At 40.7% G+C, this 106,695-nt stretch overlaps 5 protein-coding genes across 8 annotated transcripts; 1 reads left to right on the forward strand and 4 right to left on the reverse strand.

Moving 5' to 3' along the window:
- The first annotated feature begins 3,108 nt into the window (after positions 1 to 3,108).
- On the forward strand, positions 3,109 to 16,160 carry LOC124148467. Its single transcript, XM_046519564.2, has 4 exons — positions 3,109 to 3,507; positions 10,257 to 10,472; positions 11,383 to 11,589; positions 13,444 to 16,160. Exons 1-4 carry the CDS (start codon positions 3,232 to 3,234, stop codon positions 13,627 to 13,629), a joined length of 885 nt encoding a protein of 294 aa, XP_046375520.1. The 5' UTR covers positions 3,109 to 3,231; the 3' UTR covers positions 13,630 to 16,160.
- Positions 16,161 to 18,716: 2,556 nt separating this feature from the next.
- On the reverse strand, positions 18,717 to 35,589 carry LOC124148449 (leucine-rich repeat-containing protein 74B-like). The gene is made up of 11 exons (XM_048403749.1): positions 35,113 to 35,589; positions 33,369 to 33,516; positions 31,612 to 31,793; positions 31,329 to 31,436; positions 30,068 to 30,161; positions 28,156 to 28,205; positions 27,950 to 28,031; positions 24,335 to 24,420; positions 22,081 to 22,272; positions 21,574 to 21,669; positions 18,717 to 19,189 (listed from the first exon to the last, which is right to left on the reverse strand). The coding sequence occupies exons 1-11, from the start codon at positions 35,134 to 35,136 to the stop codon at positions 18,944 to 18,946; spliced, it is 1,308 nt and encodes a 435-aa protein (XP_048259706.1). The 5' UTR covers positions 35,137 to 35,589; the 3' UTR covers positions 18,717 to 18,943.
- Positions 35,590 to 35,923: 334 nt separating this feature from the next.
- LOC124148450 lies at positions 35,924 to 36,727 on the reverse strand. Its single transcript, XM_046519546.2, has one exon. The coding sequence runs from the start codon at positions 36,725 to 36,727 to the stop codon at positions 35,924 to 35,926; it is 804 nt and encodes a 267-aa protein (XP_046375502.2).
- A 12,141-nt stretch (positions 36,728 to 48,868) lies between these two features.
- LOC124148468 (tryptophan 2,3-dioxygenase-like) lies at positions 48,869 to 84,136 on the reverse strand. 4 transcript variants are annotated; one of them, XM_048403536.1, is made up of 14 exons: positions 84,037 to 84,136; positions 54,697 to 54,756; positions 54,148 to 54,223; positions 53,867 to 53,934; positions 53,588 to 53,653; positions 53,403 to 53,464; positions 52,112 to 52,187; positions 51,781 to 51,900; positions 51,422 to 51,487; positions 51,226 to 51,268; positions 50,803 to 50,940; positions 50,302 to 50,401; positions 49,730 to 49,848; positions 48,869 to 49,647 (listed from the first exon to the last, which is right to left on the reverse strand). In XM_048403536.1, exons 2-13 carry the CDS (start codon positions 54,736 to 54,738, stop codon positions 49,752 to 49,754), a joined length of 954 nt encoding a protein of 317 aa, XP_048259493.1. In that variant the 5' UTR covers positions 54,739 to 54,756; positions 84,037 to 84,136; the 3' UTR covers positions 48,869 to 49,647; positions 49,730 to 49,751. The 4 variants fall into 4 exon arrangements, with proteins under 4 accessions (XP_048259493.1, XP_046375522.2, XP_048259495.1 ...); XM_046519566.2 differs by lacking the exon at positions 84,037 to 84,136 and adding an exon at positions 74,749 to 74,852 and having other exon boundaries at positions 48,869 to 49,848; XM_048403538.1 differs by lacking the exon at positions 84,037 to 84,136 and adding an exon at positions 60,388 to 60,408 and having other exon boundaries at positions 48,869 to 49,848.
- A 10,989-nt stretch (positions 84,137 to 95,125) lies between these two features.
- LOC124148469 (tryptophan--tRNA ligase, cytoplasmic-like) lies at positions 95,126 to 103,211 on the reverse strand. The gene is made up of 8 exons (XM_046519567.2): positions 102,996 to 103,211; positions 99,870 to 99,978; positions 99,162 to 99,281; positions 98,482 to 98,664; positions 98,005 to 98,218; positions 97,690 to 97,863; positions 97,408 to 97,548; positions 95,126 to 96,060 (listed from the first exon to the last, which is right to left on the reverse strand). The coding sequence occupies exons 1-8, from the start codon at positions 103,096 to 103,098 to the stop codon at positions 95,872 to 95,874; spliced, it is 1,233 nt and encodes a 410-aa protein (XP_046375523.1). The 5' UTR covers positions 103,099 to 103,211; the 3' UTR covers positions 95,126 to 95,871.
- Positions 103,212 to 106,695: the final 3,484 nt, after the last annotated feature.

Consider the following 106,695-nt stretch of genomic DNA (forward strand, 5'->3'; position numbering starts at 1 on the left):
AATGACTTTGGCATGATGTCCCTCTAATGTCTGCTCCATGAGAACTGGTTCCTTGACAGATGGTTGAGAGTCACCTCTTTGTAAGGGAGCGATGGGGTGGCCGAGTGGTTACATCGTTCGCTGGTCACGTTTCCCCATATGCTAGATAAACAACGTGTGAAGTTCAATGCCGCTGTCCCAAGTAGTGATACGGCTACAGTATTGTTAAACTCGGCGTAAAACCATACCATGTGTGCCTTGTGTCGGGTGTATAAGACCTGTATATCCCTGGCCAAGGGGAGCATCAAATAAAACGAAGATAGATCGAAGGAAGATATAGGCATTTTCCAATACACAGTTTTTCTGACCTGACACTGAGGATTTGTGCTTGTCTCAAATAAGGGTCCGCGGTTTGTCTTGATTGTCCGACGCTAATAAATAGAGGATATTTCATGTGTCGAGTGAAATATCATGTTTCTCTCATCGTGTTTGCCACGAGTGAAAATATCTCCTCTCTCCGTCACGAGATGTTAGAAACATGCTATTTCACAAGACACATGGAACATCCTATTTATTATATACTTTTTATGTAGTTGTCTACCGGAGATTTTATTTTTATCATTACAAATGTAAAACCTTAAAACGTAAATTCTCATTAGGTTCAGGGAATCTCTCATCACACTGGGACTTCATTTCATTTTAAATGGAGATATTTGTTTCTATCGAAATTATATACGAGGGGTGTTCATTAAAGATTTCCCCTGACCCACTTCCGATGGACCTAGTGGAATGAAACTTGGCATAGGTATTAGTCTTTCTCCACATAGGAACCACCAAGAGTTACACACTTCTCCCATCGTTTTATGCGACTATGGAGACCTCGCTTGTAAAAGCCCTCATTTTGCGTCTCAAACCAGGACTTGACTTCAGAAATCAGTTTCATCATCTGTGAAACGTTTTCCCTTCAAAAATGACTTCATGGTTGGAAAGAGGTGGAAGTCAGATGGTGCAAGGTCAGGAGAGTAAGGAGGATGTGGAAGGAGAGGACCGCGCTTCTGTCTTGGCAACATGAGACTTGTGTACTGGAGCATTGTCTTGCAGGAGATGGACACCCTTGGTCAGCATGCCACGCCTCTTAAGCTTGATAACGTCCCGCAATTTCCGCAGCAGTGAAGCATAATAAGCTCCTGTAATTGTGGTACCCTTTGCCAAGAAATCCATCAACACTACTCCGTGCTGGTCCCAAAACATCGTGAGCATAACCTTGCCTGCAGAGGGTTGGACACGTGCCTTCTTTGGGGGTGGTGACTCCACATGCTTCCATTGCATCGACTGAACTTTAGTCTCAGGATCATAGTCATGGACCCATGTTTCATCCTGTGTGATAAGTCTGTCAAAAAGGTTTGCCTGTTTTTTTTGGCACAAAGATCCCCTGAGCAATTGACTCGTTCCATCTTTTGGAAAGGCTTGAGCAAACTGGGAATCCATCGTGCAGACACCTTATGCATGTTCAAATTGTCATGGATGATTTTTTCCACAGACCCTACACTGATCTTGACATCTTGTGCTAACTGGCGAACAGTTATACGTCGGTCTGCCAAAATGGCGGTCTCCACTTGATGGATAGTGTCCTCATCAATGGCTGAATGGGGGCGACCTGGAATGGCAGCTGTTTCCACAGATGTCCGACCACACTTAACAACGTCATATGATGGGTCATCTTCTCCCTAAGTTGCTTTCATTTCATCGAAAGTTTCTTTTGGTGTGCGACCTTTCAAATATATAAACCTAATCACTGCTCGGTATTCTACTGGCTCCATTGTCACACCCTACTCGATCATAACACCTGTAAAAGTGGTAAGATTAATAGTTCGGTGCTGCCAATTCAGACATAACCCCTAGATACATGTATCATTACACATGTGAAATTTCAACCAAATATGATAACCCTAAGTGGTTTAGGGGAAATCTTTAATGAACACCCCTCGTATTTTCAGAGACTAAGTCTACAAATGAGATGTAATTTGTGTTTGTTAAAGAGGCTCGTCTCGGTCAAATTAGCAGGCCTAGAAAATGTGAGTCAGTTCGCCACTACATCTGCAGCTGCTGACTCTGATATTTTGTATATCAGTCTACCAGTCACCGGTACTTGAACGTTAATTCCACATACAATTTCTGTTTCACACAGGCACAAATAACATCTAGACAAGACTACGAATGGGCTGAAGACCCTCTTTAAATACATACATGCCATACTGCATATTTTTTCATCACAGTGTGTTTGACTGACGTTCAGAATTTGTAGAACACGAAGATGCGGACCTTTTTTTTTATGGATAACAACTTTTTTACTCTTTGTTGTCTGAATTTCCAACCACACTTGGGCTACTTTTCAATTTAAATGATGCTATTTGTTCTATAGAAAATATATATTTTCAGGGACTAAGCGTTAGTCTAAAAATGAGATGTAATTTGTGTTTGTTAAAGGGGCTCGTCTCGGTCAAATTAGCAGGCATAGAAAATGTGACTCAATTCGCCACTACATCTGCTGCTGACTCAAGCGAGCTGTATTTTGTATATCAGTCTACCAGTCAATGGTAAACGTTAATTCCACATACAATTTCTGTTTCACACAGGCACAAATAACATCTAGACAGGACTACGAATGGGCTGAAGTCTCTCTTTAACATGCCACGCTATATTTTTTCATCACACGGAGATGTGAACCTTTTTTTTAATGGATAACATTTTTTTACTTTTTGTTATCTGATAGTTAGGGTAATTAGAAGTAGCACTGAAACTTGCAGTAAATAAGTTGTAAGGTATAAAAGGTTTTACGCCTTCATGCAGATTGTTTGACATGACGACATTTATGTATACACACAAGCCATTATTGAATCGTTTTTGTGTGTGAATCCCCTCAGTGGACCATTCTTATACAACATATGTATAGAAAGCGGTTACATCTCTGAGGTGATCCTATGATTTATTGCATATGATATTGTTAATGATATTTTAAATACACCGATTAATTCTTATCTACCTGTATCTACTGATAGGTACGTTATCTATATTTCTATTGATAAACACTTCAGAACCCTAGCGTGATCGACAGCCGCGCATGCGTATTGTCACACATACAACTTCCTCTCTCTCCAGCGTGTTGACCAGCGTGTTTAGCTGATTGTAGAACGTGCCGTTTTTCTGTTTCGAAGTTAAACCAATTTAGGATCACACATCAAGGGATTAGAAATGGCGACTGTGCTTGGAATAGACCACAAGACTCTTGCCATGTCCACTGTGGCGTTGTCAGTGGGCGTGGCCGCCTACAGCACGTATCGACTGTATGCTGAGCGGAGAGGCAAAGAGAGCGACAATGTTTATGAATCGCGGAAACTGTTGAATGAGTATTTGGTGTTCCACTTTGGGACGCCGCAAGAAGTACTCAAGTACGACTTTGGTCCCAAGGACTCGCTAGATTTTCCAAGACGATGTGCAGAGTTGTGTTTGAAACATTATAGAGACAATGTAAGGATCAACTCCTGACAGGTTTTTGTGTAAGAGATAATTGAACATTGTATTGTAAGGTGGCCCATTGAGGCCACGACATTTTGTTTTCAAGAAGTAGAACATTCAATTTGCTATCCTGTTGGGGCTGTTGGTGTCACTGTACCCACCTGCAGGGGTTGGGTCTGTTGGTGTCACTGTACCCACCTGCAGGGGTTGGGGCTGTTGGTGTCACTATACCCACCTGCAGGGGTTGGGGGTGTCGGTGTCACTGTACCCACCTGCAGGGGTTGGGGCTGTTGGTGTCACTGTACCCACCTGCAGGGGTTGGGGGTGTCGGTGTCACTGTACCCACCTGCAGGGGTTGGGGCTGTTGGTGTCACTGTACCCACCTGCAGGGGTTGGGTCTGTTGGTGTCACTGTACCCACCAGCAGGGGTTGGGGCTGTTGGTGTCACTGTACCCACCTGCAGGGGTTGGGGCTGTTGGTGTCACTGTACCCACCTGCAGGGGTTGGGGGTGTCGGTGTCACTGTACCCACCAGCAGGGGTTGGGGCTGTTGGTGTCACTGTACCCACCTGCAGAGGTTGGGGCTGTTGGTGTCACTGTACCCACCAGCAGGGGTTGGGGCTGTTGGTGTCACTGTACCCACCAGCAGGGGTTGGGGCTGTTGGTGTCACTGTACCCACCTGCAGGGGTTGGGGCTGTTGGTGTCACTGTACACACCTGCAGGGGTTGGGGCTGTTGGTGTCACTGTACCCACCTGCAGGGGTTGGGGGTGTCGGTGTCACTGTACCCACCAGCAGGGGTTGGGGCTGTTGGTGTCACTGTACCCACCAGCAGGGGTTGGGGGTGTCGGTGTCACTGTACCCACCAGCAGGAGTTGGTGCTGTTGGTGTCACTGTACCCACCTGCAGGGGTTGGGGCTGTTGGTGTCACTGTACCCACCTGCAGGGGTTTGGGCTGTTGGTGTCACTGTACCCACCTGCAGGGGTTTGGGCTGTTGGTGTCACTGTACCCACCTGCAGGGGTTGGGGGTGTCGGTGTCACTGTACCCACCTGCAGGGGTTGGGGGTGTCGGTGTCACTGTTCCCCACCAGCAGGAGTTGGGCCTGTTGGTGTCACTGTACCCACCTGCAGGGGTTGGGGCTTTTGGTGTCACTGTACCCACCTGCAGGGGTTGGGGCTGTTGGTGTCACTACCCCACCAGCAGGGGTTGTTGGTGTCACTGTACCCACCTGCAGGGGTTGGGGCTGTTTGTGTCACTGTACCAACCAGCAGAGGTTGGGGCTGTTGGTGTCACTATACCCACCAGCAGGGGTTGGGGCTGTTGGTGTCACTGTACCCACCTGCAGGGGTTGGGGCTGTTGGTGTCACTGTACCCACCAGCAGAGGTTGGGGCTGTTGGTGTCACTATACCCACCTGCAAGGGTTGGGACTGTTGGTGTCACTATACCCACCAGCAGGGTTTGGGGCTGTTGGTGTCACTGTACCCACCTGCAGAGGTTGGGGCTGTTGGTGTCACTGTACCCACCTGCAGGGGTTGGGGCTGTTGGTGTCACTGTACCCACCTGCAGGGGTTTGGGCTGTTGGTGTCACTGTACCCACCTGCAGGGGTTGGGGCTGTTGGTGTCACTGTACCCACCTGCAGGGGTTGGGGCTGTTGGTGTCACTGTACCCACCTGCAGGGGTTGGGGCTGTTGGTGTCACTACCCCACCAGCAGGGGTTGTTGGTGTCACTGTACCCACCTGCAGGGGTTGGGGCTGTTTGTGTCACTGTACCAACCAGCAGAGGTTGGGGCTGTTGGTGTCACTATACCCACCAGCAGGGGTTGGGGCTGTTGGTGTCACTGTACCCACCTGCAGGGGTTGGGGCTGTTGGTGTCACTGTTCCCACCAGCAGAGGTTGGGGCTGTTGGTGTCACTATACCCACCTGCAAGGGTTGGGACTGTTGGTGTCACTATACCCACCAGCAGGGTTTGGGGCTGTTGGTGTCACTGTACCCACCTGCAGAGGTTGGGGCTGTTGGTGTCACTGTACCCACCTGCAGGGGTTGGGGCTGTTGGTGTCACTGTACCCACCTGCAGGGGTTGGGGCTGTTGGTGTCACTGTACCCACCTGCAGGGGTTGGGGCTGTTGGTGTCACTGTACCCACCTGCAGGGGTTGGGGCTGTTGGTGTCACTGTACCCACCAGCAGAGGTTGGGGCTGTTGGTGTCACTGTACCCACCTGCAGGGGTTGGGGCTGTTGGTGTCACTGTACCCACCTGCAGAGGTTGGGGCTGTTGGTGTCACTGTACCCACTAGCAGGGGTTGGGTTGTTGGTGTCACTGTACCCACCTGCAGGGGTTTGGGCTGTTGGTGTCACTGTACCCACCTGCAGGGGTTTGGGCTGTTGGTGTCACTGTACCCACCTGCAGAGGTTGGGGCTGTTGGTGTCACTGTACCCACCAGCAGGGGTTGGGTTGTTGGTGTCACTGTACCCACCTGCAGGGGTTTGGGCTGTTGGTGTCACTGTACCCACCTGCAGGGGTTTGGGCTGTTGGTGTCACTGTACCCACCTGCAGGGGTTGGGGCTGTTGGTGTCACTATACCCACCAGCAGGGGTTGGGGCTGTTGGTGTCACTGTACCCACCTGCAGGGGTTGGGGCTGTTGGTGTCACTGTACCCACCTGCAGAGGTTGGGGCTGTTGGTGTCACTGTACCCACCAGCAGGGGTTGGGCTGTTGGTGTCACTGTACCCACCAGCAGGGGTTGGGGCTGTTGGTGTCACTGTACCCACCTGCAGGGGTTGGGGCTGTTGGTGTCACTGTTCCCACCAGCAGAGGTTGGGGCTGTTGGTGTCACTATACCCACCTGCAAGGGTTGGGACTGTTGGTGTCACTATACCCACCAGCAGGGTTTGGGGCTGTTGGTGTCACTGTACCCACCTGCAGAGGTTGGGGCTGTTGGTGTCACTGTACCCACCTGCAGGGGTTGGGGCTGTTGGTGTCACTGTACCCACCTGCAGGGGTTTGGGCTGTTGGTGTCACTGTACCCACCTGCAGGGGTTGGGGCTGTTGGTGTCACTGTACCCACCTGCAGGGGTTGGGGCTGTTGGTGTCACTGTACCCACCAGCAGAGGTTGGGGCTGTTGGTGTCACTGTACCCACCTGCAGGGGTTGGGGCTGTTGGTGTCACTGTACCCACCTGCAGAGGTTGGGGCTGTTGGTGTCACTGTACCCACTAGCAGGGGTTGGGTTGTTGGTGTCACTGTACCCACCTGCAGGGGTTTGGGCTGTTGGTGTCACTGTACCCACCTGCAGGGGTTTGGGCTGTTGGTGTCACTGTACCCACCTGCAGAGGTTGGGGCTGTTGGTGTCACTGTACCCACCAGCAGGGGTTGGGTTGTTAGTGTCACTGTACCCACCTGCAGGGGTTTGGGCTGTTGGTGTCACTGTACCCACCTGCAGGGGTTTGGGCTGTTGGTGTCACTGTACCCACCTGCAGGGGTTGGGGCTGTTGGTGTCACTATACCCACCAGCAGGGGTTGGGGCTGTTGGTGTCACTGTACCCACCTGCAGGGGTTGGGGCTGTTGGTGTCACTGTACCCACCTGCAGAGGTTGGGGCTGTTGGTGTCACTGTACCCACCAGCAGGGGTTGGGCTGTTGGTGTCACTGTACCCACCTGCAGGGGTTGGGGCTGTTGGTGTCACTGTACCCACCTGCAGGGGTTTGGGCTGTTGGTGTCACTGTACCCACCTGCAGGGGTTGGGGCTGTTGGTGTCACTACCCCACCAGCAGGGGTTGGGGCTGTTGGTGTCACTGTACCGCATCATCAATATTGCAACAAACAAGTTACCAAGAGGTTATCAAGTGCTAAGCCAATCATGCTTGAGATTCATCAAATTTGTAACTGCCAATATAAATTCTAATAAAAAATCCTCTTATTTCAGGGTAATAGCTCTCCAATACATTATTTGTCACATCCTGTCATGTTTTTCAACTAAAAGGGGGTGTATTATTACCATGCATTAACCTTGGTGTCAACGGAGGTGAATGCTCTGTGGACGTTGGTGCCCCATCAGTCATATTGTGTGGCAGCTGGAGTTACCTGAAGTGATAACAGACTGTGGAGTATGGAGTTTTTTCTGTGGGGCGTTCATGCTCCAGTTTTAATGTCATAAAAGATCCTAGTTCTTCATGATGATGTTTGAATGAAGCTAACATGCCCAGGGATTTATACATCTGGGATTCTAATATAAGTGTTCTTGCCAGACAAAATAAAAATAACATTGTTTTCCAAAATTGGAAATTTTTGTACAGATCTTATTTTCCTAAATTCTGATATATTCTTACATTGTATTTTAACAAAGCATTCAAAATGTTCAATGAGATAAGGTAAAATTCAGCATAAAGCCTCTTTAATGGCCAAGTTGTCAGTGAAATATACAAGCCATGAATGGAGAAATGTTCAGTCCCGATTTGGGATTTATTCCTGACATTTGCTTCAGACTAGATAAATACCTATTGCTAGTATGCTACAAGATGTTTGGTTTGGCTCCATGTCACAGCTGCTGTTCAGGGCCATGCACAGTCAGGGAATTGCCGGGCGGTCGGGTAGCCTAGTGGTTAAAGCGTTCGCTCGTCACGCTGAAGACCCGGGTTCGATTCCCGACATGGGTACAATGTGTGAAGCCCATTTCTGGTGTCCCCCGCCGTGATATTGCTGGAATATTGCTAAAAGCGGCGTAAAACCTAACTCACTCACTCACTCACTCAGGGAATTGCCAGTGGAAACTTTTCCCTAAAAGGTCCGGGATTTGTTGTGTGTCATCAATGACAGTGCATGAGCTCCAGCAGTATTTTCTCTGGGGACCCATGAAGATCCAGGGTAGAATAGGTATTCAGCAACCCATGCTTGTCTTCCCGTGAAGATCCGAGGTAGAATAGGTCTTCAGCAACCCATGCTTGTCTCCCCGTGAAGATCCGGGGTAGAATAGGTATTCAGCAACCCATGCTTGCCGTGAAAAAGGTGTATTTGCTTGTCATAAGAGTGGACTAACGGAATTGGGTGGTTAGGCTCGCTGACTTGGTTTGATGCATGTCATCGTATCCCAATTAGGTGAATTGATGATAATATCAATCATTTGATAGCTGGTCCAGATTCGATTATTTACAGACTGCTGACATATAGCTGAAATATTGCTGAATGCAGAATTAAACAACAAACAAACAAACAAACAAACAAACAAACCTTCTCGGGGACTCATCCAGGATTCTAAACTAAGTGCTCCTGGCACACACATTTGGGAATTAAATTTAGAGGTATTTTACCATTGTACTTTGAGAGTGTATTTAATGAAAGAATATATAACTAAAATCTCTTCCTAGTTATTGGTCCTGTTTTCAGTAAAACCATGTGATCCCTACAAAGTCATAACCTGAGTTAACAAGGCTTCATCTTCATATATTAACATCATCTGGGAAATATTTAATTCCAATTTGGGTAATTTTAATGACATTTGCTGCAGACTTGGGGCAGAATATCGGCTTCTGAGCAGGTGGAGATAAATGTCTGTTTCTATAGTTTTATTATAATGGTTGTTATTTCTGAAACTGACATTTATGGGTGTCCGACATATTGACTTTGTGATGTGTTTTTTTATGAAAAATGATGTGTGTTTTTATGTGGTTCATGAAAAAGGAGTGACTGTCATCTCCATTTGGAAAACAATTTTCAGTTACATTTTCACCATTTTATTAAGTCATATCATATTAAACAATTGTTTTCATTGTGTAGTGATTAAATGCTGTTTACGTTGCAGTCGTCATTGTTTAAGCCATAGCACATCCTCAACTATCCTGTAATTATATGTTTGTTCTATTACGATGAATTCTCTAGACCCATTCACCGACACAGCGTTGTTGTGGAAGATGCTAATCATGTCAGTTGGGGCATGGGTGGCCCAGTCGTCTAAGGCGCCGTGATTCGCTGTGCAGAGTTGCGTCCCTTGGGCACGCCAGAAACCTATGATTGCGGGTTCGAATCCCGGTTAGCCCCAATTATGTTTCTAGATTTGTCAGCACCATACCCGTGCTCGTGGGTTTCACCGAAGTGGTAAACGTCTGAGACCTGCATCACTTCGGGCTTTCCTCCCACATTAAGCTGACACGCCGCGATATAACTGGAATACTGTTAAAAGCGGCGTTAAACTCAACTCACTCACTCACTCACTCATCATGTCAGTATGTCTTGTCACTACCGTTTCTCTCACTCAAGCACTTGATATTAACAACCAATTGAAATGACTCTCCTAAACAAGTTCTACATAAGTCAACATTATTGACAGCCTCATACAAGCTCTGGAAAATAGTGTTCAGTTAGATAATTTTCTTATTCACACCAGTCTAATTGTATGTTAATCAGTTTACAACTTTGAAGTCTTGCACTGATAAGCTGCCCCCGTAGAGATTCTGGGTAACAAAAGGTCCCCAGCAGTCAGTGGCGGCCAAATGATTTAGTGGTCAGACTCAGCGAGTTGTTTATTGTGTGTCTTCGTACACCTGTGGCATGTATGGTTGCTCACAATATGAATCACTGGATTGTCTGGTCTCGATTTTTTCCAGGCTGCCATCATACAGCTGGAATATTGCTGAGTGTGGCATTAAACTGCTAACACACATACTTTAGACTAATTTACCTGCAGTGACATAGCTTGAACTTGTTGAATAGTGCTGACTGAGGCATAAAACAATATTCACGGACATGTTGTTTGTTGTTTTCTGCAGTCAGGAATTCCGAACCGAGCTCTGGATATCGGCTGTGCAGTTGGAAGGTCCACGTTCGAACTGTGTCGAGTTGTAGAGCAGGTAGTGGGGATTGACTACAGCCAGTCCTTCGTTGATGCGTGCAATGCACTGAAGACTGATGGGAAGATGGACTATTTTGTTGTTGATGAGGGAGACCTGACCACCGACCTTGTTGCTAGGGTAGCACCCGATATTGTAAGTCAATTCCAGGTTTCAGCAACATGAAATTTAGTATACAGAAATTAGTACAGGACAAGTTGTCTCCCTTGGAAATTTAACCGGTGTGAAGTACTAAGTACCGGTCAGCTGGTTAGTACTGACCCAACAAACTCATGAGTCACATCTAACCTTTGTAGGTAGGTAGGCTACTATAAGGTAGGCAACTCTTACTTCAAGATTTTTATAGATAATTAAAATTGGTTACAAATCTGTCGACTCCTAATAATATAAATGTGGTATAAGAAAAGAAAAGCAGTGGGTTTTTTTCATTCTGCCGACCAGAAGTAAGTAAAATAGGAAAAAACTCAACTCATATAATGTCGCTATCAATATAAATGCATTGTTAACATTTTGAGAAAATTAAAAGCATTTAAAATTGGATTTTGAAAATTTTATTTCATTTTTGGACCTACTGACCTGCATATTTGGTAAAAAGGCCTGTAAACCAAAAATGATTCATTAATAATTCAGAATTGACCACCAATTGTTGGTAAGGAAGTACAACACTCAAACTTTGTCAGTGAACTGATTTAACTGAACAAGTGAACTGATACATTCAATTTACATGACTTCAAAATTGCCATATCACAAAACCCACCCATCCTTTGCTGTACCCATGCTTTGCTTTAGTTTCTTGTGTTGTGTTTATAAGACTGTTTACAGTGTGTACTGGTTTACTGATTGAGTATTTTACAGGCACTTCTTTCACTATTTTACATTGCCTTACCTTGTGGAATGGCAGCTGGTCGTTTTCGCAAAAAATGATCAACATGTGATTGTCATCGTACGTAATGTTTAATTTAGGGCATGAACATTAAAGAAAAGAGGCAAAATTTTATAGAATGAATACCATTGTAGAAAATTATCCACTAATGATTTGTGTCAGGACCGATCTCGAGCGGAGTTCCAGCAGGGCGATGCGTGTGCTTTGCGAAGCGATCTGGGAAAGTTTGGGATTGTTCTGGCTGCCAACCTCATCTGTCGACTCCACCATGCCACTGCCTTCCTTCAGCGCCTCCCTGGACTTGTGGCCTCTGGGGGCGTGGTTGTCATCACCGCGCCGTACACATGGCTCCCAGACTTTACGGACAAGGTATGTATATGGAGGATATCACATGTGTCTTGATGCGGGATAGAGGGTACTGACATGTGGGATAGAGGGTACTGAGGGTACTGACATGTGGGATAGAAGGTACTGAGGGTACTGACATGTGGGATAGAGGGTACTGACATGTGGGGTAGACTGACTGACTGACATGTGGGATAGAGGGTACTGACATGTGGGGTAGAGGGTACTGACATGTGGGATAGAGGGTACTGACATGTGGGATAAAGGGTACTGACATGTGGGATAGAGGGTACTGACATGTGGGATAGAGGGTACTGACATGTGGGATAGAGGGTACTGACATTGGGATAAAGGGTACTGACATGTGGGATAGAGGGTACTGACATGTGGGATAGAGGGTACTGACATGTGGGATAAAGGGTACTGACATGTGGGATAGAGGGTACTGACATGTGGGATAAAGGGTACTGACATGTGGGATAGAGGGTACTGACATGTGGGATAGAGGGTACTGACATGTGGGATAAAGGGTACTGACATGTGGGATAGAGGGCACTGACATGTGGGATTAAGGGTACTGACATGTGTGATAGAGGGTACTGACGTGTGGGATAGAGGGTACTGACATGTTGGATAGAGGGTACTGACATGTGGGATAAAGGGTACTGACATGTGGGATAGAGGGTACTGACATGTGGGATAGAGGGTACTGACGTGTGGGATAGAGGGTAGTGACATGTGGGATAGAGGGTACTGACATGTGGGATAGAGGGTAATGACGTGGGATAGAGGGTACTGACATGTGGGATAGAGGGTACTGACATGTGGGATAGAGGGTACTGACATGTGGGATAAAGGGTACTGACATGTGGGATAGAGGGTACTGACATGTGGGATAGAGGGTACTGACATGTGGGATAAAGGGTACTGACATGTTGGATAGAGGGTAATGACGTGGGATAGAGGGTACTGACATGTGGGATAGAGGGTAATGACGTGGGATAGAGGGTACTGACATGTGGGATAGAGGGTACTGACATGTGGGATAGAGGGTACTGACATGTGGGATAGAGGGTACTGACGTGTGGGATAGAGGGTACTGACATGTGGGATAAAGGGTACTGACATGGCTGACAGGAGAATCCCACTTATCTATGAGGGTGGAGGTCATCATGGCACTGTACACATTGGTCACAGTTCTCTGAAAACTTAAATAGCTTGAGAATCTCGGATGGGACAGTATTAGGTCCTGTGATCAGTACCTTGTTCTCTTGACCCGTGAAGATTCGGGGTAGAATAGGTCTTCAGCAATCCATGCTTGCCGTAAAAGGTGACTCCTTGTGGTAAGAGGCGACTGACTGGATCAGGTGGTCAGGCTTGGGACTTGGTTGATCAACGTATCCCAATTGCATATCCCAATTGCGTGCTCATGATGTCAATCACTGAATTGTCTGGTCCAGACTTGATTATTTACAGACCGCCATCATAGCTGTAATATTGTGGAGTGTGGCGTTAAACAACAAACAAACAAAACCTTGCTCTCATATTTTTGTTAATTAGATTATTTTCAAAGTAATTAGTTGACAAAACATATTTTAAACAATAAAGCCAGATGAAGTAATCACAATAAAATGAGAGAAGCCTGCTACTTATGTTGAGTGCTTCATTCCCTTACCAGGAACTGCTGTTTGTGGTTCTGAATCCAAGACATGTCCAGATTATGATCATTGGTCATCAGCACTGGCACTCCTGGCTTCCACCAATGTGGTGATGGCCCCCAGTCGACCGGCATCCCTTGGGGGTTTGCTTTCAGTTAAAGCTGACACACTGTCATACAGCTTCAAGCAACACACCTGAACTGTGATGTCTGTGTTTCAGGAGAACTGGCTGGGGGGCTACAAGGACGCCAGTGGCAACGCAGTCACGGGCTTCTCCGCCCTCAAGAAGTGGCTCAGCCCAGACTTCGACCTGCTGGAGGAGGTCAACATGCCCTTCTTCATACGGGAGACGGCGCGCAAGAACCAGTGGACAGTCGCCCATGCCACTGTGTGGAGGAGGAAGTAGACTTTCCATGGAGAGGAGTAATCATTATTTAACAAGAACCAGTGGATGATTGCCCGTATCACTGTGTATGGAGATATATTTTACGGAGAGGGATCTTGGTGGGAAGGAGTAATCATTGTTTAACAAGAACCAGTGAATGCTTGCCCAGTTCACTGTGTGGAGATGTATGTAAACCTACTGACTGTCCAGTCAATTTGCCCGGATCCAGCTGTGCTGTTGTGTTTTGTTTCACAGTCTGCAGCTGTCTTCCACAGACTTGTTTTGTTTGTTGTGTTATGCAGTCAGCAATATTCCAGTTATATCAACGCAGCCTGTAAATAATTGAGTCCAGACCATACAGACTAAAGATTGCTATAAGCATGAGTGAGGTAGTTAAAAGTTATGTCACGTTGGCAATAGTTCAGCCATATTGTGACTTGAACAACTTATACAATTACATGATACTGATACAGGCAATGTCCCACACAGTCCGGTCGTGATGACCCGGTCAACTACCTCCCAAAAGCTTGAAGCTCAGCAGTGTTCAGGAGGGTGTATACGTATCTTCATTAACTTTATGTTAATCAAGATGGCACTATATTTTCATTATATTTATTGCAACAATAATTATTTATTCCACCTTTCGGTGTCCTTGTTCCCACTTAACCAGTGCTCATGGCTGGAGACTGATTACAAGGTGAAAGTGTTCATGCTGTGTTCAGTACCGTGTTGTTATGTTGATGCAGATGTTATAAATTATGTTGAATTTTTCATATTTGTTTCACTTCAAATTACTGTGCAAATTCCACCTGTTCATGTGTCCCAGTAATATTTTTATAACTTATTTTGGTGCTGTGTGTCAGGATCTCAAGGCCAAAGCCATGACAAAGTGAACAACACCCATGCCCACCAATAGAAAAAATGTCGGCTTAACAATGTTTTCATATTTTCATTGTCAATTCCATAAGTTTAATAAGTCACTCATATAATGTTTCTTGTATATATTGGATGCACATTGGCAACACAAATTAAGAACCAAAACCTCCCCCAGGCATATCTTATTTTAATTCTCCATCAACTTCACATTATCCCAAATATAACATTTGTTATGTTAAACTTCACATTAAACTAAAATACATCAATTGCCCAATACATGTATTTGTTATCCTATCAACACGTTTTGCAAGGGTATTATAAAGATGGATACTGTCTGTGCTTTGTGCATCTGTACGTGTTAGTTGCCGTTTCTGGAGTAGATCTTGAAAACAAACAATATTTCTTCACCAAACTTAGCACCTAGGTAGGTAGGCAAATGGTGCCTTTTGATAGTTTGGAATTTCGGAAAACTTTATTTTTGAGCCTCCATGTTTTGACTTATTGAAAATGGCAGTAGTGCTCTATTTTCAGAGCACATCTTGAAAATGAGGCTTCACCAAACTTGGCACATTGATAGGTCTAGTGGTGAACTGGCACCTTTTCATGGTTTGGGATTTAATTTTTTTATTTACTTTTTGAAGTTTCTGTTGCAACAACTGTAACTCTAGCGGAAAATGAAGTTGTGATAATTTTAGGAAAAAGATTTGAAAACTGTATAATATTTTTTCACCAAACTTGGTAAGCTGGTGACTTTTGATAGTTGGGGATGTAAAAAATCTTCTTTTTTTTCAAGTTTCTATAGCAACAACTTGTGACTTAGATTGAAAATAGTGGTAGTGTTGTTTCAGGAGCAGATCTTGAAAACCATATAATGTTGCCTTTTGATAGTTTGGGATTTAAAAAAAAAATAATTCAGATTCCATGGCAACAACTTTAAAATTGGGTGTAGTTATGCAATCAGTATAACTAGTTGATGCATTCGCAACAAGTATTTTCTAATGTGGGGGATATCAATGTCTTTGTCCAGTTTTTATTATTTAGAGGATATACTTTTTCAATCTCAAATAATCTTAAATTTGATATTTTAATCAACGAAAACATAATTTGATCACACATGTATCATGTTGTTTTACATTTGATTTACTTGTTATTATATTAGTGAGTAAATGAGTGAATATAGTTTTACACCGCTTAAGCAATATTCCAGAAATATCACAGCAGGGGACACCAGATGGGCTTATCACATTGTACCCATGTGGGGAATTGAACCCGGGCCCTTGGCGAGACGAGCAAATGCTTTAACCACAAGGCTACCCCAACCCCCCTTATTATTGTCAGAAAGATATCTTTTTGTTGGCATAATTAGTTTTTTTAGATGATTTTTGATGTTTTTGCAGATATAGTTGATGTGTTCATGCATGAGTTGTACAGACGTCATCATTTATATCGTAACATGAGTAGCGGATGGTGATAGTATGGTGCTGATTGATCATGTTGGTGAATGTTTTCAAATCTAGTTACTAGGTTAGGATTATAATAATCAGGATTTAAGCATAAAAATTATGTGTTTTCTATTGATTTTTGTTTTATGTTATATATTGTGATCATATGGATGTATGAAATAAAGCATATTTTACATGTTCATGTGAAAACCTAATGAACTGTGGCTACTCCTTTTGGTCAAGATTTATTTCTTCTTTTTTCATCAACTTGGAGCATCTCAGATAAATTAGATTTAATGATGGAAATATTACATTTCTTTCAGGTGACTTGTTCGGCCTGAGACCGAATAATGGGTATCATTATTCAGTCTGCTGATTGATTGTTTAATTGTTTGGTGCACTCAGCAAATTCCAGCAACCCATGCTTGCTACAAGGGTGGACTATGCTTGTCGTAAGAGGCAACCGACAGGTTTGGGAGTCAGGTTCACTGACTTGGTTGATGCATGTCATCGTATCCCAATTGCATAGATCGATGCTCATGATGTCAATCACTGGATTGTCTATCCAGACTCGATTATTTACACACCACCCTCATATAGCTGGAATATTACTGAGTGCGGTGTTAAACAACAAACAAAGATAAATAATCATTTCTGGACCAGACAATCCAGTGATATTAGCTAGGATCCACACGGGTACAAGGGCATCTTCCTGAGGCAAGAGAGTTAACTGACTTTAAAAGTCCAGTTTCCACCCTTGCCGAACTAGGCTGGAATTCCTGGACTCGATCGTAGCGCCAACAGTGGCTATTACGAGTTTTTTCCCATCTATCCCTCTCCTTTGGACCAATCAGATTCCACCTCTCGTATCACTTGCATTTGCTTCAAACAAAACGGTGGCGCCCAGTCAAGACGATCTGATCGATAATCAAGATCTATATTTCGATAAAACGTGTCTTACATCGCGAAGTGCATCAAATCACGTGAGCACCTTGATTAAAAAGATGAAAAGATTTGGAAAATATCTACCGACGACGAGTTTGCGGTGCACATCCTTTGCAAATCTTGCAATCGACCGAAATCTGCATGACACTTTACGAACCGGATTTCGATTTCGGTGCGCGATAGACTCGTTAGTCCAGCCAAAATGTAACTCCATAATACCAGCCTAGTTCGGCAAGGGTGGAAACTGGACTTTTATAGTCAGTTAACTCACTTGCCTCGGGAAGATGGTACAAGGGCAGAACGGCAACCACATTACCAAGCTTGACCACCGGCAAGCAAGCATAGGTTGCAAGCTTTAAGGGATCATTTGTAACCCAGATTCCCGGTGGGATTTATTCAGAATGTATTGAAACGGATGATTGGCTTGTATACTTAATTACATGGGTAGGAGATGCCTGAATATTATTCCTGAAGTGTTTGTTCTGGCCTACCCTTCCAGGGTCACGTCCGACCTTACTTGGTCCCTAGTCAGTTGTACGCCATGTAGCAGCCGTAACAAAACTGGAATTTGCTTTGATTGTAGCCTACGTGCACGTTTTAAATGTGGAAATTTCGACAAGATTTAACATTTTTCATTCATTTGTTAAATTCGAAGGTTTGTTCCTGGACGTTTCAGAATATGAACTGGCATGATCGTCATTATCGTTACTGATTATGTAACACATGTGCCAGCATCAATCGACCAAAATGAGCTGTAGGTGATATATACTAAGGGTATATGAAACAAGTTAATATCGTGATTGATCCGATCATTTGAAGTTATGTGAAATAATGTTGGACTTCGTTAAAATCTGAACTGTTGTAAATGCTAAGGCTCGACAGCGGAATGACGTAGCGGTACGGCTTTGTTTCTTTGGAGATCCCGCTTTGGTTTGTTTAACGATACACTGTACAAAACCGATTCTTGGAGTTTGGACCTACTGCAATACTGCTGCTCACTATTCACTTCCTCGTGAACATATTACGTTGAACTTCATAATGTTTAGGGAGATCCTGACGCGTTACGAGTAAAACTGCATTATCACAAGACCCATTCATTTATTTAGTATGCTCAGTTCTCAATGATAAAAAATAACAGACATGTTTGTTGTGTATTCTGGAAGGGGTAAATAGAATGTTGCAGATATAGTATATAGTCCAGGTCCAGGTCCTAGCTAATCACCACTCCTTGAATTTCATGTATCCAGAGACCGCCTCCGTGGTCTAGTGGTAGAGCGTCCGCCCGGAGAAAGAAATTTAAAAGATGGTACTTGGTGTTACCCTGTCTGGCGCTCGGCATTACGGGGCTAAAACAAGGACTGGTCGGCCTCAGTATACGGTGTCTGAGTTGGGTATTCATGTTAAACTGCGGCATGGTATCTCAGTGAGCTAGCACTATAAATCGGAATCAGTCCGTACTGGTACAAGCAGCCAGACAAACACACACACGTACATGCACGTCGCTATATAAGTGCAATAATCATCGACGCGACGTTAAACCCCATTTCACCTCACCTCATGTATCCAGAACTTCCATTAACTTTGGAAACATTTACAAGTGCCCGTTGTCTCATTTCAATAAATGTCTCAGATACCCGACGAAACCCGTTGATGTAATATTGATAAAGAAACCGTGTATTTTCATCTGAAGGGACGCATGCAGAGGAGGCAATTCGAAGGACAGTCAAATAACTTGCCATGGAACAATCCAAACGTAATAATAGATTTCGTTTTCTGTATTTCATTGTGAGAATGTCACCTGCTGTAGAGAAGCATGTGTGGTATTTTCCTGAAATATATACAGGATACCATTTACATTGTTTTACTTTCATGTGGACATACATAGTGGGTGCTATTTCCCAGGCGTATATAACAGCGTCGTCGCAATCATCCTTCACTTCGTTGTGACAGAAGCTACATACACTCCCTGTGACAGCTAGTGTTGGATATGTATTACTGTGGTTTATTCGTTCATCACTGGTATTTTGGAGGTAAGGCTGGTGTTTCCAGTCTCTACTTTCTCCATTAGACTGCTAGATCACAGACGACACAGATCTTTCAACCGCTTTCTTGTCCTGGACCTCAGTGGGATCTGTAGGTTCCTCGTCATCGACCTCCAGGTCATCCTCATCTGCCCCAGCCTCGTCAGGCCCATCACTATCTTGTGAATACTTCGTTGGGTCTTTGACAACTATAACAGGTCCGTGTGTAACTTTGAATGGTCTGTCATCTTGTATTGTCTTGACAAGGGCAACGAACTCCGGGGTTACGCTTGTCTTCTGAAATGTATGTAAATACAGCTGAACATATTTAAAACTATGCTAAGTCTTTTGATTAATAGTCCTTTATGCCTATAATACAGACTATTTCAGAAGGTAGAATGAGTGTGGCTGTTGGATTGAAACTCGGGGGAAATTGGAATTGGTAAAACATATGGGTGGTATTCGTATGACATCTGGTAACTTCATTTCCTAACAATCTCTGGTTTACCTCGAAGTAAATTAACAATTTCATACCAACCACATCCTTGGGAGGATTGCGGAGAAGAATGAATTCCCAGGTTGTTAAGGGACATGGCTGACTTCGTCTTGTCATGCACAGATGGCGATGATCGTTGCTTGAACTTTATTCTCACCATGAGATTAGGCCATTGGGATGACATGCATTCACCAAATTGGCGGGCCTGACTACCCGATCCTGTATGTTGCCTCTTACGACAAGCATGGGTGGCTGAAGACAAATTCTAACCGAATCTTCACGGAACAACGACCAAATTTGATTGAATGGATATAGCTTGCCAGTCAACCTCCAGGACACAACCCTCACTTACAGCTGACCAACCCCAAGGTCAAGGGCACAACCCTCACCTACAGCTGACCTACCCAAGGTCCAGGGCACAACCCTCACCTACAGCTGACCTACCCAAAGGTCCACCTCCTCCAGGGCACAACCCTCACCTACAGCTGACCTACCCAAGGTCCAGGGCACAACCCTCACCTACAGCTGACCTACCCAAAGGTCCACCTCCTCCAGGGCACAACCCTCACCTACAACTGACCTACCCCAAGGTCCACCTCCTCAAGGGCACAACCCTCACCTACAGCTAATTTACCCCAAGGTCAAGGGCACGACCCTCACCTACAGCTGGCCTACCCAAGGTCCACCTCCTCCAGGGCACAACCCTCACATACAGCTGACCTACCCCAAGGTCCACCTCCAGGGCACAACCCTCACTTACAGCTGACCGACCCCAAGGTCCACCTCCTCCAGGGCACAACCCTCACCTACAGCTGACCTACCCCAAGGTCAAGGGCACAACCCTCACCTACAGCTGACCTACCCAAGGTCCACCTCCTCCAGGGCTCAAACCTCACATACAGCTGACCTACCCAAAGGTCCACCTCCAGGGCACAAACCTCACTTACAGCTGACCTACCCCAAGGTCCATTTCCAGGGCACAACCCTCACATACAGCTGACCTACCCCAAGGTTCACCTCCAGGGCACAACCCTCACATACAGCTGACCTACCCCAAGGTCAAGGGCACAACCCTCACATACAGCTGACCTACCCCAAGGTCCAGGGCACAACCCTCACCAACAGCTGACCTACCCCAAGGTTCACCTCCAGGGCACAACCCTCACCAACAGCTGACCTACCCCAAGGTTCACCTCCAGGCACAACCCTCACATACAGCTGACCTACCCGAAGGTCCAGGGCACAACCCTCACCTACAGCTGACCTACCCCAAGGTTCACCTCCAGGGCACAACCCTCACATACAGCTGACCTACCCCAAGGTTCACCTCCAGGCACAACCCTCACATACAGCTGACCTACCCGAAGGTCCAGGGCACAACCCTCACCTACAGCTGACCTACCCCAAGGTTCACCTCCAGGGCACAACCCTCACATACAGCTGACCTACCCGAAGGTCCAGGGCACAACCCTCACATACAGCTGACCTACCCGAAGGTCCAGGGCACAACCCTCACATACAGCTGATCTACCCCAAGGTCCACCTCCTCCAGGGCACAACCCTCACATACAGCTGACCTACCCCAAGGTCCACCTCCAGGGCACAAACCTCACTTACAGCTGACCTACCCCCAGGTCCACCTCCAGGGCACAAACCTCACATACAGCTGACCTACCCCAAGGTCCAGGGCACAACCCTCACCTACAGCTGACCTACCCCAAGGTCAAGGGCACAACCCTCACCTACAGCTGACCTTCCCCAAGGTTCACCTCCAGGCACAACCCTCACCTACAGCTGACCTACCCCAAGGTCCAGGGCACAACCCTCACCAACAGCTGACCTACCCCAAGGTCCACCTCCTCCAGGGCTCAACCCTCACGCACAGCTGACCTACCCCAATGTCCACCTCCTCCAGGGCACAACCCTCACCTACAGCTGACCTACCCCAATGTCCACCTCCTCCAGGGCACAACCCTCACATACAGCTGACCTACCCCAATGTCCACCTCCTCCAGGGCACAACCCTCACCTACAGCTGACCTACCCCAATGTCCACCTCCTCCAGAGCACAACCCTCACCTACAGCTGACCTACCCCAAGGTCCAGGGCACAACCCTCACGCACAGCTGACCTACCCCAAGGTACACCTCCTCCAGGGCACAACCCTCACCTACAGCTGACCTACCCCAATGTCCACCTCCTCCAGGGCACAACCCTCTGCGCTGTGTATCGCCGTGAGCAATGCCAGGGCGCCGACATCCGTCAAGAGGTTGTCTCGCAACTGTAAACAAAGCATTTCAGTTAAAATGAGATATGGATATGACTCAAAGTGTTCGCTTACAATGGGCACTCATTTGTTGTATTTAGACGAGACTTTATGCTTGTAGTTATGCTAAAGAAATACTCTCCGTACACAAGTCTGTGGTCCAATGCTTATCAATGTGCGAGGAGATCCTCATGTTTTCAGATGGACTACAGTATATTCAGAGCCTCCCTCATGGTATGTTCAGAGTCGCTCATAATTTGTCCAGGAGAGAGCCTCTCTCACAGTATGTTTAGGAAAGCATCCAGTGCAGAGTAAGGTCGGGTAGCCTAGTGGTTATAAATATATTCTACAATTTGCCGTTATCAAAAATAAGGCACCCCTTTTATGCAAATCTCCGTTTGTCTGCAATAATTTTGTTTTTTTTACCCTGAGAATTTGCAGAGAGTCGTTGGTTTTTAGGCTCAAGGCGAACTTGATGTCTCCGTCTGTGAGCCTGTTTCTCGACATGTCGAGTTCCCTCAGGGTGCTGTTGCTGGCCAGAGCTAGCCCCGCTCCTGCCACGCCCTCACGGCCACACCCATTGAAGCTGATGTTCAGACGGCGCAGCCCGACGTTTTCCTGCAAACATCAGCCTCAGTGTGAGCATATGCTGTTTGTTGGTTTGATTAGACTTGGATACTGACCGTGTGCTTTCAGCATAGATGTGAGGTGAGGTGAGTTGAAATGGGGTTTAACGTCGCGTCTCCAAGATTATTGCACTTATATAGCGACGTGCATGCACGTGTGTGTATGTGTGTGGCTGCTTGTATAGTCCGGACTGATGCCGATTTATAGTGGTAGCTCACTGAGGTACCATGCCGCAGATTAACATGAATACCCAACTCAGACACAGTATACTGACTCCGAGCCGACCATCCTTGTTTTAGCCCCATAATGCCGAGCGCCAGACAGGGTAACAACAAATACCATCTTTTAACGTCTTTTGGTATGACGCGGTCGGGGATCGAACCCCGAACCTTCCGCTCTCTGGGCGGACGCTCTACCATTAGACCACGGAGGCGGTTTTAGCAGAGATATCTTACGTTTATGGATCGGGTTCCGACGCTTTTATTATCTTAAATGTTGACCGTTCTGTTTGATAATCATTGTTTTCCCAGATACCACAAGGCCCTCAGCTATCAATGGCACAGCTTTTGGTATATGCGTTATCTTAAAACAAACATCTGACCTCTTTGAAAAACACACCAAAGTTCGTTAAATAAAGGGTAAACTTTAGCCCTATGTACGAACAGTGAGACATCCGTTAGTCTCATTCCGAGGGAACGAATATAGGTCTATTTTCTATAAACTAGAATGTATACTTTAACAATAAAATGCATTGATTTATTCTGATATCAAAATCAATTAAAATTGTATTTCTAAGACTCGTGACTTGCTGTTGGGTATGATCTGAACTTTAAAAAGATGACTATAAGCATGTGTATACCCACACTACAATACACTTAATTTCTGCGAACGCTTCGTAACATAAGGTAGGTCACACACATGCTAGTCATATTTTCACCTGGACAAAACAGTTAAGCTTACTGTATATTTCCAAATAAAATAATCATAAACAACTTCTACTCGTCGTTTATTTATTAAATAAAATAGTCATATGATATATCCTAACCTGTATTAATTTTCTGACCCATTTGTTTTTGTTTAAATATTGAAATACTAAACCGAAATTGTTTATCTGATGACATGTCTTGTACCATTTCCATACCGTATTTTTTTGTCTCTGCTTTCTGCATCATGTGTGTCCCTAACACGTGTCTGAAACCTGTGATGTGGAGATGCTAAAACTTACCACCGTAACCTCTCAATGTGTTGGATAGACTACAGAAAAGCTTATGATTCTGTAACTCACGAATGGATTTTGAAGCTAATGGAATGTATTGACATCCCCGAGTGACTACTTGTTACACTCAAATCTTTTATGATTTGCTGGTCAACTCAACTTGAGATGTATTCGCAGGGGCAGGTATTCGGAACCTCTTTCTATTAGAAGAGGAATATTTCAGGGCGATTCTTTCAGCCCTTTGCTTTTCTGTTTGTCATTAAATCCTTTAAGCTTTTTGCTCAGCAAAGAGGAAGGTTTTCACCCGGGACCTCCTCAGCACAGATCCCCAACACCCCTTACTCACCTCCTTCTTCCTCTGAAATGTGGCAAGGAAGAAGAGGAGAAGAATGTTCATTCCGCCGTCGCATAGTTGGAATATTGCTCAGTGCGGCGTTAAACAACAAACAAACAAATAAGTATTTGTAAGAATATGGAATAATAAGGATTATTATGCCTTTCTTTTTAGTAATAAAAAAACATAAAAATATTCTTAGGTGGTACGTCCCCGAAACAATAGACTTTGTATAATTATATCACTTCACCAGTCAGGTTTATAGGAGATTGCGTTGGTGATTATGATATCCTATCCTTCGAGTTGAGCTGCCATCCGCATTTCGCCTTTCCGTTTTAACGTTAACCGTTTTCAGTATGGTGGTGTGATGCTTGGTGAAGTGATAGAAGCAATAACATGCCCCCCCCCCCCCCCCCCCCCCCCCCCCGGCCCTTCTTGATTGTGAAATTGTTGGCATTGAACACCCGAGTTTTCATCCCTATTTGTTAAATAATCTAGCTCACCTTAACCCCACTGAATAGCCTTGCTGCACTGGCGTTCCTGATGTGGTTCCAGCTGACGTCCAGGTGCTCGAGGGTGTCGTTACTGACTGGAACAAAGAACACACGGCTTCCAAATCGGCAGACTTCAGTGCAGTTCACACCCAGCAACACATGATTGTCGTGGTTCTAAACAAGAATGGTATTCTGTATATGGAGAACACCAGTTTCTGTAATATAGGCTGATCAGAGGGATATCAGGCTCTCTTCCATAATAATGTGGCAAAGGACACGCCAAGCAACAAAATGGTTATTGTCAAACCTATAGTCGCGCCATCCAGATACATTCATGTACCACTAGTTACAAAGGTCATGGTGACACATCTTTATAAGAATGTCAAGTTTACATTCCCCCAGCTTGTTACTGACAATGCTTGTAAGAGGCGACTGACGGGATCGGGTGGTCAGGCTCGTTGACTTGGTTTACGCATTTCATCGTATCCCAATTGCGTGGATCGATGCTCATGATGTCAATCACTGGTTTGTCTTGTCTAGACGCGATTATTTACAGACCGTCGTCATATAGCTGGAATATTGCTCAGCGCAGCGTTAAACAAGAAAAAAACAAAAGCAGAAGGGACTGGAGTATTGACACACCCATCGGTACAGGGACCAGAGTATTGACACACCCATCTGGTACACGGACTGGAGTATTGACACACCCATCTGGTACAGAAAGCGGAGTATTGACACACCCATCGGTACAGGGACCGGAGTATTGACACACCCCTCTGGAACAGGGACTGGAGCATTGACACACCCATCTGGTACAGGGACGGAGTATTGACACACCCATCTGGTACACGGACTGGAGTATTGACACACCCATCTGGTACACGGACTGGAGTATTGACACACCCACCCGGTACAGGGACGGAGTATTGGACACACCCATCTGGTACACGGACTGGAGTATTGACACACCCATCTGGTACAGGGACAAGAGTATTGACACACCCATCTGGTACAGGGACTGGAGTATTGACACGCCCATCTGGTACACAGACTGGAGCATTGACACACCCATCTGGTACAGGGGCTGGAGTATTGACACACCCCTCTGGTACACGGACTAGAGCATTGACACACCCATCTGGTACAGGGACTGGAGAATTGACACACCCATCTGGTACACAGACTGGAGTATTGACACACCCATCTGGTATAGGGACCAGAGTATTGACACACCCATCTGGTACACGGACTGGAGCATTGACACACCCATCTGGTATAGGGACGGAGTATTGACACACCCATCTGGTACACGGACTGGGGTATTGACACACCCATCTGGTACAGGGACGGAGTATTGACACACCCATCTGGTACACGGACTGGAGTATTGACACACCCATCTGGTACACGGACTGGAGCATTGACACACCCATCTGGTACACGGACTGGAGTATTGACACACCTATCTGGTACACGGACTGGAGTATTGACACACCCATCGGTACAGGGACGGAGTATTGACACACCCATCTGGTACAGGGACTGGAGTATTGACACACCCATCTGGTACAGGGACGGAGCATTGACACACCCATCTGGTACAGGGACGGAGTATTGACACACCCATCTGGTACAGGGACGGAGTATTGACACACCCATCTGGTACAGGGACGGAGTATTGACACACCCATCTGGTACAGGGACTGGAGAATTGACACACCCATCTGGTATAGGGACCAGAGTATTGACACACCCATCTGGTCCACGGACTGGAGCATTGACACACCCATCTGGTACAGGGACGGAGTATTGACACACCCATCTGGTACACGGACTGGAGTATTGACACACCCATCTGGCACACGGACTGGAGCATTGACACACCCATCTGGTACACGGACTGGAGTATTGACACACCCACCCGGTACAGGGACGGAGTATTGACACACCCATCTGGTACACGGACTGGAGCATTGACACACCCATCTGGTACACGGACTGGAGTATTGACACACCCATCGGTACAGGGACGGAGTATTGACACACCCTTCACAGACTGGAGCATTGACACACCCATCTGGTACAGGGACGGAGTATTGACACACCCATCTGGTACAGGGACGGAGTATTGACACACCCATCTGGTACACGGACAGGAGTATTGACACACCCATCTGGTACACGGACTGGAGCATTGACACACCCATCTGGTATAGGGACAGAGTATTGACACACCCATCGGTACAGGGACGGAGTATTGACACACCCATCTGGTACAGGGACGGAGTATTGACACACCCTTCTGGTACAGGGACGGAGTTTTGACACACCCATCTGGTACACGGACTGGAGCATTGACACACCCATCTGGTACACGGACTGGAGCATTGACACACCCATCTGGTACACCGACTGGAGTATTGACACACCCACCCGGTACAGGGACGGAGTATTGGACACACCCATCTGGTACACGGACTGGAGTATTGACACACCCACCCGGTACAGGGACGGAGTATTGACACACCCATCTGGTACAGGGACGGAGTATTGACACACCCATCTGGTACAGGGACTGGAGCATTGACACGCCCATCTGGTACAGGGACGGAGTATTGACACACCCATCTGGTACACGGACTGGAGCATTGACACGCAAATCTGGTACAGGGACGGAGTATTGACACACCCATCTGGTACAGGGACGGAGTATTGACACACCCATCTGGTACACGGACTGGAGTATTGACACACCCATCTGGTACACGGACTGGAGTATTGACACACCCACCCGATACAGGGACGGAGTATTGACACACCCATCTGGTACACGGACTGGAGTATTGACACACCCATCTGGTACACGGACTGGAGTATTGACACACCCATCTGGTACACGGACTGGAGTATTGACACACCCACCCGATACAGGGACGGAGTATTGACACACCCATCTGGTACACGGACTGGAGCATTGACACACCCATCTGGTACACGGACTGGAGTATTGACACACCCATCTGGTACAGGGACGGAGTATTGACACACCCATCTGGTACAGGGACGGAGTATTGACACACCCATCTGGTACAGGGACCGGAGTATTGACACACCCCTCTGGTACAGGGACTATAGTATTGACACACCCACCCGGTACAGGAATGTAGTACTGAAACACCCACCCGGTACAGGAATGTAGTATTGACACACCCACCTGGTACATGGCCTGTTGCTGCCTGTAGTATACAGGAGTATGCAGTCAACTGGATGTTGGTGACTGTAGTATTGACACACCCACCCGGTACAGAGCCTGTTGCTGCCTGTAGTATACATGCGTATGCAGTCAACTGGATGTTGATGAATGTAGTATTGACACACCCCTCTGGTACGGGGACTGTTGCTGCCTGTAGTATACAGGAGTATGCAGTCAACTGGATGTTGATGAATGTAGTATTGACGCACCCCTCTGGTACGGGGACTGTTGCTGCCTGTAGTATACAGGAGTATGCAGTCAACTGGATGTTGGTGACTGTAGTACTGACACACCCACCTGATGCAGGAGTATCAGACAACTGGATGTTTTGGCGGCTGGCGCCTGAAGTACTAGTATTAGCTGGAACCTACCGAGAGCGTCTCCAATTTGTCTCCCTGCCATCTCCCCAAGTTCGTTGTTGGACAAAACCAGTTCCTTGATGTGTTTGCTGTCCTGTAAGTACAGACATAATAAGAAGCTATTACCATTTACAGGGGACATTTAGAAATGTTGTTGTCACTGTCGCATTGTCGTTTGTCTAAAGTTTATTTCAAGCTAGAGAATCAGATTAACATACCCGTATGACTAGCCCGAATGCAGGCGCATCGATGTCACGGAAACCGTTTCCTGAAAAATATATCAAATGCAGTTATGGTTACAACAACTGCACCTGGGAAGCTGACACACCTGTACTTGGATAACTGACCGTTATTAAACGAATGCGGCTGTGGGTATGTTTGGTATCATCAATGTTTACATAACAATCCAGATTCGTTTTTAGTATCTATACGCCAAAGACTAAAGATATCTACAAAAATGGTCATCGCATGTATTAATTTCGAAAAAATGCAATCATTTCAAGCGTTTTAAGACAGTATTCCCCAGAACATTATTTGTTTGATATCAGTTATAAAAGACTTAGAATAACTTCAGCACAATTTAGATGCAGCTCTCATATACTTAAGTAGGATCGAAGTAGGCAGACACAGAAACATAGCTAGAGAATTGAGAATATGAGAGCAGTGTGATTTAAATGTGATTGAAGATGAGTTTTCTTTTCTTTTAGTGTGTCAAAAAAAAGACTATCTGAGACGTAAATATATAGAACTGCCTGTTTGTGCAGATCCAACTCATGAAGAATTTATATTGATCATGTCCAAAAATGTTAAAGATACCCATAAAAAAACTATCAATGTTAATGTATCATGCTATGTTAATTAGAATATGACCTGTTAAACATATCTGCAACCACTCCCGAAAACAGAATTGTACTATGGGCCTGTGGAGTTTCAGTATGGATAAAACTTATCCTAACTGACACACCTGTACTAGCTTAACAGACACATCTATACAAATGTAGCTGCCACACTTAAAGGAGAAACAAGGGCATTAAATTTGACGATCGTGTTATGTTTGAACCTGTTTATTTAATGTGACCGAGATACAAGCATACACACGTCCAAGACTTTGACGGTGTGATTGACGTGTTTAATATCCCCGTGTAAGAGAAAAACGATAAATTTGTACACGTTTACACTGTCAACCGAGCCGAAGAAGCGCACGTACTCACCTTACTACTAGTAATATGGGCAGGTATGACTAACTCACCTGAGATATTTATGAGTGATATGTGCATATATTACATGAGAGACTTCAATCAATCAATCTTTATTACAGAAATATTGAAAGGCCACAGGCCTATAGTAAATATTTGTGGATAGTGGGTGGACAAATTGATCTCTACTTGTTTAAGTCACTCATCTTATCATTTCTAAAATTCATTGCATGGAATATATACGCAGTCAAAGGCTTCAGTACATTAATATTCATAGAAGACATTAATTCACTAAACTTAAATATATTTGGAAATTGTTGTATGTATGAAATTCCTAAATTCTGAAGACCGCCTCCGTGGCCTTGTGGTAGAGCGTCCGCCCGAAGAGCGGAAGGTCCGGGGATCGATCCCCGACCGCGTCATACCAAAAGACGTTAAAAGATGGTACTTGTTGTTACCCTGTCTGGCGCTCGGCATTAAGGGGCTAAAACAAGGACTGGTCGGCTCGGAGTCAGTATACTGTGTCTGAGTGGGGTATTCATGTTAAACTGCGGCATGGTATCTCAGTGAGCTAGCACTATAAATCGGCATCAGTCCGGACTGGTACAAGCAGCCACACAAACACATACACGTACATGCGCGTCGCTATATAAGTGCAATAATCTTGGACGCGACGTTAAACCCCATTTCAACTCACCACATGTATCCAGAACATCCATTAACTTTGGAAACATTTACAAGCGCCCGTTGTCTCATTTCAATAAATGTCTAAGATACCCGACGATACCCGTTGATGTAATATTGATAAAGAAATTCTGATAAAATGGACAAATGAGATCAACATGGTACTCATCCTCTATTAGCTGTAAATTACTTCTGACTTTTGAGAGACATGACACATAAGAGATATGTGACTATTATGACACGAACTCACCCGAGAGGTTTACATGTGAGATGTACTGGTTCTTCAGCATGAGGCTAGCAGCGTGTTTAGCCCCAGCACTGCCGAGGTGATTGTTCGCCAAACTCTGGAAGGAAATCAACATTAGCTTCGATATGCAGACTGTACTCAATCTGTGTATATCACTGTCAAAGATCATCATTGCACTCTGCCTATCTACACTATTAGATCATACATTCACTATCTATGTTTCTCGGAGACGGACGCGATGCCTTAAAATGGATCCTGATAATAATATCAGTGAGTGAGTGAGTTGGGTTTAACGCCGCTTTTTTTTACCATTATTCCAGTTATATCACGGCGTGTCAGCTTAATGTGGGAGGAAAGCCCGAAGTGATGAAGGTCTAAGACGTTTACCACTTCGGTGAAAACCACGAGCACGGGTATGGTGCTGACAAACCTAGAAGCATAATTGGGGCGAACCGGGATTCGAACCCACAACCATAGGCTTCTGACTTGCCCAAGGGACGCAACTCTGCACAGCGAATCGCGGCGCCTCAGACGAACGGACGTGATAAAATGGGAAAGAAATAAACAACATAGGATTTCAAAACCGTGGTATTTTCTTTCCTAAATGCGTCTCTTATTACTGTGGTTTTGTTTGTCCATAACCATCCATTCCTTGAAGTGTGTGGGAGATTTTGGTTACGACGCTTTAATGGTATTTCAGTTATGTAACAGCGGGTGAGCTTAATGATAGGTAAGGTGAGGTGAAATGGGGTTTAACGTCGCGTCTCCAAGATTATTGCACTTATATAGCGACGTGCATGCACGTATGCGTGTGTGTGCGTGCGTGCGTGCGTGCGTGCGTGCGTGCGTGCGTGTGGTATGTGTGTGCGTGCGTGCGTGTTGTGTGTGCGTGCGTGCGTGTGGTGTGTGTGTGTGTGTGTGTGTGTGTGTGTGTGTGTGTGTGTGTGTGTGTGTGTGTGTGTGTGTGTGTGTGTGTGTCTGCTTGTACTACTCCGGACTCATGTCGATTTTATAGTGTCAGCCCACTGACATACCATGCCGCAGTTTAACATGAACACCCCACTCAGTCACCGTATACTGACTCCGAGCCGACCAGTCCTTGTTTACCCCTTAATGCTGAGCGCCAGACAGGGTAACAACAAGTACCATATTTTAATGTCTTTTGGTATGGGATTCTGTCAAGGACTAAGGGACGCAACTCTGCTCAGTGAATTCCGGGTTCTCTCCTTTGCCCCATTATTTGAGTAGCATCAATATACCGTACTATTTGTGTGAGACAGCAGTTGTCTGCGAGTGTTTCCACCAGACTGCTGAGCCCGGCCGGTCCGATACAGTTGCCCTCCAGGTCAAGTCGGGTCAAGGATGAATCCAACTGAAGATAAATACATCACAAACTGAATAAAACTCCTTTTCAGATTAACATTTAGATTGACAGATTAATCTTTAGGGCAAATTCATCACCCGTTTTAAAATTGAAAGCTACTTACACTTTAAATACAAAGACAATTTAGTTCAAGTCTGGGAACTGTCCAGGCGATTGCACTCACCATCAGCGGGACAGACAGTGCCTTGGCGCCGTCAGGGCCCATGGAGTAGTATTTGAGGTCCAGCTGAGTTTTGGTGGGGTTGCGGACGAACGCCCCGATAGGCGTCACCTTCAGTCTCCTGCACTCCCTCTGATACAACTCTCGCTTAATCTCGTCGAGGTCCAACTTTTCTCGTCGTATCTCTATATAACATAAGGCATCAATAATCACACAGGTAAACGTGTATTAGTCAACATGATTTCCGTGGTACGGGTCACCTAAGCCGATGCAATTTAAACCTAGAGTTGCGTCCCTTAGGGGTGTCAGGACCAGCTGGTGGGTGTTCGAATATTTTAAGATTTTTATTCCTGATTAAGATTCATGGCTCGCCAGCATCACATCCGTGCTCCGTGGTTTCAGCAAAGGAGCAAAAGTGTACACCGTTGCAAGTTGGTGATATTACTAATCTGATTAAAGTGACAAGCCGTGATATAACTGTTATAACTGATGTCCAAAAAGTAGATTAACCCAATTCATTCATTCACATTCACTTTCGACAGAATTTGGATAGCTTCTGTCTTCGCTGTCTTACTCTCTTGACCATTCATCTTCCCGTCATCGCTTTTTCTCGAAAGCGGTGGGTATTCACGTATTGTCAAAGGGCCGCCTTGCAGGTCAGTCTTCAAAGTACCGTTTCCGTATTTCAAACACCACAGCATGCATACACTGCTTTACACGTGCGCTATGTAGTAAAGTAAGGGACTGAGGTATCATCTGCTCCGTATCGAGTGCACTAATACCAAACAGACGTTTTTCCTTCCATCTGATTTTAACAGTGTCGTCTGCTTCGTATCGAATATAATAATACCCAACTGACGTCTTTCCATCCATCTGATTTAAACAGTGTCGTCTGTTCTGTATAAAGTATACTTATGACAATCCGACGTCTTTCAATCTATCTGGTTGTAACAATGTCGTCTGCTCCTTATCAAATATAAATAATGCCAAACTGACTTCTTTCTTTCTGACTGATTGTAACAGTGTCGTCTGCTCGTGTCGAGTATAAATAATACCAAACTGACGTCTTTTTTTCTGACTGAATGTAACAGTGTCGTCTGCTCGTGTCGAGTATAAATAATACCAAACTGACGTCTTTTTTCTGACTGATTGTAACAGTGTCGTCTGCTCGTGTCGAGTATAAATATTACCAAACTGACGTCTTTTTTCTGACTGATTGTAACAGTGTCGTCTGCTCGCTTCGAGTATAAATAATACCAAACTGACGTCTTTTTTCTGACTGATTGTAACAGTGTCGTCTGGTCCGTATCGAGTATAAATATTACCAAACTGACGTTTTTCAATCTGAATGATTTTAAAAGTGTCGTCTGCTCCTTATCAAGTATGAATAATACAAAACTGACGCCTTTCTGTCTGAATGATTGTAACAGCGTACTGTCAGTGTCTTCCTCTCAGTGTCAGAGACATACTATAACTGACGCCTTTCTGTCTGAATGATTGTAACACTATACTGTCAGTGTCTTCCTCTCAGTGTCAGAGACATACTATAACTGACGTCTTTCCATCTGATTGTAACACTGTACTGTCGGTGTCTTCCTCTCAGTGTCAGAGACATACTATAACTGACGTCTTTCCATCTGATTGTAACACTGTACTGTCAGTGTCATGCTCTCAGTGTCAGAGACATACAATTCTTGGCCCATGGTGATATCCGTGCAACGTAATGTATTACATTCTCACATTGACGTTTTTGTACAAACCTAAATCGTCCTCTTCAAACGGAACTTCTATCTTGTCCTCTGTTCCCTCTCGCCTCGTCCCATCCACCTGTGTGATGAACAGAACCTGCTCCGGGGATTTCACCTTCCGGCTGACCATCTTCTTCTCTCGACTACATGCACGTGGCACCTAGCACGCAATAGATACACTTGAACATACATTGCATGCAAAACCGAGGGCGTAAGACGTAAACCATATGCTACACAGCATTGTAGTTTGGAAGGAACCATCCACATATCATTGCATCCATGAAAGGCCAAATAACAGTGACACAAATACCCTCGTGTCACTGAAATATTCGTGGTATTGTCTAGTGCGTCTCCCTACAAAAAGCGCTCTCTGCAACATAATTCTAGAATCGCATCGTATCAATCGTCCCTGGTCATTCAGATGTTATATTAGCTTGTAGTTACATAATTACGTATTCGTAATGAATATGCGACTTGGTGGTTTTGTGTGTGATGTCTAGTGTTGTCTAGTGCGTCTCCCTACAAAAAAGCGCTCTCTGCAGCATAATTCTAGAATCGCATCGTATCAATCGTCCCTGGTCATTCAGATGTTATATTAGCTTGTAGTTACATAATTACGTATTCGTAATGAATGTGCGACTTGGTGGTTTCGTGTGTGATGGTGCCACCGGAAGGGCAGGGTACGTTCACCCTTTCACGAACACCTGGTATAATCACTATTTGATAGTAATTCATTAACACATGCTCATGATATAGCCGGAATCGTACAATCGACGCTGCTTTAAGCAGAGTTTTCTTTTGGCTGTGGAAAGGGTTTGTCCTTTTATTTAGCTAATCAATCACAAAAGTCTCTGTCTTCTTGTAGATAAAGTTCGTTCGATACAAAGCGTATTTAATCCAACGCCATGTCACAATCTACAGGACACGTTACAATATAAGGACACGTTCATAGGGTGTAAAACCACCAATAACAATGGAAAACAGAAAATAGTAATTATTGATTATGACAACAAAAAGCCTGCTCTGCGCATTTGTATAACCATACCGTTGATAGTAGGTCAATCCCACAAGCGATTATTGTACATTAATGGCCACATTGTTGTCTAAATCCTCCAGGTGAGCTGTCATGTTTGCCAATCCCAGGTCACTCCAGGAGATAATGTCACAAGGGTGTCTCGCGCGATGTATGTGGGGGTATTGGACGAGTACTCACCCCAATGGCGCGATAACAAGATTAGGTAGCTGGGGAAGTGACACATTTATACACTGACTTTAAATCAAAGTATCGACTCACTTGAAATTGATTCTCAAGTTTCTGTTTGAATAAATGAGTGCCTATGAAACGCTGGACCGTGGTTAAACTGAATACTTATGTAAGGCAGCACTGACATAACACTGCGATGTAGGTATGGGCGAAACACATTGGGGTGACATGCTCCAACAAAAAGAGGCGAGAGTTATGTATGGACATATCAAACCACTTTCATTGTCACACGTATCAGTATTCTTTGATATATAAACTGGTGTATATAAAGACATTTTAAACACCTGGAAAAGTAAGCTTAAAACTGAAAATCACTCTTCAAGAAATCGGCATGCTCAGTCTAGTCATCCAAATAAAATGCATTCAATCTGATATCACATTGAACTGATGAAAGATTGGATGAACACACGATCTTGTCCCTGATATGAACACGGTGTGGAACCTGTCAACATCAAGTCTTTCACAATCCTGATCAACCCTCAGAGAGCTTACCTGCACATTCGGCACCGTTTCCATGGTGACTTCGGGTGTCTAGGCTCCCCTTTACCTGTACCTCACCTGCGATGAGTATCCAGATAGACAGGTAAATCCAATCACGTCCCACTAAATCGTTTTTAGAAAGGTGTTTTCTGGTTGTTGGTCAGAAACAATGGACACTGTGCGTCTGTTGCCATAACCCAGTGCACCCCGCTATCTGTATAGGTTTTAAACACAAGAGGGGTGTAGGGTTTACAGATGGAATGTTGGATACTGCCAGGGGCAGGACTCTGTGTGTGAGCAGTGACCCGCGAGTGTCGATGACGTTATCACCCCTGTCATGTCAGCCGCACGTCTTCAACGTTAGATGTGCGGTGATACCAGAACAACGCACAACATGATGACTCGTAGTATATCTCTACCGTATCTCCTCGGTTGAAATGGGACGACGGATGAACGTTGATATCAGGGCAGAACACAACATAGCGGCTCGTGGAATATCTTTACCGTATCTCCCTGGTTTAAATGAGACGACGGGTGAGCGTTGATATCAGAACAAAGCACAACAGCGGCTGGTTGTACGTACGTATCGTAGCTCCATGGTTTAAATGAGACGACGGATGAGCGTTGATACCAGAACAACGCACAACGCTCGTGGTATATCTGCATCCTGTGTCCCTGGTTTAAATGAGACGATAGGGGTTTAAAACAAGTGGTAAACATGTACAACTTGCGTCACGTGTGGCCTTCCTGCTACATAAACCTGGCACCGGGTGACGTGATACAACCTGACAACGTTCAAAGCGGCCTGAATCCCAACTACTATTCATAACACCAGAACATCTTCCGCCACTGCCACTACATCTTCCGCCACTGCCACTACATCTTCCGCCACTGCCACTACATCTTCCGCCACTGCCACTACATCTTCCGCCACTGCCACTACATCTTCCACCACTGCCACTACATCTTCCGCCACTGCCACTGGATCTTCCGCCACTGCCACTACATCTTCCACCACTGCCACTACATCTTCCGCCACTGCCACTACATCTTCCGCCGCTGCCACTGGATCTTCCGCCACTGCCACTACATCTTCCGCCACTGCCACTACATCTTCCGCCACTGCCACTACATCTTCCACCACTGCCACTGGATCTTCCACCACTGCCACTTGATCTTCCACCACTGCCACTTGATCTTCCACTACTGCCACTGGATCTTCCACCACTGCCACTGGATCTTCCGCCACTGCCACTGGATCTTCCACCACTGCCACTGGATCTTCCGCCACTGCCACTGGATCTTCCGCCACTGCCACTACATCTTCCACCACTGCCACTGGATCTTCCGCCACTGCCACTACATCTTCCACCACTGCCACTGGATCTTCCGCCACTGCCAAGGGATCTTCCACCACTGCAACTACATCCTCCACCACTGCCACTACATCTTCCACCACTGCCACTGGATCTTCCGCCACTGCCACTGGATCTTCCACCACTGCCACTACATCTTCCGCCACTGCCACTACATCTTCCACCACTGCCACTGGATCTTCCACCACTGCACTTACAAGCTCTACTACTTCCAATGAATCTTGTAATATTGCTAGAACGGAATCTTGCATAACAGCTGCTATATCTTCTCCCACTATACTTAAACAGATACAATGTGTGAAGCCCATTCTGGTGTTCCCCGCCGTGATGTTTGAATATTGCTACAAGCGGCGTAAAACCACACTCACTCAACTCACTCACAACCTCCATCTTGTACATGTGGTATATGGCCGACATTTATCATCAGGTCCATCAGCAGTGTATAACGTAAATAATGCTAGGTTTGCAGCAAAGTGTATCGATTGAACAAAACAGTTCGAATGTTGCTTCTGTGGTTGTCCCTACACAACGGGGTATACGGTAATGTATAGTCAAGAGGGGTGTGATACGATACACATATACACCTGCTGGTCACTAGCGTTATAATGAGCAGTGTAGGGTGACATGTTCCCGTGGTATCTATCCTCGACTAGCTGCAAGCACTGCCTGTCAACGCTAATGCGAGACGCGAAGGTAAAAAACCACCAAAACATAACTCAAATGCAAACTGGATCAGCTGTGTGAGGCTTTGAACCCAATCAATACACTTGAACCCATATATCTCTTAAATCTAGTATAACCGGTTTGAGTATACATATCAAAGTAGTAGTGTTTTCTTCATGAATACCGATGTCAAGTAATGATAGCGGTACAATCATAAATAAATAATCACGTATACATTTTATGTTCAAGGAATATTAGTATGGGATAACGATCTGTTTTGAACGTAATCGGATATCTCCATTAGCCCAGGCAGTCGTTCCCGGACATGCCTCCTACATACTCGGTGTAGTTTCACACTGGATGTCTCTAACGCTACCGGCTTTAATAAGCTGGGTGTTTGTACGCAAAGACACGTTTTAATGATGTGTGATTGTATATGTATGCTATTTCATGTCAATTTGTCTTTGTAGGAAGGCAGGACCCGGCTTGTAGTACCAAGGCAAGGAGCTATTCGTGGAAGCTAACATACATGCAGTAGATGTACTATATATCCCGGAACACTATCATATATCAAGTAAACCTATGAAATATTAAGGGAAGCTGTCACATATCTCGTGATGCTACCATATATCTCTTATATTGATATATCCAGTGAAGTTATTATATATCCAGTGAAGTTATCATATATCCATTAAAGTTATCACGTATCCAGTAAAACTATCATATTGCCAGCAACAGTATCATATATCCATTAAAGTTATCACGTATCCAGTAAAACTATCATATTGCCAGTAACAGTATCATATATCCAGTAAAGTTATCACGTATCCGGTAAAGATATCGTTTATCCGGCAAAAATTATCATATATCCAGTAAAGTTATCACATATCCAGTAAAGCTATCATATATCTATTAAAGCTATCATATATCCAGTAAGGTTATCACGTATCCAGTAAAGCTATAATATATCCAGTAAAGTCATAACATATCCAGTAAAGCTTTCTCATATCCAGTAAAGCTACCATATACGGAGTAAAGCTACCATATATCCAGTAAAACGGTGAAGCTATCACAGGTTGAGTAAAGCTACTATACATACGAGAAAACTATTTATATCCAGGAAAGCTATTTTTCAAATGATGCTGTCACATATATCCAAGAAACCTATCGCGTCTATTAAAATAGCGATGACAAAGTCAATTTGGGACAAATATGCCGCCTGAGCAAAGTGACATATAGACAAAATACAATCTGGGCATACTGGCATGCTGGCAAGACGTGCTCGACCTAAAACACGTACAAGTTTGCTGGCTGCTTCCTATATAAACGTCGCACCGTGTCATCAGCTTACTGCCGCTTACAACAACGTAATATCAGCTGGTCATGTTAACATCGGCACTAAAATATATGTACTACTCTTCGTAACAATACCCTTTGCCCTCACCCACCCGTAGGCCTACAGTGAACAATTCAATTTACACCCCACCGCTTGGCAGCATGAGGTAACTGGCCAACCGAGGTATTATAATACCTGTAGTCTATATAACCGTCAATACAGTATTGATTTACCCGAATAGCGGCACTCGACACAGGCTAAAGAATCACAGATAATTGTTTGCACAGGTAACACTGAGCGGTGATATGCAGAGCCCCTCTCAGGTGTGTCAGCAAGGGCAAAGCCTGAAGACGTTGGTAGGTAATCTATGTAGGAAGGCATACACTACTGATCACTTTGTAATTGGAGTGTATGCGAGTTGGGTTTAACGCCGATTTGAACATTATTCCAGTTATATCATGCTATGTTCCAGTTATTTCATGTGGGAGGAAAGCCCGAGTATTGGCGAAACCCATGAACATATGTATGGTGCTGACAAACCTGGTAACATAATCGAGTCTCACCGGGATTCGAACCCACAATCATAGGTTTCTGGCGTATCCAAGATACACAACTATGCACAGCGAATCATAGTGGATAGCCTGTGACGACTCGGCAATCCGTGCCTGTAGAATACTGTACAAGACATTCTCGCGATCTCGGCTTTGGAAACGAACTAAATATGCCCCATCTTCCCGAGACAAGGGAGTTCACTGAAAATCCAGTTTCCACCCTTGCCGAACTTGACTGTGGCTTTTACGAGTTATTTCCCTTATAAGTCCCCCCTATCGACCAATCAGATTCCACCTCTCATATCACTTGCATTTTCTTCAAACAAAATGGCGGTGCAACGTGCATCAAATCACGGGTACACCTTCATTAAAAACATGAACAGATTTGGAAAATATCTGTTGACGCCGTGCTTTGCAAATCCTGCAATCGACAGAAATCTGCACGGCAGTTTACGAACCGGATTTCGATTTCGTTTCGCGATTTTTGTTAGACTATGGAGAGACTCGTTAGTCAAGCCAATATATAACTCCATAATTCCAGTCTAGTTCGGCAAGACTTATATACTGGTAGTCAGTTACCTCCCTTGGTTCGGGAAGATGAATGTGCCCAAAGTGCGAGAATTGGAGATCGCGAGAACGCGAGATTTGGCCAAAATCTCGCGTTCTCATGGTCTCGCATTCTCGTGTTTTTGGTGCAAAGCACTTTTTGTCAAAAGTCGACAATACGAGAATGCGACAAAAGGATATGCTGTTAAAGTCTATACTTGTCAAAGGAGAACCTTTAGAATACACTACCACAATTTCTGGCGTAGGTCATGTGTCTCAAAGACAAGCAACCAGTTTTTGTGAGAATCCTTCGGACGCGAAAGCGCGACCTTCGGATTGTTAGCCCGACAGCTCACCGACTGAGTTACGTTCACACTGTAAATCTAGGTGCAATTTTACTTAGTCATGCCTACGCCGTTACGGAACTGAACGAAAAGGGTAGAAAAGGCGACGGATACTTACGAAGTTTACGGGTATGCATGGTGTCTCGTGACTTTAATCTACGGACACTTACGATCTAATTTACAGACGCAATGCCCTTTGTAGTGTATACACGTATCTCTCGTTGTTACAGTTTCCTTTGTGGGTTTCGCCCCTTAACAAGCTGAAAAGACCTGACATAAATACTGTTCAAAGCGGTGTTAGGCAAAACTCACTCACTTAGTTAGAGCCATGCAAGTGCCTCAGGCTGTATATTGTTGTACATTTTCAGAATAATAGCCGAAAAAACTGACGATAAGATACAATAATGACTAAAATTATGAATATTTCCGCAGATGTTGAATTCAGTCAAGTCAAACGTCTGCCGACGAAAGAGATGGGTCCACGTCCAATCCTAGTAACGATGAGCCAGGACAAGTACAAGCCACTCATCCTAGCTGCCAGTAGTAAGCTGAAAGAAGAGAGACTTAGTGTTTCACAGGATTTCACCTAATGCGTACGTGATATCAGAAGAAAACTGAAGAAATTTACGGATAAAGCTAGAAAAGCAGATAAAAACTCAATACTCAGACATGACAAGTTACAAATAGACAACAAACTCTATAGACTAAGTGAAGATGGTGAGAACATTGTGTATATCTAAACACTCAAGCCTCGCCCTCCGAATGAGGATAAATAACATGAAGGCCAAGGCCCTTTGGATCGAAATCAGTCATCTCCATTGGATCCTTTAGTTTGGAATGTGGAAGGACTAAGAGATATTAACTTTATTCACCTAATTGCATCCTACAATATTATCTTGTGTGTTGAGACATGGGTAAATAAGAATGATAATCTCCCCTTCCCTGGATATACACTTCTGCAACATACTAGAACTATATCTACAGGAGCTATTAGAAACTCTGGTGGTGTTTGTGCTATACTTAAAGACGATATCATGATTTATGTTGAAAAAAATGACGAAGACATCTAATGATATTTTGTGGCTGAAAATGAACTCTTTATGTCAATTTCCAGTATTCATACGTATTTGCTACTTTTCTCCTGTTGGGTCTAGCATCCACGCTGATGAACCTATGTTTGACATCTTGGAAGATGATATATCAAACATCACATCTCAGTATCAACACAGTCATGTTTACGTCACTGGTGATTTAAACGCCAGAACTGGGACGCTACCCGATTACATTTTAGATAATGACGTCACTCTGTTACCAACTGAAGAAGAAGCAGGGTATTCACAAGATACTCCGTGCGCAAGAACACCACAGGATACAGTCGTTAACAAGCGAGGTTGTGAGTTGTATAAATGAAATGGTCTCAGGATCTGTAATGGGAGACTATTCGGTGACAAAGATATTGGTAAATCTGCATGTATCACAAATGATGGGCACAGTGTTATTGACTATTTGATATGTGACGATGACGCAAGATCAATTATATTAGAGACTTTAAGGTAATGACAGAAGTAGGATCTTCCCATACGCCGCTTTGTTTTTCATTATTTACATCAGATAACAATCCCGTTAATGGACACGAAAACGTGTTATCAAGAGTTAGGTATACCTGGCCACTGAACTTTAATGAAAAATATGCAAATAACTGGAATGCTGATAACAACCAAACTGAACTTTCTGGTTATGAAGACATTGTATATGAAGAATTTCCAAATAAGGTATTAACTTGTGTAGATGACTGTAAGAAAACATCGAAAACGTCAAATTCTGTAAAGGGAAGCAACTGGTATGACGACGAATGCCGAGACGCAAGGTCACATGCAAGATACAAGCTATGTGCATTTCAAGCCTGCCAACAACGCTCGTGTACGGCAGGAATACATCGAGTCATGGAACTACCATAAACAGCTCTGCAACCAGAAGTCAAAACACGTTTTTAATACACATTGTGACAGTTTAAGAACAGCATTAAAAACTAAAAATACGGACTTTTGGAAATAATTGTAAGGACGAAAAAACCCTTTGTTTTGATAACATAAAACCATCTGACTATGTGAATCATCTTAAGACTGTGTTTAATAATAACTTCCTATACGAAGAACAGCAAGACTTTTATAATTACATAAACCATGTTGTGTTTACTTGTCTGATTCTACCATTGAAGATAATATTGATATAAACAATGAACTGGATATAGATATAACTCACAGTGAAATAGTTGATGCTATGAATGATATGAAAAATGGTAAATCCCCTGGTTATAGTGGAATACCGATGGATTGTTTGAAAAATGCCCCTACCATATGTATTGAAATGTTACTTTCACTATTTAATCACATTTTAAATACTGATGTTTATCCTAAAGCCTGGTCACTAGGTGTAATTATACCTGTATTAAAAAAGGCAGTAGAAACAACCCTTCTGATTATAGACCCTTCTCTTTACTTGAGTGTTCAGGGAAAATATTTGCTAAGATAATGTGTAAACGTTTAAACGACTGGGCAGATCAAGATAGTTTTTAGTACCTGAGCAGGCTGGGTTTAGAAAAGGATTTAGAACATCTGATAATGTGTATATTATTAATGCTTTGATTGAAAAATACTTATTGTTACATAAAAGTAGATTCTATTGTGCGATCTTAAGTCAGCGTTCGATTCAGTGTGTAGGACAAGTTTATTTTACAAACTCTGGCTAGGTAATGTTAATGGTAAAATGTTTAGAATACTTAAAAATATGTATGAAAATGTTAAATCTTGTGTATTTGTTAATGATGGCTATACAGACTTTTTCCATTGCCAGTCAGGTGTACGACAGGGATGTGTGTTATCTCCGTTTCTGTTTTATTCTTTGTAAATGATATTTTTGATTTTCTTAATTCAGACGGGCAACGTAATATCCAATTAGGAATGATTGAACTTTTTATTCTAATGTTTGCAGATGATACGGCCTTATTCGATAGTACAGTCTCGGGGTTGCAAAGACGCCTCGACAAACTGAAGATTTATTGTCATAAATGGAAATTGTCTATTAATTTAAGCAAAAGTAAAGTTATTGTCTATAGAAGTAGTGGTCGTCTTCGAAGATGACAAGTTTTGGTTTGGCACCGACATTATAGAAATTGTTCCTACTTATAAATATTTAGGTATTCATCCTTCATCATCCGGTAGTTGGTACTTTACACAGAAGACACTTGCACTACAAGCGACGAAATATCCGTTCGCTTTAAAAGTCATCTCAAAGGATTTTATGAAACTTCCGTATAATGTACTTTTACAGATATTTGATGTCAAAATACTACCTGTTTTTCTCTACTGATCAGAGATATGGGGCTTTCACCCGTCTCAAGATGTTATTAATGTACATGGTAGATTCTGTAAGAATATTTTGCAACATGGGAGATTTGTCCCCAACATAGTTGCTCGTGGTGAGCTTGGACGTTATTCGCTAAAAGTCAATCAACATGTTCGTATTGTCAAATATTGGCTCCGACTTGTAACTCAAAAAACTAATATAATCCTTAGCCATGCTTATTCATATCAATACAATCTGGCAGAAATAAGGAATAAATTCCTGGGCACTAAAAGTAAAACAACTTTATTCATATGGTTTTGGCCATGTTTTGGATAGCCAATGAGTAAATCATATTGGTTTTATTGATAACTGTAAAATAGATGTATTGATAAAGATAACCAACAGGGGCCTAGCAGTTTAAGAACTTACTCAAAACTTTCTTTTTATTCTTGTATTAAGTAACATAATGTATTTGAAAATTATCTAGATTGTATTTCATATTATGACAGTTTGAGACGTAATGTTTCACCTTATTATTTTTACACAAATGTAACTTTTGATAAATTTGTAAAACTCTGTACATCTAAGACCCCATCCATAATTAATGCTTTAGCTAAATGCATATTTCTTGCTTTTAAAAAGCGTACTAACTTTGTCATTGGCGCTGAAATGGTCTTATTCTGATATAATGTATTGTATAATGTGGCGGTGGCCCCTTTACTGAAATATAGCTCTCCCTCCCAGTATAATCATGCCTAGCGTGTGAGTGTTAAGGTCGCAATAAATTAATAGTTAGAGTTTGATTGATTTTTTTTAAAAAACATGGGAGACGGTAAGCATTTTATTACATTTTATTTTTTCTTATCGAACTTTTGAAGGCATCTGTGTATAACTGTTGTCGAAAGGTGCGATTCACGTGCATCAGGCGTGTTCAGTAGGGCTATGTGTGTGGAGACCCGTGAAGATCCAGGGTAGAATAGGTCTTCAGCAACCCATGCTTTCCGTTAGAGGCGACTATGATTTTTCTTTTCAGTATCTGAGGCCTCGTGGCTCAGAGTGCAATACATTTATATGTAATATATCTGTGGATCTTACACAATTGATATGCAATTATTCCATGATATGTGACGTAATACATAATACATAATTATGTTTCTTTTTTGTGTTTTACACATTTCTCTTCAGTTGCAAAGCAAGACCTTTGATTGTTGAATGTATTCTAGGGGACATTAGTTCAATTAATGTTTTAAGAGAAGGAAGTTTATGGTAATATTGTGGAATGAATGTATTTCTATTTTTGCTTATTATATGAACATCGATGAACATCACTGGATTGTGTGGTCCAGACTCGATTATCTACAGAGCGCCGTCATATAGCTGGAATATTGCTGAGTTAAACAACAAAGAAACAAACAGACTATTATATGAACAGACTAGTACAAAATCTTACTCGTCCTCAACAACTGATTCATCACATAGTATAGCAGCAGCTGATCAACATTTGTTTTCGCATTTTTTTTACTATAATGCAGTATTAATATTTTCAAACTATGAGAAAGAGTGCGGAACTTTCTAATACAGCTAATACACAGATCAAGTCTTTATCTGAAACACCCGATGTGATATACATCTCTGGACCTAGTAATGACTTGTATGAATTAAAATGTGAGCTAGTAATCTTTTAGAACCATTTCTGTATCTCCATGTCTACACATCTCTGTTTAAACATAGTTATGAAACCATTCGTGTTTCCTCAACCCAGTGCAATCCAGACATAAGCAAAACCTGTTTGAAATAACAACATCCTGACATGTGAAACCCAGTTCAAAACCCCCATCGCATCGTGTGACTGTAACATATTATAACAGGCATAGGGGTAACGCTTCGGGTTCATACGAATAAGTCTACACCAAAATTTTAGACACCTGCTAAAATAATTTATACATAGATAATAACTACCAACTTCGCCCAAAACGGCACTTGAAGGTGCTTGTTTTCCCAGTTTCAAAAATCATTTAAAGAATTAACTAATTAACTCTTTCTATAGATACTCTGAATGTAAAGCCCAAATTTCACTACCATAACATAGAATGGGTGCAATTTTGGAATCAAACAAAGCAATAATTGTCGTCAAAGATATATCTGGATAAGTTTGCATAAGTTGAAATAACGGAAAACATGACTTTCTAGCTTGTAATGAAATAGTCTCAAAAGCTTTAGACCAGATTAACCTGGAAGAAAATATAATGCCCAGGTATTTATAATGTGAAGTTGCTGACATTTCCATAGATTTGTTAAACCATTTTTCCACTTTTTTTTTTTAGATAACATCATTTCTGAAAATTTTATTTTTCCATATTTACCTCCATTGCCAATTTTTTGCAAAATAATTCTAATATAACTATTTTTTGCTTTGCATTTCTATCACGGAGTCTGCAAGTAGGACAACTATGCTTGTCGTAAGGGCATCGGGTAACGGGATCGGGTGGTCAGTCTCGCTGACTTGGTTGATGCATATCATAGTTTCCCAATTGTGTGGATCGATGCTCATGATGTCAATCACTAGATTATTTACATCTGGTCCAGACTCGATTATTTACAGACCGCCGTCCGATAGCGGGAATATTGTTGAGTGCGGCGTAAAACAACAAACAAACACAACGTGTTTAGATTATTTCATCAAGTAAAGAAAGTAGGAACACACATATTAGCGATATTTCGATTTCTAGGAACTTGGAGGCAATAGAATAATGTAAGGCGGGATGTTTTGTTGTCAGGCGGGGGAGCGGATGAAAATCTATTAAATTCATTGTAGCCTGATGCTACAAATTGGTCTGAGACCTTTGCTCCAATGAATATGCTAGCCGTGTATAATACCATCTCATGGAGAAACTCACTGGCCTGTGATTATTTCTATAACTGACGGTTGTAAGGTGCAATACTGCCGATGCGGCTTTAAGAAATATTTACTCACTCACTGACGGTGATATATTTGTCCAGTTTCCGGACACTTTAAATTATCACTGTCATTGGACATTCATGCACACAATTTCTTTTGTAAAATTTTATTGAGTATGTTGAGTTTTGAATTTAAAGTACATAGGAAACTGTGACAACGGGAGAGGACTTGTATACGCTTCATATGTCTTCGTGGGAATTGCATAGCATTTTCAAGCTCAAGTCATAATTTTGCTAAATGCTACCAGGAGAGTGAAGATCATGAAAGAAGTATGACCACAGGGCCACAAACGTGCAAATGCGCCTTGGTCTTATGACATTACGCATGCGCACGGACAGCGAGAAAATGAAATGTCGCATTCTTGAGTTGTGGCTCAATTTTCGCGTTGTCGACTTTTGACAAAAAGTGCTATGTAATAAAAACTCAAGAATGCGAGTTCGCGAAAACGCGAGATTTTGGCCAAATCTCGCGTTTTCGCGATCTCGCATTTTCGCACTTTGGGCATATTTATCTCGTTTCCAAAGGTCGAGATCGCGAGAATGTCCCTTCCAGTATTCCACATTTAAACAATGTTTTTCTAATATTATTTTAGATATACATACATTTTGGTAGCTATAACTAATTTTATATGAAAGCTACAAACAAATCCATAATCATAAAAAGAAACGTCTTTTGAAAGCAGAGTTCATTGTACGATTCCGACGGTATCACAAGCATGTGTTTATAAATCACTGCCAAACAGTGATAACACGTGTTTTCTTATCCTGCCCCTAAGGTGGCACCCGTCACAAACACACGCAAAAGCAAGTCAATTGTTCACCTAAACGCTGGAACATGTAGAAAAAAGTAATTGCATCAGCCATCGTGTTTGATACTGTTCTCTACATGTCTACCACTGAAAGCAATACTGATGCCTTGAATGCTGTAACCCCGATCAAACAACCTTGGAGCGAGAGTCGTATAACCCTATTTGAAATCTTCGTGGAAAGAGCATGCTCGATTGTACCTATTAAAGCAAACTTAATGCGAAATGTAGACACCAAAGGTTGGAGCTGGTGAAATATTGCTTTACATTAAAAGGCATGTTGACTACCAGAAAGCTGAAGTCAACCTCTTGTCATACAGTCTCGCTGGTCTTCTTATCCTTATTTCTCATTCTATTACAGCGATACAGTTTAAACTTGTTAACTTTGAAATAATATTCACAATGGAGCTGTATTTTTCTTTATTGAAGCGTGCGTAAAATACCCTTTGGAAAACGGTAACGAAACACCCATCGTACCGGGAAAAAGAAGAAGCAAAAATAACTGGCATTTCGCTGTCATGTGAAACAAGCGCCCTAGAAACATGGATACCCATGGGCGGATACAGCTTTTTTGAAAAAAGGGGGTGCACAATTAAGATCTATTTATTGTCTTTGGCGGGAATTTATACAGAAATAAATATTTTTTTCGAAATAAAAATGGGGGTGCGGGGGTGCGTACCCCCCCTCTGTATCCGCCCATGATACCCCACCACAACACAAAATGTAATGGACAATTCTGAAACTAGACAATAGTAGGGGGTAAGTATTTCATTAGTATCATAGAAACGAGTGTGTCCTTTGTCATTTGTGTTGTGGTTGGTTACCTAACACCGATAGCAATACCGCTGGTGCAGTTAATCAGCGTTCACCAATAAGTGTGACGAGTATGACACACGAAATCGGCCATATCGGAAATCGGAAATCGATGCTCATAATGTCAATCACTTGAATGTCTGGAGTGACTCGATTATTTACAGACAGCCGTCATATAGTTGAAATATTGCTGAGTGCTGCGTAAAACACCAAACAAACAAACAAACAAACAAACAAACGTCGCTATATTAGTGCAATAATTTTGGACGCGTCGTTAAAGCCAATTTTACCTCACCACTTATACGTTTCTAAGTTACAACCTTCTAAAGTCTAAATAATCGAGTCTGGACCAGACAATCCAGTGAGCAATATCATGAGCATCGATCCACGCAATTGGGATCGATGACATGCATCAACCAAGTCAGCGAGCCTGACCACCCGATCCCGTTAGTCGCCTCTTACGACAAGCATAATCGCCTGTTACAGCAAGCATGGGTTGCTGAAGACCTATTCTACCCCAGATCTTCACGGGCCTGTTATTTATGGACACTCATATACTCTTTGAACAGATCTGAATGATAGGTCTGTTCATGGGGGAACATTGAATCTTTTCGACGCCCATAAAGGAAATGCAATTGATATTTTATCACATCCTTGCATGTTCAGATTATCAATACAAATTGTGTTCAAAGTAAAAACACAAGTCTTATTACCAGTACAGCCAGTTCACTCGCAAAAACACACTTGTGAATGCATATATAGTGTTTATAAACTTTTTTGTAAAAGGAAAATATAGTCAGCGTTAAAATGCCATTAATTCTTTTGCGAACATCCGCTGTCATCACCGATTTTCAGGGATCCATTCACATAGTTCTCACCGCCTTTTTGCTTATACGCCCAAGTGGCATAAGCATCTGATAATCGAGACTTGTTATACTCTGGTGTTGACATTATATATTATCGATTTTGATCTATAGGTGGGGGACGACAGGGCGCTGAAAACGCTTGCAAGAATGACACATCTCATTAATCTTAAATTACGATTTTTATTACAGATTAAAAGCTACAAGGCACCATGCAACAAAACCCACTTGAGTGTAGTTCATTTATATGTCGTCAGTACTTAAATTTGCAAAAATAATCAAAAGTAAAACCTGAGCCTGACTTGACTGTATCTCACTTACTGACGAACTATAACATCAGATTCACAGGTAAAAACAAGTGTACGTGTGTCATTCAGGCTCAAGTTTCAAATTATTATAAGTATCAGTTAATTATAATTCTTAAAATATGAAAATGAATACACAGGTGTCCTTGGTTTAATGAATATGACAATTGGACGACAATTTAAGCATTTGGTAATACTGAGGTGCAGGGTTCAAACCCAGCCAGTTACCTAAACTTTTGCAGCTTTTATTATAAATCTACATCCTGGCTCCTGATCACATGTTTAGATCAGGGTTCATGGGTTGTTATGGCAAATGTGAGTTTTGTTTCCCTACACTTATTATGGCTTTTTGTACAAATGATCTAAAACAGAACACATTTGATTTAAGTAATTTTTCTTTTTGCACTTTGGAATTTGAATACTTGTATAATTTGAACGGTGCAGGTTTGTGTTGTATACTTAGTAATTGTTTTGTTTCTCTTTGTGGTTTTTCTCAACCACCTCATCATTATTCAACTATACAGCGTATGTATTCTAATAACGCTACACCGTTACAAGGACACTTGGTTTTGTGCAAACGAAAAACGGGAATAAACGTTTGGTGAGAGTATGAGCAACAGCAAGCTTGATCCAGCTTTGTCCTTGTAAACTGGGTCAACAGCAAGCTTGATCCAGCTTTGTCCTTGTAAACTGGGTCAACAGCAAGCTTGATCCAGCTTTGTCCTTGTAAACTGGGTCAACAGCATCAACATCCTGTCGGATCTGTCATTTTGGGGATTTCCTCTCGGGGCCTCAAGTAAGTGGCCATGTTGAAGAGATCCCGAAACACTTTGTAATTATCACTGTAAAAACATAAATATGTAATGCTTTAGTGGCGAATTCATTCCAGTGTACTCACGCAAATGAGGTAACAGCAAAATGAATGATAAGATGGTGATGATGATGATGATGATGATGATGTTTGTTGTTTTACGCCGCACTCAGCAATATTCCAGCTATGGACGGCGGTCTGTAAATAATCGAATCTGGACCAGACACTCCAGTGATTGACATCATATGCATCGATCTACTCAATTGGGATACGATGACATGCATCAACCAAGTCAGCGAGCCTGACCACCCAATCCCGTTAGTCGCCTCTTACGACAAGCATAGCAAAACGAATGAAGGAGAGGACATGGTTATTTATTTTCATAATTCATTATAATAGAAACTTTAAATATGTGTTTCATGACTTCGTGGTCGTACTTTTATTCTTCGCTGCGATCATTAAACATAGAAGTATGTTTTCTTACTTGTAGGTTGCTCTCAAGTAGTCACAGCCGGAAGTGCCTTTTGTTCCGCCAGTACCCTGCTTCTGTCCAATCATCCTGTGTACCATGTGGATGTGGGTGCCTTAATATAAAGCAAGGAAATGGGAACAGGCAGAGGTGTCAGTTGATCTAGGTATTAATGTTTTTATCTAATCGGGGGGCACGGGTGGCCCAGTCGTCTAAGGCGCCGCGATTCGATGTGCAGAGATGCGTCCCTTGGGCACGCCAGAAACCTATGATTGTGGGTTCGAATCCCGGTTCGCCGCGATTATGTTTCTAGGTTTGTCAGCACCATACCCGTGCTCGTGGGTTTCACCGAAGTGGTAAACGTCTTAGACGTGCATCACTACGGGCTTTTCTCCTAAAAATAAGCTGACACGCCGCGATATAATTGTAATACTGTTAAAAGCGGCGTTAAACCCAACTCACTCACTCACTTTATCTTATCTTATGACATTCTTTAGTATATATGTTGGTACCTACTCCGCCATTTCATGAGGGCGACATCTATGTCCATCAGCAGTGTGATGATCTGGTAGGGCATCTGGAACTCAGGTTTGTCCTGGTGCAGCATGATCAGAAGGGCTCCTTTAAGCGACCGTTGACTCATTTGCCAGGAACCTGTCACAAAACACAGAAGGGTACCAGTTGTTCACAGATACACGTTAACGATCACAGATACCGTTATAATACCTGTATGGCGTCACAATCATGTTGCTGAATAAGTTGAAATAAGTTTTACGCCGCTTTAGCATTATTCCTGTAATATTGGGTTCACACATTGTACCCATGTGGGGAGTCGAACCTGAATCTTCGGCGTGACGAGTAAAAGCTTTAACCACAAGGCTACCCCACCGCCCCGTGTCAGTGAGGACAAAACATGGACATTAAACGAAGTACGTTTACCTGTCTTATACTTCGATTCATCGAGCAGAGGGTCCAGTTCCTCCTGTTGAAAGTGAAATAGAAAAGACAAAGCTTTAGTTTATGTTGGTAGAGAAACATAGGAGCGCTATAATGTTGACATATTGTTCTTATTCGAAAGATAAAAACACATATTTTCTTATTCCTAGAGAATATTTAGACCAACATCAATGTTTACCTTGTTTTGACGGTACTTGCCCCAAAACTTGCTGTCATCTATTCCCGGCGTAGAAGAAAGCCATATCTGCATCGTTAAAAGAATTGTTTTGTTTAAAACGTATTTTCCTCCTTTACATTCTTCATGGAACAGATACAAATAAAGTCATACATCAGAATAACATCGTCGGGAAAATAACATTATACTTATGTAAGTGTTTCACGCAATGTAGTGATCTGCACATAGCACATAGGCCTATTGCAAACTTCATTGGTTAAGCATTGTGTAATAGTTCATATTTTGACAAACCTTTTATATTTGATCTGTAAACAAAAGCCACAACTGTACTGCCCGCCCTGAAAAGAAAAAAATACCCTCACCCCAACAACATCTCGGAGAGTGCCTCCACCATCCTTGTCTGGGTATTCCAGGAGAATCTTCTTATCGTTAGGGTCCATCTTGTCTTGATAGTCTTGATCTTCGTATTTTTCGCGCTTATTCTAGAAACGCAGAAAATTTAAGAAGATATTTTGACAGGATTTAAATCGCCAAACGTAAACTGTATGACAGACGACATGGACGGATGTAGCTATGTATATGTTACACAAAAGGATTTAGATACATTATCGATGGTCACTGTAAAGTTTAGATTTAAAAGCATCATGATCAATCACAGATTTATGTTTGTAGATGATAACGGTTGTATCATACGTCTTTGATTCCAAGAAGCTTCTCGATCTTTCGAAACTGAAGACTCTGGAACCCAGACCCCCCGGTCAGCTCGTCCCTGGAACATAATCACAGCAATACAATAGCTCGTCTCTGGAACATAATCACAGCAATACAATTATAGCTCGTCCCTGGAACATAATCACAGCAATACAATAGCTCGTCTCTGGAACATAATCACAGCAATACAATAGCTCGTCCCTGGAACATAATCACAGCAATACAATAGCTCGTCCCTGGAACATAATCACAGCAATACAATAGCTCGTCCCTGGAACATAATCACAGCAATACAACAGCTCGTCCCTGGAACATAATCACAGCAATACAATAGCTCGTCCCTGGAACATAATCACAGCAATACAATAGCTCTTCTCTGGAACATAATCACAGCAATACAATAGCTCGTCCCTGGAATATAATCACAGCAATACAATAGCTCGTCCCTGGAACATAATCACCGCAATCCAATAGGTCGTCCCTGGAACATAATCACAGCAATACAATAGCTCGTTTCTGGATAAATCACAGCAATACAATTATAGCTCGTCCCTGGAACATAATCACAGCAATACAATAGCTCGTCCCTGGAACATAATCACAGCAATACAATAGCTTGTCCCTGGAACATAATCACAGCAATACAATAGCTCGTCCCTGGAACATAATCACAGCAATACAATAGCTCGTCCCTGGAACATAATCACAGCAATACAATAGCTCGTCCCTGGAACATAATCACAGCAATACAATAGGTCGTCCCTGGAACATAATCACAGCAATACAATAGCTCGTCCCTGGAACATAATCACCGCAATACAATAGGTCGTCCCTGGAACATAATCACAGCAATACAATAGCTCGTCTCTGGAACATAATCACAGCAATACAATTATAGCTCGTCCCTGGAACATAATCACAGCAATACAATAGCTCGTCCCTGGAACATAATCACAGCAATACAATAGCTCGTCCCTGGAACATAATCACAGCAATACAATAGCTCGTCCCTGGAACATAATCACAGCAATACAATAGCTCGTCCCTGGAACATAATCACAGCAATACAATAACTCGTCCCTGGAACATAATCACAGCAATATAATAGCTCGTCCCTGGAACATAATCACAGCAGTATAACAGACGTGTCAGTAATAACATACAAGAGTCGTGTAACTAAGTTACCTGTTCCCTGTTTACAAAAGAACTGTACACTCATAAAATGACATAAAATGGATGTAAGTGATATAAATGACAATACACGGCTGCCCACCTGAAGTCAACGAAATTCAGTGGCGGCATCGTCTCCAGGATATGGAACTGCTCGACAACCAGCTGAAATCATACGAGATAAATGATGAGGATATTGAACATATATTATCAGTATAAGCTCGTACTAGGTAATGTTAGTTTTAGAAATATCGATGTTCGCGTGAAAGGTTCAAACTGAAGCCTCACCTTCAACACCAGCACGACTCTCTGCAGGCGGTTGATTGCTTTGTGTAATGGGATGTTATCCCAGTCCTAAAACAAAGTGTCAGGTTCAGTCATAATGATGATAAAGTTGGGTCAGTTTGTAGTGCACCATAACAAATTCCACGTTCATATATCTGAACATGTATTGAAACAATAATGCCAAAGAGGATGAACATCAAAATTGTATTTCTGGGGTTATTAACACCAGGCGAAAAGTGTGCTTATAGATTGGTGGCTGATGACGGCAGAGCTACAGCGTACCTTGTCATAAAAGAGCATCCTGACAGAATCGACGTCATGAAGAACCTGCTTGAACCATAGCTCGAAGGCTGAAATGAAACATTGGTTACTTAAACCAATTTGCTATTGTAATGGAGAACTGACATGGAAACTTTAGACACATCACATAAATAAGCATAAAATACCACACAGGAGTATTTTTTAAAGATGGAATACAACATTGAACTTTAGTGTATGTAAATTTGTGTATAAAAAAATATACCTTGAGGAAAAGATATGACCGAACATGTAAACTTAAATACCTTGATGGACAATGATGAACAGGTGTTCATCATGAGCCTCTGATATCGGCTCCTGGCACTCCAGTAGGGGTGTGATCTGCCGTATGTAAACAACAAACATGTTAGCGATCAAGAAACGTCCATGTGTAGTGTTATGTACTCTAACACAGTGGAGTTTTGATCAGAATAGCACTTGAGGAATTATGACCATGCTTTATCCCCGCGGAATGTTATTCAACTAAAGTTTAAAATAGATAAGAGGTTCATTTCTTTAGACGAGTGCAAACCTGAAGTTGATTCCTTGTTAAGATAAATGTTTAAATACCATGCAAATCTAATTTCCACTGGGGGCGGTCGTGTAGCCTAGTGGTTAAAACGTTCGCTCGTCACGCCGAAGACCCTGGTTCGATTCCCGACATGGGTACAATGTGTGAAGCCCATTTCTGGTGTCCCCCGCCATGATATTGCTGGACTATTGCTAAAAGCGGCGTTAAACCATACTCACGCACTCACTAATATCTACTGATGCAATGCATGTATTAGCTATGTGAGAACATAGGATAAGGTCACCTTCAAGTAGGAGTCATATGTCAGCTTGGGTTTCTCCGCCATGGCCCTTTCAGTTCAAAACTGTAAGTTAAAGACAAAGACAAAAGAATAAAATAATATAATGTAGTCATTGTAAGAAGAGAAAATTCCCTAATTGCAAACAACTAATTTTTGTTGCTATGAGATTATTTTCTAAACAGTAAAGAAATTTGAAAAAAAATAAATTATTTGTTTAACTTTCGTGACTGAACTGTGGGCCAATCATTGTTACAGCCTGCATTAATATGGAAACTAAACTAACTATAGCGAGGACACCATGCACGGACTGCATCTTTTACATAACGAGCCAGGAAAATGTAATTCATATAGACGTTTACCAGATGTGTCCTGGGTGATCAATGAGGTGAGGTAAGGTGAGGTGAGGTGAGGTGAGGTGAGGTGAGGTGAGGTGAGGTGAAATGGGGTTTAACGTCGCGTCCAAGATTATTGCACGTATATAGCGTGTGTGTGTGTGTGTTTGTGTGAGTGAGTGAGTGAGTGAGTGAGTGAGTGAGTTTTTGGTATGACGCGGCCGGGGTTCAAATCCCGGACCTTCCGCTCTCCGGGTGGACGCTCTGGGTAGATCAATGAACGTCATTAGTATAACGATTCCTATATAGGTAGCATACGGCCAGTACAGGGCAGCGAGCCCTGATAAATCAAATGTAGTCAAATGCATTTGTCAAAGAAGAAGTCATGTGAATGTGGTGACAGAATAGCATGTCAACTGGACTTGGAGATAGTCAACAATATGTCAAGGCCGTAATGGCGGAGATCCAGAACGCCATACAACCTGTTGATCAACAACACAGCAGTCAACATGCTGAACAACACTCATCAGCTTCGGTCACAGAAAACAACAACACTCCGGTGACGCTTCATCCGAGACAAGCAAGAAAGGCGAAACAGCAGATCAGAAAATAGAGGTCGTGCGAGGTATGAGTGATTGCCTTAGATCAGAGAACACGTATATGAACTCTACTATCACCAAACGTATGGATAGTTTGGAGGATAGACTACAACGTTCACTCGCTGATCGTATTGCCGCACTAATTAACAGCAAGTGTAAGGAAGAAGATGACAATGTGAAAAAGGAATTTCAAGCAAATATTAGCCAGTTAGAAAGCAAATTAGCTAAGTTTGAAAAGTCTTATGCAGACTGCATAAAATCAAAAGCTGGGAACAATGATATTTCCTGTCGCCTTATTGTGCTAAAAAAATTGAAATTACATGAAAATGAGGCTACGGAAAAATTGATCCCTGACAATAAGGTGGTGTGAGTTTTTCGAGACGGTCTCAAAATGTCTGACATAAAAGTTGTCTTTGCTGAGAGGAAGAAGAGATCTGTACCCCAGTGTTGTGATCGCCACACTGGACACTGTGCAACGAATGGATAAAGTTTTAAAAGCCAAAGCTAAGCTCAAAGATGTAAACAAGTTGAAGAATGTTTATATCGAACCATGTAAATCCCAAACAGAAATTAAAACATAATGCTAAACGTGGTAAGGCAGGTGGCCTTAATGGTATACCTTTGTGAGGTTCTTAGAAATTCCGCCTGTGTTGATTTACTGTATAGAATCATCAAATATTGTGTTAATAACGGAGTAGTGCCCTCCAAGTGGAACGAAGGTATTGTTAACCCCATCCCTAAATCTGGCATGAGTGATCCCCGTAACCCACTTGAATATCGGGGCATAACCCTTATATCAATTCCAGGCAAGATTTTTGCAGATAAACTTAACACCCGTTTGTTTCATGAGCAATTGGCACAAGGGAAAATTCCAATATATACAAAATATACAATTTGTATATATGGTATATCCAAAAATATACAATTTTGTATATATGGATAGATTTTACCACTGCTTCACTCAGTTTCTTCTTACTGGATTCTCACAATATTTGGTTGATATTGAACATATTACTAATAATACCGGACAGTATTATTGCATCTGACAAATATACTTTTAAACTATGTTCATTATGACAACTATATTTGGAGTGTTATGAAATAATTGGCATTTATTAATGTTGACAGCATTTTACATAATAAAGAAATAGAAGATTTCAGCAGACTTTTGTAACAGTTAGATATATAATACGTCCGCCTACTGTTTACAAATAAGATGATCTATACATACAAGTACTTCAGAGTAGTTTTAAACAGTGACGGTAAAATAAAATAAATTTATCGTGAATAGCGGCAAATATGAATATATACAATGTAATATATATGTTTCTGTTATGTCATGTCATGGTATGTTGATTCTGAATCTAAAATATTGCTTGATATTGTTTGCCAAACAGTTGTATGCACTGTCCATCGTGATACTTCTACTTAAGTATATAAAAAAGGATGTTTGTTTAGACATGCGTTCATTGTAAACAAGGATTAGTGTGACAGGATAACTAAGTTTGTCATCTGGTATAATAGTTTATTATTTATAGAAGAATTGTGTCTTGAACGCAGCATGGCCACATATTTACACTATTCTTTCATGTCATGAGAAAATATATTTCTATATTTCTCGATTTTACACTTTTCCCTTTCCTCTGGACATATAATTATTATTTATTTGTTGTTGCTACTTTTTAATAATGATAAGGATGGTGTAAACGAGTGGATAAATAGAATTTAAAGTCATTAGGAGACGCTCTAGGAAATCTTGCAGGGAAAGCTGCATCTGCACTTCATGGTATATTAAGAAGTATTGTATCCTGGCTCTAGACTTTATTCGCTGAGACTGCTACTTAGATTAGTCAAAACTATGTATCCAAATCATGAATAAACCTGCCGCAATTCCACCTACTCTTAGTGTTGTTTATGATCGATATGTTGTTGATTTTGAGTAACAATATGTGGTGTTTGTTCAATTACTGAACTAGGTTGAGATGTTACTTCTGTGTTTGGCTGAATTACAGCAGATGGCTGTGGTTTGACTATTCCCGTGCTTCGGTGAGTTATTAAGACAGTGTTAATATCTGAATTGATACCTAGTGTTTGTTTATCAGTAGTAATTACAATTTTATTATTATAACCTACCACTTGAACAATCTTAAGTTCCATGTTACTCGGTGTCATATACAGACCTGTCCCAAAAACATAGTCTACTTTACCACCAGCATACTGTAGAGCATCTTGATATGGGTTGTTGGCCGAAGGTGGATCAACAGGTGACGAAATAGCATCCTCTACGTTTCAGCAAACTGCTTTTGTGCAACAAATGCTGCGAATCCACCAATGATGTTTGTACGTGTTTGCGCCTGAGCCCCAACAACAGCCCATACATACGTTCTGACTGAGTCATTAAGTCTTTCAATACCGGGGTGAGTAATAACTTCTGATTTATTTAAAATGAATTCCAAGCATTTTCAGCATCTTGTGGTTGCTCAACCTGTTGAACAGCGAATACAACTCCACCCTCAAAGTTCATATGATCATCTCTCCACTCGTTACTCGAGAGAGCAATGTCCTATCGATGCCAACCACCATTCAATAAACTATTGCTGACTTCTTGAACAGAGCGTGTGCCACTGTATGGGATACCAAGACCATGATTAACCTCATGCAGACGCCAATCTAAATGTGTTGAAATAGCAATTTCACCATACATATGTTCATATGTCCGCTGATTATATTGATTATTTGATGGATTCCATCCTGTGGTAATGGTTGACTTATATCTACAAGGATACGTCTAATCTGAGTATAATATAATAAGGTTTTTTAAACCGATTCAACATATTATTGATGTGAAATTCGTCATTATCAATAAATAGGACAAACTGAATAGGTTATTACAGACAGGTGTTCAAAAGTCCCAATGGTCATGGATACTCGTTATGTGTTTTATGTCATGTTCATGTCGTCATTTATGTCAATTAGGCAGGCACATTCTTGGTATTAATAATCGTGTATATGCTCAAACAGTTTTTGTTTTCACATTGTCAATTCAAATTGAAGGAACATTATCACGGCCCCAAACGCGAACGTTCACTTCTGCCTCAAGTCTGTAAACAGATTCTGGTTCCACTAGGCGGTTACTGTAAAATAACTTGGTTGTGTTATGTACTCCAAGTTGTGGGGAAAACTCATGAAACATATGGTGCATTGCCTAAAAGTCGGGCCGGGCCGGGACGGGCCAAAGTTTTATTGGCTAATTACTTCATTATCGGCCATCATACCTACATATAATTGATGCAAAATACACACATGACATTAATGAACAATCACCAACCAAACACGTGCACCATAATTAAGTAATTCGCAGTAAATCGCTTGAAAACCAGAAAGTGGAGCTGTGTGTGCGTCGCTGATCTAGGTAACATGGAAAAGAGCAATCGTTAAACGAAATATGATTTGACACGTATCAAATACTTCCAGCTATGGTGATACAAATTTCCATCTGTCGGCATAGCGTTTATATTTATAGGATAGTACTATATCTAAGTAAATACCACTTTATAATGTCACTATTCGTCGTATTTAAAGCAGCGGGTTGGTTAAAGTAGACCTCTTCTCCCTATACTCTCAACAGTCACACAAGTGTTCGGTCCGACTTGGCCCGGGCTGTCAAAATCAACTTTAAACTCACATATGTATCATCAAATTGATTCACATCTATAAACTAGTATAATATCTACCAAAATACCACTCTATAGTATCTCAGATTGCTGTACTTAAAGAAAACAAGGGGCTCCAAGTGAAGCCCTTTTCCCTCTACATTCTCAACATAGTCTCTATCAGAAGTGTTTGGCTTGGGTTGGGTCCCACCTGGCCCGGGCTTTCAAAATCAACTGTAAACACACAGATGTATCTTCAAATGTGTTTACATCTATAGATTAGTGTTATATCTACCTATACACCACTTTATAATGTCACGGTAATGCCCGGGCGGTCAAAATCTACTTTAAACACACAGTAGATTTTGACCGCCCGGGCCAAGTCGGACCCAACACAAGCCAAACACTTCTGATAGAGACCATCTCGGCTTGGACACTCGCCCTGGGCAGACTTGTCCTTCCCAGCTCTCACAACTCATCAGCAACTATGAGAGACTTCGCTAAGTCTCTGCCGAGGGAGCTTGTCTCCATCCTGGAGCCCTTGCTGGCTTACCGGGTTGGGGACTACTCCCTCAGGACTTCCTACAAGTCAAACACCTCGACCCTCTCCATCTCCCTTGACTTAGGTCAAAGGAAGAGGCCTCTGGTCAAAGCTGCGGCCAAGACCAAGCCTAAGGAGTAACCAACCCTGGCCCCTACCCGGGCTGCGCCACGCCCGGTACAGAAGGCCAAGCCACCAAATTTAAAGAAGGCTCCACTAGTCTCCGTCATGGAGATCGAGGAGAGCCTTCCCACTACCCCTGCGCCCCCAGCAGCAGCATTGGAACTCGCTCCCCTCGAATCCAGAGGGGAGGAGCCTTTTCGCACGCCCGAGGGGACAGGACAGGGGAGAAAGAAGAGAAAGAGGAGAAGCATCTTTTCCCCGGACGCTTCCCCCCTCCCAACCCCAACAGCCAGCAAGTCCATCGAGTGTCAAACCGCCGATACACCAGACCCTGCACTCAACGACAGCCACACCCAGACCGCCGCTCCACCAGTCCCCTCCCTCCGTGACAGCCACACCAAGACCAAGCCGGTCAAGGTGCCAAAGGAGAAGCGACTCCTGCTCACCCGGAAATCGGCGGAGGTCATGGACCGCTACAAGGACCAGCCCTCCCCGGCTCCTGGTAAAGAGTGATGTCAATTTCTCGCAGCACTTCGTCGCCGCCATGGCCGCTCGCCTCGTCGACGGACTCTTCCAAGGCGTCAGCCGGGAAGAAGAAGAAGAAGAAGAAGAATTTTTATTGTACTGAACACCCTCGTAGGGCAGGGTACAGACTATCTACATATGAACATGTATATAATTATAGAAGAAGAGTTCAACCTGGCTTGGAAACTCCTCGGGGGCCAGACGGAGAAAAGCTTCAAGTCGCCACTCACGCTCGCCAGCCGACGCCGTGCCTTCCCACGCTTGACCCCCTCCCTCCCCACCCATGCCCAAACTTTCCATATTATTGAATTTTCTTTTATCACCCCCTCCCACCCAGCCAAAACCCCAACACCCCTAGCTTTATTAGATGAGACTGTAAAATTTATATATTTATTGGGTTGCACTTCTTTATTTATTTAATACGCTTCCCCCCCCCCCCCCCCCCCCCCCAATAGTATAAGTGCTTCCCCGTGTGCGAGATACGCTAAATGTAATTTATTACATTCGGAAAGCGCACGTTAAATCTCCGATCATACGATACGATACGAACGTTCTTATCAAAGAAAACACACAGTCAAGACATTGACTTTTTGACGAGGACTCGCGGCATGTAGTCATAATTATCAGTTTATTACATTGTTGAAGATGCATTTTGATTCAAACTCAATTATATGAGCAAAACTACATGTTTGCGGACATTTGAGATCTGCCTAGATATGCACGTTTCGTTTTATTATTCTGCAATCCATTTTTAGTATTACCCGCTGGCCCGGCCCGGCCCGACTTTTCTTGGCCCGACTTTTAGGCAAACATATGGCTTGAAAGCTTGCTGATCCTTTGTTTCTCGTTGTAGTAATGACTATGTTTCACTGATTGTGGTCAAATGGTAACAGCAGCCTCTGTCCCGCTCAGAGACAAACATCAACACATGGAGGTCAGGAAGTTATGTAACCGTCAAGGCAATGAGAGACATGTGGTGGAAGGAATAGCCTTGCTGTGGACTAACTGACCTCATGATCAGTCTGACCAGAATTATTGGAGCGCCATTTTATCTCATTTTGCTGTTAACATTCTGTTTAAATATGTTTATCCTATGAAGTAGGACGACTACGTCACTATAATTTACGGGTAAATTCGGGTAATCGGGCCACAATAGATAGATCACATGTGTTAACAATGAAGACCATACACAAGGAGACAGTTCTTGGCTAAAGAATAACACCCGCTGTCCCTGTAAAGACCTTGACGTGCAACTTGTGTGCAGATGTTTCTACCACTACATATTCGTGTAACACGCATTTAAGAAACAAAATCATATCTGGAAGATTATTTCGGTATGAACTGCATGTCACCATGATACATGTCAACTTATGAAAAATCGTCAAATTATATGTGTGCATAAAGTTAAACTGAAGCAATTTGAAATAATACCACAGATATTGTTTAGATTTTAAGTCTATGTTGTAGTTATGAATGTAGGACACTGAAATATAAATAATCAGTCAGGCGTTGTGAAGGGTAAAATAATTTGGAACAAGAGGTATTTTACTGGATTTTGTTTCCAAGATAATTAATACACATCACAGATATTGTCATAAGGACAAAAAAACACCATTTTAGCCAAATATAGGAAGAGTAATCCATGTCAGCATCTGTGCTATCGGTGTTTATGTAAGTTGTTACAGTGGATTTGTATCACAGCATGAACTCGACAGATTATTATTATATCACAGTGTTTTTTTAGAGTTATTCAATCTCGTGTTCCTTTTTAAAACTTACAAGGTTCTTGTAAACTCACACGCACAAACAAACACACATACACGCGCGCACATACACACCAAAATTTGAACATAGCACAACACCATTGGCAGATCCCGATTGCAATTTTAACTATATCCATATATTAAGTGAGCACAGGTCGTTCACCCGAAATTCCCATAGACGACTACAATCACATTGCAGAGAAGTGTTAGGTTGCTAAAGTTTGATATAATTCCTTTTATATTGATGCATATTCGTACCAGATAGACATGTATTTTATCCGTAGAAAGGCGGTCAAGCCTACCGTACAATTCACAGTTACAATTATCTTTTAAACTACCTCAGAACATAATGAAATGTTTCATCCTTTATCCTTTCAAAATTGAGGAGCCCCCATGACGTAAATATTTTTAAAATAGTTCTCTTGTCTCTGTCCAATAATTAAATTGTCTTATTCATCATTTCTTAAATTGAGACAATGTTATCACAAGCCCATCTGCTTACTGGGATAGATTACAGCCTCGGATGAAACAAACCAAGACCGGTATTTTCAAAATTGTAGTTCTTAGTTTGTATGGCCTCAAAGCAGTGGCATGGGGGAAATTCGAAGCCCGTAATAAATGAACATGATATATCAATAATACGTGTCTTGGAGTCAGATATGGATCTATGACAACGTGTTATTGTATTATCGTATGGTAATATAATGTATTATTCTTTTCATATCGAAACCAGAATGACTTTGTTGCTATATTAGTATCAAAATAATTTAGATAGTAGTATCAAAAATAATTTAAATGTAATGAAGACTTATTTAATCACAAATCTCCTTGTGTTTATAAATATAAGATAACTAACATAGGAAATCCTAAACGCGTCATATATACATTAAATAATGTCACCAATTGTAAAATCATGATTAAAGTAAGCATCAGTTCTAAAAATTTGAAATAATATACATTCGAGCATAAAAAGTTTAGTATCTTCAAGTGGGTCTCCACATGGACAAGACGGATCGGGGAAGATTTGCCATTAGTATCGCCGTACCTTATTTCACAATTGCAAGTTGTCTGTTAAGATACTTAAATTATATGAACTATATGATCGTTTATGATACTGTGTCATAGACTACATGTACATGAACACACAACAAATGTTAAGTAATTATGTGAAGGTGATTTCATAAACATAATTTTATCCACAGCTTATTCTGTTCAGTTAGTTTAATTCCAACGGAAATGTTCATGCATCAATGTTTTATGAAGTTATGTACAAACGTAGATTTGTACCCTTGGTAAATGCATATAGCTGTACATCTTCCGTATTTGCAAACAGACAAAACGATTACTTGTTACACTGAAGCAGATGACATCTTTACTACCTTTGCGTTACAAAAGAAACTGAGCATATTCTATCCCAGTAGATGGAGAAGAGGATAATCCCATTGTTGTTTGGTCAGTTAACTGTTACATGAGAATCATTTGCCAGACATTCTCATTCACAACAAACCAAACACGAATTTAAATATTATATTTACTAAATAATGCAGCCATTATAAACGATAAATACGTCAATTAGAAGTGAGGCGCTCTAACAGAACAGAACTTTGGTTAATGAGGACAGGAGTCAACAATCTACGTCTTGTTTTATTAGATGTAGAACACAAAAACACAAATATTGGTATTCGTCACCGATGTCTTTTAAACCACATAAAGTGCATATTATTTTATTATGTAGGATACATTGCCACCAGCCTACTCTAATTGGCATATAAAAGTCAGCCAAGCATCATCTACGTAGATTATAGTGTCATCGATCGCGACGTCAATGTTACTTTCATCTAGGTTGATGATAAATTTTCTTAGACCGTGGCTCTGATACGCTTCCTCAAGGTAGCAAACATGTATGAGATAAATATATCAAATCAGTACCTTGCATACTTGATATGCGTGTTTTAGTGCTGACATTGATTTAATTTTGTTGATATGACTCATGTCATTTGAATTGTTAGTGCTGTAAATAAACATATGAGTAACACTTTGTGGTGTTCTTTCCTTACTCCTTACTGGGTGACAAATAGGTCAAGAAAGGGTTGAGTCCATTTGAACCGTAGGTAACAGGCATGGTATTAGTAATGAATCAACCATTACTAAAAGTGTCTAACAAGTGGGATAGAAGTTAGATCAACAGTTGAAGTCAAGTTTTTGCGCATAGCAAAGGGTAGTTTTCGATCGAACTGCCACCAAAACTACATCATAGAATTCTAAGTCGACAGTCTTGATGTTTTCGTTTGCTGGTTATCTTTTGCAGGTCAAGAGCAAAGTTAATCGCATTACTTTCGTGACGCATTTTAGGCCTGTCATACAGTGCCTGAAACAAATATATCCAATACAGCAGATGCAAGTCAATCATATTTGGCAAGACTAGATAACTGCAGTTATATATTTTATTAATATATTCAAACAATTGTTTTTATTTTTGTAAAATATGTTCATTTCAGAAACTAGATGTGAGTCTAGCCAGCGGTCTAAACTCGCATTAATTTGGTTACACGTTTCATGATTAACAGTATTCGTGAAGAATATGTAACTATTAGCCACAATTAGAGCCTTTGGTAGGAGTAGAGGAAATGTAAGCATAGACTTGCTAAGTATTTTATGATATTCATGCTAGCTCAAAAGAAACTTTGATTTATGTTTGTAGTACACCCCAAAAAGAGGGATTACACAAGTGATATATTAAGATGACATACAACTTATATATACTTACGTGTATAAACTACTATCAAACAGTGAGGATAACAGGTGTTTGCATAGAGGTGAGCGTATCCTGCACCACCGGTGGAACAAACACATGCAAAGGCAAGTTGGTTGTTAAACACGAAAAACACGGAAACGTAAGGCACAAGTCAAAACAGAGAATTTCATCGGACATAACTCCATTTGCTACTTCTGTGGTAGTCACCAATCAACCCATTTATACTTCCAAAAATAACTTTAACCCTTTTAAAGCTTTTGAGAAATCCAAAAGTATGGGTATGGTCTGACAAAGCAAGAAGCACAAATGGGGCATGTTTCGGCCAATGATTAGAGTATTCTTGCAAGTCTAACCGTCCAACAGGAGTTATTTCTGCGACATGCTATTTCAAAACCCAAAATTCAGAGTGATATTTATGAAAGGAAAAATTAAAATAATACAAATATAAATTCCTTCCAGGTGAAGGCTATCACTAGATATCACTAGATTTTAGTCAATGACACATCTCTTGGGGTAGAAGTTCATTCTATGGTATTTCTGGAAAGGAAAGTTAACTTAAAAGTTGTAATATACGTGAAAGGCTTAATGTTGCTGATTAAGCGCAAAGATATAAACTCTAACTGACTGCTCAGTAACATTCATGTAATATTAGTAATATTCAAATAAGTGTACTTGTTCTAGGTGTGTGTGACGCGGATACATATATATACGCGTATAGAAGAAACGTCAACAAACTTGTAACTATGTATAAAATAATAAATAAGCAATGTCCTTCATATGTAACTGATCTTATACCACCAGCTGTGTCACAGAAGGTCAATTATAATCTCAGAAACCGCCATGATTTTGTACTTCCATTTGCATGGACATCTACGTTTAAAAGGTCTTATATTATAGATACATTAGGCCAATGGAATAATCTATCATCAGGAATCAGGGATAGTCCGTCAATATCTTATTTTAAAGCTGTCGCATCTGAGCAGCCTACATCACCACCTATGCACTATAATTGCGGTGAGAGATCTACAAACATATTGCACACTAGATTGAGACACAATTGTAGCACACTAAATTCCAACCTGTTTCGTGTTAATTCATCTGATACTATTTCCTGTAAATGCGGAGCTCCTTGTGAAACCTCATTCAATTTCTTCTTCGAATGTACCTTATATGATGATATTAGGGAGATATTACTGACAGCTATCGATAATCTTGGAGGACAAAAAACTCTACATAGTATTCTTTTTGGTGATCTAAACTTAGATGTTTTCCTGAATACAAAAATATTCTTGTCTGTACACAAAGTTATAGAAACGACTAACAGATTCAGTAGCTAGCATATTATTGTTTCCAAACTGTTAATCATTAATATTGTTAAATCTATATACAACACTAACATGTATAATATTAGCATATGTATGAGATGCACACTGTCTTCACTTTCCAGCACAATGTACATATCCTTCATATGAGCACTGTATATATATTGCGCACTATGTTTCCACAATGTGATGCTTCAACTGTAAATTGTTCATTTTCATTATGCAATAGTATGTATAACTGTATATAGGGAGAAGGCGGTAATAAGTGCTGCACTTGTGCCCAATCCCTTTGTCTTTTTGGACAATACAATATGTTTAATAATAATAATAATAATAAGCAACCAATGTATTATGATCAGGGTCCATTGGTATCCCTTCAGCAAGTGCGAATCAGGTCGTAACACATCTGTTTTGTCATGTATCACGCGCTATACAGTCGAACCTCGCTTATCCGGACAATTGCTTTTTCTAAAATGTTGTCCGGATAAACGAGTTTCTGGATATCTGAATACCTTGTAAACTCACCAGAAGTCCTTCCCCTACCTCAATTCTTCCGAGGCATATGTGAAATGAATGTCAAAAATATGATTTATGAAGGATCGACCAATTACTAATAAAATACATTGTGCTGTACAGACCTACGCAGCATGCTTTGACAGCGCAACGCATTATTGAAACGGCTGAAGAAATGCATATGTAGCCTAGTTTAGACTATGCACTTGTTTTGTGTACAGATACGACGGCGATGTTAGGGCAACCTGAGACACATGTGGTATACAAGTGAGACGTTAATAAAATCTTCTTCTTCTTCACATGAGCATTAATAGCCATGTTTACCTGTACTACTTGACTGCCAAGGTTGAACTCATTCATGTGTGAAAAGCATATGTAGCCTAGTTTAGACTATGCACTTGTTTTGTGTACGGATACGACGGCGTCTCTCTCTACCCTCTACTTCCTTAATCACAATTTAAATCCTAAATAGACTTTTGGGCCTAACACTGTGGCAATTTTAGACCCTCTGTTTCTGTATTTACTTGAGATCATTTCCCCTAATGTTTACATCATCTCATAAGACTAAGTCATCAATGATGTCAAAGCTGTCTGACATGTTTCTTATGAACAGTTTATGAAGCTAAACAATGTCCAAGTGACTTAAGCACAAAAATACGCGCTATCCATTTGATCGACGTTTGTATGTGATTTTTGGGGAGAGGAGGTGCTAACTACTACTTAAAAACAGAGATCATATTAGATTACTAATGAGATGGTGATAAGGCTTAGGTAATGAAACAATCTGAACTCACAGTCTTGAATTATTACACAATACACTGCCTTGGACCCCAGCTTCAATGGCTACAGTGTGCAAAGATTGTTTGTGAATGAGATAAGCTATATTGTTAGATTTAGTTCTCAGGATATTAGTTCTTGAAATGCATGACGTAGCAGTCCCCTCATGTACTCAATATATGCTATTTCAGTATCCAAGTAACTTCAGGAGACATTTCCCAGACAGTGGAAAATATTCATCCTTATTCCAACACAATATTTACAAGCAAATGAGGAAAAGAGACAAACGATTTCTGTGATGAGTGAAGCATTGTATGTGTGCGTGTGTGTGCGTGTCTATGTGTGTGTGTGTGTGTGTGTGTGTGTGTGTGTGTGTGTGTGTGTGTGTGTGTATATATATATATATATATATTTATTTATTGCCACTTCCACGCTATATATTGTATATAACGTGGAAGTGGCAATAAGTATGGCACTTGTGCCCCATCCCTTTGTCTCCTTGGACAATAAAATATATTTGGAACAAATAAAAAAAACCACACACATCATACCATATTACATGTCTCTTATTCCTGTGTGTAGTATATTAGATACATTGCAAAAAACAGAACAAGTATGTGTGTAGACTTTATGGTCAAATGCACAGAGCGGATTAACAGTCGGGGGTGATTGCATTGCATTCTTTATTATAATCACTTGAAAGTGTTGAAATCGATTTGTGCTGAGCTCAGATTGGTTTGTACGGATGCCGCAAAGTGATTTGTAACATGCTCTCGTGCGCATAGCAGATTAGCCAACTGAGTGGATTGCACAGAAGATGAAAGTTATATCATTATTACTTAAAAGTGTTGAATTTGGTTTTACGGTTTAATTGTACGGTATAAAATTTTTATAATGTGAAATCTCCGCGGAAAACCACGTTTTTTAAAACAGTAGTCCTCGGGGAAAAAAACCCATCCTACGCGTATAAATATAATCAAAGATTTAAAAGTACTCCGAAAAACCGTCGCAGATTGTCCTGTTTTTTATAAGAGCTGTCAGCACCAAACATGCCTTTATTATTATTCATAACACAATACTATTATTGTCTGATCTTAAGTTTCCGGACATCATACGTTTTCTATCACGAATACTTGCACTATAACGAGGGGTGTGGCATCAAACAGAAATTTTAAATACTCCGATCATGACTTGTTGTTATGATAACGTTGTCTAGATCTTTTATAAATGAATGAGATGTTTTACAGTTGTTCATGTGAAAAAAACTAGGAATGTTTATTCAGCATCCGAAAACTCATAACACGGGGATGTGTGTTGTATTAATGTCTTATGTTTTACAAAAGGTAAGTAAGTACAAGTTAAGCTTTTCTCAATGTGCTTTAACATGGGAAAGGGTCAGACATTGCACGTTTGTAGCAGTATTGATCGCAGACCTGGCGGGTGCGCTGAAGCTATTCCCAATTTTTTAGTACTGATTTAACTTCGAATTTTTACTGCATCCGCCATCTTTGTTTATTTGACTTTACTTTTGCCACTGACTTATTACATTTTTGTATGAATATTGTCCAAACGGACCGAAATTGCTAAAAATGCAAGGTTTAAAATATTTCGGGGGGCTCAGTCAACAAACTACGACTGTAAATGTATTGTACAACCGATGCAAGAAAATAACAAAAGATGTTATACATCCAAATTATGAACTGGAATATGAATACTAATACCTGTACTTTTTAGAACAAGAAATTTACACATTGACGTATTCAGATTTAATTGATATTTTGCTTTACTTATATAAATGCGAATTGTATTTATTGTGTTTCTTCATCTAAAATTCCACAAGGCACAAAACTTACTTACATTTAAAACAAATAATACTCTGGTTATTGCGCAAAGAAGAATCCAGTACCAATGAAAGTACCAAAGCAATCATATAACATATCGCAACTCATGGTTGTTAACAATCAGGCCGTGAACATAATGACGGTATTATTGGGCACATCGTAGTATTTGAGGTTAAAAAATTATAACTTCATATTTATACTGATACAGAACGAACTCTTGTACAGTAATTGAGTTCATGCTTTCATTGGCAGCTTCAAGATATATATTGTGTATGATTAAAATAGATGAGAGAACAACAGTATAGCTAAATGATCCCCCGTGCCGTACCATTTCTAGGAAACGAGTGAACAGTTTGGTATCAACTGTTTGGTTTCGCAAGGTTCGTAAAACATGGTATTACACATAGGCTCCTTTCGTATTTTATTAATCGCCTCTTTTATGCAATCCCAATTATCGAAAACGAACGGAGAATTCCATGCTTGTTTTTCTGCAACACAATAGATTATCCATCATTATGCCTTTAATAAGAAAGTGAGAAAGATTACTAAACATTAAATGATACATAACGGGCCGTGCCTGCATTATACATACATACATACATTCATTCATACATACATACATACATACATACATACATACATACATACATACATACATACATACATACATACATACATACATACATACATACATACATACATACATACATACATACATACATACATACATACATACATACATACATACATACATACATACATACATTCATTGGTCTGTATAATTTAGCACGCGCATGGTTGGGTTCAAACCAAATTAGTATACAAAAATTTATGGAAGAAGAAGAAAATTATTTTATTTTCGTGTCACACACTGTACAGCAGTGACAATAAAGAAATATCACAGTACATACATATACATAAAAATGAGTTATCACCAGTTATCACCAGTTATCAGAACATTCTGATACTAAGATACATGGAACTAGGTTGGTTGAGACGAAAGACACAGTTGTCTTCGCTCATACATGTGGTGAAGAAGCGCGGCTAGGGGTCTGACCACCTTATTGTTCCGCATAAAGAACACGGTCTGATCGGCAGCGGACATCTGTATAAAGTTTGGAGTTGATTGAGAAGCTAAATTCCATAAATCATAGCGTAAATCTGTATAGAGAGAACATTCAGCAAAAAAGTGTATTTCATCCTAAACAGCATTGCAATTACAGAATTTACACATACGTTCAATAAGCGGTGTTTTCGGGCGGGTGAATCTTCCCAATTCTATTTCTAATGGCAGTGAGCCGCAGCGAAACTTACTTAATATACTGCGCTAAACATCTGTTCATCAATAAACTGACATAGGGTTCTACTGATAAAGAATCTTTAAATAATCTGTATGTACGTAACTTATTACCATTTACCTGGCCCGTATCGTTCCAGAGTCCATGTAACCAATCAGAATGGTCTAAGGATAACAGACATACTTTAGACAAGTTAAACTCTTCAGTAGAAATATTATTTAGATCATAAATTGGTAAATGTAAACTGACAAAGTAGCTGAAAACTGTATTATTCCAGGATCTACGAAATTTTACTGACCATCTGCAAATAATACTCAGCATTCGGGATTGATCTGCAGCATGCAAACTGCGCCAGAACCGAAGAATTTCAATTTTTTGTTTTGTAAATGAGGATGTCCAGCCCATTTCACCACGGACAGCCAAATTTGGAGTCTTTCTACCGACTGCTAAGAAAAATCTACACGCTCGGTTTTGGACAGCATTTATACAGCTAAATTCCTTAGTTCCCCAAATTGCCGATCCATAAGATAAGATAGGCTGGACAAGTTATTGTACAAAGTTGTAAAAATGTTATAAGCTAAACCACCAGCTGCTTTGAATTTACAAATTATAACACCAAGTGCCCTATTTGCAGATTTAGCTATTTCTTTAACTGTAAAGTTCAAATCAAGATGTTCCTGTAGCCAAACACCTAGGTATTTATAAGCGTGAGTACTTTATGACACGATTTAAGCCGAGCTGCGACGTCCATACGACCGCGCTCGACCGACCACGACTTAACACGAATGAACACGAATGAGTGCGCGACCTTCATACGTTCTAACACGATTTGAGGAAAAACGTTAAATCGTGTTCCTTCGTGTTCAGATTCGTGAATGTGAGATAGGGGCTTAACATGAAATAATAATGTCGGTCATGTTTGTTAATTTCTACATTTCATTGTTATTGGTATTCTGAGGATGTTGTAATTAGACACGGGTTCTGGTCTTCTTTGACGTAGAATACATGAACTGGTTGAGTGACTTTCTGTCATCAACGTGAGAGGATTACCCACACATATACCCACAATCCTATAGATATCATATCTACCTGTTACTAAAAGTTCACTATCTATCTCCTCTGATAACAAACTGTTACATGTTATATCCCCAAGCACCAATACTCAGTGTTTTCATGGAGTAATTGTCAAAATCAGAAACCCGAATGAAGTCCCGTCTACATGGTCACACCCGGTGATAGTTAAGATCTACAGATCTACTCTGACAACATGACAGTCTGTATTCATTCATCCCAAAAGTCCCCCACGAAACTTCCTCTTATTATTTCTTACAAAAACAAAAAAGTGGTATTTTGGAAGATGTCCTAATGTGAATGGGAAACTGTTCATGCTTTTAACATATTTTATATTCAGTAAATGAATCGGGATTGCTAAAAACTGCCCCAGAAACAAAATTATATTCATCAAGTAATATTGATATGTGTTGGTTAATATATATATACATATACATATTATAAAACATAATACATATATACATTAAAACTGAATACAAACGAGTGGCCAACAGTTTGGTGCGGTTGATGGAAAAGTATTCAATTATTAAGAAAAGCTATTTAACTCTTTAGTACTTAATACATATCTTAAAATATGAATTAATTCTTACGAACGTAGGATGTACATAGGGACTAAATTCAAAATTGCTAAATTGACAGATTTTGTTTCCCATAATGCACTGAATTCAAACTCTAACCTTTCGAATAGAAAGATGAATTGTTTCTTAAAATATTGTAGTTAGGGCATGTGAAAAAAATGCAGTACATGGGGTAGCCACAAGAGCATGCATGATGCGTTATCTGAGATGTGTCTTTCAAGCCGTTGGAAGTTTATCACTTCAACCGAGTCCGAGGCGATAAATGATTATGTGACGAAATCTGGTATAACTGAATATTAGTAACATTGTCCAATTATAATAATAGTTTAATAATCCTCTATATCAGGTGACTATTCCAATTATTAATGGTATCAGGAAGGAATGACCTGGCATAGCATTCTGTTCAGCAACTTGTAGCCTGTAAATTGGTTCGATTTCTTTAAAAGTAATCACTAACAGAACAGATGTTTTCAATCTTGTGAAATAGTGTTTTCTTTTGGCTATGTTAGTTTCTCTATAAAGTTCCTCATGACTTGTACCCCTTGTCGCCCCACAAATAGTCAGTAATGAATCTAAGTGTAAACTTTCTGGAATTGATTCTTGTTCTTTGGTACAATTATCCCACATATATGGGAGCAAACACATGGTCAATATATGCTTGTACATAACCTCTAACGAATTTAACTTGAAATTGAATAGTTTATGTTGTTACAATCGTTATATCAAACTTATGTTTGGGGTTTTGGTGAAATTTAATCACAATGCAATTAAATCAAGCGTATCAGAAGAGAAATGTCGATCGTTTAGTGACACCATTAACGACTGTAAGTGAACAATCACATATACTTACTAGATAATATCGTCCGACACAAACACATTTCGATATTAAATGTACTTGATTAACTGATTCTTGTATCATTTTGTTTTGCTAATTAAATCTGAAACGTTTTCATTCTAAACAATTCCGAAACAAGCTTAGGATACAAACATATTTAGGCATTAAAACCCGTTTAACTCATCGGGCAAGGATTAAACACTATTTACAACGTTGTTACCAATTGACGTCTTCTAGGGAAAGGAAGTGCCCACTACTAATATAAAGACAGAGATCATTAGATTATTTTATGCTATTTGAGTATCCTAATATCTTCAAAAGTCATTTCACAGACACTGAAAAATAATCATCGTTATTCCAATACAAAATATACATGCAATGAAGGATACGAGAAAAACGTTTTCTGTTGTGAGCGAAGACTCAACAAGAATGACAAATTATATGGAACTTTAACTTGAATGATAAAGGAAAACATTACGCATAAAACACTTACATGTAAAATAAATAATTACAAATACATTCGCCTACATTCTGTGAAAGAGTATTCTTAGTTGTACAGATCTGAGTTTGAAGGTGAATAAGGTAAGACTGTTGCGTGCTAGTAAGTGTGACCAAGAGGATTAAATTGAAACAACCTTTGTAATATTGTTACTGTGAGGTACGATGTTACAACTTCACTTATAAGGACATATCCCTCTTTTAAGAATGCATGTAGTTTCCCCGGATAGTACCATACACGTGTGAATTTCAGGTTTGTGCATGTTGTCAGAATGTTTAAAAAGCTGTAATTCTGTACAAACTCCAGAAAAGTCATAGAATGAAACTTTAGGCTTGGTTGAGTATTCAACTGAATTTATTCTGAATATCTACCATCCCTTAAAAAGCTTGCATATTGTTGTATCGTTCACGGCGGCAATTCCAGCAGATGGTGAAAGACTGTGAATTTCCTTTGTAAACACAGACTAGATCTAAAACAAACTATTTGTCCACCGAAAATGAAAATTCATAACCTCGAATTTACTCAGGAATTGACTTTTAAATATCATTTCCTTAAACAAACATATCTGTTCATAACACAACAGTATAGTCATTAGATTATAGAAAGCTTCAACACATAACCAGCATGCATATAAACGTGTGAGGGAGTTAACCCACATGTTTAAGCATGTTTATAGTTTCAGTTTATCGTTAATAGTATCAGTTAAAAAATAAAGTATGTCATTCCGCTTGGATGGCCAGTCCCTGGTGTGTTGTTTGTTTGACATTTGTTTGACATGCCCTTTCTGCTTGAGAAATCAGGACTACCCTTAATCTTCTTCAAGGTGTACAGCTACATGTAAGAATCTACGTTTTGACAGAGAGAGAGAGAGAGAATATTGTTTATTAAAGTGTCACATGTTATATACACTTCGTAATACGATATATACAAAACAGTAAAATATAACATCCGGCCAAATATGACCTACGAGACACTATAAAACATATCAATCATAAAACTATTCATATGAAACAGAATAAAAAATACATACCTCGTGATGCAGGCGCGGAGCACGGCCGTGGGCGGTTTCAGTGAAGAGCGCACCAGTATGCCAGGATACAGGGCAACTGACTTCGAAAGTCCTTAGTTAAACAGTGCGCTCCCCCTTAACTCCCCCGAACCGCGTTGCGCCGCCCACACATCACGTCATACATACATACATACATACATACATACATACATACATACATACATACATACATACATACATACATACATACATACATACATACATACATACATACATACATACATACATACATACATACATACATACATACATACAAGTCATACATACATACTTGGCTTAAAATGAAATTGCCTTCTTTTAACCATGTTGTAAATTGATTTGGCTAAAATACATTGGAGCGATTCTTCGTTCATAATAAAAATAAACTTTTCTAAACTACTCATATAATGAAATGTTTTATCTACAGAAGTTGCTTCTTTAGCTAAGTTGTATCTTAAATCATCATAAAATGGACATTCTATTAAAAAGTGACATTCATCTTCAACATAATTTACATGATCATTAGTAGGATTGGCGTGACAATATTTACAAGTCCTATCCAACAGTGGGGTAGGTGGCTTGGCGTAGCGGCCGGTCTCAACATGTAAAGGTAAAATACCACATCGAAAGGATGCTAAAAGTCTTCGATGATCTCTAAAACGTACATGACATAAATAAGGCTCAGCAGTAGGTGATGATTTGTACATTCTGTATGTGCGTAATTTATTGCCATTTGGATTATTCTTGTCATTCCATAGCGCAGTATACCACATATCACAATCTTCAGCAGTTAAGAAACACTTTACACGGTCAACACACTGTTTAATGCTGTATCCACAATAAGGTAAATTTGACAAATTATAGTGAGCTAAAATGTTTACGATTTTTTTATCCCAGGATTGTGATCGGATTTTGGACCAATTATGAATGATAAGAGGGAGATGATGGGCCTGCATATTCTGAATTCTAAAATATAATCTAAAGCATTCAACGTGCTGTGACACTTTCACAGAACACCAGCCCATGTCCCCCCTCATAGCAGTAACTGGGGCATTTTTTCTTACGCCTAGAAACAAACGACAAGCCTTATTTTGAATTATTTCTATTTCCTTATACTTATTCAAACCCCAAATGCCAGCACCATAAAATAGAACAGGTTCTACAAGAGCTTTATAAAGCTTGTTAAATACTTCGTAAGACATGCCACCCGCGTGTTTAAACTTTGAATACAACGCAGAAAGAGCTCTGCTAGCCGATTTACACAGTACCTGGACTGTTTTGTGCATATCTAAATGCTCATTAAAAGTTAAACCAAGATATTTGTAAGAGCTTTCATAATCAATAATAGATTTGCCGCATACAAATACTCGCTCAGATCTAGCCACAGATTTGTTTCTGAAATGCATGATTTTGGTTTTGTCTGAATTAATATCCAAACGCCATTTTTGACACCATATATTTAAAACATTTAACATTTTCTGTAACGAGTCTTCGTCTTCAGCTAACAAGGCTATATCATCAGCATACAACAAAACTGATAACACAGAACTTTCAATAGGTATGCCACAGTTTAACTTATTCATGTCTAACACCAAATCATTAATATAAACGGAAAATAACGTTGGCGATAACTTGCATCCTTGTTTAACGCCCAAGGTAACATTAAAAGATTCAGTGATAAAACCATTGAGCTTAACTGCACACTTTACGTCCATATATAAGGCTTGTACAGCTTGTAGCATTTTACCATGAATACCAATAGACATAAGCTTGTACCAAAGGCAATTGCGATTAACCCTATCAAACGCCTTCTTAATATCAACAAAACAGACATACGTAGATCGTTTAGAGGCTTTACGGTTATTAACAATATTATAAAGTGCATATAAGTGATCAGTGCAGTTTCTCTTAGGTCTAAAACCATTTTGCTCTTCCACAAGAATATTATTTGACTCCAACCACTTCTGTATCCTACAGTTCAGTATACACGTGTAGACTTTACAGGGTATTGATATGAGAGTAATGCCCCTGTAAGACAAAGGATCTGACGGGGTACTTTTGTCCTTAGGAATAGGAGTTATTAGTCCTGCTCCCCACTGAGACGGCGACACTGAATGTTCAAAACAATACTTAATGATATGGTGAAGTAAGTTAATACAATGAGGATTTCGTAGTACTTCTACCGGTATACCGTCTACCCCAGGCGCTTTTCCTGTCTTCATCTGCATAACAGCATGGTCAACTTCCTGGACTGAGACAGAGCGGTTCAAATCCGACAGATCATAATCTGCACACTCCACGGTACCGCTACGCACACGTTCGCACACAGTATCATAATGAGCACGTTCAAACGCTGTATTCTCACTACCGTTATAAAGCGTGCTGTAGGAGGTTTTCCAGTGATCCAATACAGTGTCAGTCTCACAGGTCACGGACCCGTCGTGCATCAACACCTCCATAGGGATAACGGAACTAGACTTTCTGTCGTTGGCTATACCAAGTCGACCTATCTTTTTCCAGAAGTCTCTGCCGCTGTTAATGTTCTGTAAACTGATTAGTTCTTCTTGTTTCTGTAGCTGGTATGATCTTCTCGCCTTGCGGTTTGCTTTGTCAAACAGTTTTCTTGCAGATTGAAAAACGCCTTTAAGAACACGTTTACGATGAACACAACCTTTAAAAGACAACCAGCGCTTTTCCTTTACACCAACCCCATCCCATAATAATTGTAATTCATCAGTCCAATATGGCTTTCGCCTACAATAATACCTGTTGTTGGTGTTTTTCTCAGTAAATGTCTTTATCTTATTTAGCTTTAAGTCCATTTCTTTTTTAATGAAAGTAGTAAACTTCTCATATGCAGAGTGAGCGTCTTGACCTTGTGTTAGGGCATCGTCTATCTTCTGAAGTGTATCTTGTAATTTGCGTGCAGTATGTTCATCATTCAGGAAACTGTCCGGTATATTAGCTACATTGTACCTTGGTATATCCCAGCAACCCGATAACAGCTTCATATCGTCAGACTTAGAATCTGGTTGAATTGCAAGTAAGTCTAGCGTTACATCCAGTACAGAATGATCAGGAATACAGTCACATCCCATCTGAGTAGTAAAATTCTGTACGTCTGACATAAGATGCACGTTAAAATCTGACACATCATTCAGCTGCTCATGAGGCACAATAATGTAATCCACTACGGCCCGACCCCTATTCGACACAGAAGTGAGGTTGTCGTTTCCAAGTCTACCGTTAACAACACACATATTACAGTCTATAAGAAAGTCTAGTAGTAGGTACCCAGCTGCATTAACGCTCTCGTCTATCACATTCCTTTTGACACATTCACATTCACACATTGAGCATGGTATGTATATTTATGATATATATACAATTATATGTACTTAACATTTGTTGAATTGCACTCATGTCCTCCATTACTTAGTATCATAAGCAGCATGTAGTTGTCATATTATAATTATCCTGACAGACAATATGCACTTATTGTAAGGTGATATGACGTCAAACCAATGGGGCGACTACAACAGACGTCATGTTTGGCTTATTCATCATTTTGTTTTAAACAAATGATATTTCATCTTTACCTGGTTACATAACTCTGTATTTTTTACCGAAAACAAACCTCAAAAAGTATTCAAATAATTAAAATAGTGGCATAGATCCACATCTGACACCTAAACAAGTGTTCTTTCATAACATACATGTAAGAACAAAGAACTAAAGTTTTTAAAACACTGGTCATGGTTCGTTGCACCAGAGACTGTAACTTATCCCAGTGAGCGGATAGGTCTTGCCATATCACGGTCTCATTCTAAGTAATGGTAATTATGACAACGTTATTAGAGACAACACAACCATTTTCGAAGCGAAATGGATAAAAGAAGAAAAACATTTCCTTTGTTCTTAGATAGTTTATTAATTAGTCGTAAGTGTGAATTGTACCTTTCTACGAATATAGTACCTGTCTGTTTGCTATGAATACACATTAATATAAAAGAAATGAAATGAAACTTTAGCTCACTAACTACTACTACTCTACAATGCAATTGTAGTCGTGTATGTGAATTTTTGCCACCAATATGTGCTCACTAACTTGATAGGGCTGTATTTAAATAACATGTTATGTAAGGTATCAGTCTCACTTATAATAACCAAATCATGTGCAGCAAGTGTACATGTAAATTAGATATCAACCAAATACAGTGGTCCCTCGCTACAACGCTACCAATGGGGTCCAAATAATTGGTGGGCGTTATAGACGATGAGCCGTTTAACCGAGGCCGAGGCGGGGGAGCGCGCTCGGCAAATCTCAAATCATCAATATGTGTTTATCTCACGTCACGTCAAAATAGTATATATTTTTATGGACCTAGATCTACCTGTAATATCATTCATTTATTAAATGTGTCACATCTCACAATGTCTGAAATACGTATTCCATTTCAATTTATCATTTTTTATCGATAAATTAAAAAATTATTTACTATTTCCCGCGATGTTATTGAAAATAAAATTCTCGGACACACATTTCGACAACGGGTCCACATCAAAGAGCAAAATAAAGACGTTTTAAACAAATCTTTAAATATATTATACAAAGTGATAAATAAAATCAACAAAAATATATCTAAAAGTAATCAAACTTACATCTAAGTTATTATTTCCATCGTTTCGTGCGATCGCGTGTAATGTAAGTCAAATGACATCTCGGCTTTCGTCGCCTTGAATTCTCGGCTCGGACACAACGTTTAATGCAAAAATATATGCATGAAAAATCTTTGTCACAGCTCGTAACCTAGCACGACACATTCGCGAAGTTCCATATTTTTAATATATATCGTGATTTCCTGCTTAAAACGTTCAGAATAACACGATTTAACAAAAAATCTTTCGCCAACTTCTGAAATTTATCAAACACGAGCTTGGTTTCACAGCTATAATTTGATTGGCTGCCTGAGGTCACGTGGTCAAAATTGACCAATCACGAAACTTGTAGTAGATTTCGGCAAGAAAGCGTCATTAGAAACAAATTGTAATCCAATGAAATCGCTTGTTATAACTACGGAAAAAAACCAGGCGATGTTACGAAAGCGCGATTACGAAATGAATGACCGCCGTGTTGTGACAGCAACTACATGTGTGTCACAGTGTCGCCTCAAATTGGATTGCCCACTAATTAAGAATATAAACTTCGCTTGTGGTTCTCTTTTATTGCATGCATGCGCTTCTAAGATCAAAGGATGTATAGTGTGAAAAGTTAACTAGTTGAACAATCGTATTTCCGGGACTTGCCGCGGATGTTTTCAAACAGATTATTAGAACTCCATTCAGCGATAAACAGTTGATTATGCAATGAGAAGCGTTATGTGCAAATGAACAACGAACAACAGTACAATTATGTCTGTGTAAAACTCTCAGTAATAAAAGTGTACATAAATTTTGGGAGCCATGCGTTACCGCGCGTAGTAACCGAGGTAGCGCTTTATCGTAATAGCGTAATAGCGAGGGATCACAATGTAGCATTAAATGCTACGGCTAATTGATATAAACTAGTAAGTAGGGCAACAATGATGCTGTGCCCAAATCTGGAACCTATTCTACCCCCAATTGCAAGCCCTATGGAAAAACGTCGAAAATAATCATTGCTTGGTTATAATTAATTGTTAACAATACATGATCAATCCACTTTTTTTGTCTTATGTAAGATATATGTATGGAATCTTTTTTGATAAGAGGGAATAGAAGTTGATCGAGGTTGTAAACATAATGATTTTGACACCCTCTTTCGTATTCATGTGGGGCGGTCTGGTAGCCTAGTGGTTAAAGCGTTCGCTCGTCACGCCGAAAACCCGCGTTCGATTCCCGACATGAGTACAATGTGTGAAGCCCATTTCTGGTGTCCCTCGCCGTGATATTGCTGGAATATTGCTAAAAGCGGCGTAGAACCATACTCACTCGCTATTCATGTACAACGCGTCTGTTAAAATAATATTATGTATGTCCGTTTATATACAGGATTTCTCTTTTACGATTCGTTGTCCACCGAAAATGAAAATTCATAACCTCGAATTTACTCAGGAATTGACTTTTAAATATCATTTCCTTAAACAAACATATCTGTTCATAACACAACAGTATAGTCATTAGATTATAGAAAGCTTCAACACATAACCAGCATGCATATAAACGTGTGAGGGAGTTAACCCACATGTTTAGGCATGTTTATAGTTTCAGTTTATCGTTAATAGTATCAGTTAAAAAATAAAGTATGTCATTCCGCTTGGATGGCCAGTCCCTGGTGTGTTGTTTGTTTGACATTTGTTTGACATGCCCTTTCTGCTTGAGAAATCAGGACTACCCTTAATCTTCTTCAAGGTGTACAGCTACATGTAAGAATCTACGTTTTGACAGAGAGAGAGAGAGAGAGAATATTGTTTATTAAAGTGTCACATGTTATATACACTTCGTAATACGATATATACAAAACAGTAAAATATAACATCCGGCCAAATATGACCTACGAGACACTATAAAACATATCAATCATAAAACTATTCATATGAAACAGAATAAAAAATACATACCTCGTGATGCAGGCGCGGAGCACGGCCGTGGGCGGTTTCAGTGAAGAGCGCACCAGTATGCCAGGATACAGGGCAACTGACTTCGAAAGTCCTTAGTTAAACAGTGCGCTCCCCCTTAACTCCCCCGAACCGCGTTGCGCCGCCCACACATCACGTCATACATACATACATACATACATACATACATACATACATACATACATACATACATACATACATACATACATACATACATACATACATACATACATACATACATACATACATACATACATACATACATACATACATACATACATACATACATACATACATACATACATACATACATACATACATACATACATACATACATACATACATACATACATACATACATACATACATACATACATACATACATACATACATACATACATACATACATACATACATACATACATACATACATACATACATACATACATACATACAAGTCATACATACATACTTGGCTTAAAATGAAATTGCCTTTCAACAATCGTATTTCCGGGACTTGCCGCGGATGTTTTCAAACAGATTATTAGAACTCCATTCAGCGATAAACAGTTGATTATGCAATGAGAAGCGTTATGTGCAAATGAACAACGAACAACAGTACAATTATGTCTGTGTAAAACTCTCAGTAATAAAAGTGTACATAAATTTTGGGAGCCATGCGTTACCGCGCGTAGTAACCGAGGTAGCGCTTTATCGTAATAGCGAGGGATCACAATGTAGCATTAAATGCTACGGCTAATTGATATAAACTAGTAAGTAGGGCAACAATGATGCTGTGCCCAAATCTGGAACCTATTCTACCCCCAATTGCAAGCCCTATGGAAAAACGTCGAAAATAATCATTGCTTGGTTATAATTAATTGTTAACAATACATGATCAATCCACTTTTTTTGTCTTATGTAAGATATATGTATGGAATCTTTTTTGATAAGAGGGAATAGAAGTTGATCGAGGTTGTAAACATAATGATTTTGACACCCTCTTTCGTATTCATGTGGGGCGGTCTGGTAGCCTAGTGGTTAAAGCGTTCGCTCGTCACGCCGAAAACCCGCGTTCGATTCCCGACATGAGTACAATGTGTGAAGCCCATTTCTGGTGTCCCTCGCCGTGATATTGCTGGAATATTGCTAAAAGCGGCGTAGAACCATACTCACTCGCTATTCATGTACAACGCGTCTGTTAAAATAATATTATGTATGTCCGTTTATATACAGGATTTCTCTTTTACGATTCGTTGTCGGAAGTGACAAGATCAAAGTGGGAGCTTGCGGTAAGTACATTCGTTTGGTTCCCTAAAGTACAAGTAGATATCTTCAAAAAGCACTATGTACTACATGGTTGGAGAAAAATGACATTTTAGTTGATGAACAGAATGGTTTCCGTTCTAACAGAGATTGTATTGATCATCCTTATGTTTTATCGTCTTGTAAAAAATATGTTTAAGATGTCGAAACGATTTAAAACATCACGGAGAAGCAAAGTTGAAAATATTGACTGTAGGTTCAATGTAGACAAAACCCTGTTATCTTCCATCCCTAAAAAGTCAAAAATACAAAAATACATTGATATTCTCATACAAGATTACAAACAGAAATGGAAAAATGTCTTTTGGGATGATAGAAATACCATAAATGGTAATACGTTAAGAACATGCAGGTTTTTTAAAATCAGACTTGACTGTTGAAAATTATGTTATTAAGCTTAGATATAAGGATCAACGCCGTGTTTTTGCTATGTTCCAATGTGGAAGTTTACCCCTTGCTATAGAAACCGGACGCTATTCAAAACCACCAACCCTACTATGTGAGAGAATTTGTAAATATTGTTTTAATTTATTAGATATCCGCACTGTTGAAGATGAAAGCACATTCTTACATGTTGTGCTTTTTATAAAGATTTAAGATATGAATTATTTTATGAAGCTTCCAATGTATCCCAGAGTTTTTATACCCTTGATGATATGCATAAGTTATGTTTTATATTGAAATCGGATGACTTACAGTATTGTTTATCTAAGACCCTTTTAGTGAGGTATAAAAGATTGATAGCTTTTATATGAATTGTCTTTAAAAATACTATTATAGTGCTGAAATTTGTATAGCTTCATAGTTTTTATGAATATTTACATCGTGTTCCATAAGCCCTATGGCTGGGCGTTACATATTTTACTTATGTATTGAATTTGTATATAATTAATCTGTAACATTGTAACGCGTGACACGCTTATAAACAATTTCTCTCTCTCTAAATATTTATATGTAAGGCTGGGGAGTGTTGTCGAAACATTTTCAGATTCCATCTTTTGACCATGCATATATGGAATAAAACGGCAATAATCCTTTTACATAATAATTGACTTATAGCTCAATTGCAAACGCCCCACCAATACGCTTCTTTTCTACATAACAGGGCACATATCCAAACGAATCTAAAGTCGCTGTTTTAGTACCTGTTCAAATAATAATAATAACAATTGACTAAAACAAAGAGAAGAATATGCAAAGTAGATCTATAAAAAATCACATAAATGACATTTATGCATACATACATCTTTTGCAATGAAATTACATGGAAGATTTAGACATACCCTTTGCATTTGTTTCATTAAATATGTAAAAGCGTCGGTCTTACCTTTGTGAGGTGTAAACCAACTGAACAATATGTTGTGTCAAGTCAGTCTCTGTACAGATTTAGTCGTGTGTTATATGCAGCCTTGGAGCAATCATGTGGTTTCTACTTTCTCTTCCAACCGTTCAGGATTGGCGGATAAATATAGTAGTGACGATAACTTCTTTGATAGGCACTAAGAGTACTAAGTGAGGATAGGTATTTATGGACTTTATCAGGGCTGATGCCTCACCAATGACATCATGCAAACACATGCAAGTCAGTTGATCACCTGAGAAAACACGGGAACAATTCAAAATAGGGAACTTCATCAGACATCATTTTTGTGACTGATGCGTCACGTGTCCTTGACTCAGCTACCATAATGCCTGTTGAAAGCATTACTAAAGCTTTGAATGTTGTAACCCTTATCGAAAAAAAACTTTTGAGCATATGACGCTCTTTGAAACCTTAGTACAAGAACAAGCTCGATTGTATCTAAAATATTGTGAAATGTTGACACCAAAGGCTGGAGCTGCTGGAATATTGCTCGATATAAAGGGACAGTTGACTTTTAGAAAATCGCAGTCTTATGGAAAGTTTTTGTCACTCTCATTCTTTATGCATAAATCTCAATGTGAAACATATACTGCGGTTTGACTTGTGTCCATAGTTCATCAAAATTAAGAATTCGTTTTTAGTTGGGACAAAATCCAGACTCTGTCACACGGTCAAGATGTATTGTTTACAGACGGCCTAAATGTGGAAGGAGAACTTACTTTGCATGCAAATTGTGTGAGTGTCATGTGCTACCGGTCACACAATTTTGTGGATCGGTCTTTGTCATTCTGAATATTTAAACACACGAGGCGTTTATTTCGCGCTGTGTAAGTTAGAGGAAAGAAATTGGCTGTTTGACCATTATGGAATGATATCAGTTAAATTCCATTGTTTTCAATTTGCCAATCCGAGCTGAAATTCTGACTCGTATGCAGATAGAAACCTCCAAATTTCACATGGTTGTTATCCATGAGGAAATCCTGCGTTTAAATATTGTTTTCTCAGTAAACTTCAGAACAATACAAAGAAGATTTCCCAAACAATAAATATTATAATAGATTCAGGGCTTGCGAGAAACATCCTCGAAACGTCAGTGCCAAAGGGATATTCCTTCAGGTCAATAGAATTAAACAAAATGGAGCGACAATCTTTTCAAAAACTGTACTTTTTAATCCATGTTTGGCTAAAGCAATGACACCAAGTGTTAAGTAATATATGTATATCTGATTATTAGTGGATCTTCTCTATCAACAATTGAATCAACAATTTAATTATTTTAAGGAAAACATTGCCTTTTCTATTCCAAATCAATTCTTTCACATGTTTACTTTAGAAAATATTTTCTCTGCTCCTGAAACAATATTTTCATGACTAATCTATACCCAATATCACTTATAAATGTTTGTAATCAAACATGTTATGCCATCCTACACCAGGAAAGTAAAGTATCCGATTGATGTTTAGTATTTGACTGTTAATGTGTATTTATGTGTACGTTTGAACGTTGAGGACACATGAAATACATACATATTTTATGTTTCAAAACCAGCACTATGTCATAATATACGCTACTATCAAGTAACATACAGTCAAGCTTCAGTAATAACCGCGCATGATACGTCGCTGCTTTTCCTGGGAAACAGAATGCCGTGACTGCATTAAAATTCCAGGTAAACTACGTGAATGTCTATTGTCGCTTACCAGGTTTCTATGACTCGTCATGCCCGAGTGCTTGAACAAGGGCTCGAGTTAATCTATTCACATGTTTCACGGGAGTGCTGTTGAGGTATTCGCACGACTACGACCCCTCGAATTTTTCCATTCGCAGGACGACGACCCGCCGGTACGCTTTTGATGTGTGGTGTTGTTTTAGGAGGGGATTAACCCATTGGTTAGTGTCAAAAACTGAAATATGTACACGAAAACTGAAATGTGTTCACTGAATTGGTGAACTCTGATTTTGATAATCAAGTGAGTACCATTTACTCAAATGATTGACTCTGTTATAAATCTCCGAAACATGGTAGTCTGCAAGCCAGCTGAAGCGGTCGTTAAACCCTTAAAACGAACGAACGTCTGCAAGCCCTCAAGAACACTGTTCACTGCTGTTAAACCCAATTCAGTCTGATCTATTGACACAGAGTATGCACTGGTGGGTATTAAGATATTCAGGGAGTAAAAACAAATTGTGCATTGAAATAATGTCAACATATAGAAGGTAAACATGTCTCAATGAACAATGTGTATGTCATTTTGACATATGACTTCAAGATATATAACAAATCAAATGCAAATTGTCGAACCTGAGGATCTAAACAAACTACTCCAAATAAGCGATAAATCTACTATATTCCTAGGAGACTTTAACGCTCACCATCCTACATGGAGCATAGATGATAAAATAGATAATCATGGCAAATTAATCTCCGAATGGATAGAAACAAACGACCTAGTACTCCTTAATAGCAACCAACCCACGAGGTACGATAAGATAAACCAAAAAATGTCGGCTATCGACCTAACCATATGCACCGCAGATCTAGCCCAAAGTACTCAATGGGAAGTGCACGACGTCCCGCTAGGTAGTGACCACTTCCCCATAAACATAACCATAGGAAATACAAACGTACCAATCCAAACAGAAAACCAAGAACCAAAATTCCATTACAATAAAGCTAACTGGGACCAATTCCAAGATATCTGCAACGAAGCTAACCTAAACGAAATAGATAATAATGATCCAGAAACCTATTGTAAAAACCTAACAGACTATATAATAAACGCAGCCAAAACCTCCATCCCCTTCAAAACATCTAAGACAGGCAAACCGACGGTACCATGGTGGAATGAGGAAATAGAACAGACTAGACGAAAACGTAAATCAGCCTTCAATAAAGCAAAACGCGACTACAAATATTTAAACATAGCCCACGAACTAAACCACCAGGTTCAAAAACTAGTCCAAATAGCCAAAAGTAGAGACTGGAAAAAATTCTGCGAAGGTATAAATAACCGTACAGATGCCAGAACGGTCTGGCGCAAAATCCACGCCATCAGAGGCTTAAAACGACATAAAAAAAACCCTAACATTGACAACTCAACCAACCCCGCCCAAAAAGCAAATAATCTCGCCAACCACTTTTCGGCCGTTAGCAGTAACACCAACTTCAGTAAAAAATTCCAAGATAAACTTAAAACAGAAAACAAACCCACAAAAGAACCAAACAATAACAATCTAGAAATAAATCAACCCTACACAATGGAGGAGCTCCTCTACGTAATCCAAAACAGGAAAAAGGGCACAGCCCCAGGATTAGACCTAACTTCTTACCAAATAATTAAAAAACTCCCCCTAAAACTACTCCAGGCACTACTCAAACTATACAATCTCATCTACCTAAACGGACAGGTTCCTACTCCCTGGAAACAGGCCCTAGTCATACCAATCCCTAAACCTAATAAACCAGCTAATCAAGCTAACTCATATAGACCAATATCCCTAACTTCAAACTTATGTAAAGTAATGGAATCAATGGCTAAAAATAGATTACAACATTACTTAACCCAAAATAACATCATAAACCCAGATCAAAGCGGTTTCACTCCTGGCCGCTCAACCCTAGATAACCTCACCCGACTAGAACAAGATATTAAGACAGGACAGCTAAATAAACAATATACCACAGGCATCTTCTTAGACTTCTCTAAAGCTTTCGACATGGTATGGCACGATGGGCTAATACAAAAACTTAAAAAAATAGGACTCAAAGGTCAGATAATAAACTACATCCAGGACTTCCTAAACAATCGTAAAATAACCGTGGGTATAGACCAAACTCTATCGGACCAATGTCCCCTAGAAAATGGTACTCCACAGGGCAGTATCCTCAGCCCCACCCTCTTCAATATAATGATAAACGATCTATTCGAGGGCCTATCTCCTAAAGTAAACACATCAAAATTCGCGGATGATGGAGCCATCTGGATCCGCACTAAAAGCATGAACATGGTCCAAAATTTACTCCAAAAATCTCTTAATAAAATACAACAGTGGGCTGACAAATGGGGCTTCTCCCTTAACTCAGAAAAAACAACAGGAATAGTATTCAAACATAAAAACATGAAACCCGCCTCCCCAATCCTCCAGCTAAACAATCAAACAATCAAATTTCAAAAACAAACCAAATTCTTAGGACTTATTTTCGATGAACATCTCACCTGGGATGCTCACATCCAAAACCTAACAACTAAATGCAGTAAAGACCTAAACACCCTAAGATGCCTAACTGGTTCTAACTGGGGAGCATCCAAAGATACCCTCCTCTCTCTCTACATATCACTAATTAGATCAAAACTAGACTACGGCTGCGCCATATACAACACCCTAAACAACTCTCTATCTAAAAAACTTGACTCAATACAATATCAGGCTCTCAAACTAATTACACGCACCCAACATGGCACCTCCTACACCTCACTTCAGGCCTTAACAGGAGAAATGCCACTAAGTCTACGCAGGGAACAGCTAAGCTTAAATTTCTGGGCCGCGTCCCAATCAAACCCTCTCATCCAAAACTTAATAAACCAAAACATCAGCCCCAAAAACCAAGCTCTAGCTCGTAAACACCCCTTACTTACCCCAATATCCCAAAGAATAACAAACTACCTAAATGAACACCAAATTAAAAATCTTAAACAAAACTGCAAACAATCAAATATCTTCACCCCTAAACTTAAAATACCCAAAATAGACACAACACTAGCTAGCCAAATAAATAAACAAACCGACCCAAACATAGCTAAAACTACCACACTAGCATACATACACGAAAATTGGCCAAATTGGTGTCACATTTACACGGACGGATCCTCAGATCCGACCTCCAAACACACAGGTTTCGGAGTCCATACCACACAACCAACTAAAACCACACAATCCTTCCGACTCCCTAACAACCAATCAATATTCACGGCAGAACTAATGGGCATGGCCTCAGCCCTCCATAATCAAGAATCCAAAAACCACAAAAAAATCCTAATACTTACCGACTCCCTAAGTGGACTGCAAGCCCTCCAAAACAAAAATACCAAAAACCGACCTAAATTAATAAATCGAATACTTAAAAGCTCCAACGACCTAACTAAGGCAGGCAAACAAATAACCTTCTTGTGGATACCCGCCCACGTAGGAATATACGGTAATGAAAACGCCGATAAAGCAGCTAAACTATCCCTCAAAATCCCAGAAATAAGCTTAAACTTACCCATCTCAAAATCAGAAATTAAAAGTGTAAACAAGCAAAAAATCACCAAAAAATGGCATAACCTATATCTAAACTCAAATAGCCAAATCAAAAAAGTGCTCAGCAAACCACTAACCAAACCAAAAATTCTCCATCCATCCAAAAAAATCGACAGAGTAATCACTAAACTCCAAACAGGACACACCAACCTAAATAACCACCTAAAAAAATTTAAAAAACACACTACAGGTAACTGCCCACACTGCAAACAACCAGAAACCCCAGAACACGCACTCATCCACTGCACACACTACCTAACACATCGAACCGCATTACAAACCACCCTCAATCTAAACAAGGCTCTAACTCTAGAAGCAATACTAAACCCACAAAATAAACTAGAAAACTTCAAGGCCTTAGGCGTATTCTTAATCAAAACGGAACTAATAAAACGCATCTAAAAACACAATAACTCACCAAATCAAAATCACATAAACAAACAAACATCCACCATACCCAGCTCCCTTAGTTCTCCTCCCCAATCCCATCGGCATCTATTCCAAATCTCAAAATTCCCAAATTCTATATAAGCAACCCCTAAAACCCCCCTCTTGGGTTGCACAGACCACCTTCGCCCCTTTCGGAAACACATTAAATGGCCTGGCCGGGCCCGTGTGCGAAATACGCATCAGTCGGAAAGCGCACGTTAAATCTCCAAAGTAAGTAAGTAAGTAAGTAAGTAATTGTCGAACCACATGTTACAGTTGAATTTCAGCATACCATGTATGTGGATATGTGGACTACATGGCATTAACGAAACGGATCAAGTTTTTAACGTCTGTGTTGCGTCCCTATAAGGTTCATTTATTTCACTTCGTGGATGCTTTGAATTATCTATGTTTATGATAGATATGGGGAAAAGGAAAGTAAACTTTTGACAAATGATCAAATATGAATATTGCACTACATATCTTTATGATGTATCAAGCGGCCAGGTTATGTGTCCAAAAGTTGTACCATCTTGAAACGGGGTGTTGGGTGTGGGTGTGGGTGTGGGTGTGGGTGTGGGTGTGGGTGTGGTTGTGGTTGTGGTTGTGGTTGTGGGTGTGGGTGTGGGTGTGCTGTGGTTGTGGTTGTGGTTGTGGTTGTGGGTGTGGTTGTGGTTGTGGTTGTGGTTGTGGGTGTGGGTGTGGTTGTGGGTGTAGTGGTGGGTGTGGGTGTGTGTGTGTTTCTTGTTTTTTTTCAAATATTAACTAGATATATTATGCATACTTTCGAAAACTTCAACACTGCTGTTAAAAACACACTTGTCCCCAGTTGCTGGTTTCATGATCTGATATAGGGCATCATACTTGTCAGAACAGGTCCCTAGTACCTCAAACCGTCTGTCTGTGTGGATTACAGGGCAGCGTTAAAAAAAACTAAACAAAGAACATACAAGGAATAGGCGTTTGGTCAACGAAAAACATATGAAGTATACTCACCTGAAATAAATACAAAACCTCATTTCCTTCAAAGCAGTTCAATTCTACTAAACATCTAGCTGAAGATCATGACAAGGATAATACAGTGTAGAATCGGTACAAAAATATTTTGCTTTCGGTGCGTTTTGTTCGTGAAAATGTTTTTGTTCAAAATTATCAATTTAATAGCCGGAATATTATGATTGGATGACAGTTTCAAAGAATTTACTTTGATGCAGTGTGTGAGTTATATATGAAAATGTATGTGAAAGGAAAATGCACCATATTTACTCCCGTGGTAAATTTACCTGTACAGACAAAATGAAAAAGGCCGAAAATGGTGGTGCGATTACATGATCTTTTTACCCTATCGTATAAGAGAACTTGGTTTAAGTGACACATCAAAACTATAAACTCTAAAACCTGAAGACATGTCCATTCTTCTTTTGCACTTACCATAACAATCCGTACAAACAGAGAGACTATGTATATAGTTGGGTCCAGCAAATAAGTCTCAACGATTAACCATATTTCTTTACACAATCAAGGAAGGACTTTCTGCATATTCACAGACGTTTTACAATCTCAGAAAAGAACCAATTTCAGTTCAGTCAAAACGTTTGATTCTTCAACTTTGGACACCACTATGACTTCACTCCTTGATCCAAGGGGCTTTTGTTTAAAACGTGGTGACCACAGATGCAGTTACATATCTTTCTTCAGGGGGTCAGGTCTAATTGTCAAAATTGAAAGCAAATGCCATATGAACTTTACTGAGAAAACAATATGTGAAATGCTGGACTTCATTGATAATATCTACGTACAATGTGGGGGGTAATACATTTAGGGAAGAAGTAGGCATCCCCATGGGCACCAGCTGTACTCCCCTTCTTGTGGATATCTTTCTTAAAGCAAAGGAATCGAAAAAACCCCAACACTTTCCAGAAGACTGTAAGACAAGAGGGATGACTTCAACCTTCCAATAGTCAACTTTCCCTTCATGGCGAGCAATATTCCAGCAGCTCCAGCCTTTTGTGTTTACGTTTCACAACTTTTGTGATACAATCGTGCATGCTCTTTCTACCAATATTTGAAAGAGCGCTATACGACTCGTGCTCAGGAGTTGTTTGACCAAGGTTACAACATTCAAGGCCTCAGTACGGCTTCCAAAACGTTTTATTGCAGACATGTTGAGGACATTTCCAAATTCGACAAAAAGACCCAACATTATTCATGCAATTCCCTGTTTTGACTTATATCATATGTTTCCGTGCATTTTCGAGTGAACTCTTGACTTGCCTTTGCTTGTGTTTGAGACGGGTACCACCGGTAGGGCAGGATACGCTCACCTTTGTGCGAAACCTGTTATCACCACTATTTGATATTAATTCATAAACACATGCTCATGATATAGTCGGAATCTTACAGTCAACTCTGCTTTTGGAATAGATTTCTGATGAATATGGAAAGGGTTTGTCACTTTTATTTAAAAAAATGTTTCTACTGGCGAACCTGAAAAATAATAGTGACAATAGAAATGGACATATATTCCTACCTCTGTATAAATGCCTTGGATTTGCTCACCAAAAGAGTAAAAGGTGAGATAAAAGGTGAACAGTGTACGTAATTAAACTTGCTTTAAAAGGATTAAAACTTAACAATGATTTAATGTTTTGTTACTCCTCCTGATCCAGCCTTTGCTTTCACGTTTCATTTTGTTGCCATGTGAAGATGTAGAGGACTCTGGTCTGTGTTGTGCTGAAGTGTACATGCATGTACGGATGTACATGTATAGGCATCTACGGATGTACATGTATAGGCATCTACGGATGTACATGTACAGATAGATGGACACCACTCTGTGTTTTTCGAAGTGTTGGGAGTGTAAAGATGGATGAACTCTGATCAACACGTTGTGCTGAGCTAAACATGTAGATTGATATATAGATTGATGGACACTGATCTGTGTGGTGCTGAAGTGATCTTGAAGGGGAATGTATAGATTGATGGGCACTGATCTGTGTGGTGCTGAAGTGATCTTGAAGGGGAATGTATAGATTGATGGACACTGATCTGTGTGGTGCTGAAGTGATCTTGAAGGGGAATGTATAGATTGATGGACACTGATCTGTGTGGTACTGAAGTGTTCTCGAAGGAGAATGTATAGATTGATGGACACTGATCTGTGTGGTGCTGAAGTGATCTTGAAGGGGAATGTATAGATTGATGGACACTGATCTGTGTGGTGCTGAAGTGTTCTCGAAGGGGAATGTATAGATTGATGGGCACTGATCTGTGTGGTGCTGAAGTGTTCTTGAAGGGGAATGTATAGATTGATGGACACTGATCTGTGTGGTGCTGAAGTGTTCTCGAAGGAGAATGTATAGATTGATGGGCACTGATCTGTGTGGTGCTGAAGTGATCTTGAAGGGGAATGTATAGATTGATGGACACTGATCTGTGTGGTGCTGAAGTGTATATGTATATACGGTTGGAAAGATAGGTGAGTAGATTATTTAATATCTGTAGCTGTCATTGATCGAAATGTCATTTTAATTAATAAATCTGTTTAATCGTCTTCGACACCTGTTCATGTTCTCAAACGGACTAAGTTTCAGTCCCCCACCTCTCTGTGTGTCTGTTATAACATATTAATGTCGTGTCCCTTTTGGGATTTTAAAAATGAAATAAACGAATGTTCTCTATAAACTGTTAGAATAGAAATCCTAACTTCACAAGCGTTTTCAGTTCTTTCCCACAGATCGTAGTTTCCACCGATGGTTGTCATACGTATTTATAGATCACGGCTCAACTTTTGTTTCCTCAGAAATGATTTGATTCTTGAGGAATTCCATGAATGACTAATATATACGATCATTGTTCAACTTCACTTCCTCAGAAATGCTTTGATTCTTGAGGAAATCGACAAATAACTAACATCAACGAGAGTCAACATTGAGTCACTATGTATCACTTCATAGGTATGTGAAGTTTATGAGCAACACGTCATGGCGCAACCATATGTCACAATGACTTATCAAAATCCTTTCAGGGGATTTAATGTAATACCGAAGCCACGCCTACTATTGCTTGTTTGCTGCTTCACGCTACACTGAGCAGTTTTCCAGCTGCATGGTTAAGTTATGACATTTGTTGATTTGGTAAAACGTTTTCATCATTTTGTGTGGTGACGCGTGATGACTGTAGCCAGTATCTAGACATGTAACCGATAGATTGACCAAACACAGAAATGCATTACTCGAAAAGCGATTGATGCTACTGGTAAAACCATTGGTCAAAGTCTTTACGCGTAAAGATTAACAAGTGTCTTACGCATAAACATGTTTTAAATATTTTCATTGGTCAGTCACTCAGGTTATGAACTTATCGGATTATCTTGCTCTTTCGGAATCAAAAGATCAGTATATTGAATTTTCTACTTGGAATTTTCAACCATGTTATGGTGAACACGAACAACACTGTTCAATCTTCATAGCCCATGGCCGAAAAAGCACTCACATGCACACTCGCTTTGTTCGATCAAAACGCACAAGAGATTAAATCCCTGTGTGATATTCAATTTCACTTCAATGGGCGGCGTTCAATGGCTCTCGAAATAGAACCAGGTGAAATTCTAGGCTTCGGTATATTTCCGATTATGACACACATGAGTCCGTGGCCAGGTCTAACTTTCATCGAATCAAATTGAGGCATTGTCACAAATGACAAAGAAAGGTTATACTCGAACCTGGTGGGTGCAAGGTGCATAGGTGAAACATATGATTTGTGTATATAACCTACAGTTCGGAGTAAGAGTCGATAGACAAATCACTAGTACTCCTTGACTAAGATGAGCCGATTCTGACCAAGCGAGTTGCTAAGTCATGGCTTACCTTGCCCATGACGACACTGAACGACAATAAAATAGGTGACTATAGTGGGGCTCAGTTAACCCACAAACGCAGTTACGACAAAATCAACATGTAAGTTAAATCACCTCTTGCTGAAATGTGTGCCCAAGTCAATCTAAAATATCCATGTCAAATAAAACCAAGACAGTACAGGTATAACACAATTTTGTTTGGTAATATGTATGACCAGATGTTGTAATCAACCAATACTCATGACGTAAACAACCATTGTTGTAGAAATATAAAAATTCAGTGCTAGAGAAAAACCAACCTCGATTTTCCCACGAAACAGCTTCCAATAGGCGTAAAATGCAATATAGCGGTGAAAAGTATTTGAAACCATAAGCATAAGAATCCTTGTCTGCATGCTGGGACCTTGTTAATATCCAATAAATGTAAAACGTATTCAAATGTTGACAGTAAACAAAGCATAAACTGAGATTTTACACATTTATTCAGATAGTAGGATTTAAACAGGGCGCAAATTGCAAGTTCTTTTCGATTTTGACTGACATTCAACAACATGTAGGATTTTAGTTCATATTTATTGTAATTCAATGTCTAAGTAATAGGAGTGACCGACAACACAAAATCCATTTTGCCAATTTGCTCAAGTTTGAATGTCTCTCGTCTCTACATGTATACAGGTACTTTGAAAATAGCTTACAAAACCCGAGACAAATGCTCCAAATTCAAACAAGAAAGGTAGTAGAATTTCATTTTAAGCAAGTTGTTTTCTTACACAATTCAATGGATTACGACCCAAAATTGAATCGGATTTTATAAACGTTTTATAACCCATTCGTCATTGCATGAATAATACACCAAATACATGATTCCAACTGTCATCCTCGGCGTTCCAAGTTGCACGACAAAGTTTAAGCAGTGTATTCTACAAGTATTCTAACTTGTTGAAAAAGGTTTCCTGAAACTGTTTTACACGATTACCAACTATTTGTGCTGCATACGCCTTGCTTTTGCTCCTAACATGTTCTACGTATATGCAGTAGAAGAAAATATGATTTCCATGTATTTCTGAATCGAGAATACAGATTTAAAAGATAAAGAACGAGTGCGCTGTGAGAAAAGGCCTTATAAACTGGATGTACGTATCTTTGAAATCAGGAAATAGGAACATATTAACCCACAATGACCATTCCCTATCTATCGGAGTGTTTCTCCTCAGCAAGTGCCCAGGGGCTTAGATGGGTCGGTGTAGTTGTACTTGAGTTTCCGGGGCGTCATGTAGTAGTTCACCATGGCGTCGGAGACTTGTGCACGCCGCTCACGATGACCGGAAACCAGTGTCTGAAGGACCTTGATGAGCTCTTGCTTCAGCTCTCCTGTCATCATCTGTCCACTGGTGTACCGCTGCAACATAAAAGTAAACTTCCGTTGTCTTTCAATGACTACTGGCCATACAAAATAGAACATGTGTTGGATATGCTGGACGAAAGGGGGCATCGCTGCATCGTAGTCTATAATGACAGTAAGAGTCAATATTGCGATACGATATAGCGATATTGCGATATAGCCACAATCGAAATAACAATAACACAGAACGAAAAGGAAATAGAATGACATGACATGTGGACAACACCTCCAATATGTCCAAAAAGTGAAAAAGGTGATAATGTGAGATGGTCACGCAATACAACGATACAGCATATAACAATATGGTAATGGAGGTCCTTACAAAAAAGCATAGGTGATGTGAGTTTGCTGGTTGGTAATAAAAACTGTTTAGCTGCGATGTCATGCCACAAGTAACTGGAGCACAATGAAACAACGTCGTCTGATGACTGGAAGCCAAAGTAATGAAGTCATTTGGAGCCAGGATCTTCCAAGTATGTCCTCGAGCACGATCTCTAGCCTTCGTGTCGGTACTTATAGCATAGTGTATACTTAACTTAACGCAACTGTACAGTCATTTAATCATGTTGTGGTAGTGCCTCCAATACCTATAATTGCTTGCTTAAAGTCTCACATTCACTCCCTTCACATCTCTTCTCCCTCTACATGCAAATGCAGTGCGTGAAGATAGTCTTGGTATCGAGTAAACGTACCACCAAATCGCTGTTTCAAACATCAAACATATTCCTTAATACAACCAAGTTAGGACTTACTTTATACTCACAGAAAGTATTTGAATATGTGGCTTCACAAAAACTCAAAAGAACGTTCAATTGTGTTTACTTTTTACACAATTATTCCACATTACAAACGTAAGGAACAACTTCATTCCTTAATCCATGGGACATTTGCTACTAAACGCAGTGAACACAATCATAGTTGTATCTCTATCTTCGTTTGTTTGTTTGTTGTTTAACGCAGCAATATTCCAGCTATATGACGGCGGTCTGTAAAAAATCGAATCATGACCAGACAATCTAGTAATTGACACCATAAGCATCGATCTGGGCAATTGAAAAACGATGATATGCATCAACCATGCATTACCACCCGATTCCGTTAGCCACCAATTACGGCAAGCATGGATTGCTGAAGACCTTTTCTAACCCGGTCCATCTCTGTCTTAACAGTTTCGGGACAATATGTCAAAAATAAAAGCAAATGCCATCAGAAGTTTACTGAGAACAGTAAATTTTCCTGAAACATCCTGAAATTTTCCTGACGATAGAGATGTACATGTATAAAGCTAACCTACGTCCCACCCCATTAGTTGTGTAATCCACACCAAACTACTGCCACACTCACCTCTTCGATACGTTTCAGCTTAGCATCATCGTCCAGGAAGAACCTGAGATACTGGTAGGACACATCAATGGAACAGTCGCCACCATGTTTTTCCTGATCCTCTTTTGTGTCTTGGCCGCCTGAAAATGCGAACTTGTTAATCTGCAAAGAAATACGTCAAACAATGTGTGCTTCTTTCTTTTTAACTGTAACAATAATTATCACAACCAGTTGAACCTTCCTACACATATTTACTACCCTTTCTATCCACATATGTTCAAGCACGTTCAGTTATTATCTCACCTTGTCAGCAATATCCTTTTCCGAGTCAGTGAGGAAAATTGAAGATGTTGGGTCACTGGAACTCATCTTCCCTTTAGCCCCCTTCAGAGCAGGAAAGAATACGGAGTGAATCAGGGCTGGTTTGTGGCATTTCATCCGGGGTGCCGCATCACGTGTCATCCGGAAATACGGGTCCTGCCAACATTTTAACAAAAATATCTTGTTTGTGCTCAAGTAAAAAGGGTACACGCATGAACGATTGTTGAGTTGAACGGTATAAGTCTCAGCATTATGGATATAAATATCTAGATATCTGATGAACAAATTGTCGGCTACCTGATCTATTGCGCAGGGGATGAGGCAGGGAACGTCACTCCTTCCGTTGAAGATCTGTGGGAAAGAGGAGCTGAAGCTGGGCGCCGCCTGGATGGCCGGGAAACTGATCTGGCCGATACAGTCGCTGTCTGTGAAGCCAAATATTCCCTTGGCTTGATTGACTGTGACCAGCTTCTCCACTCGACAGATATTCTTGTAAAATTCAATGGAGCCTCTAAACAAACAATATAAATTTGAACTTGGATATCATTGATTCTGAAGGACGAAAATATACTTTCCCCACACTGTTAATATATAAATTCAATTTATGGACGGTGACCACCTTTAACATGGGTATTATGTTGACAAGCCTGACACTGAGTAACGAAACAACACAACAAAATGAAGCTCTTTAGATCATTATACCACCAGTATTCTCATAATCATGGAATATGTTACGACAACGACAACAATGTTTGCTTTGGAAACATGGCTTACCCAACATATTCCAGATCGCTGAAGATGAAAGTCTTGTCAAGGTCAAATCCACAAGCGATGATGTCCTTGGCGTTCTCATGCGCGAGGCGGTGTGCCTCCTCCAGTTCCAGGTCCCTCCACAGGAATTTCTCATCATCTGTCATCTGGATCACCAACGGAACGTCGAAAGTATCCTGTAGCCATCTGAAATATTGCCCATTCAGCTATTTCATATATCTCACGTTTCAACACTATTATAACCTGTGTATTTATAAAGTTAGTGTTTGAACATAGCGACATTCTATAACCGTGAATGATGTTTTGGAAAACAACGATACAATGTTTGTCCCCAAAAGTCAACTTTGTTTCAAGAAGAGCTGAGATAGTACTGCACGTAACTAATAGAACGACAGTGAAAAGAAATGATGTGAGGATGAATGGTATTAGATGACCCAGGTGCGTTTATGATGACCTACGGCCGGTGTAGAGGCAGATGGGCTGGTTCGTCTCATACATGACCAGGACTTGACTTAGCTCTTTGTCAATAAGATCTGAAAAAGTACTGCATGTCACTCATCAGAACGACAGTGAAAATACCTGGTATGAGGTTCATCAATGTCGCTGTGATGTATTATCAGATATTATTGACTCATGTAGTGTATAAGGTCATCGTATCATATCAACTTGTATGATTGACTCACTTAGTGAAGATGAATGGTATTAGATGGCCCAGGTGCATGGCCTCTGAAGATGGTCCGCGGCCAGTGTACAGGTAGAACGGCTGCTTCTTCTCATACATGTCCAGGACCTGGCCTAGCTCTCTGTGTAGGATATAGGACGTTACTGGTGGATAAGGACAGTTTTTTTAAAAACTACTACTACTACTACTACTACTACTACTACTACTACTACTACTACTACTACTACTACCACTACTACTACTACAACTACTACTACTACTACTACTACTGATGCTGCTGTTGCTACTACTACTACTACTACTACTACTACTACTACTACCGGGATCGGGTGGTTAGGCTAAGTGACTTTGTGAGAGATGAATTTCATTATATATTTCGATGTGAAGCATTTCTCAAACAACGATATGAACTCGCAAATAGGCATTATCTTAAATTTCCAAACCTGTCCCAATTTAAGAAACTTATGACCACTAACAACGTAAGAGATCTAAAAGGCCCATGTCATTCCTTAACAATGTGTCAAGTACAATTGGTAAATTGTACTAGTATCAAAGTGTCCAATTTTCATTATTCTTGTTACATCTACAACTACAACAACAACTACTACTATCATTACTAATTTCGTTATTATTATTGCTTTTTTAACATTTTAGATATATTCCTGATACTAAACAGCGTCATGATAATGATGTGAAGAGATGACAATACCGGTGTGAGAAGAATATTTCTCTTGTGAGGAAACGGTGTGGTTTCTTCCCTGTCACACGTTCAATTCTCTTGATGAGGTCCTCCGTTATTCTTACGCTGCCAAATTTGTCTGGCGAGATGGAAAATGGTTGTTTTATTTTATGACAGACATTTCAATAATCACGCGTTATTCAGGTTATAACGAGGGTAGTCACAAATAAGGAAATATAAAATGAAAAAAATATTCATTCGGAAAATCATCTGAAGTAGCTATTTAGAGTCAGAATTTCACTGAACAATGTAAAAAAGAAAGAGAAAAAACACAAATGAGAAATATTACTACGAAGATTTTTTAGAAATCTTCAAAGAATAGGAATAGTATTGTATCAGGTAAATTAGATGATACAATAAACTCAAATTAATGACCAAATAAAAATAAAAGTAATTAAGATCAGAAATCATTTCATACTCAATTGTCAAAAAAAGACTGAATAATGAAAAGGAACAAGATTAAAAACAAAAACAACGTAAACGAAATGGAATCTTCATATTATACGCTAAACTATGCGGATCAAAATCTTAAAACCCAAAGAGGTAAATGAGAAAAAAATAGACAAGAAACATAAAGGGCATTATTCTTAGAAGTAAAACGAAATGGTGAGAAGAGGGTGAAAAAGGAAATTACATAATCAAAAATATATGATACCAGATTTCCACAAAAAGATTCCGGTTCTTCACCCTCCCTTGTCTTAAAAAGCGACACAAATGGAATGGTATCTTTGTATCATACGCTCGGCGATACAGAAATGCAAAGTCTTAACAACCAAAATATATATATTAGAAACCAATATGAAATAATAGTTATAGGGAATCAATTTGTTAACTTCACATCAGTTCATAGTTCACAGTTCAGATTATCCACAAAAGATTTTAACATGTTAATTTCGACATGTTCCATGAACACTGTTCCTTTTTTTTGTTCGAAAGAGCCTTTGAAACATCTTGGTATAATGTTTTTCAATTAATGCGAACTTCATGGTAAATATGATCTTAGCTAGACAATTATCAAAGATCAACGAAATACTTCCGTGAAAAAATGAATAGCGTACCCGGCAATGAATTCTTTTTTTCAAAACTATCAGTTGTTTGCTGATTAATTATATATTGTCTGGAAAACGTGACAAAACAGAAAAATCAAGGTGTCGATAAATAACTATACAAAGAGAAATTTGAAACTTCATCATTACATTCATGAAAGTTAAATGGTTTCCTTACAATAATATTTTCAACATCTACCGATTCAATTTATTCCTCCATACTTGCAATCGATAAGTTTCATCTTGACAGTTTCCAAACATAAGTATGGCAATTATTAACATATTTTGGAGTGTATTGTGTCATTCCATGCAATCCGAAATATGTTTTGACGGAATACTGTATAACTCCACAACTCAGGGAACAATAAAAAATCCCCCACCCAAACCCCGCTAAAAAAAATAAAAATTTAAAAAATATTTTTGAAAGATGTGATCATAACCCTTAGTACTATAAAATGAAATGAAATGAAATTACATGGATTTCAACAACAAGTTATTATTAAATTTGTACGAATTTAACATATTACCACTTCCTCAAACTGGCAAAGAGCAGGATTTAAATACATGAAAACCGGTTTACAAATATAGGACAGATGAAAGACTTCGAACACCTAATGCAGAATTGAATTTAAGTGAAAAATACTTGTCATATTGTAAACTAATACGACATATTCCTAAATGATAGGTACTCGCCGTGCGTAGTTTTAACCTTGCAGAAAAAATACAAGGAGTATATATACAAACTCATACTGTTTTAAGACGATACATCTGTTTGTAGAAGACTAGGTGATATATACACACTCTATCTCGCGACCACTCACATCCGCGTAACTCTCCATGTTTCTTGAAATCAACAAAACTTGTATAATAGTTACCAAAACAAGTACCACGTCAATACCAAAGAAAAACCAGAATAATAGATTATCCGACGAAACACATTCCATCGGGAGTAAAAAGCAAAATAGCTGTGAACATCAAATGAATGGTTCACTGAAAATCAGGTATGACTCCAGGTGCTCGCTTAACAACCAATAAAGCTTTGCATACACTAATAGCAACAAAAGCATTTTGTATGATTGGAATTAGCGTTGGAAAATTGTACTTTTTGTACATGTTGCCAAAGTGAAACTGCCACTTTTGAACAATTTTTGGTCTCGTTAAAATGTCATGCTTCCCAAACTGACATAACGGTCACATAAACTTGTGTATAAACATGAACCGCCCTGCTTAGAGACCGAACCAACATTCTTTATTCAGTCACCTTAAAATCAAAGAATACATATGTATGTAAATGTGCTGTATTTTGGATTTTGAGTCAATGTTACATAGAACAAAACAGACAGAGACACGTATACCAAACTAATTTAACCTTCTGTTTCACTATTTCGACCGTATTAAATGTCAAAAATTACAATACATTGTGCGTATCCAAACAGGTGTCCTTTATGGAGTCTGCCGTCTTTCATATTGTCAGTACAATATTTGGTGAATACTGCAATACTTCTATATATTACACATCAAGTGTTAACCGTTAACGCCTATGTTTACATGAGACACGCCACGTCACGTCAGCACTAATTCCCGAGGAATTGGGAAAACGGCCATTGATTTCCAAGAGTCGCGATTGTTTGATTGTTCAGCGAGGCGATAGTCATGGGCCAATGCATTCTACTTTACAATGTACGTGATATAAGGATTGAAAATGAAACTTCCCCAAAACATTATTCAAGGTTAAACATATATATACGACGCAATAAGAACTTGACACGTGTTCACTGACATATCTACGTTCTAATACTCAAACATAATGAAGAAGTGAAAAAGTCTAATTTCTAACTTGCCATACCCATGTCGCATATACATGTGATACAGCAATCAGTTATCTCTGGACGAAGTTTTCCGTGTGTTACGTTCTAATGATGAATGACGGCATTTGAAAATACTTGTGTTATCCCTGTTATCCTCATCAATTAGTTTGACTGTTAAATAGCTGCTGTGTCGATTTGCGTTCCTAAGGCGAAACCTATGAAAGTCAATGGAAGGGTCCTACCTATGAGCTTGTTGTAGTCCACGCCTTTCTGGGACACGCTCTGGACAGTCCACGGGGTGACCTCATCCTCAACCTGGACATGGGGGTCTTTAGCATCAGCCATGACGGAACTCACTTCGACGTTGTCGACCTGTACAACTGCAGCTCACCGTCAGACAAGTTCTTCTCACGGCGGCGTCTGACGCAATATACACACGCGATCGCAAGACCAGTCTTTATAGACTCGAAACGAAAGTAGAGGATGCCAATCCATTTAGTAATGCTACAACATTATGTATGACGTTTTGACTGAAGTTGTACATGTATTCGCAGTTAAACTATGAATAGTGACTGCTGTGAACACATATGCATTTTGTTCCACATCTGCGGAAATGTTCAAATGTGACTGCATGATCTTTTATGCTCGGGGCAGTTGAATAAAATTATGTGCATTATTTTCAACGATTATATAATCACAAGTGAAATTAACATATTATTGCCCCTTTTTAAAATGTTTTATTTTCCGAAACTGGCACGTGTTACGCACGCTGCCTGTCATAAATTATCTACATACGTTTGTGCCAAAGTATACATACTCGCTTGTTTCTAGTCCTGCCATTGAATCACCCTGATCGTACTATAGACTCAGTTTATGGCATTTGTAATGGTCACATTTTATGTGTATTCAAGATTAAGCTCCTATATCACACACCTGAACACGTCACACATACAGACCGGACAGGTAACAATGAATAACACATGAAAATGAAGCTTGTCTCACGTTGACGCGACTGAAGGGCAACACGAGTTATCTGCCTTGAAACTCGACATTTTATGATTGTCTCAGAATGATTAATACGTGATCAAATAACTGCAATAACTACTTGTATGATTTGTATGGGAAGGAAAACTGGGAGGAGGTATCAGGTATGTGAGGTGTCCAGGGAGGAGGTATCAGGTATGTGAGGTATAGAGGGAAGAGGTATCAGGTATGTGAGCTTTACAGGGAGAGGGTATCAGTGAGGCGTACAGGGAGGAGGTATCAGGTATGTGAGGTATACAGGGAGGAGGTATCAGGTATGTGAGGTGTATAGGGAGGAGGTATCAGGTATGTGAGGTATACAGGGAGGAGGTATCAGGTATGTGAGATGTACTGGGAGGAGGTATCAGGTATGTGAGGTGAACAGGGAGGAGGTATCGGGTATGTGAGGTAAACAGGGAGGAGGTATCAGGTATGTGAGGTGTATAGGGAGACGTATCAGGTTTGTGATATGTACTGGGAGGAGGTATCAGATATGTGAGGTGTACAGAGAGACGTATCAGGTGTGTGAGATGTACTGGGAGGAGGTATCGGGTGTGTGAGGTGTACAGGGAGGGTATCAGTTATGTGAGGTGTGCAGGGAGGGGGTATCAGGTATGTGAGGTGTACAGGGAGGAGGTATCGGGTATGTGAGGTGTACAGGGAGGAGGTATCAGGTATGTGAGGTGTACAGGATGGAGGTATCGGGTATGTGAGGTGTACAGGATGGAGGTATCGGGTATGTGAACTTTACAGAGAGGTGGTATAAGGTATGTGAGGTGTACAGGGAGAGGGTATAAGGTATGTGAGGTGTACAGGGAGGAGGTATCGGGTATGTGAGGTGTGCAGGGAGAGGGTATAAGGTATGTGAGGTGTACAGGGAGGAGGTATCGGGTATGTGAGGTGTACAGGGAGGAGGTATCAGGTATGTGAGGTGTACAGGATGGAGGTATCAGGTATGTTGGGTGTACAGGGAGGAGGTATCAGGTATGTGAGGTGTTCAGGGAGAGGGTATCAGGTATGTGAGGTGTACAGGGAGGAGGTATCGGGTATGTGAGGTGAACAGGGAGGAGGTATCAGGTATGTGAGGTGTACAGGGAGGAGGTATCAGAAATGTGAGGTGTACAGGATGGAGGTATCAGGTTTGTGGGGTGTGCAGGGAGGAGGTATCAGGTATGTGAGGTGTACAGGGAGGAGGTATCAGGTATGTGAGGTGTGCAGGGAGGAGGTATCAGGAATGTGAGGTGTAAAGGATGGAGGTATCGGGTATGTGAGGTGTACAGGGAGGAGGTATCAGGTATGTGTAGTGTACAGGGAGAGGTATCAGGTATGTTAGGTGTACAGGATGGAGGTATCAGGTATGTGAGGTGTCCTTGGAAGAGGTATCAAGTATGTGAGGTATAGAGGGAGGAGGTATTAGGTATGTGAGGTATACAGGGAGGAGGTATCAGGTATGTGAGGTATACAGGGAGGAGGTATCAGGTATGTGAGGTGTACAGGGGTGGGGTATCAGGTATGTGAGATATACAGGGAGGAGGTATTAGGTATGTGAGGTATACAGGGAGGAGGTATCAGGTATGTGAGGTATACAGGGAGGAGGTATCAGGTATGTGAGGTGTACAGGGGTGGGGTATCAGGTATGTGAGGTATACAGGGAGGACGTATCAGGTATGTGAGGTGTACATGGTTGAGGTATCAGGTATGTGAGGTATACAGGGAGGGTATCAGGTATGTGAGGTATACAGGGAGGAGGTATCAGGTATGTGAGGTGTACAGGGAGGAGGTATTAGGTATGTGAGGTGTACAGGGGTGGGGTATCCGGTATGTGAGGTGTACAGGGAGGAGGAATCAGGTATGTGAGGTGTACAGGGAGGAGGTATCAGGTATGTGAGGTATACAGGGAGGAGGTATCAGGTATGTGAGGTGTACAGGGAGGAGGTATTAGGTATGTGAGGGGTACAGGGAGGAGGTATTAGGGATGTGAGGTGTACAGGGTTGGGGTATCAGGTATGTAAGGTATACAAGGAGGAGGTGTGAGATATGTGAGGTATACAGACAGGAGGTATCAAGTATGTGAGGTATACAGGAAGGAGGTATTAGGTATGTGAGGTGTACAGGGAGGAGGTATTAGGTATGTGAGGTGTACAGGGTGGGGTATCAGGTATGTGAGGTATACAGGGAGGAGGTATTAGGTTTGTGAGGTATACAGGGAGGAGGAATCAGGTATGTGAGGTGTACAGGGAGGAGGTATAAGGTATGTGAGGTGTACAGGGGTGGGGTATCAGGTATGTGAGGTATACAGGGAGGGTATCAGGTATGTGAGGTATACAGGGAGGAAGTATCAGGTATGTGAGGTGTACAGGGAGGAGGTATAAGGTATGTGAAGTGTACAGGGAGGAGGTATCAGGTATGTGAGGTATAAAGGGAGGAGGTATCAGGTATGTGAGGTATACAAGGAGGAGGTATCAAGTGTGTGAGGTATCCTGGGATGAGGTATCAGGTATGTGAGGTGCACAGGGTGGAGGTATCATGTATGTGAGGTATACAGGGAGGAGATGTCAGGTATGTGAGGTATACAGGGAGGAGGTATCAGGAATGTGAGGTATACAGGGAGGAGGTATCAAGTGTGTGAGCTATCCTGGGCTGAGGTATCAGGTATGTGAAGTGCAGAGGGAGGAGGTATCAGGTATGTGAGGTATACAGGGAGGAGGTATCAGGTATGTGAGGTAGACAGGGAGGAGGTATCAGGTATGTGAGGTATACAGGGAGGAGGTATCGGGTATGTGAGGTATACAGGGAGGAGGTATTAGGTTTGTGAGGTATACAGGGAGGAGGTATTAGGTATGTGAGGTATACATGGACGAGGTATCAGGTATGTGAGGTGTACAGGTGTGGGGTATCAGGTATGTGAGGTATACAGGG

The sequence above is a fragment of the Haliotis rufescens genome, unplaced genomic scaffold (genome assembly GCF_023055435.1).
Source record: "Haliotis rufescens isolate VD_foot unplaced genomic scaffold, xgHalRufe1.0.p SCAF_3, whole genome shotgun sequence".
NCBI classification, from domain to species: Eukaryota; Metazoa; Mollusca; class Gastropoda; order Lepetellida; family Haliotidae; genus Haliotis; species Haliotis rufescens.

Excerpts from the sequence above, each read along its gene's own strand:
- LOC124148467 (XM_046519564.2), top strand. The coding sequence starts at position 3,232 with ATGGCGACTGTGCTTGGAATAGACCACAAGACTCTTGCCATGTCCACT. Across the intron at positions 10,473-11,382 it reads CTAGGGTAGCACCCGATATT|GACCGATCTCGAGCGGAGTT; the intron begins GTAAGTCAATTC and ends GATTTGTGTCAG. Across the intron at positions 11,590-13,443 it reads TCCCAGACTTTACGGACAAG|GAGAACTGGCTGGGGGGCTA; the intron begins GTATGTATATGG and ends TCTGTGTTTCAG.
- LOC124148449 (XM_048403749.1), bottom strand. The coding sequence starts at position 35,136 with ATGGAAACGGTGCCGAATGTGCAG. Across the intron at positions 21,670-22,080 it reads ACTCTCTGCAAATTCTCAGG|TTGCGAGACAACCTCTTGAC; the intron begins GTAAAAAAAACA and ends CTTTGTTTACAG. Across the intron at positions 19,190-21,573 it reads TGGAGGAGGTGGACATTGGG|AAGACAAGCGTAACCCCGGA; the intron begins GTAGGTCAGCTG and ends CATACATTTCAG.
- LOC124148450 (XM_046519546.2), bottom strand. The coding sequence starts at position 36,727 with ATGCAAGATTCCGTTCTAGCAATATTACAAGATTCATTGGAAGTAGTA.
- LOC124148468 (XM_048403536.1), bottom strand. The coding sequence starts at position 54,738 with ATGGCGGAGAAACCCAAGCTGACATATGACTCCTACTTGAAG. Across the intron at positions 54,224-54,696 it reads CATATGACTCCTACTTGAAG|ATCACACCCCTACTGGAGTG; the intron begins GTGACCTTATCC and ends TACATACGGCAG. Across the intron at positions 53,654-53,866 it reads GGATGCTCTTTTATGACAAG|GACTGGGATAACATCCCATT; the intron begins GTACGCTGTAGC and ends ACTTTGTTTTAG.
- LOC124148469 (XM_046519567.2), bottom strand. The coding sequence starts at position 103,098 with ATGGCTGATGCTAAAGACCCCCATGTCCAGGTTGAGGATGAGGTCACC. Across the intron at positions 98,665-99,161 it reads ATACCATTCATCTTCACTAA|ATGGCTACAGGATACTTTCG; the intron begins GTGAGTCAATCA and ends GCAATATTTCAG. Across the intron at positions 97,864-98,004 it reads TCCCCTGCGCAATAGATCAG|GACCCGTATTTCCGGATGAC; the intron begins GTAGCCGACAAT and ends AAATGTTGGCAG.